At 39.3% G+C, this 144179-nt stretch overlaps 2 protein-coding genes across 5 annotated transcripts; both read left to right on the top strand.

Moving 5' to 3' along the window:
* Positions 1-32983: 32983 nt before the first annotated feature.
* Positions 32984-118907, top strand: CNOT2 (CCR4-NOT transcription complex subunit 2). Of its 4 annotated transcripts, none has more exons than XM_054631373.2 (15): positions 32984-33196; positions 83859-83981; positions 94844-94910; positions 98224-98371; positions 98977-99159; positions 101529-101608; positions 102754-102879; positions 105398-105522; positions 107000-107120; positions 107232-107388; positions 109178-109239; positions 109336-109385; positions 110181-110281; positions 110860-111004; positions 117769-118907. In XM_054631373.2, exons 2-15 carry the CDS (start codon positions 83871-83873, stop codon positions 117853-117855), a joined length of 1563 nt encoding a protein of 520 aa, XP_054487348.1. In that variant the 5' UTR covers positions 32984-33196; positions 83859-83870; the 3' UTR covers positions 117856-118907. The 4 variants fall into 4 exon arrangements, with proteins under 4 accessions (XP_054487348.1, XP_054487346.1, XP_077034945.1 ...); XM_054631371.2 differs by lacking the exon at positions 32984-33196 and adding an exon at positions 33678-33810; XM_077178830.1 differs by lacking the exon at positions 32984-33196 and adding an exon at positions 33957-34109.
* Positions 118908-125126: 6219 nt separating this feature from the next.
* KCNMB4 (potassium calcium-activated channel subfamily M regulatory beta subunit 4) lies at positions 125127-143099 on the top strand. The gene is made up of 3 exons (XM_054632345.2): positions 125127-125551; positions 134783-134910; positions 142485-143099. The coding sequence occupies exons 1-3, from the start codon at positions 125213-125215 to the stop codon at positions 142651-142653; spliced, it is 636 nt and encodes a 211-aa protein (XP_054488320.1). The 5' UTR covers positions 125127-125212; the 3' UTR covers positions 142654-143099.
* Positions 143100-144179: the final 1080 nt, after the last annotated feature.

Genomic DNA, 144179 nt, shown 5'->3' with positions numbered 1-144179 from the left:
CCAACTACAAAATGCCACCCAAACCCATGAAAAAGAAGGAAGAAGAAGCATGAAGAAGAAACCCAGGATGACACCCTGTGCCTTCCATTTTGCTTCCATCCACAACATACTAAAAATCCCAAACCCTAAATTTCTCACCAACTGATACACCTACACTGCTCTCTATAATCTATTTCACACTTTTGTGGATTCCAGTCTATCTTGAAGTTTAGGAAACTTTCTCCATGAATGAGGGTCAAAGTCAGTGCTCCTCTGTGGGTCAGGGCACCCCAGAGCAGACAGAGAAATATTCCTGGCGCTCTGGGTTTCCACACCTCAGCTTTGAGATGATGAGAACCCAAACACGACCTTCGTCCAAGAGTCCAGCTTAGCTGTCTGGAGCTAGTTTAATCATGCATTAAAGTGTTTTTCTCCCACATTCCAGAAGCAAACAATAGTAACTCACCAAAGACTTTTAGTGGCAGTGAAGCCAATGTGAGATCAAGGGTGGCTAGTTTGGTCATGTACAACATGATCTGCAGGCTTCAAACAAGGAACTACTCTGGGCTGTTCTCACCGTGCCTTCCTTTGTGCAGTCTCTTTGTGGTGCTCTACAAAGGCAGCTTAGTCTAAGCTATATTTTGCCCATACTTTGTGAATGTTTACAGTGAGCTTCTCCCAGACAGGAAACGAAGCATGATGGATGTTCCTACTAAATCCCATACCAGCTAAACCCAGCTATCTGAACATCTTCAGCATAATTCCAAATAATCCACTTGACTGAATACAGATAAATAGAAGAAGGGTTAGGCAAGATTAGGTAACTGGTTTTCTTTCAATGTTTTAGTTGTTTTGCTTTCCCTCCCTTAAGTCGCACTGCTAAAATTATTTCTTCTTTCATGACTTAAGGCAACTGTGTTATGAAAGGTTTTTCAGTTTACTGACAAAACTATTCAAAAAAATACAGGAAGTCCTCCAACCCTGTTCATTTTAAAGATGTTTTTAAGACAGTTTTTCCTTTCTTACAAAGCTGAAAGCATTTGGAAAAAAAAGTTTGAGGACAGATGAAACTGGATTTTAGTTTTATGCTTGCATAGTAATAACAGAACAGTTAGGCTGAAAAGCTTTACAACAGTTAATTTAGGATAATTATTTAGCCAAAATAGAAGGTAGTATTTCAAGATAAAAGAAGATAGAAGTTTTCAAAAAAAGTATGTTTTGGGAAAAAAAAGACTAGGAAATGCAAAACCTCAGCATGCACTTCCCTTAACAGTTAAATGACAAAAATACATCTCAGAACATTGCAGATCCCAAGGCAGCACGTGCATGCCCCTATTTTGGCTTAATAATTAATGAAGTAGTAGTGGTGGATATCAGCATAAAACTGTTATTTGGGTTGACTACATGTAAGCTGTTGTGTGTAAAACTGTATTGTGAGGCAGAAACAGGAGAGAGTGCAATTTCAGAGCAATCCCTCCCCAGGTGGCATTCCTTAATATTGCAACCACTTTGCTTAATTATGCAAATGCTACTGAGAGTATTAAAGGGAAAAGCTGGAATCTTTAATTGTGTGGACCTCCTTGTCTATATTCTGGATACATCCAACTGTTAAGCTCTAATACTTTTAGGACTGTTAGTAGTAATTACTTTGTGCTAACTGTATTCTGCACAAAGGAATTACTGAGTTTTTCTAATTTTGGAAGAGACTCCTCCATTTTTGGCAATCATACTTTGAATTATGATATAATTAGTTGATAGAAATGTTTTACTCTAATCAGACATTAGTTCTACAATGATTTCTGGTAAAATGTGTCAAAACAAGACTTCAAATTTTGACTTAAAAATAGTAGAAATTAAATGAACACATGGACCAAATACATTTTTTTTCATAGATTTCCACCTCAGTTTACAAAAATGCAGCCAAATAAATAATGTCAAGGTAACAATTTCCAGTCCTACATTATTGTTAGGATAGCTATAATTGTAAAGAACCCCAAACATTGTAAAAGTTGTCTTTGCATCTCACACCTGTGGGGCAGATGGCTTACCTAGAATATAACAATACATAAGCAGCATCAGTTTAAGTCTGGACTATTTTAAGCTGTTCAAGAGAAGAGTTTGATCCAAATCCACCTTCCGTCATCACACATGATTGAATGTAAGAAAGATTTACTCATCTGAATGAAAACAGAGAGAAAGTCACTCTGTAGGTTTTTTAAAGGCTTCTCTTGTGATGTGTCTGTGTTGTTCATATTTTTGTCTAATGTATCAACATACCATGAGATACAGAAACGAATTCTATCATCTCTAAACAGACTTTTTTCAACTGGATGATTATACATTTAACTTATTCAGTAAGGCATTATTCTCGGATAGTATTTGAACCTCCACTCTCACTTTTGCACCTTGCATCAGGAGGAGAAAAAGATGAGTGTGATCAGGAGAAAGCCCCAGCAAAGCTGCTGAGGGCAGCAAAAGTGGCTGGAGAAACTTGAGTTAAATTGCAGTGAATCAGTTCCTCAGCAAGAAAGGGGATTAATTACTGTGCACATGTATGCAGTCAGTAATGGCAGATAATTTGGAATGAAGATTAATTGTTTCCTTAATATGTGATGTTTGCTGGCCAGACTCTGCTTGCCCGCTGCCACAGCCTTGTGGGAGCCCTGCCAAACAGTCTCTTAGGAGCACATGAAAAGAAGGGGGGATTATCCCTTCATGTGCCCTTTATGGTGATTTCCAAATATTTCAGTTTAGACTGTGCTCATGTCACTGCATCAAGCAAAGATTGCCCCTGAGGCTGACTCATGCTGTGAATCTCTCCATTTCCCCAGGCAGAAAGCCTTCAGATTGGAGAGGTCTGGGAAAATGGAACAGCTGGCAAAAAAAAAAAAAAGAAAAAAAGAAAAAAAGAAATATAATGTCTAGAGAAGACCAGTGTTCATTCTGTAAGGATCACTTCTCTTTAAGGAGACATGTCTCCACCTCAGCAGGGTCCTGACCTGAGCCTACTGGATGATGTGTGGCATCAGGGAAGCAACTTTCAGCTCACATTTGTGACAATGAACACTAAAAATTACTCATCTGCAGTGCTTTGGCTTCTGTGCTTACTTGCAGCTGTCCTGCACTTGCAGCTTTCTTCTAACTCCAGAGAAGCTACCTGCCATCTATATGGGGAGCCTAGAGGAAAGGAGAATGGGGCCATGTGTCTATCCTATAAAAACATTGTAATCCTGCAGCCAGTGACACCTGCTATGGTGGAAATTGCCATTGCAGGCCTAGGAGCTGACTTTTAGAAAAATGAAGAGTCTTCTCAAAGATGTATCAGAGCCTGAAGCATCCGTGAGACAGATCACCAATGATAGTGTGTATTAAAAGTATAGCAGCAAGAAAGTTGAAGTTCCACAAGATTAAGCGCTTGGAAACTTTTCATTAATATATGAGGAGGGTTTCTTACAATCTGGATGTCTTGAGGATCTCAGATATTTACAGACTCATTCAGCTCTCTGCAGGCAGTAGTCTGAAATTCACCCAGGTCTTTATTAATTGATGCATGCAAGTGACTCTGGTCCTGGCAGCATAATTCCCCAGGAACATTTGGATGCATCACAAAAATGACCAAGAACTACAACCTTGTATGTAATCCCAGTTATAGGACTAAGTAGTAAATGGATGTGTAGCCTGAATTATCCCTCTCCTTTTGGACACAGTTCTTGCAGTTAAGGAACGTCTTGGAGGAAGAGGGCTTGAGCTCTCTGTTCAGGTGTCAAATTTACATGCAATAAGCACTGCATTATTTTTCACAGCACAAGAGTTGAAATCCTGCTCTTGCACTGAAAATGTAAATACCAAGGCAAAATAAAAAGTGGCAGTGAAGATGGCCTTAAAAGGATGGAGCTCCATAAACACTAGTGTTGCTTTATAGGCCCTTGGTAAGCCAGTATTTCTGTGTTTCACTGGACTACAGGAATGTATGAAGAATTACTAAATTAATGCATGATATCCATAAAAATAGGAATTTTTATGAATGTCATGTATTAATCCCTCTGATCTAATAGCACAGTTGCAGCATATAATTAGCAGCTCTATCAGCAGGAGTCAACATTTGTCAAATTATCATTACATTAAAATATGCTTTACATGCACCTCTTGTGTAATCACAGAAGCCAAGTTCTTGCATATTCTCAAATAAAAAATCCAGCTTTCCTGTAGAGTGGTCCCACTGACTCCATTAACATGCTCCAAGAGTTAAGGTGATATAGACCACCTGGTTAAGGTTACATAAGCATCTGGCCCTAAACACTCTGTAGTGCTCTCAGTTGCCTAGATAAGGTGGAAGAGAGTGAAAGCACATTGATGTAATGCTGCTGTAAAGCCCTTCTTAGCCCAAATTGGGCTAAGGGTCTCCTCAGAAGATCTGTGAGAGAAAAATGTAAAGGTAAGGGGGCTAGAAAGAGAAAGGAGACACATGGCAGTAGAGGTAAGTCATCTATAGTTCTTAGAGTTTATTCAGGTACATAAAATATTATTTTAATTTTAAGCAAGGAATAGACAGATTGTGGATAAGGATTGGTTTTAATTATGACTTCCTGTGAATTAGGACTTGTAAATTGGAGCTTCTAACTGTGCTACTTGCAGAGCTGTTTGATCTGTATCCAAATGTACTGCTGCTGCAGCAAGACATGGCCTTTCACTGCAGTGAGTGGTCTAATAGCTTCACTAAGTGTAATGTTGCAACAAAAACTCACTGCTTTTTAGTCTCATTTGTTACTCATGATTATTAATGAATCCTATATTAGTAAGGTTATCTATACTTAGCAGTCCTCATACAACAATATTATAAACCTTTCCCTTGCAGTGGTAAAGATATTTGACTTCAGCATGTAATTTAATTAGCATTTTAAGTAGTGTGAGGTTTCCTGCTGGATGAATTTGGATGCCTTTGTTACGGTTTGATACCATACCCATGCAGTGCCAAACCCTGCTCTCGTGGGTATGACTGCAGGCTCACTGGTGCAAACTGCAGCTTGTTGAAATGAGATACCTACTGAAGTGAAGCATGTATTCACCTGGATTTCCTTAACAGTTGATGCAGAAATTTTCAGTGGACTAATAAGCCAACAGGAAGATGCCTGTGTCCCTTACTGATGGTTGAACATGCCCAGACACTGAAATAGGTGAGATGAATCTGAGCCACTGAAGTAAGAGATCCTTAATATTTTGAACTGTTCACTGAAGGATATGCAGATAATCAACAAATTAGTTTACAGAATTGTCAAAAAAACAGTCTCTTTCTTGAGGAAAAAAGCCCCCAGTTATCAGTCAAAGTTAGCATTTATTTTTTCTCATGTTACTCTCCACACTGGTAGTGTATACAGATACATCTTTCTTCTTTTTACTTACTTCTTATGAATTTAAATTACAAATTAAAATAATTTGTGGAGTCTTAAGCTCATTTGGGGAGAATGGGAACTATTTTATCTCAGAAAGCAATGTCAGGAATTAGATCTTAATGTAGAAAACTTGAGTGTGGTCCTTCAAGGCCACACCACACCAAAGGTCACTTAATACTGCATCTAAAAGTAACATTTTGGACTCAAGTCTGATGGACAGGAAAATCAATAAACTCAGCTAGTGTTGAAATCTTCCTTCAAAAGCAAGCACTACATAAAGGATGATATTGCAGGCAAAAATATTAGTCTTTAACTGACTGGCAAACAGGACTTACACACTGCATGGATGTAGCACTGTGGTGCTCTGCTCCTTGCCCTCTCTTGTGATGGATAAGATGTCAATTAATCCATCATGAGGTTTGTGTGTTCTGTGGTGAAGAGCTAGACTGAAGTTGCCAGCAGAAACTTCCAGTTACCATTTTTCAAGTGCCTTTTCTACCATTTCATCTCTGAGTGGATGCTATGTTTGGTAGCCAGGAGTGAACAGAACTACAATAACCTAAAATCTCTAAATAAATTACTCTCAGGTTTTGAGTGAAGTTGGCTCATACGGCTGAGCCTCTGTTAAGAATTTCCTAACTTGCAGTGTTTCATTGCAAAGCCCTCAAAAGTTTCTGAGTATTGAATGCAGTCTTTCTCTCACTTACTCCTTAAAGCATAGGTGAAATTAAAAAAATTTAACAGTGTCATTTGCAGAGGTCAGCTCCCTCTTCTCCTCACAAAAGAAATACATGCAAAAATCTCCAAATATGAAAATCAGTGAAAAATAGCATCAATAAAACATGTATCCCAAAGCCTCTTGGTAAATTCAAACAAGAAAAGTGGAGTTTACTCTAAGCTAAATTTAAAAAGCCACTATTTGAGTTTCAAAGTTACACGAAAAATAAGAAGTCCATTTCTGTGGGTATACAGAAAATACATTCACTAAATATTTCTTATTTTCAAGAAGTCTCCTAACAGCATTGAGTAACATGTGAGAAAAATCTTTATCTTTGTTTTTAACTTCGTATTGTTACAAAGTTAACATATACATCCCTATCCCAAATATATCCCTATATCCCTATCCCAAATAATTTCAAAGGTGTTTTCCAAACAGGTAGAAAAAACAAAGTGTTGGGAAAATGGTTTAAAAGTTGGAGGAAATATATATGTACAGATGAAAAGCTAATATTTTTTCTTTCCATGGTACTTGTCTATCCAGCTACATTGCAAATATTGCCATGTGTATCTTCTGTTACTAGAGAATGACAAGAATAAAAAATTTAAGATACTGGAGATGGCAGAAGGAAATAGAAATTGCCTGGATAAAATACCAATTTAGACCTGGACCACTCTCATGTCTTTGTCTTTTAACCAAAAGTATTGTCTTTCCTTCTGACCATATTAATGGTATATGTGGATCTCTTACATTTACAAAAAAAAAAAAAAACAAACAAAAACCATCTATATTTTTGCTGGGATGCATACACATTTTCATGCATATTAATGGAACAGTCTGCTATATGGAAATGTGTTGATTGCTGTCAACATGAGCTACATTTATAGATCCTACAAAATGTAACGTCTTCACCTTCAGATACATAAAAGTAAGGCTCACTTCCTTTACCAAAATTGAGAGACCAGAGCATTCTCCTGGACAAATGAATCAGAACTCACAATGGACTGACTCATAAATGGATAAGCAAGCAGAAGTTTGTCCTAGAAGGAAGATGCATACCGATGCACACAGCTGATGCAGAAGGACAGGGCAGTACTTCTCCTAATATGGACTTCCAGCATCTGGCAGTATCTGCATTTTTCTTGGATCTGCTCCTCACCATGACGTATCGGGTTACTTGCAACAGCTGGAATCAACTAGTATACATGGCATGTTAACCAGCACTTAAAATGCCATATATGTTGCCCAGTGTTATGAAAGAAGTTTTACAGCAGGAACTGTTGCATTCCTTTCCTATAGTATTAAATTTCTATTTCAGGCACTAGTGTGAAGGCGATCAGATAATATCTTTGTACAGGCTGGACTTTGATCCTGGGAACTCCCTGCAACAACACAGCATTCCAAGAAGATAAATTGGTGTACAGGCATCACAACATAGAAACTATTATATTTATTAATGGTGCCAGGATAATTTCAATTATAATAAGAAACCTCTATACAAAAACTTGAAAAATAATTCTGTATGCGAACTTTCTCTCCGTTTTAAAAGGGAGACTTCTGAAGACAAACTCACAGGAGATGAGGTTGTTTCTTCCAATAGGAAAGATCAACGTAGAGCATGTCAGAGATTAAAACTCTGAAATGCAAAGCTTGTATTTGTTTTTGGCTTATGACAATGATGCAAAGAAGTAGGTGTAAAGAAACTGTTGGACATGTGTGATCTGTGCATTGCCTGGGCTAGTCTAGGCTAGGCTTTACCTTATCCATTTTAAAGTTTGCAACAAGATGCTGGAAACCATACCTTTCTTTAGCCTCCAGCTGTTCTTGTAGCTCCACTCCCTGACTTCCCCCTTGCACCCCTGGCACCCTGCTTCCAACCACTGCCTGCATCCACCCTGCTCCCTGGCAGGTCTCCCAGTCCTTGTGCCACGATGTCTCCACTGCAGGCTCACCATGAAGTGCCTGGAAACTTCCACACCTCCTCCTCGAGGCAAATGGCAGCAGAACGGGCTTTGGGCAGGCTGCCAGGGCAGCACCCTTGCACTCCTCACACAGGGTTTATTGATGGGCAAAGCTGGCTGTCAGCACATCAAACTGTCCATGAGAACAAAATGTCATTTGGAAAAGTGTATGTGTTGATCAAACTGCTTGTAGAGACAACCTCTCAGGGTTGAACACAAGTCTTTCCCTAGTGCTTAGTCCTTTAGGCTCGCCTGCAGAAGCCAGGGATCCTGGCATCCTTTACTCATTAATACTGAATTAATGCTGGAGCCTGGAGAAGCACAGCTTCAGCCTTGCCCAGGCATGTCTGCAGGCTGGAGGTAAGTTAACCCATGCACATGACAGAAAGTTCATGTTTCCAGCCTGGCTGTGGGAACACAAGCATTACCTGACCTGATAGAAACTAAAAGTAGCAAAGAGAGACAAGGCACGATCAAACATAAATACTGTTGATGCAAAGTCTAATCACTACTATTTTTGAGCAAAGTTGAACAATGAGTAATGGAGGATACACACTGTTGCTCAGTGTGGTTTTGATCTGGCTCCAGGAACCTGACCAACACCCTTATTGCACAGTCCAGCCTGAGGTTTGCTTGCAAAGGTTGCACATCCCAAAGATCTGTCAGGCAGCTCAGAAAGGGAGAACAGCCAAAGTATAGGAACACTGAATAGTCTCAGAAACAGCCACACTTCAAATCTGCTCAATGTTCCTGCTGCTGTCAGTTATACAAATGTAGCAGCATTATTGTTGTAGGACAGACTATTTTCAGATAGACCAACAGAGTCAGATTTCAACATTCACTTAGATTCTTAGTTTTGCCATTGCATGTGTTAGGGTTTTTTTTTGTTGGTTTGGTTTTTCTCCCCCACCCCAAATGGCTCAATTAGACCTAATGCCTATTCCCTGGGGTGGGCTGCCAAGCTGAACTGTGACTTATGCTTATTATTTAAGGTTCTTCTACTGTTACTTGGAGAGATTTTGGTTACACCAGTACTGCTCATGCTCTTCCAAAACAAATTAATCAGATGGGGTCTGTGATCCTCCACAATTTTTAAGAGTCATGCTGCAGAGATGTGGGTAAAGGAAACTATGATCACCTCCTCAAAATCTTTTCAGCTGTTCAATTTATGTAAGATCCCTCCTTGGTAAAATAGGGGAACCAAGGAAAAAACCTTTGATAAAGCAAGTTAAAGTCCATGGACAACAGTACCAGAGAAAAATGCTTAGGTGTTGTAAGACTTAGCTCTTAATGAAGAATTTTCTTCCTTCCCAGTGAGTTTGCTGTGCCATCCCACTTAGATTGCCATCATTATTTTTCTCTTCAGTACTTTCTTGCATTTGACATGTTTTTTACTATTTCTGAGAGTAGAAAAGACCTTACAGTGACCTCTTTACAAGGATATTAATAATTTAAACTCCCTGAGAATGAAACTCCTTTTGTCACTTATCCTCAGCCTCACATAAAGGACTTTCTTAGGATATGCAATTTGATCTCCCATTAGCCTCTTCTTGTGGCCTGAATTTCCTCTTTCATGTCCTCTCTTGCATTTTAAGACTGTGGAGATTGTTTGAAGCCAGCAGCAAGCTACAGAAGATTTTTGCTGCTAGAATTTCTTTTTCAAAGAAGCCTTGCTATGGCCACTCCAGTCTCCATTAGCAGAGAAGGCCTTTGAAATGCATGAGGCTCCACAGCATGGTTGTAGTAATGATGAGCACACACACACACACACACACAAACCCCAAACAAAAACCAAACACAGACATAAAAAAAGAGCTGTTTGTTTTAACTGTTGGTTGCCACCATATAATTAAAGTGATGAGAAGGTCAGGAGTCTGTTTGTCTTTTAAAGGAATGTTACTCACACAGTGGTTTCTGCTTTGCTACAGGTTGGGTAAACTATAGCCCTGCGACTCATGCTGTGACTGCCTTGTTATTTATGGTTTCCCAGATGGATTTGGCTCTTGCATCTTGTCACAGCCTCAGTGTTTCCCTCCTAAGCTGTGACTGTCTCCTGCACTGTAAATGTGAGGTTACCCATGCAGTGCAATACCTCCCAGAGCAACTGCAGGATGTCTGCACTGGAGGCTGCTCACTGACCTCAGGGTGTGACAGAGACAGGACACACCCAGAGATGGCCTGGCCCTGGCCCCAAGGGGGTTTCTGTCCTTCAGCAAAGCAGGTACAAGCTGCAAATACCCCCTGGGAGCTCAGAAGCCATGAGATGGGCTCAGAGTAAGGAGGGCAAGGGCCCCCATGTGCGGGCAAGGTCCTGGAGAAGTGCTTCCCTTCTTGGCCTGGTGTCCTGCCAGAGGCCACTGCACCCTGTGCAGGTGCTGGCAGCAAGGGGCTGGCTGGAGATGTAGTTAGAACGAGTCTGTTTGCTTTGATGAGCCTTCAGCTACTGGACCTGGCTGGCAAACCCCTCCAGGGGGTGAGAGACCTCACCAACAGAGCCTCAAGCCAACAGTGAAGACCGTAGGTGTAAGTCCTGGGAGAAGTAATTCCTAACAAAGTAATGCAAGGAGAGCAAAGAAGAGAGTCAATCTGTTTTATCCTATCTGTTAGCGCACAAAAGTACTCAGTTACTCAGGTAATCCTGGCCTGGATAGAATTAAGTTTGTTAGTCCCTTTGGTGAAGCAGCATTATCTAAAATGAGAGTGCATTATATTCAATCTATCAAGCTAATCTGCTGTGCTAATGCAATAATCTTGAAAAGACAATTTGTGGGAGATCTCTAGGAAGCTGGGGGTTACTTTTGTTTTATTTTTTGCCATTTTTGTGAGAGTTCGAGGCTAAATACATGAAACATCCAACTACTGAGAAGGTATTGGAGTTAAAAAGGACTAGTAGAAAACAATATAGCTCCATCCATGGAAGGACAAATTACTTCATCATTGCAAAATAAGCGTTTTGTTACCACCACCACTTCTTTATAGTCCATTTCAGATTGTAGCCATGAAAGATTAGACAAATACACTAATAAGAGAGCAAAACATGAGATTTTACATGACTGTAGAAGAAAAAAAGCAATGTGGATTGAACAAGCACCCTATTGCTTGCTGATGCAGGTTAGCCTCTCCACAGCATCTGCTCTGCCCTGCCATTCCTGTGAACCTTAACAATAAAGATGGCAAAGCTCACATTTGGTGGTGTCAAGCTTTTTAACTTCGTGGAGTTAGGATCAGGCCTGGAGGGGCACAAAATGACACTAACAGAACACTGAGGCATTCTAGAGTTTAATGATATCTGGAGGGAATCCCTTCCATGACAAAATGAGCCATGGTGACATGGGTACCTCACTGATCAGTCTTTGTCACACACAGGCAAACACTGTGATTTGCTGGGCAAACTCAATGTCTCATCAATTTGCTCTCATGACTGGGTGACCTGCAGCTAACACGCACAGCAGTGTCACCCCTGTTAGCCTGCCCCTTAATTCTTACCCACAAGCTCTTGACTCATTCTTCATCCACCTCAGGGCAGTGCTCCACACTTTCCAATTGCTCTCTCACATAAGGAGCAGCTCCACCATTCTGTCTTGCTGTCCTGTCTCACCTACAAATCCATAGCTATCCATGACAGCATTCCCATGCTGTGAACTGTGCCACCATGTCCCTGTAACTGCAGTGAGGTCGTGGCACAGTGACCACATGGAGGTCTCTGCTTACTCCTGTTTATTCCCTGGGCTGTGTGTGTTGGAGTACAGGCATTTCAGAGAGGGAATCAAGAGCCAGACTTCCCAGGAGGGGGGCAAGAGGGTCCACCACAGCTATATATACCCCTGAGGTGGTTTACCTTCTGGCTCTCCTCCTAGGAGGCAGCTAAGGAATATTTGTTCCTGCTCTGACTGGCCTGGCTTACTCCCCAAAAAGGCACTTTGGGTTATTGCCCAGAAATTCCTCAAAGCCATTTTGGTAATGTTGTGCTTCTGTCAGACCACTTAAGCCGGTGTGTCCCTATTCAAAGGGGCATCTCCAGTACAATATTCTGGGCATTGTATGTCAGGGGCTGGAAGACCTGTCTGAGCTGTAATCACCCTGAATTCAACAATAGTGTACCTGCAGGTGCTCTATACATGTAGCTTATGGCTTTCATGAATCCAACTAGATGGATATGTGAAAATACTTGTATTTTATTCACCAGTGGTATCTGGAACTTGTTGAAATTTTTATTTTCATTAAACATGCAAGACCACTATGTACTGTGGTGTGATTTGAATGCATAATTTAGAGGGAAAATTATTTCTTTATATTTTATGAGGGTTGTTTGCTGCTGTTTCTACCTAGAGTTTATTAAATCAGGTTTCTTTTGTAAAACCAGTTACATATGAGGTAATAGAGGACTCAGCACTGCATCTACAGAGTCTTTTGCCAGAAGCAACACTAATTATATACTTACAAAACTTTAAAAATTATTTTTGTCAGTCCTTATGAACCAGCTAAAATCTGTGTTTTTTAATGAAAAGAATCTACAGAGTATGAAATGTTGACAAGTAATTCCCTGTATGATGCATTCACCAGGTCAAAGTAATTATAATAAAAAATGGATTGTCTGCCCAGATTTCAGAAGACAAAATCTTTGAGTCACTTCTGTCTTTACAACTGCAAAGGTTGTTTGGTTGGATCCCACAATTTTAGTCTCCCCATTCATCTGAACTTGGAGCACTGTTCCATTGCTATTTTCTATGAAATCCAGCAGAAAATTTCCTAGGCTTTAATTGGTTTTGGTACAATCCCATCAGCTGCACTCAATCACATACTACTCCAGACACTCCAGAAAGCCTATACTCCTGTACACAAATTTTATCAGGTGACTCATAGTAAAGTTTACTTTAAGATGAGCATGTTCACCATGGAGAGACCAGATTATGAATATTAATTTTACTGTATATAATTGCAGTGTTTAGTGTGAAATTCAAATACAGATACAGATTTGCACCATAAAGCTCTTGCTTCACAAAGTCCACTGAAGGAGAAAATAATTTAGAAGCTAAGCAAGACATGATCAAATAAAATCCCTTGACTGATACTCTGGATGCTTGAGTTTTATGTGCCTTAGTCAAGTAATTTTCTACAGTTTACAAAATGCTAACAACAACACAGCTGAAAAATGTGATCTAGTATTTTAAAGATCTTTCAGATTTTCAGGAAACCACATCACCATGTCATATCTGTTACAATGTATTAACATTGGTGACTATTTTGTTTTGTTTGTGGGATGAACTACTTTATCTGAACTACATTACAATAGCAGAATTGCTACTCTCTTCATGGAGAACTTTAGAAACATTAAGAGGTTGGTTAAATATTGATTGCAAAATTTTTTACTAGGAAAAAACAGGACTTAAATTGGAGAGGAGGGGAAAAATACCCCTCTATTTTCTTTCAAATTCTGCTTTATAAAGATAGAAAAAGACAGAATAAAGTGAAAGTAGTGGGAAGGCAAAAAGCTTAGTTATATATATTTGCTGGAAATGCTGTGTGTATCAGCATGAAGTGCTTGTAGCATTTGCTTTTACAAACCTTAATGGGAAAAAAATTTCCTCTGTTTAGTGTGCAGAGCTGCAGAAGCAATGTACAGCTTTACTTGGTCTGTGCCATGCAAGTGATTAACTGTGGATGTTTTTTTTCTCTTTGAGGACCAGGGAGGGTATGCTGGGCCAGAAGTGGATGGACATTTTGTCCCAGGACTCAGCACGGTATGCTCAGCACAAGCACCTGGACCTAGTGGGGTCAGGCAGCAGCAGGCAGGGGAGGCAGCGTCCATGAATATCCCCTGGTGTCCTCCCAGGATGTCATACCACTGCTCAGTCAGCCATGCTCCATGTTCTCACTTGGCAATTAGACCCTTAAATCTGACATGACAGATGACATTTTCCATTTTCAAATTTTTAAGCTCCGCTCTGTCTTTGTTGAACCTGCACTGATGCCCTGAATGTGGGCTCATTAAAGGTTTTCTGTGATATCACCAAGGTGTTGCCAGCAAGCTCTCTTGTGCCTATCTATTGTGCCAGGGACAATAGATTGTCCCTGTCTATCTATTGTGCCAGGGACAGCCAAATTTAACCATGTTTATCAAATGAGGCATGATGAGGTGTGTGTATTTGTCATTCCCATGCTTTAACATGTGCTGTCATGGCATTAGCAGAACGAAGATTTATTTTGTAGTAACTTCCATGAGGAGGCACTGCAAGAGATCCATGTGATGGGATGCAAAGTGCTGGCAGGATGCCTGAAATTATCACACTAATACATCCCATTATAATGTGGTAATCACAGGGGACTGGGATTATTTATAAACTATAGGATAGGGAGTCTCAGAAATTGTTTTACACACATGGGGAAAAGTATTCAGGCAGTTTCTAGTTTCAAGATGCCCAAGGAACAGGAAAAAGAGCTAATCATTTGCCCAGAAATGATTAAGGACAGACAAATGAGTTGTTTTGAGGCAGTTGACATGATTCAGCTGCTAGAGGCTGTGGTCATGTTGGTTCAAATTTAGAACCAAGCTGGAAAGCCCAAAAGCCACCCTGGTTTTCTCTCATACTTCAGCCTCATCTCCTGCTATCACCAATGTATGTCCCTCCCACCTTCCTCCTGGGAGGGAAAGCAGTGTGGAAGGAGGCAGCGAGGCCACTTGGATGCCTGCTCAGCATGAATGCCCACCGTGATTTGAGGAAGAACACGCCCCTAGCTGCTGACAGACCGGGAAGCCCGTGGAGGACAGCGGTAGCTGTGATGGGGCACAGCAGCATCCGTCGGTGCGCCCTGCCAGGCTGTCGGGAGGGATGCTCGGGGAAGCACCGGCAGCACGTGCACCGTGTCACAAGGAGGACACAGCTTTGGTTCGCCCAGCTCACGGTGAGGAGCCATCTGCGCACACGGATGGCATCGCTGGTGGCCAGTACAATAGCGAGAGGGCCACTAGAGGGCTCAGAAGCTGCTGCTGCTGAGCAGAAATCCAAGTCCGTGTGGTTGCCGTGCTCTGCAGCTCAGTCAGCACCGCAGCACACCCCCGTGCCATTTACTGCGGCGTGCGCTTCGCTCACCACTACCAGGAATAATTGGCACCTGCAAAACACCTTCTTGTGCGTTTGACACATCGGTCTGTTTAGTCAGTGATGCGTGTCAACATCATCAAGTCCTTTTACGAGTGCAGGGCATTAATTGTTACTGAAACTGAGTCCTCAGAAGTTGAAAGCAATTACTTAAGGAGTGAATGAAGTCCAAATTGCCACCTACAGGGGATTTCCCATTTTGGAAAAATTTTTACTTTCATCTTACTGAAAAGAAAAAAAAAAGATATAATCATTTACTGAATACTTCAAAGGTAATACAACAGGGAATTATGTCACAGTTTCAGGTTATATTGTGTGCAGCTTATCTGTGTTTCTTGATTACTGAATAAAAAGGCAAGCTGTTCCTCATGCTGAAATTGCTGATTTCTCCAATATATAATTTTTTTTGCATAGCCTGTGAAAGCTGTTCAAAAGCATTTTGGCTGAACTGTATTCTCCCATTAAAATATAAATATTTTTCAGGAGTGTTTCAATTTAAACAAAATAGGAGATGAAATAAAAGTCTTAAATAAGATCTCATCATGTAATTTTTTTTAATATTGATTACTAGCTCACTGACTGTACCAGAATATCTCCACTGAATAGCTGAAACTACCTGCTTTTTCTGAGATTCTTCATGGGCCCTAATCTGCTGAGTTCAGACACATAGTAATGTGAAGTAATACACCTTTAAAATGCAAAAACATCTTTCACATAAGGAAACTGCATTACCTGATATACTTCTATTAATTCTCACTATTTAAGAGATAAGTTTAAAGTACAGAGCTCACAGTTCATGTTCTTATTGTCACCTATCCACCTACAAAACAAAGCATTGTCTAAGCAGCATCAAATTCCTGCTTAATTCTGCAGACAGGATGCTCATGTTTACTTTCATTTTAAATATAGTACAGTGAATTTTATCATGAAGACATCATGACATAGTTAAAGAACGTCAAGAAAGGCAAGTTTATCAGTGTAAGCCATGTGATCTTATTTTATTGCCCTTAAAATAAACAATGAGATGTGCAATGGCTTCCATTTCACTTCTTACTATGAAGTGTATAGGTAGGCATAACACATTTATCAAATTAGCTGAATTAAATGAACATACTGTCAGACAAACAGCTCTTATCTCACTCTAACAATATTGTATTAAAAAAAACAGATTTCTAGCCTGTGGTTTTTGACCCCTTTTTGCCAGAGCTGATGGGAGATACTGTGTGCTTAAAAGTTTATCCTAGTTTTTGCAGATATTTAACAAAAATATCACTTCTTTCTGCAAGCATTTCCTTGTACCAGATTTTGGAGCATCATGCTTAAAACACTACTAAGATAGGTATTTACTAAAACACTGATTTTTTTGTTGCCTGACAAAATTTGCTTTAACTATTAATTTAAATATATATTTTTGTGCATCATTGAGTATTTTTGGCTACCAGTAAATAGCTATTTCAGTGTTTTTATCATCAAAGAAGTGTACTGTGGAATTTTATTTTTTTAGACCTGGGAAGATTCTTCTTGTGTACAGAGGTCTGAGTTACAGCCCTTTTTTGTTCATACCAGTGAATTGCACTGCCCTTGCCATTATTAAATATTTAACAGATATATTTAGCTATATTAGATCTATGACACAATATAAATAAATGTCAGAGCTTCAATACTGAAAAAACTCAGAGCAAAATTCAGCAGATGCCAGGATTTAATCCTGATGGAAGATGCCTACTGCATATCCCCAGGTTATTGCACAATGGGTGTTGACTACAAGCCCCTGCTGTGAGCTGCCAACACCAGAGAGCCCCAGGGACCTAAGCACAGTGCAGAGAATAAAGACAGTCTGTTCTGAGAGGGGTGCTCCTGTTAGAGAGAAATTTTGCAACTCCCCTCTGTTTTCTCTCTTGGTCAGCCAGTGAGTGCTGAAGAACCTCGCTGTCAACAAGTGACTTTTTGTTGGTTGCAGGAGACGGAGACAGCTCCTGTTGATGCCTCTCAGCATCCTGGCAGGGCATTGATTCTGCAGTGACTCAGAAGGAAATGTGTCACATAATGAGTCACCTGCATTGCTGCTCACAACACCTCTGCTCCAGCAATTTAGGTCTCCCATGTAAGCTGAAGTGACCTCATCTTACTTCTGATTCCTTGGGATGGTGAAAGCAAGAGATGTCATCACCATGAGGGGAAATTATCATGGAGACTGCTCAGCTGTTACTCTGGAGTTTGACATCTCCAGTCCCTTTTACTCTTCTTCCTTTTTTTTTTTTTCTTTTTTTTCTTTTTGATGAGGATGAACAACTGCTCAGGTTCTCAAGCAATGAAAACCCAGGACAGCATTTTCAGTACACTGCAGCCACTATCAGTATAATTATAAATATTACTTATGATAAATCATCATACACTTTAGACTATGGATATCAAACTATGATCCACAGCTGGACAAAAATTGTAAAATGTTGCCTTTTCTTTTTCCTTTTTTTTTTTTTCCTGTAAATCTATTAAAGGATTACTACAAGAAAGAATTGGTTCACTTACAAAGTAAACTGGAAATTAAAAAGGCCGAGCCATTACAGGAAGCAAAACGTGAGAAGCTACTCCTAAATAATGCATACTCCTTGAGGGAGGACCTAACACAATAAACAATCTCTCACTTTTTTCCATTTAGCTCAAGGTTTTGAATTTTACTTTTTAATGTTTTTAATGTTACTTTTAAATGTAATGTTTCATTTATTTTTTTTAAACAATTTAAAATAATTTTTCATATAAGTGGGTGATTTGTTTCCTGTGCTAATGTTTTTAACAATTGCCCCACCCTCTCTAGTCTGGCTACTCAGAAAACACAAGATACAGTAGCACATTGTTAAGGGAAAGATGCTTCTCTAAAAGCTGGTATTTCTAGTAGTAAAATTGCCATAAAAGTTTTTCCTTCTGCATCTCCTACCAGACGTGGATCATGTTCCCCTGAAGATCTTAAATCTCCTTGTTTGAAAAGGCACCAAATCCTTTAGGGGCACCTGAGAAATGAGAGCCTGCCATAAGTTGCTGTATGACCTTTGCCAAACCCCGTCCTGGGTGCCACAGAGCCGGGAACACCGATGTCTAAAGAGTCAAAGAGCATGACCAGAGGTGCTGCTGTGCTGGCATCAGGCATCTTTGAGGAATTTAATCTCCTGATTAAAAACACCTTGCATAATCAACGAATTGCACTATATGAGACAGAATTCCTGAAACATCAGCAGTTTGGTGGTGTGCTTTTATGAGACCTGTCATCAACCAATATGCATATAAAGGCTTTTGATTTTCTAATCAAAAGGATGAATTTATCTTGATTCCCCATATGCTAAGTGAGATTGATTAGTGAAAGATATAATATATTAAAACTTCAGCTGATTAAAACTAAATTATTCATTGCAAATCAGTTATCAGACGAGCTGGCCATTATCCTGTTTCTGAACCAATTAAAAACCAATCTAACATTCTCAAGCTCTATTTTGCAAGTTATTTCCAAGTACTGACAACACAGGATAAAAACATTTCAGAAAACAAACATGTGCACTTATGTTGATTATCCATCAATGCAAGATGGGTAAGTCTGGGTCACTTGGACTGCTCTTAACAGTTTTACTGAATGTCTGAAAAAATATACAGATACATCTTATGCATCTTCCAGTACAACACTCTTACATATGAATTTTCTGTATCTTGCTAGAAGATACAGAAGATATTTAGAAGGTATTTAGTTGTTAAAGAACTTGTTTTCAGTTAGAGGAGGGACACAGTGAAGCATTTACTGGTGTGTTTTTATGTTTCTGAAGAGGTGGGTCTGAACAGCTGCAGGATGCAAAATGGTGGTCAAGACCTTATGGCCTTTTTCAGGTTTTTCATGGACTGCAAGGCTACAATAACCCCTTTCTCTTTTATAAAACCAGCTTTACACACAGCAATAATGTTTAAAGCTGGTTTTATAAAAGAGAAAGGGGTTATTGTAGCCTTTTTCTACCTATAACATCTCAAAGCTTCCTGCTGCTTTTAAAGGATCAATCTAGCAAACACTCCTGTATTTCACACTGACAGGTTCCCGAGGAAGCAGTGTAACATACCAGCTTGCCACGTTGCCCTGTGGTGGCAACAGGCCTTGGCATACCAGTGGGATGTGGCCCTGGCTCCACTGGCTGCCACCTGCAGAGCTGGGACCAGTGCCCTCCCAACAGCTGCCCCCAGCTTCCTTCAAGGCTCAGTAGCAGCTACAGTGCAGGAAAGAAACCCAGGAGAGTGAGCAAAGGCTTTTGTAATCCCAAAAGCTGCTATTTATGGTGGGGTACCAGGCCTCCTGCAATGCTGTGTGCCCACACAGCCCCATGGCCCAGCTGCCTGGATGCAGCGATGGGGACAGAGTTATCCGTGCCTACATTATGGCACTGGTCGGTGGCTAAGGCTGGCACAAGCCCTTGCCAGTGGGCTGGATGCCACATGAAGAGATGAAAAGCAGCACAGCCATGCCAGGGATCTGGCTGACTTCATCCCAGGAGCAGCAGCACTGGGGTCAGCAGCATCACACCTGCAACTTGTTGGTGCCAATGAGCTTGGCTAAAGATTTTAGACTGAGGTTAGTAACGGGTGGGCCACATTGACAGAGGAGCATGTTTGTGTCACTCCAGGCCAGAAGCAGATTATCCCAAAAATTTTAAATAGGAGTTTAGTGGCTGCATGTGAGAAACAACTAGATTGAGTTTTTAAATGAACAAAGAGGAAACAATTATTTGCCAGGAAGGTTTGGGCAGGGGTTTTGTTTGTGGGAGGGTTTTCAGGCTGTCAGATTATTTGCATTTTAGAGTCATCAGATTAGAAATCCTATTTGAATTCTTCACACTAGAAGATGACTAGCATCTGAATTTTGGTCAGGTTTTTGAACATTTTTCTTCTTTCAAACCAAAATATCTACATAAACACATCTTTCAAGGAAAAATGTTACCCAGTTTTTTCATAATTAGAAGGCTGTTTCAGGAAAGCAAAATCTTTTATCTACCTTTTAAACATGAATGTTATATTTCCATCTGGCTAGGAGGGTCACTGGAGCTTGAAACTGAGGTGCATAAAATGCATTTCCAGGAAAAAACTGTTATGTTATTGAGCAAGGCTGCAGTTACTTAGACCCAATACTCTTGTCACAGTCCTTTCAGACAGAAAGAAGTAAAGGAGCCACCTACTGTGGATTATGTTTTTATTATTCTATCTTTTTCAGTCTCCTTTTGCAAGAGGAGTGGCTAAAGGGGTGAATAATTTGCAGAGAATTGTGCTCCTCTAAGTATTGCATGTCCTGGGTTGCCAGACTCGTGTGTGTAGCTACTAACAGCAATGCCAGACTTTTTTCTAATCCAAGCACTTTTTTAGCTGCAATCCTTCTCACTTCTATGATGCAATTTCATGTGTGACACCAAAGCATGACTGTAAGCAAGGCCAAGGCTGGGGAGAGCTGGAGTACATGACAGGCAGCACCCGGTGGGCCTGAAGCTGCACGCTGGCCATCGTTGCCTTCCACAGGGAGACATTTCATGATCAATAGTCATGGTTGCCACATCCTTGGCCTTGGAGGTGATCCTCCATGATGTGTCATTGTTGGAAAAAAGCAGTTGACTCCAAGGTGGGGTTCCCAGATGCCAAAGCTTGTTTTGGCATGGTGGGGGAGGAGTACAATCCCTGACATATCAGTGTGCTCTGATGGCACTGAAGAAATCTGTGTACTACACCTTCCCTCTGACAGCAGCATCATAGCTAAAGGCTTATAAAAGTCCTGTCATGCAAAAGAGTAAATAGGAGCTAAAAAGGTCATTCAGACTTCACACTGAGAAGAGAAATGGGATGCTAAAGAAAGTGCTGGATGGAGGCAAGTGTAGAATGCAGAATATATCAAGCAGGGAACACAAAACAAAGGTCCAAGAAAGCATCCAGCTAGCAAAATGCTTGCCAAAATTTGAAACATTGAGAACAGTCTAAAAGACAGAGGTTTATGGGCAAGAATGCCCTTTTCCACTGATGAGCCAAATGGAGCTGAAGAAATCGTCAAAAGCCAGAGGGAGAGAGAAAGAAAGAGTCCCTGATGAGATAAAGAGAGTAACCTAGAAGGGAATCCCAGAAGTAGGGGGAGGCAGTATGACAAATGGTGTCATGAACAATACAAATTTACTGACCTAAATCCCAAATAACACTAAAATGCAGTGGGGAAATCAAGCAGAGATTTATATGCTAAATTTCTTATGCTGCTTAAAATGAAATTCAGTTGAACGTACTTAATTCAGAATTAGTGTATCCACAAGATTTGGATTCAGGGACCACACAAACCAAACTAATAGGGTGTATTCAGTGGTTATCACTGCTCCAGTGCTGCTCACCACAGCTACATCCCACTCACAGTTAGGAGATCATGATATAGAGATGTATATATATATATATATATATATACATATAATGTGTATATATATATGCTGTGGGTTCCCCAGCCCAGGAGAGGCTGGCAGCTACACAGGTCAGGGCTGGCACACAGCACCTAGACACAACCTGGACACACAGTGGATGTCCAGCATGGACTTTTGTGTCAGCTTATGACACTCTGCAGGCATTTCATGCAAGATCAGAATTTCATTTTGGAAGGTAGATTTAGAATAACTCAATGTTGAATATATGATTTAGAGAGTACCAACAGATGAAAAATGTTTCTTTTATAAGATGTGAAAAGAAAATCACTTCGGGTCACTCCTTTGAGGAGGTAAACAGGAAAATATTTTTATATGTAAGCTATAAACAAAATTTCAATATATCTACAGTAGAACTGATATAGGGAGGTGAATATCTCTGACATTTTTGTTGTGTTATGGCACTTTGGTTCCTTCTGTATGTGAAGTGGATTTCATTTTTCTGGCAATTTTAGTTTGGTGTAAAAGTAGTGTTTCAATACTTCCACCACTGACATACAATAATCAGGGTATATCCCCTCTGGAAAAGTTCACAGTCTAAAATAAACAAGAGAAGTATGTCTGCACTTGAGAAGTATGTCTGTTGGCCAATGAGTGCAAATGCCAGCTACATCTTGCGGACAAGAGAAATCAGAATGCATTTAAAAAATATTTTGATTTTACCAATTTTTTCCAGTTAATTGTTATACCAGAATTTCAGGGAGGGAATGTTTGTGTGGAAATTATAACTAAGCATCTCTTTGTCTCAAGAAACCCAAAAGAAAAAGAAAGTAATGTGATAGGCAGCATCAAGGACTACTAGTGAGCTTTTATTTCCATCCCAGGAGATGGGTTTAGAAAGTAGGATCCACAAATTCTTCGTTTCTCTCCAGAGAACTGTAACAGTGCAGTATTCACACACACAACACACATGCATGTGACATAGCCCTTAACACATGATTCTTAGTTATCTATCTTCCTTTCTGTGGGTGGGTAAAGCCTCAATGCTCTTGTAAAAGAAGTGAAAGACTGTTTGCCCAGTTTGGAGAATACAAATGAGCAATTATTCTAAAGTAATTCAATAGCTTTTCTTTTCCCCAAACTGTGATAAAATGCAAAATATTTGATAACATTGCAAACAAAAACATCACTGTTTGCACTTTTCCAGATTAGTTTGTACAAATTATTGATATATTATACCACAGGGATTTTAATTTTATGTTACAAATGATAAATTTTTAATGCATTAGACATGATTAAACTTATGAAAATGTTCAGTGGTGGTAAAAAAAAAGTAAAGATACATTTTTATGACTAGGGTTAACTCCTTCCTCCAACATAATTTTATCTATCATATCAGGAACATCTACGGAAACTACTGTGAGGCCAAGACACAGAAGTCACTTGACACTAGACTGAAGATATTTATTTGCTGATAACTACTGAAAATGTCATCAAATCATGCATTTATTTTATTTGCAATTGCAACAGAGAATGGATGGAAAAGTTGAGCATGGACACTTGCAACAGAGCAACCATGTGGAGAAACACAGAGAGAACAGGCTGCTTCTGGGGGCAGGGCTCAAGTGATCTGCCCCAGGCTTTGCTGAAAAATGATAACCCTGGCTCCACAGCAGCTGAGTGCTGTCCAGGGAACCTTTCAGGGCAGGTCCTGACCTAACACACTGCAACCTGGGCTCTGTTAAACACAAATCTTCCCCAGGTAATGAGCAACTGTAGCAATGATCATACCTATAATAGTATTGAATCTTGTCTTCCCAAATCCTGCTTATGAAGGCCAATGGGAATTGCAAGGGGTCTATAAAACTCCTTAGGTAAATGTGAATACACTCATGAAGAGATAAGCCAGCAGAGACTAATGCCTAGCAATCGGTGTTTAAGTTTCAGTTCAGATCCAGACAATTTTGGTATGAATGTCCCACAATTCACTCCCTTTTTTTGCTTTGTTGGTTCAACAACTGGAAGTGATGGCTCCAGATACTGCTTGAGTGGTTGATGGGACAGCAAAATCCACATCTGCACCAGAGGAGAGAGCAATGCCACCTCAAGTACCCCAGAGGTTGCTATGATGGCCTACTCATGAGTTTCACCCAAGAAAAGGGGGAAGAAGCACAAAGGCCAAAGTTCCTGGTGCCTCCCTGCACAGCAGAGCAATGCAAGGCAGTGCTCTCAGGGTAGGTCCAGTTGATGTTTTGCAGACAGATGTGAGGCCTCTCCCACTGCTCATCCTCCCTGAAAACAACACAACTTTGTTAGATGAGCACAGAGATCTGATTATTAGGGTTCCTGGGCTAAGCAGCCTTTTGTCAGTTTGCAATGTGACTAACTGTGGGATAAAACAAGCAGCCCGAGATATGGCTATCTACCCTCAGGCTGTGATGCCATGATGCTCATGCTGGATCTACACATGGCTGGATCACTGCACACTCTGGTCCCCCCAGAATGGGCTTGCTGACCCACACAGAGCCAGTTCTAAGCTTTTCCTGATTTTATGTCAATGGCTGAAGGATGAACAGTACATGGTCTGGCATGAAGCTGGGCTCTTGATTTGGCACAAAGCCTGCTGCCACAAAATTATTCCATTTACATTTTCTAAGCAAATATAAACCAACAGAAGAAAGACCACTTTCTTTGAGAAACAGTATTGGGAATGATGAAGTCAGATTTATTTTCTGACCAAACCTCAATTGTTTTCAGGGCTCAGAGTACCAACTATCCTTTTACTGGTTGAGCATGAGAAATGTCCATAAATGTCCTCAATAAAGAAACACTGGAGGCTGAGTGGGGAATATGGCATAGAGCCAGTGTATATCTGGTCCACTGAAGATATCTCAGATTATCTCATATTTGTACACTTAAAAAAAATCATACTCATCAGCCTTTGGCTAGTAGTTTACCTGGGTGCTAGTACAGATTGCTAACAAGGATGTGGCAACCATAACTATTCCTCACAAAATCTTCTTGTATCTTTTGCCATTCTAACAATACTAAAAAGAATAAAATTCTTGCCCATGGTATTCCATGTTTGAATATAACTGTGATTTGTCATACTGTCTTTACCCAAGGGAACACTTGAACTGGAAAGGCCAAGCTAACTGTAGGGTAATTCAGTCCATTTGAAGTCCCAGTGAGCAGCTTTACCTCCTCATTGGAGCTTGATAGAGGATATTGTTACGTGACTTTTAGCAAGGCACTTCAGTTCTTTTTCATCATCTCCTCCATTTCTGTCTTGTCTGTTTTGACAGTAAGCACTCAGGAAAGATTGTCCAGCTATGTATTTATAACACTAGAACCTTGATCTCTGGAGCTTGTAATTTAAAATAAATATGCCTTCATACTAAAAAAACAGACATAACTGAATCAAAATGAAAACAGTGGATGTTAGTGTTGATGCCTACATTTTAAGAAGTTAATAACAATTTCATGTTAAGAAATTGTTTTCCTGCAGTTGAATTTTCCAGCCCTGAAAAAGGCAGGATCCTTTTGAGCTTTTGAGGTTTTTGTTTTTTTTTTTTTTTTTTTTCAGGGATACACATCAGGATTACATTATTTTATATCTAGGATCTTTCTACTAAATTCAATCATTTCTGATTTTCTTATGCCAATATATTTCACCATATATTTTACCATGTGTACAAAAGACAGACCTTTGTGCATACCTTCCTAACCCAGGCCTGAGCAACAGATCTTTATATTTGTGCACAAATTTATTTTTTCAGGAAACACTTCCTGAGTATGCAGAAAAAGTAATTTAGGCTTTTAATTTGAGGAAACAGACTGTACAATTTCTCCCAGCTAGCACCAGCCATCCAAGTGCCCCATGTCCCACCTATGCCAGATCCCAGCAGGGAGACCCACCCTCAGAAGGCAGCAGAAGGTGTAAAAATTCCCCTCTCTCCCCACTGATTTGCAGTACACTGGATTAATGGCTTGGATCAGGCACTTCCTTCTCAGACAGCTAAAGGTGGTGAGATGAAATGTATCCCTAGCTTTCAAGTTCACCTGACTTAACATCAAAAGAAAATTTAAAAAGTAAAATATATTTGTGTATATGAGCTACACGGCTCCTGCCAGGATATGATACTGTATCCCTTCAGTTACCAGTGGGAACCAGCCTTGCTCCATTGCTTGGTCAGAAGGGAAAGCATGTGTACCTATCCCTGTGCCCAGGCAGGCACCACCTGAGAAACTGCTGCAGAAATGGGCTTTGATATTTCCATTTCTAGCTATCACAATCCACAGTGAAGCAGGAAACATCCTGGATGCAGATATCATAACCATAAGTTTTACACAATATGAGCCATGTGTTTCAGGCCTGTACCAAAATCTGTAGGGGTTCCCAACAGGCACAGAAGTTTATTTGCACAAGAATCACAGCTGGAGTGAGGTCAGTCTCTTGTACTAGCAGGATTTGCTGCTTACTGCAAGAATATTTATGTCACTGTGCATGTGATCTCTAAAAGACAGCAAGATGAGAGAAAGAGATAAATTGAGAGAGAGAGAAAGAGAAGGAGAGGAGGAGGGAGGAGGGGGAGAAAGAGAAGACCTCTTTGTATCTTCTTCTGTGAAGATGCTGCCACTTTCTTCAGTGCCAACCCAAGCAAGAAGCAGAGCTAGGCAAGGAGCATGGCTGCAATATGAACCCTGGGCTCTGCTGGTGGTGATGGGAGCATGGCAGGCCACTGAATTAAAAATTCTGCTTACTTCTGCTGAGACACATCTGACTGAGGAAGCAGCAAACTGCCTTGATTAGTTGATCTCCATGTGCAGAACAACTCTTGCTCTCAGGTGTGAGCAGTTCTTCCTCTAAGACTACTGAAAATGATGAGCAGGATTGGAGTGGGAAGAAGTGTGAGAGGTTCAAATATTTGTGCATGCAATATTTACAGCTGAATTTCTGTATCATGAGATTTCACAAATAGCTTGGCTTCATGGTAAATGAAAGTCCGAATTTATGGTCCTGAATAGGACCAGAATAGGGAATCATGGTGGTATCCAAGGTATCTGGGACAGATTTATAAAACACCAGCATCCAATCAACTGCAGCAAAACTCAGACCTAGGAAACTTTTGGAGGGTTCTGAGATGCAATGTGCACATATTTATATATCTGCACATTGAGCAGTGTAACAAAGGTGAATAAGAGGTCAAAAGTAGCTGCTATTGCTCCATTAGAGAACACTATAATCCCTGACACAGTATGTTGCCCAGCTGGAAAAGCTCAGTCACAGTCCTGTGGTGGTAATGACTAGTGGAGTTTCCCAGAAATGCCAGGGTTTGGGTTTATGTAAGCCAGAGCAGAACACAATACAATTCAATGTGCTGGTTGCAGACAGAGATCAGCTTTGATGCAGGAAATTCCTTCTCTCATTAGCCTAGCAAGATGTTGCTGGTTGAATTGGTTAAGGAGGTAAGCAACAGGCAGCAGTCCCTTGGGGTCTTCTGTAGCTTCATGCTCACAGCTCACCTGAACAGGGCAGGGGTCATGGGCTCATCGTGCTGCCCAGTGGGACAGTGATACTGGAGTCCTCTGGCTTCTGGTGGGATGGCAGACTATCATCAGCTGCTGTAGTGAGAGTTCATTTGTTGTGCTCATTAACACTTATTTAGAGGAGAGCACATTTTTGGAAATAGGCCTGACTGTCAATCTTGAAAAACTGTCAAAAAGCAAGAACTAGAATTCAGCACTTTCCAGCCCCCCAGGCTGTTCCCTTCCCCAGTCAAGACCTGTCATAAGGGAAACTAATCATTCTTTTGCCTTATATACTGTGATGGCTTTCCTCAGGCTGCTGGTTATATATTTGCCCATCATTTTTGAAAAAACTGTGGCATTAACTCTTTATTCCCAGCTTAATTTTAATTATAATCATCCTTAACACTTAAGTTTATGTTTCTTTCAATAGACAGTGCAGCTTGATGGAGAGAACGTCCTATGTGGCTCATGTTCATTGTAACTACAACAGTTAGTCACATGGAAAAGTCATGCCAAGGAGACCCCAACACCTGAAATAAAACATTGCCTGTCTTTTGACATGATCACAAATGATGTTCCTTAGGCCTCAGTACTGGAGCCAGTTCTGTTTAAAATCTTTATTAATGGTCTGAAAGAGGGAATTCAATGTACTTGCAGTAAGTTTACAGATGACAGAGTTGGGTGGGAGTACTGATCTGCTGGAGGGCATGAAGGCTCTGCAGAGGGACCTGGACAAGCTGGATCAATGGGCCAAGGCCAGTTGTAGGAGATTCAACAAAGCAAAGTGCCGGGTCCTGCACCTGGGTCACAACAACCCCATGCAGTGCTACGGGCTGGGAGCAGAGAGGCTGGAAAACTGGTCATCAGAAAAGGTCCTGGATCAAGAGCTGGCTGAACATGAGCCAGTGTGTGCCTGGATGGCCAAGAAGGCCAGTGGCATCCTGGCCTGTATCAGCAATAATGAGGCCAGTGGGACCAGGGCAGTGATTGTCCCCTGTATTTGGCACTGGTGAAGACACACCCTGAATCCTGTGCTCAGTTCTTGGCCCCTCACTGCAAGAAGGACCTTAAGGCTCTAGAGCATGTCTAGAGACGGGCAACAGAGCTGGTGGAGGGTTTGGAGCACAAGTCTGATAAGCAGCAGTTGATAGAGCTGGGGTTGTTTAACCTGGATAAAAGGCAGCTTAAGAAGACCTCACTCCTCTCTACAACTGCCTGGAAGGAGTTTGTAGCCAGATGGGGATTGGTCTCTTCTCTCAAGTAACATGCACCAGCACAAGAGGAAATGGCCTTGAGTTGCAACAAGGGAGGTTTAGATGGGGTATTATGAAAAATTTCTTTGCTGAAAATCCAGTCAGGCATTGCCCAGGGAAAATGATGGCATTATTGTCCATGGAAGTGTCCAAAGAATGTGAGAAGATGGCACTTGGGGACACAGGTTAGAGATGAACCTGGAAGTACTGGGTTAACAATCAGACTTTCTGATCTTAAAGGTCTTTTCCAACTTAAGCAATTCTATGATTCCATGATTCAATTGTTTCAAAAGAGAAACAGCACTTCTGACCAGGCAGCTCTCCAATGACCACCAGCTGACTGCAATCTTGAGAACTAACATAAGAAGGGTTTCTCTTTCCCCACTGCCATAACTCCCATCTCTTTGGGGATAATGTTGTTCAGGAATGTCAATCAGCACCTACTCTGGCACTGGCTTGTGTCTCTAATGCTTCTCTCCCCTGGAAAACATATTTCCATCTGCATCACTATTCTTCTCTGTCTGAACAGACACTTGAAACTGCTATCTCTAATTCTTGATTTATCCTCTCATTTACTAGCACTCTGGCAGACTTCTTAGTTGCTATACAGCAATGTGAAGCATCTTATTTTGGGAAAATGCTACATTTTATCTCCTCTTTGGGGTCATATTACTTTCCAGAATTGGCAGACTTCTTTTTAAATTTGGTATTTTTTTTCCCCCTGATACTCTGTTATAATTAGCACTAAATCAGACATTGAAGGCACTGGAGCAGAAGGCTGAGAAAGGGTTCCCTGGTAGTAAAAATATGAAAGACTGAGATAAAGATACTTCTGCTCCCAATATTCCCTCCTGGAAACTACAAATCCAGCAGATGAGAAGCCATCTGTGTGGATACCTTGTGATGCATTTTAACGCTAAAATAGTAATTGAGCTGCACTTCTAGGGCTTCCCTTGCCAGCAGCCATCCCTGGAAATCCCCTGTAGGAGTGAAAGGATAGATAAGGACAGTGCCATGGAAACAGCTGATCCTTCCCTTACCTTTCCTAAATACAACTGGAAACTAATTTGCAAAAGTCAAACTAACTAACCAAATATGCACAAATCTAAATATTTTGTGCTTGATTTCAGTGTAATAGTTAAGAACTATGAGCAAACACACTAAGAAAATGTGAGGTCTCAGCACTTTTATTCTTGAAAAAAAAAGTGCTGTCAACACCTCTCTGTGGTGAGATCTCTAGATTTGGTGTACATTTTGACATACCTTTATCCTTCTGTTATAGAAATATTTAAAAAAATCAAATAGGCTATAATAATGAAAAAAATCTGCCACGTTCTTCTAGGGCAATGATTAATGCAGTGCAGTGCTGTAACTCTACAACCTTCCAAAGAAAGCGACGGAGAGACTTTTGAACATCATTAAGTAAGAAAGACATTAGGGAGAAGCTGCAGCTTCAAAGTCATGAGTCTCACACTCACATTTGTAAGCCCAGCAGAAAACAGAAACCTCTGCCTTCTGCCAAAGCAGTATTTCACTGTTTTAGCTGATCAAACACACTTTGCAATTCAAGTTGTTTCTTCCAAGGGACTTAATCTGTAATCTGGGAAAGAAAAATACAACCTTGTTTCACCACTGCTGAAAAGCTGCCAACTCTTGCTCTAGGTGATTGCACTGTATTTGTTTTTCCTGAAAATATGGTGACAATACATAGGCAGAGAAAGAAAGACCCCTGCTGCATTCCAATTAACTTTTTTGTTCTATTTAAAAATTGCTTATAAGGTTGCTAATTTACCATGTTCTGCCTCCACTCATAACTGAGGATGGTGATCTTACTATGATTAATTTAATTTCATGTTTTGGAGAAGTGGAACAGCCTAACCCTGCCCTACACATACTCTGGGCAATTTCTCCCACTTCTGGGACTGCATTGCCCACATCTGTTGGTGATACTTTGAGTTGCTGAGCACTGACAAACTCTCTGGAGCTAAGCCTCATAAAAACTGCAGAGAATTCCCAATGAACCCTGAGATCCATAAAGCATTTGGGCATTCTAAGCACACCTGACTCTCTTGATGACCTCTTCCCAAACTTTCCAGCAAAGTGCTGTAGATTTTTAGCCTTCTGTAGGTATTAGCAGAAGCATTGGCCAAGAAGTCCACAGGGCTGGCAGACAAGTGTTGTGAGTGCTTCAGAACACACACATTCAGGGCCCAGCTCTCAGGAACTTCAGGTGGAAGGCTGTGTCAATGGCACCACGTGGATTGTGGTGCCAGGACAGTTGTAATCCTGCTTTCTAGTTCCTTCACCTGTGCTGCTACAGACAAAAGTTTTCAGATTGACTCCTACAGGCATTCTTACACTGATTGAAGATGGATGTGTATCAGTCTAGCCTGTGAAATAAGTCAATAGTAAGAGACCATTGATTAAATGAGAATAAAAATAACAGATGCATATCAGTTTGTAGACAAAGACTTAAAAAAGGAGGTAAAACGGTACCATACATGGTTCAAAATGGATTAGGACTGTCCACACAAATTAGCAGTCCTAGTGTTAAATGAGCTCAGGGCACTTCTTTAATTAAGCAGATGCAACTGTGGGAAACAGCCTCACCTTTGTAGCAAAATGTACTGAGTCAAGACTAAAAGCAGCAAATGTATGAATATATACTTGACAATACACCTTCTTTAATGGTGGCCTTGGATGTTATTTTAACACATTAAAACACTAAATGCTTTCACTTTCTTTAAGAAAACAAAAGAGGAAGTAGAATACACAGCTACTACAGCTTAAGTAATGAACTTCCTCAACAAAACACAGACTTAGGCAGAAGGACAGGTTAGATTTTTTCAATTAACAGAATTTAAATCACAATTTACACACATTGTGAGTGCTGGTTAGGTTGTTTATACTAAGCTAACCAGTCTAACACAAGATAACACACTTTTTTCCCCATTACTAGCTCTGTTGAGCTATTCAAGCTTCTTGTCCTATGAATGCTAATTAATTTGCATGTAAACTAACTTTGCAATGAACAAAGAGATCAGTCCATGTAGATGCAATGACAATATCAGGTTCTTAGTTTACTTGCATCATATTGCTGGGTATCGTCTTAAATCACTTCTCTTTGGGAAAATGGAATGAAAATTAGCTTTTAAAAAAAGAAACTCAGATCACTAAAGTGTGAAATGAAATATAATGAAGCAAAATGTTTATAAACAGATATAAAAGAATCGGACTATCTAAACACTTATTTAATAACACTGAAGGTTAATTACATTGATTGTATTTTTCAGTCTAAAAGTACTGCTTTTATATTTGATTTGTAGTAAAAGAGGAAATGTTTGATTTTTCAGACTGAACAACAAAAGTGGTCCAGAAGTTCATACTGTAAACAGCATGTCACTTTTGGTACTGTCTAATCGTTTGATTCTAGCAAATGCATGAATTTGTCACAAAGGAAAGATTTATGATTGGAATAATAAAATGCAATGCTTTCCTGGATGGTGTATATACACATTCATTTCAATGACACAGCAGCCATGCTCATCACACAGCTAAAGCTGGTGGCATTAAGAAACTGGTCTCTTGGCTTAAAAGGAAGACTGCTCTTTTATCTTCAAAACATATTTATGTTGACAGACATGTTACTGTAGTACCTTTATCTATAAAATATTAGTGTTATGTAACCTGCTGAATTCTTCAGTAATTCTAAATTCAATTTGGAGGTTCAAAATCAAACCCGAGAAGAAAGCACATGTGTGAAACTATTGAAAGAAACATGCTATTTCTGCTCATCTCTTTGCTTGAAGTTTTGAACTTTACGATGATTTTACAACCAAACTAAGGTGTCAGTGCCATTGGGTTTTTTTTGATGGAGCAGAGCAGCCAGTTCACAATGATGTTGGCCATCATCCTGTAAACACTTATGCACAGGCTTAGCTTTTATACCATTGACAGTTTCATTGAATTCAAGGGGATTATTTGCATGAGTGTTTTGTGCATCAGCTCTTGCTGTATTCAAGCCACTGCTATAACACATGTTTTGAGGGTCGATAAATTAAAAATCCACTTGGGTCATCTTGTAAATGCTTTTCCACTTTATTAACACACTAAGTGGATACTTGGACCTGTCTCTCCACTGCGATCACACGCAGAGGAAACAGGAACTTTGACACAATTTACCCCATCCTCGGGTCGTTCCTGACCTAAAACCTCCCCAGGATGACAGAGAGGCCAGGCCGCTCCTTCTGCCCTCTGCGATCCAAAGGGAATTGACAGAGCAGGGCCACGGGGGCCGGGACGCCCCCTCTGGAAGCTGGGGCGCTTCCCACGGGAGCGCGTCCACCCGGGGTAGGTCTGCACAGGCAGCCGTGGGGAGGATCGGGGAACCCCGCTGCGCCCTGACCCTGCTCAGCCCCACGGCCCGCTCTGGCCCGGCGCTCCAGGCCTGCGCGCCGCCCTCTCCCCTCAGAGAACGAGATCTGAGCCGGGCGCGCCCCCGGCCAGCAGCGTCTCAGCGGGGCCGGCGGAGAGCGGCAGCATCCGGCAGCCCCGCGGCCTGCGGGCCCTGCCCCCAGCACTGGGCCGCGAATCCCGCGGGAGGCGGAGGGAGCGCAGCCGAGGGAGCCTCGCTGCTCCTTCCTCCTCCCCTTCCTCCCCGTTCCCCTCAGCCCCTCCGCAGGGCCGGGCCGTTGCGGGCGGTGCGGCGGCGCTGCCCCCGCCCCTCGGCGCTGGCGGCCGGGACGAGCGGCGGCGGGGTCACGGCGGCGGCCGGGTCAGAGGGTAAAGGTTGCTCCCCCAGCATCCTCCGTGCTGGATACTCAGCCATCTTGGATTCGCGGGACAAGAAAATTCATGCGGTGAGTCCGGCCCCGGCCGCCCCTCCCCGGCCCCGCTGCCGACCCGGGCCTCGCCGCCGTCCCGGCCGCGGCCCGATGTGCGAGGCCCGGGCGGCGGCGCGGCCCTCGGCGGGGCTCGGTGGACCTGGGGCCGCCCCACCGGGTTTCCGTTTGCTTTTGTCTCCGAGGGGGAGCGGGGGGGACGCGCGGCGCCCGAGCCGGGGGCGCAGCCGCAGGCCCGGCCCGGCCTGCCGCCCCCTTCCCTCCTCCGCGGCCGCGGGCGGCGGCGGCCCCCGGGCGCCGCTCCGGAGCCGGGCGAGGCCGCGGCCCGGCGGTGTTTGGGCCCCGCATCCCTGCGGCCGCCGTTGGCAGCTCGCCCTGCGGCCCGCTCGGCCCGCCCGGCCCGCCCGAACGGCTTCTTCCCGCCGTCGCCCCGCCGGCTGCTCCCAGGCCTCCTCCGTCCCTCCGAGCCCGGCCCCGCGGGGCTGCACGGCCGCCCGGCCCCCGCCCGCCGCCTTCCCCGGGCCCGGCGCCGGGGCAGCGGAACCTGCCGCCCACGGCCGGGGCTGCGGCGGCCCCGCGCTCCGCCGAGCGGCCGTGCGGCCTGCACCGCGGGCCCCGGGCGGAGAAAGGGGGTGAGACGGGGGTGCTGCTGGCTGGGTTTCGGCTGAAAAATTATTTTCTTTTTTCTTTTCTTCTTTTTTTTTTTTTTTTTTCTGCCTGCGCCTGTTTCACTCTCCTCCTGGCGGTGGTTAAGGTGGTGTGTAAACAGGTTCTGGCTTTCCCTCGGACGTGTTTGTAAAACAAACTTGAAAGGGATAGAGCGCGGTCGCCGGAGGAAGGAATCAGCCTTCCCCTGCCCGCCTGGGAGGCGATGACAAGCTCTGGCGTGAATCTGACCCGTGCTGGGAGAGGAGGTGGCACTGGGTGACAGGTTAGGGATAAGAGGGGGACAGTAGGGCGGTGGGGAAAGATGCAAGTGTCAGAGTTAGCAGTTTGGTTATCGTATGTATGCTCCTGGTGAAAACAAGGTACCAACTAATGGGTATTCTCGGTTTTAGGGTGGGTTTTTGTTGGTGAAGTTACAAGTAACTTTGCTTTGGAGGCTCTGCAGTGTGGGAAAATTAAAATAGGCTTGTGTAAGGTGGTATTTGCTTCTGCTGCTTATTCAAACCTCACACAAGCATGTTTAATTTCTGCTGTCTCTTTTGTCAGGGAAAAAGTTGTTTCCAACTTTGCACTGTTTTATCCCCAGGGGAGGAGAAGAACTTTCGGTGTATCTTTTATAAATATATATGTTTGCGTGACTTGAGTTTGTGAAAGAGACACTCCTGTGTGCCCAAACACCAGCAGCATCTGGTGCTGGTGACTGGCTGCTAGTCTTAACTCTTCTGCTGGGGAAAAATAGATGATCAAACCTGTTGTCATATCTGCTATTGGAAAACCTTATGTTTTGGGAAACTTGGATTTGTTTCAAACTGTTAAAACTTGTGAAGACCTGCAAGAGCAAAGTAATTGTAGAAATTTATATTGCAAAGGTGTCTTCTTTTGGATCTGGAAGAATTGTTGTGTATGTGTTGATGTACTTTAAGCTCTCTTAAAATGACACATTAATAGAACATGGCTCACAGGATCAAGTTTTGTGAACTTGAACATGATGTATCTGTCCCATACCTTTTTTCCCCTCTTCTTTTTTTCCCCCACTTCCACTGTTCTTTATGTTGAGTATTTAGCTGGTATGCTAAACTTCAAGGTGTTGACTGCTTCTGATTTTAGAAAGGGATTTGAATACTCACTTATCAAGAGCTGACTGACTTGACTTGCAAGTGTATTTCCGTTTCATTTTCAGGAAGCTGTTGATAAAGCTAAGAGCATAGTAGTAGATAAACCTTGTCTACACATCTCTTCTAGAAACTTAATATTGCTGTCAAAGTAGTCATTGTTATTGCAACCTACTTGTGTGTCAGTTCTATCAAGAAATGAAAGAAAAGCCCTTGGCTAAAACTGAAAATAAAGAAACCCCAGAAATTTATATTAAAAAAAAGATTTGAATTCTCTTTAACAGAATCTACTTTTAGATAATTGTCATTTAGTGGAAAAAATAGGACAGTTAGTGTGTCCTGAAGTTTGATGCTAAAAAATTTCCCCATAAGTGTCTGTTTCCACCTGAAAATTTTGGTCTTTCCCTCAGTCACTTCATATGAAAATTGTGTGTGCTCGCAGTGGACCGACAGATCTCAGAAAGTATTTCTGGTTTATTTTTATATTTGTAAGTGCATTTCTGTCTGGATAGAGATTAGCTTTGAAATCAGGAACATTATTGCTTTTTAAGTATTTGTTGTAGCTTTCTTAAAAATTACCCTAATATTCACGTTAATGCAAGGTCTGTAGTGTTGTAATTGCTAAGTTGTAACCTCATTATGGTTTTAAAGGGGCCTTGTGTCATAACTTTGTTTATTCAAACATATCTTCCACCTTCATCTTTTTATGAACTCAGGAAGTGAACAGAACTTAAAAATGCACCATAATTGAATTAAAACAGAGGTTTCTGTCACCTGGCTTTCTGACTTTATCTGGAAGCTAAAGCAAATATTGAATGGCTTGTTTTCCTATGAGGTAGTATAGAAAGTGCACCAAGTACAGAATTTTGTTCAAAAGAAAGTAGACCCCTGTATCTAACTTTTAAAATGATGTCTTGTCTTAAAGCTATAATTTGCTTGAATAAAAGGCACCTTAAAAATGTGTTATTAAAAAGAAAAAAAAAGAAAAATTCCTAAATTCATGGCAGAGTATTTGCCACATTTCTTGTACATGTTTAAAAATGTTAGCTTAAATAGAAAGCCCTATACCAGTTTCTATAGAAGTACAGTACCTTAGGAAGTCAAATCAGTATTTTTACAACAGATTTAAATGATTGCTCTGTAAATGATCCAGTTTTTCTCATTTAAAATTACTCTTAATACAGTGTGTATGTAAATTTCAAGGATTGACAAAAGCATAGAAGTTGAAGTTAGGTTAAATTTGCTTTATCTGAGCTTTTGAGACACAAATAAGTAAAAAAAAGTATGTGAGCATTCTGCTATACAGCAGAAATCCGCTAATATATTTACTTTAAATTTATGTCTCAGTTGCACTGCACTGAACAATTCAATATAACTTGTTTCAGTTGTCTTTCCTGAGTAGAATTGGCCTTTTTTTCCCCCCCCCCCTTTTTTTTTTTTCTTTCTAGATATGCTTTAGCACATAGGTGCTATGTTTGTGTGTGTCCTGTTGGTCTCCTGACCCAAGTTCCTGGAAAAGAACACCTGAGCATATGAACACCTGAAATTTGTGTGTGGTCTCCTTGACTTAAAAGCACCTGCTTACATGCTGATGGTTAACTTTGTGCATGAGTTTTCAGGATGGATGGTGTATTTTGACAACTAACTATGCTTTTATTGAGCATTATAATAGCATAGGAAGAATTGTGTCAAATGAAAATACTGCACAGTAGGCTATTTTAAATTGTCCTTGTGGAATTATTTTGGTTTTGGAGCAGGTGTGTATATACCAAGCATGGTCTGTGCTAATCAACAAGAGATTCTTATGTAGGATTGAAAATATTTTTGTGTTTGTGTGCAAAAATGAAGAAAAAACCTAACAAAAAACCCAAAAACCCAGCCATAAAATGTTCATATTGCTTATAATATATATTTTATCTTTCATTTTTAATACTCTAATAAAATAGAATATTTTTGTTGTGGTGGTGTGCACTAGCTCATCTTCTGCTCTGGTTGTGTAATAGGCTCCAAGTCAAGGTGTAAGTGGTTCTTGTCCAAAGGGGTTACTGAGAACCCTTAATTTGTCTTGCTGTAGCACTGGTTATCAGTAGCATTACAGAAAAGTGTGCATTATTTTTTTCCCCCTGTCTTGGTTACTCTGCCATCTGATTGCTTTTTGCAGTGCTAATATGTATAATTTCACAACTCTACGTTTCCTAGGAGGATTCCTTTCAAATTATGCTGGTAGGTTAAAATTTTATTATAATGAAGACTTTTTTTCATACACTATCTCTCTCTTGTTAAATGGAAATGTAAGAGTTGTTAATCAAAAATTCAGTAATAAGTAAACCATTTTTTCTTCCTGTTTGTCTTTTGATTTGGGATAATTTATAGGGTGATATTTTTTAAGTATTAGTTTTCACCCCATGTCACTTGGGATTTTTTTCCTTTTTTTTTTTTTTTTTTTTTTAGTTTATTGAACTTCAGAAGCATTTTTAAAATCCTGCTTTCAGATTTTTTATGTGCTTGAGATCGATCAATTATGTTTGAAAATAGTTTGCTGTGGTCAAGTTATTCATCAAAAGGTGTAGTTTATTAAACTGAAAACTGGTATAAAAGGCTGCTGTATTTGTGGTACATAAAATGGAAACTCTTGCTTTGCACTGCTGTTGCTGAGCAGACAGTAATCCAGTGGGCTGAGTTGGACCATGCTTTCTGTGTGAGTTACCTACTGAAGTGGTGGGTTACTCTGGGTAAGTCATTTAACCAATTCATAGCCAAGTTCTAGTCTGCAGTAAGAGGATAAGGATTTCCTATGTTTCACTTGCCTGGTTCAGGACTTCTGTGGAGCCACATGCCAGTAGCAGTTAGTACATATGGTTAGCAAAAACAATGTTAACCCCCCCAAAATGGCCCTGTACCAAGTTCAGTAGGTGGCAGTTGTCTGGTTTGTCCTTACGTGTTTCAGAATGGCATTGCCATTTTCATTGCAATCTAAATATGTGTGCATTTGGAAACAATAGCAGGGAGTTTTTATGCACCAAAAAGAGGCAAGAGTTGGACTTATTATGGCCAACTATTTTTAATTTTAAAATGTTAACATTTACATTTGTAGGCAATGTCTTGGCAAGCAAGTTTTTCTAAAGCTGTCTTTGTAACACAGACAATGATAATGTGATATCATATATTATCTTTTCTGTAAAAGGGTTGTCGGAAAATGCCTGTCGTGGTGTAAAATGAGCAACTAATGCTTGTGTCAGTGAACTCTGTACTTGTCTTACTGTCTATATGACTGAGTTTTTGCTTTGAGCTTCACTGGAATAGTATTTTTCCCCTTCCAGCTTATGAAAACCTTGCATTGTTTGGGGTAGAATGACTATTCCTTGTAAGCATTTTTTATTTGAATCATGAAAACTATTCTTGCAAAGGAAATGTTGCCAGAGAATTATAATGGTGGAAAAAATGTCTGCCAGTCTTCCTTCTGTTGCTCTGCTGTGCAGGGGACTTGTTTGGGTATATGCTTGAAGTCTTTTACCATTCAATAGTGATGAGGTTTGTGAGAAAGTACTTGTTGCATATAAATATTTATTTTTTGAAAAAGTTATAAAACAGGAAAATAGCTGTGAAGCACGTATTTTATGTAATGACCAAGTAAGCTAAAAAACGTATAGAAGAATGTCATCTCTTGAATATTTGTACCATGTATTGTTATGTGGAGAAGTGGGAATCTGAAAGGTTTTCAAATAGAAATCAGCTGTAAGCAATGTCAACTTTTGAAAGACTGACAAGATGATGAGCAATTCTGAATGTTGAAGTACCTTGTAATACTGTGTCCACCTGTAAAACTGCTTGACTCAAAAAATCTTTTTAATGAGATGTTTGATTATTTATTGCAGTGCTGGTACTGGTCTTGATACTTTTCCTAACGTGTCAATAAGCACTATCATAAAGTAGAAAGGTACCTTATGTTGAAATCTTAATTTGTTGACTTATTTTCTGGATGTGGATGCACATTTCCAGTAAGATGAAATTGATCAAGATCAGCATTACACATGAGAGTAAGTCAGTATGACTTTTTATTTCACGGTGGAAGTCAAAGTAAATTCCGGAATTCAGGTTCCTTTGCTACTGTGGTATGGAGTTAATTTTTGGTTTTGTTTTTTTTTTTTTTTTTTGCTTGTTTGGGGTTTTTTGGATTTTCTCTTGTGTGCATTTTGTGTTTTGTTTTTGGAAATTTCAGGATGATATGTTTTGGACAATAAATACATGTTTTGTTTCCCCCAATTTCCTGGAAGTTTAATTAGGCAAGAACAAAAATGCTGTGAAAATTTCTTGCAAGAATAAATTTAGTTTTCAGAAGTTTGGTGCTCTTTTGAGCTAAGCTTAGGTCAGTGTACGTTGTGAATACCGGCAGTATATGGTTGATGGCAAGTAGTATTTTCATTGGGATTAGTATTTTAATTAGGAATTGCAAACTCTCAATATTAGCTGTGGTCCTAATCTTTTATTGTCTCTGAAAGACATATAACTAGTTTAAATGATTTTTTTTAAGCAACTGGCAGTTCTTTTACAGTCCACAGGGTAGATTCAATTTTACACTAGTCTGAATTAGATGTTATAGCAAGAGTTCAGCAAGTCTTGAAAACTGGGATGGCCAAGCGTAGGTTGGTAACCAGGAGTGACTCACTAAGAGTAGGCATCTTTAACTTCTCCTTAACAATGTACTCCAGTGTCCAGCTGCTGGCCTTTTCTATACTAATGAATACCTGCATCTGCTGAGTCCAGTTATTAAAGCAAAACCATTTTGAGCAGTGTATTTTAAAACTTAGTAGACTAAAGGTACTTCACAGGCCCTTGTGTTAATGTACTTAGGAGAGGGCCTGGAGAGGAGTAACAGAGGCTGCAAATCAGTAAACTGTTGGTGATAGTAAATGAATAAACTGTTGATAGTAGAATGTGCTTCATGGATTAATTTATGTTTGTAAGAAACATAAAAATATAAAATAAGTCATATATATATAGATTATCCAACTTTGGGTTAACTCAAAAGTTAAGCATTTAACTGAATTTATATAAATATGCTTCGATGTGGAAACAGAACTCAGAAGGAGAAATTAAGATTGGAAATATGGTCCTACAGACCTCATAAAATTGTGTCTAGGTGAAGGAAGGAATTTCAGATTTGTGCAACTTCTTGTAAAAGCAATAGTCAGACATGACCTACAGGTATGTATTTGCTAGGATGGCAGCTGGTTAAGCATCCTGTAAACACAGGCAGACTTTGAGTGTCCGCACCACAATTCTTTCCCTGAAGTGGGGGGAAAGTCACAAAGAGATGTGGAAAAGAGGGAAGTTGAGGGTTATCGTGGTTCAAGTATTAAGAAGCAGAACAAATCTTTAAGAAACTAAATTTTATTAATTCTCCTACTCATAGCAAAGGTCTTTATGATTAGTAGGACTTTTGTGTTTTGGTTTGTTTTTTGTTTATCTACTGAATGTAAGTTAAACTTTATAGTCTCAGATGGTTCAGTATTTTTGGGACTGTCAGGAGAGAGCTTCAGTCTGAATCGAACCTAACATTCAGCTCCAGCTGAGCAATTGTTCTTTGTGCCTATTGATGCAACTGTCCATGGCTCTGCAACAGATTCCAGTGCAGTACTTAATTTTGTAATGTGCTTCTAAAAATAAGTGCATAGTCTTATGTAACACATCTTGTATTGTTAGCACCTAGAGGCTTCATCCCCACTGGTATGAAGTGGAACACATCCTACATGATTTTTGATTGTGGGTATTTACATCTGAAATACTTTCTCTGTCAGTGTCTATGGGCAAAGAGTAGCTTTGTTTTAGGAATGACTACTAGTTTTAGGAATATCAGGTACCTTGTTTGCATGGTGAAGTATGTTTCTCCTCTGCATAATTGAGCAAAACAACAGTTGGAAAGGTACTACATAGTTCAGCAGACATTTGTTTCCCTAAAGAAACTCTCTGGATTCCTGCTTATGGGTATGTGCACCTTCTCAGTGTTCTCACTTTATTTGGCTCTGCACTACAACTGTAAGAGTTCTGAAAGTCTGTGGATGCTGCAGACATGAAAATGAGATGTTAATCATATTAATGCAGCTTTGAGGGCAAACTCAAAATCTTGAAAAGAAGGGTGACATTTATGATCAAATTACACTATTCTGTTAGGTTTTGTACAACTCTTGCTGTAGTCTTAGCAATGTTTTGATCTCTTTAATGTGGCTTTTCTCATGCTTTTTGAATTCAGGCTGCAAATAACATATTAACTTAGATGATAAAATGCATCATGTCTTGCTGATAGGATGACACCTGTACAGAACAAACTTGTCATATGTAAATAAGGGACAGAAATCAAATTTATCAAGAGTTACAGCTTTATCTGAGTAACTTGGTTCTCATTTTTCACCGCTGCTTGAAGCAGGTGCTATGCTTTTATGTTAGAGGCACAGCTGAAATTTCAGAGTAGAGGATTGAAAGTTCATCTCAAAGTCTGCGGCCAAAACAGAGGCAACCATTCTTTATTCTCTTAGTGTCCCTCTAAAAGTTAATTTTCTGTAGTGCTGTTTACTGACATCCCAAATGCTTCACTGTACAAAATCTTTCTCTTTCCCTGAGAGGTCTGGTACTTCAGTGAAGAATGAATTCGAAGGGATCTGAAGAAATAGATTTTGTAAAACTAAACAAACAGGTAATCTCTTGATTAGGTTGCATCTTTAACAATAAGTGAGATGTTTGTAGATGCTTTTAATAATTGTTTTATCTGAACAATTAAAATTATTTCATTTTCTAGCAATATCTAGGCCATAACTTGGTGCTGGGAAGCACTGTCAGCCCTCAGACTTCTTTTTATCAACCATGGAGGTAAAATCTGGAATGACTGAAAATGTAAAGCTTGGTATTTACGACACCAGAGGTTACCCTTGGCAAAGTATGGGTTGCCTTTGTCTATCCTAACAAAGGCCAAACAGCACATATACAGGTAGATGTGTGCCATTTCTACATGTGTGGGTTTTGTTCTTCGTATGGAAAGGCTGAGACTGTGCCTGGGCCCCCGTGGAGCAGGCATGCACCTCTGATAGGCAGGGAGAAGGTGGACAAGGGAGGGAAGCATTGCAGAGAGGAGGAGCCTCTGGTGTGCAGACCATGCTGTGTTCTTCTGTCCCTGGTCTGTCAGCCCAGACCTAGCCTGTCATTAATACTGTGCTTGTAGAGAAGAAATGCAGTATTGTTATAGCAAATATGTTCTGTTCTGTCTGGTATTATTTCCTCTTTTTCTTGAGTAGGTGTCCAGGGAGCCAAATGCGAGAATAATGTGTTGGTTTGTATTTCAGCATTTTTGTGCCCAGACCTTTTTTTTTTTAAGTGTGTATCCCAGAGTTTGCTCACCACAGCTGTCTGTCATCTGTTTGTTCACTGGTAAGAGAAGACTGCTAACATGAAGTAGGTCCTGCACTGAGCCTTCTTGGCCTGATTTGAGTAGGGCTGTGTCAGGAAAATATTGGTTTCACCAGGTTCATAGGAGGTTGTTGAGTGAGAGGAGTTTAATGAAAAGAATGTGCCATTTATTTTGGTGTGGAAAGTCAGTACACACTTTAAACAGTAAAGTTTTACTTAATTGTCCTGTTAATATAAATTCTATTTGTGAAATTAGTGTGTTTATCCCTCACTCATCATATAACTTACTATTTATTAAAAGCTTCAGAGTTTTGTGGAAGATGGCATAACCTCCCTTTCCTGTCTAATTAAGCAAAACTTTGAAGTTTTATGTGAGGTTTATTCAATATCTACCTTTTTGACTTGCAGCTTATAGAATGAATGGATGGTCTATTTTATTGATTAATACACGGTCAGAATGAGCTCACATCCCTGTAATGTTGCTCTTGCCATGGCATGCTATAAAATTGTGTGGGTATGTTTTGATCCTTCTGAGATAGGAATATTTTGGCAGTGAACATGTTTTCTGTGAAAACTCATAGTCACTAATAATTGTAGTGACACTCTAAAGTATCTGTGACTGTTTTTACTGGAAAAGAAAAAAGTGCATAAGACCACAGAGAATGACAGATTTTGCTTAGAAGGTAAGCTTCTGAAATTGTTATGCATGAAGACCATTCAAAATAATTCAGTTGTCAGTGTTAAACTAATACTGAAACAAGAAAAAAAGTGAAAATAGTCTTGCTTAATCCGTTGCCCTCATGCTTTGTAGCGTCAAACCCAGAAGACATGTCAAATTTTGCCTTGGTTTGCAATAGAAAGTTCCCTTTCCTGGTGTGTTTCTTGTGTATGAATACAACTGGCACAGTTCTGCCCACAGCATAATGCTTTCTTTTCTTTTTTTCTCTTATTTTCCTCTCAGAGGTGAGATTCCAGTGGTGGTAAGGATATGGGTGGTAAGGGTGCTATCTTAAAACAAGATAGTTGCTAATAGAATGGGTCCCACAGCAAGGCCTTGTCATTCCTGGGAAATGTTGCCAGGTCCTGCTCCTGACAGCAGTCTGACTTCTGTGGAAACTGCCAAACTGGTAAAGTAAAATGGGCAAAAAATCAGAATTATAAATGGCAAGATTACTAATGAAAATGTGTCCCTTGAGTAAGAGTGGGACTCCTAGTGATACCTTGTAATTACACATCTGTTACGAGAATCTAATCTAAATTTGAGGTTTGAAGTGATAGAAATCTATGCAACACTGCTGATATGGTCGTATTCTTCACTTATTGATTCTTTAATATAAAATATTCTTTAAAATCTTAACTATTACAAGTTTAAAATTTTTTTCGTTTAGTGTGAGAAGCTTTGAGTTGGGTTAGCACATAAACCTGGAGAGGAGCAGCTCTGTTCCATCAAGTCATGAAGGCTTTCCAATGTTAATATAGGCATGTTACGCTGAGAACTAAAGTTTTGTCTGGAGACAGGGGTTTAGGTAAGTGCAAGACAATCCAGGTAGCCTTTTTTATCTCCTGTACTCCCAGAATGCCTCTCTTTTTTTGCCTTAGGTACTCTTATGGTTTGTTGGTTTGTTTTTGTTTGGGTTTTTTTTGTGCTTTTCTTACTCTTTCATCAGTTCTTTTTGCTGCGTTTCATTTCTTCTCCTGCAATTTAAGATTGAAAAGTGATGTTTTGAACCTCATTGTTCTTCCTGATGCTTAGATTTTGTCTTGCAATGTCAGACTTGTGTAATTTTCAGTTCATAAACTGAGAGGGATATAGGTCACTGTTTAAATGAGCGTTTGAAGTTTTCTTGCAAACAAACCCCTCCCTCAGTACATAAACCCCTGCTTCAGTGGCCATTAAAATTGCAAACTCAAGGGAGTCTGAATTCAAGGAATGCTGGAATGAAGGCTTTCTTTCCCATCTTAACTCAGGTTCCATATACATGTCACTGTTACACAGTTTTTTTGATCAAATAATGTTTTCCCCAGAGCACTCTGGTCTCATTGGTTAGAGAGGTTTCATGGTGTTCTCACACTGAAGTTTTTCTTTTTTAATTCCGTTTTTCAGATCATGATATCCAAAATTATAGGCAAATACAGGATTAATGTTTTCTCTCCAATTTCTTCATTATAGTTTCATGGAAGTGCTTTATAATATGTTTTTGAAAAATTACATTTTTATATTGCCTCACTGAAATGACAACCATGCATTACAAATAGAGAAACTGAGACACTGGCTTAGGATTTCATAACATAAATACCTTCATTTAATTTGCAGCTGTGAATAGTTAATGCTTCTCCATAGACTCGTGAAATATTTCAAGCAGAAGGCACTTGTAAAAATCTGTGTGTGGCTCCCTCAGCATTGTTAAAAAAAAAAAGAAATACAAACCTTTATGGACAGACATAAAATTGGTTTACATATGTGGCATTTAAACATCTTAGCTAGACATGTTTTCTCTCTATAGTTTCTGTGTCATTAATTAGAAGAGGATAGAAGGAGATCTTGACAGTGGTTACTGGTCCATTGAACAAAATAATGGGAAAATCCAGAAGGGATGGGTCCAGGATCTGAGGCTCTGCATGCTATATTGTCTGAGTCTTTGGGGCTCTCTGCCTACCCATCAGCACCTTACACATCTGTCTTTTTCTTTCTGCAATTTCTTTTTCTGTTCCTGTTCTGAACTCCAATTCCTCTTCTGGTTTCCTCCTCCCTTGTGTTCTAGCTATTCTCCTGATAGCACCCAACTGGTATTTAAGACAATGCCAAGCATTTCTCAGTCCGAGGATGGCAGCTCCTTAGCTGTCTCATGGCTGAGCTTGCATCCACACCATGGCCCAGCAGTCCTGTGCACGAAGGGGAAATGTGTTGTAGATCAGCAGAGAGCCTGCCCAGTCTCAGTGTAGCACGTGAGCACGGCCATGCAGAGCCTTGCAGCTGAAGTGGATTTGAGCAGCTCTTCTTTGTGGTGGTACACAGTGGTTTCCTAAGACAAGAACGTACTAAACTAGTCACTGTTGCACAGCATTCAAGTACTAGACCATCCCAACAAAATAGATTTTTAAAATGTTTTCAGTTGGAGGGGGGTATTTTTCTGTTGAAAAACACTGAACTATCTTAGCTGCTCTAAAAAAGAATAAATTTGATCAGTTTTGCCCGAAAGATGGTTAAAGGTTGTGTTTTGTCCTAAAAGGCTTATGCATTCTGTAGTTGGGGTAAATGAAAGAATATGGGGTCTTAATGACTACTGCATACAATATTACTGCCTGTGCTTTCTGTAACAATATAAGTTGGTCTTAATTTAGTAAGACAGAATCAGTATGTTTTCATAGTTTTTTCTTCTTCCAAAGTAGTGCATTTGAAGGCACTTTTAAACAAGGTCCAGATTAAAGTGCATTTCATGTGCATGCAATTTATTGTGCTGTTCTGAACATGAAGCATAAGAAGAATTGTAGAAAATGTTATGAAAATTCCTTAGTTTAGAAATGCTGACTTAAACTTCAAATTACAGGATTTTGTTCAGAAATCCCAACTTTAAAATACAGAGTTTTCAAAGGGGACTATCTGCCCAAGATTTCTTTCGAAAATGGCTCAGGAGTTAAATGCTTAGAAAAAGTATTTTTGTGCTCTTGATTTTTTTTTTAAATTTTCTTTTCTGAAATAAGGTGTCACTTTAGGAGATAAGTTGTGTCTGTAGGAAGATTTTGATATTTTTAGAAATTGATTGGAAAGCAGTTAGCTGTAACTTCATGGTTAAGGAATGACTACCACTTTGTTGTAAATGAAGGTACTTTCTGTGTAAGGGTATAGGAGGATTATGTCATGAGAAATAGGGTGAAGCAATTAAAAGTTAAACTGTTACAAGAGGAGTGGATGTTTTCAGGTGAGGTGAAGATTTTAGTTTTATTTGGTGTGTTCACCTGCATTAAAACTATTGTGAAAATAGTAAAGATGTTTATTTAAGGAATATATGACTCATTTTCTCCACTTTGTGTTTTACAAGTGAGACTTAATACCCAGACTCAGCTGTAAGTCTTTGAGTGTCAGCTGTAAGATCCAGATTTATCCCACATATCTTTCTCCACTTTGTTTTATTGCTATTGAGTCTTCTGACTTCAGCTGGCTAATATGTAGGCATGTAGGCCTCTGCAAGTCCAGGTAAAGATGTAGTAGACAAGAGCTTGAGTATCCTTGAAAGTGCATGCATACAGCAGAAGTGGGCATTTGCTCTGTGATTGAATGTGCATAACTGGAAGAGTACCTGTGTTAGGGCAATGTGTACAACAGGTCACAGGGACATTGTAAATGATGCTGTACCATTGTCCTCTTCAGACTGTGCTTGTGGCAATACACTGATACCCAGGCTTTATGTTGTGCAGATATGCTGCAAATAATAATTGGGGATTTTCACTAGGATGGACTTAAATGTGTGAGTTGCTGAACTTCCTCTTTTTATGCTTCAATTTCCAGATAGGGATATTTTTTCCTTATTATGCAGGTCTTGTTTTCTGCGTGTAACCCAAGGTTTTGGTAAAAATCTTCCCGTATAGATAGGGAGTAGAGCTGCTAGGCGTGTGCTAAAGCATAAGAACCTGAATAAACCTGGTATAGGTGTAGCAATTACAGTATAATAATGATTGAGAAACCTTTGGATAATCTTTAAAAAACCCACAAAAACCCAAAACCAAACGCCATGCAACAGTGTACAGTCAGTAGGATCCCTGTGGGATTATGCATTTTTTGAAGACTGCCTCTATGTGCCTGTGTGAGTAGTGATTATGAAGATTTCAAATGGGAGTATGGTTAGCATATTGTCCTGTTAGGGATCAGTTCTGGACTCACATTTTCTTCTCTGCCACTCTGTCCTCCCTGTGTTGTGGTCCTTGTCCTTCTTGGTGAAGGGCCTGTATTGAATTATGGTTTGTTTACCGGCTCTTCACAGACTGCTTACTGCCTGCTTTTTAGGCACAGTGCCCCTGGAATCTTTCCTCTTCAAACTTCTTTGTCTGACAAAGTCAGAGTTTGTACTTCAGAAAATTTATTTAGATTCTTTTGGTCGAGAGATGTGATAATTTTTTTGATGTATAATTTTATAAGGATGTACAGTGTTGCTTTTGCTGTCTCAGTGTGTGCTTCTCCTTTCAGATGCATGTATAAATGATTACCAGTTCTGACTAAAAAATGTGTATAAGTTACGGTTTCATGTGGATTTTTTTTCTTTCTAATGAATCAGAACAGCATAAATGGGATTAGGAGTAGAACATTCATAATAAAAAGTTTGCAATATGTAATTTTTGCTCAACGACTCAGTGTCCTCTCTAATTGTGCACTTCTCTTGAGATCTGTTATGAAAAGGTCCCTACTGGGCCACCATGCTGACAGTATGAAGTTAACTCAAGGTACAGACTTTGCTTGTAAAAACCTCCTTAAAATGTGAGCTGTAGTACTTGCCACCAGTCTGTCCTAACAAAGTTCAAAATCAGGCTACATTTTTCTCCAGCTTTTTCAATGCTTTTTTATTGTATTTTTTTTCAAGTATGTAATGTACTCAAGAATCACTGAGTTTTACCAGTGTTAATTTATCTTTCTGGTGTTTTTGTTCTTTAAAATGTCTATTAGGCTTTCTAGCTGTAAAAATACGCTTGATACTGATGGGCTTACATAAACTGGTGGACTTGCTTATAAAAAATTACTTTAATTATTTTTTTTTTAAGAGTTCTGGATAATTAAGAAATGCAATGGAAAAATACTTTTTTCTGTAAAGAGACAGATGCATAAATGGTTAAGGGAGCATCCATGAGGGTAGCAGACATACATTGCTCCCATGTACGTCATGTAACTGACACATGTTAATTATGGTGTGCTTCAAAAGAGTAAAACATTGACACAATTTCTTTCATTTGGGCTTTTACCTAACTAAACCAATTAGAAAAGATCATGACACTCTTTCATACTTCATTTAAAACTTTTAACTTATGTTTCATGTGGTTTTGAAAATTCTCAAAGGATCAGTTCTTTTAAAAGGCAAATTTTCTGTTTTATTTCGTGTCAGCCTTGCTGGATTTCATGTCCAGCATTAAAACCAATAGTTTCTCGATATTGTAGTTAATAAATTTAGTTGTGAAGATTCCTTTTGTGTGTGTTTATATGTGTCTTCATCCTCTTACAGAGAAGTCTTGAGATTTCTGGATTTTTTTTTTCTATTTTTGCTAATTCTTTAATGAAGAATTTATATGTTTACTCTTAATTTGCAAATATGAGTTGCAAACTCTAAACTGATATACCATCAGGTATATATTCCAAAATTGGACAGTTTAGATTTTTACATATAGATTAGTTTTGAGAGATAATATAACTTGAAATTGTGGATATGGTCCATTTTTCTTTTTTGCAGAATTAAGTAAGCAATTCTCAGTGAATGTCTTCCTTATAGAACCTTCTTATGGGAAATGCACCGAAATTAAAAGCATGATATCCATTTAAAAATATCTTTAGCTTGTGTCCAGATAGGAGACAGAGAGTACTGTCTTCTATTTGTTTCAAAGTAGGCCTTTGTTAAGTGAACACTTTGGATTATTTGGATGTTTAAAATGACCTGATGGACGTTCTAAATAAGGTCTTGTCTCTGATGTCTCTGTTAACCCACTAAGTAAATAAGGTCTCTGTTAAGGGTTAACACAGACATTACTTAGGCATTAAGTCTGGCTTTCCTCAGTTAACTCCAAGGAGCTTGCCATAGGATTGTTGTGAAAAGTAAATGTCCAGATCCAGGGATTCCAGTGCTGCAGCTGAATGAGGAGCAGAAGAACAGATTCGGAATCTTTTGGCTTTCAGTGTCCTGGAAGGTACAAGTAGTTGATAAACAGATACCATTAAAGACTGTAAGGAGGGTGCTCCTTGAAAGCTGTTTAAGGGTTTATAAAGTAGAAGTTGTTATTATTATTAAGCTGTTCTTCATTTATGTGGTTGCTCTGATTCCTTGCAGTTGGTCTTGCAGCTCACCAAGGGCAGAGAGGAATAAGCTGTGTCTCTTAGAATTATTTTTACGTATCTGTCATATCTTGAGAATGCTGGTGTTGATCATTCATAGGCCTGCAAAAGGTGTTTTCTGCAGGCAGTTGTAGTGGATTTGGCTGAAATGAATTCATTTTCCCACAGCAGCCCTCACAGTGCTGTGCTTTGCATCAGTGGCTAGAAAGGGATTGATAACACACCACTGTTTTGGCTACAGCTGAGCAGCTCTGGCACAGCATCAGAGCTGTATCTCCAACAATTCCCCCACATCAGTAGGCTGGGGGTGGGCAAAATCCTGGGAGGGGACACAACTAGGCCAGCTGACCCAAAATAACCAAAGGACGTTCTATACTGTATGAAGTCAGCTCTCATGTAAAAGCTAAGACAAAGAGGAGGAAGGGGGGGGTGGTATTTGTTATTTTACAAAGTTTGGCTTTCACAGCAGTTGCTACAGGTGCTGAAGCCCTCCTTCCTGGGAAGTGGCTTGCTGAGGGGAAGTGGAAAGTTAACCTTTTTTGTTTCCTCTTTACTTCTGCATGTGCAAACTTCTGGTTTTGGTTTAGTAAGCAGACTTAACTCTAGAGTTGTTTTCCGTCTTACTTTCTTTCCCCTGTGCATGTGGGAGGGGAGAGCGATAGAGCAGCTTGGTGGGCACCTGGTATCCAGCCAAGGTCAACCCATCACAGAAGCAAAAAGCATTAGATGGAGGGATTTTAGAAAAATTGTGGAAATTGAGTTTTTGGACAATGTGGACTGTTCAGAACAGTGTCACATTTTCTCTTTTGGAAGCAAGACACAGAAACCATTTATGCAAGATGTTGGTTTCCCCTAGACAGAGATCATGGAAGAACAATATAAACATATTCTGTGGTGTCAGCCTTTTGAGTGAAATATCAGCTGCAGAGCAATGGCTCTGATACAGCCATGTCTGAGCAAGCTATTTATGATCATTACCAGCACAAAAAGCTTTGTGCTTCCTTTTTTCTCTGTGTTCATAAATGCTTCCTGGCAAACAATGGTCTGCCAGCACAGGTACCTGTATGAAAGGGAAATGAGCAACTAAACAAACCCAAGAGATCTGGCCAGTCAGTAAACTGGATAGAAAGTTGCTGTGAGAACCAATGCAGAAGTTGGTTGGCAGGGCCTCCTCTGATAAATGAGGAAAGTAATTTTTAAACTGTTCTTGCTAGACAGGCTTGCAAGCACTGCCCTAGGCTCTAACAATTATCTCTGATTTCCAGCAACTGCAGCTGAATTAAAGAGAGCTGCTACATCCGGAAAAGATGAACAAGTTTCTAAAGAGATATTTCAGGTAGTTTACTGTGTTTTTCTCCAGCTTAAGCATGATCTTGGAAGCTATTACTGTTCTTGGGGGTTCTCACAGAATGAGGTTTTGGAGGTCACAGATGGGAGTATTTCATAGATGGAGCAAGATCTTGGCTTGGCAATTAATTTAAACGTGTCATTGAACTAAGATGTTTTTGGTCTGCTCATGGTATGATATTTCATGGAGTATCCATTGGAAATTGGCTGAGTTGAGGTGAAATCCGAAATTCTTTCTATATAGGATGGCTTTTTCTGTTTGTAGCATGTATACTTCTTTTGCACACCATTTTCAGAATAAGTTCAGCTTTTTACAAATATCACTTAGTAAGCTACTAACCCAAAATAGAATAGTTCAGTTGGGATGAATTTGCAAAATGAGTTACAGCAAAATTAAGCTTTGTGGAGGAAAATTTTCAAATTTGCCATCTTACATGCCTCTCAGTGTTTTATTTTGGGGTTTTTTTTTAGTTTGGTTTTGTTCAGATTTTAGCTCTATGCCTGTCTTATCCAAAGGTAGTTTTCTGATACTTTCCTAACAATCAAATTACTTTTTGTCTTCAAGTGTGTCTGTTTCCAGGAGCCAGACTTCTGTAGTAGCAAGTCCTAAGTTGTGCTCTTGGCTGCTATAGGCTGAGTATGCCTTATAGTAAACTTACAGAATTTATTTTGCTAAGAATAGCAGTTTTTATAGTAAGTTCTGTTTGTCTCACTTCTCAAACTTTAAATGGAGACAGAAGCTGCATTCTTTGCATTCTATCCATAGTGAGGGAATGAAGGAGGGAACTCGTGCCTTTCAGTAAAGAGTATAAACCTGGGATTTGCTCTTCTGTGTAGCTGCAAAATATGCTAACAATTCCCTGTAACTTTTGTTTGTGTTACTACACTCAACTGGTTAAGATCTGTCCAGTACTAAAAAAAAATTCAGTGCAGAATTTTAGCTTTAGAGATTCTTCAATAATATGCAAAGGAAGAAAAAATAGCTCTTATCATGTTAATTCTCATTCCCAGTCTTAGGGACAATGGGGCTTACAGTATTAGCAATCTGTTGCTCTCAGTGTTTAAATGGTACTGTCTGAGACCTTTGGGGTTTTTTCCCTGGCCTCAGTTTCTCTTTATGTTCTTGTCAAAGTGAGCAAAAATTTAATATAGATGTACGTGTTCAAGTCAACTAAAAGCAAACTCAAGAAGAGACCTATTATTTGATCATATTCTTTATTAAACATTAACTGTTATGTTATGCTTTTTTGAAGTCTTTCAATTTGTTCTGTTGTTATTTTTTGTTTGAAGAATGTGCTGAACTTTCAAAAATGTTTTGCATATTGATATTGTAACTTAAAACATACTCAGACTTCAGATACATATATGAACAGAGATTATACCAGCATTATTTTTTAATTGATTTGCCATGAAATGGCTTTGAATACTTGTTTTGTTATTGTATTGTTACAGAGCTTTTTTTAAGGGATAGAAGCTGTCAAATAGGTAGCAAGAAGTATTGGAATGTGAGGTAGGTGGCGATGAAACTATTGGGAAAACTTCCTAAAAATACTATATTTTTTAATATTTAAATCTATGTAATTATCATGATCTCTAGTCTTGACTTTGGAGCATTTTTGGATACTTTTGGATGATACATATCTTTTAATCTTAATTGCACATAGTCAAGATAATCTCTGGGTGCTCATTTCTAGATGCTTAATACTGCAGAAGAAGGATTTAGCATACATAGTAACATTTGTAATAATGAAATTTGACTTAGTCTTAAATGTTCTAGTGTATCTTACTTTAAAAGAATGATTCTTAATATATTGTAAAATAAAGGAGTGCTCAGTATAGCTGCATTTATGAGTGCCTGTGTAATGACACAATTTTAATTACAAGCTCATTGTGCTTTCAGATGTATCTGTGCTTACATTAAAAAGTATTTTTTTTTCTTTAGCTGCCATCTGAATGATACTAGTGCCTTATGAACTAGTGAGTGCAATTACTATTCTGGTCCATCAAGAAATTGGGAGTGGGGTAGCATAGACAATACTGAAACAATCAATAATTAGACCCAAAGCGTTTGCCATTTAGCTATTCCAATTTAAATAGCAAAAGGCTGAATCATTCACTGACTTGAGAATTGAGCAGGTTTATGAGAGACAAAATGAATAAACTTCATGTTTTTTCTAGGTACTTTGGATTTACCAATCAGGAATAGAAAGGTGTTTTCTAATCAAAAGCAAAATAACCTGGACACTAATCAGCTGCAAGACATGTGCAGTTTGCTTAATTGTCAGTATACCTTGCTCCATCTTATTAAATGAGTGTAAAATCTGGATGGACCCTAGAAGGAATGATTATAGGCTTACTTTTGGTGTTAAATGCAGCTAGATTTTTGTAATTTTGATTGAGAAGTACACGTGCTCTGCAAAGAATAAATTGTTTTATCTGTTAACCATGTCTAAATAGAAGCAGTTGAGTCTAAATTGTTAGTGTACTTGGCCAAAGACAGTTAAACGTTCAGTTATAAGAGACTGTGCTGTGATATTTAATGTGAAAGCCAACTTTTTTTGAAATTCCCATATTAAGGATGTGTTATTATGGGGCAGATATATATACTGGTGTGCTTTTTTTGTATCTTTCTCCTTGAATTTTTCTCCCTTGCTGTCTGTTTAAAGCAAGAGGAGGGAAAAACAAAGGGAAGGGTGAAAGTCTCTTCTACAATCCTCTTTCCCTCCTTACAAAAAGGGATATGGATACAGCTTTATTTTCAGACCCTAATTTAAAATGGTCTGTGCCTTGTTGGTATCAGTAAAATTCCCTGTGTGTAAAAGCACTTGCTTTGGGGAAGGGATTGACTCCAATCCCTAACTAAACATAGCTTGATTTAACTCATGAGTTTCTGATTTGACTTCAGTGAGGCTCATTGTGTATATGGCATTTCCACTTAAGAGTATGTTGTGTAAAAATAAAGTAGAAGAGTGATTGAAAGGGCACTGCTAATTTGTTTTAAGTTGATATTTTCCAGTAACGTATTTTGAATACTTTATCATGAGGCCTTTTTTATTTATTCAAATACACTTATTTTTTCCCCCTGCATGTCACTTGCTGATCTACAATTTGCTGCAGAAACTTTTGCTAGTCAGCAAAGGTATCTTGCTACTCTGTTCTCCTGGAGCACCTTGTGCTGTCTGCTGTCTCTTCAGGGCCAGGGTTGTTGCCCTTGTACACTGGTTGGTCTGGGCAGATGGGAGTGCATGAGCAGAGCACAGTGTCCACGGATGCACCACGAAGGGGCTGTAAGAATGAAACCAGTGATCTGCAAAGTGCTCTCAAGCCAAACGAGCAAAAAGGCTAATGATACTTTGAATTAACTTTCCTCAATGGTTTGGCATTTGTTTGCCAGCAGGGCTGACAAGAGCATAAACCACTGTTTCATGGTTTAATAAAGTTCACGAGGGGTATTTAGTGAAGTCATGTGCTCTTGATTCTCTACAGAGTATGTGTATATTGACGGTGAAGGCATATCTCCTTACCTTTTGTATTCCTGAGTCCTACTTAGGAGATATGTAGCTGTTTATCATGAATTGCAATTTTATTTTGCTCTGATATTGTAACTGCATTATTGTAAAGTTACTCTACTCACAATCTTAAAATAAGGGCATTTGGAGTTATCTTAATATCCACTTAACCATCAGTGGATAAAATTCTTGAAACATGCATGGGGTAATGTACTGTGGTATTGAGTTAAATGGAGCAATTGGAGAAAAAAGATACACCCATGTCTGGGCTGTGTTAATTTGAATAAATTAAACAAAATGGATCTGCATTAGTACCTGACTGGATTAGACTAGCCCAGACGTGCGCTTATAGCTCCACATAAATAAATGATGTTTGAGGAATTAAGTGGGAGAAAACTTGGAGAATCTATTAGATGAAATAGAGTGAAATTCAGTTTCATTGTATGAATTGGTTTAGCTGCAATGGTGTATACTGACCAATTTCAAACAAAAAAGCAGGAATATTGCAGATGTGCTCAGATGAGTGCTGTTGATGTGTGCTGAGCTCCCAGTGTCCAGGGGCAGGGTTGTTGCTGTTGGAACTGTCTTGGCTCTGTTTCTGCACACGTTGTGCCAAAGGCTGCAAGTGCTCTAAAGCTGGAGCTTAGATCCTGCATAAAACAGTTGGACAAATACTTAGTTACCCTGTTAACTTATTTGCCCAAACATCTAATTGAATGTAATACTCCTTTAACTATACTAAACAAACAAAAAAATTTTTTGAGGGTTTTTAACAGATGTGAAGATTCCTTTACCTTTGAGGTATGAGTCATGTAGGTGTTCACACAGAGATGCTTGTAGCTATTTGAATTAGAGACCCTCACAGCTATTTGAATTAGAGACTACTTCTATTTGTAAGTGGTATTTAGCTGAAGTATTCTTGTTGCCCTCCCCTGGCAACAAGACAACACTTTAATGACAACACTTGGCTGTTTTTGTTTTTCCCTGAGCTGTGCAGTTTTTTCCTTGGAGTTTCTGGCCTTTAAATCTACTTGCCCTACTTGTCATTGGCATTTGTGTTAATGACTTTGTGGTCTTTTCAAGCTCTGTGTATTGTAGGACAGGGCCAAAAGATGGCAGCAAGGTGAAGAAACTTCTCAATAGCAGATGAGATGGATGCTTGCTTATTTAACCTGTCTGAGCATGTGCTTCAGGCTGTGAATTTGTGGGGCATGATGGTGGATCTCTCTTTCCCACATCATCTGGGAATGAAGTAACTTCATAATACAATACAGGTCTGCAGTCATCTTTGTCTATCAGAGAGAGCACAATCCCTAGGTGTTAGTAGGATAATGGCTTTGCTTCCAGGATTTAGCTGAAGGCGTGGCAATGGCCTGTGTATTAGAAACAGAAAAGGGAAGGGATGCATCCTGCAACCTCACAGATGCTGTGCGGTAGCTAGATTGTTCTTACCTGCAGGAATGGCTGAGGCCCAGCTCTGCTTCACTGCTGATTTCTGTTTTCTTGGCTGTAGGAAAGAAATGTCAGGAGTTCTAGCCTTCTAGGGGGATTTTTTGGTGTTGCCTTCATGTCTGGCTCTCTTGACACAGTCAGAGAAATTTTAATAGTTAGAGTTTAGGGATAGGCAGGAATATGTTCTGCCAAAGCACTTGTATCTGTTGAAGAGGATCTGCCTGCATTGTTTGACCTGAAAACAGATGGTCTTATGATGACAGGTTTTCTAGCTGACAGCATCCTTTCTTTTGCCTCTTTTATTTTTTAGGGGCTTTTTTTCCCAAATAAGGTGACTTTTACACTTCTTGGAGACCTTGGCTTCAGCTTTTCCTCACTTTCTTTTCAGACATGAAGAAAAATAGTCACAGTTGAAGGCTTTATAAGCTTCACCTCTAGCTCTAATGACCCATTTGTATTCACTCTGTTTGCTGTCACTGTAGGTGTCCCAGCAGGTTCATATTGCCCATTTTGTCGACCCTGCCAGCAGTTTTCTTTCTCTGAAGTGAAAAAAACCCCAGAGAACCAACGAGACAACCAAGCCAAACCCACAACAGACTCTCTCTCTCCTGTTCTTGATGCACTTAGCCACAAGTCCTACCGTTCGTACATGTCCTAGTTTGTCACTACCTTTGTCTTTCTGGAGTCACTGTGGAATCTTGTTGTATAAAATTTTATTGCACTACAGAGAGAGAGAATTTTTTTATTGCCTGTTTTTCTAATATCAAAAAGGAGGAGAAAGATGAAATAATTTTATTCTGAACCGTTCATCTTCTCCTCTCCCTTTGCCTTCAGGCTTTGTGACTGGCCATTCCCTTGGCCACTTGGGAAATGAATTGGTGTCTCTCTTGATTTCAAGACACTGCAATGGAAATATGGAAGTGAGCATCACAGAGGAAGTATCTGTATTTTTTTAGTGATGCAGATCTGCTAACAGTAAAATACCTGATTGATTGGCTTCTTTACAGCACTAAGGTATGGTGATGATGTCTCCTTCAATGGGAATAAAATAGGGTTCTCTTGACTGAGATTCAAGAAACTGTATTGTTGACTTGAAGCATCTTTTTTTTTCTTTTCCTTCTCAATGGAAGACTAAACTTTAGACTTGATGCCCAGAAATTTTGCCTATGTCCTATTAAGTTGGATACAGCTGACTGGAGCAATTTGTCCTGCTACCTGGATTAAGGTCCTTAGGGTTGTTTTCAAAACAACCCTACATTTCCAATGTAAAGTTTAATTAGTGTTAGTTTTACTTAATCTACGATGGGATTCACAGGTCTTGCACTTTAGAGTTGTCCATTCCAGAGAAACAGAAATGTTACATCATTTTTCTATAGCTGGTAAGTGAAGTGGAAGGACTAAGAAGTTGCTGTCTTTGGGTGACAGTGATGATATATATCACTACAGTATAGCAGTATTGAAGAAATTGCTGTAAAGTCATGTGATATTCATCAAGACAAAATAATTTAACATGTCAGGGACTGAGTTTGCTTTTCATTGTACTCTGGATGTTTTGAGTACCTTAGCAAAAGCCTCAGTCACTTCATGACTTGGATCCTGAGTGGGAGGTTTGGACCTGTGAGGTAGACATCCACAGATAGATCTGTCATCTCTCTTACGCATTCAGAGAATAGTTCTTGAAATACCAATTTCAGTTTATGATTGTGCTGAAATGGTGTGTGTTGTGATTTGAACACCTTAGCACAGCAGGGTCAAGGTTTGCCTTAGACCAGTGAGAAAGTTTGTTGTTCTTTTGAATAATAACCATGCTCCTGTTTGGACTTGCTTCCACCTATTGCTAGAAGCCTGAAGATATTTTTTCATTTTCATTTTTCCAGCAGTTAATGTCTTCCGGATTTAGGATAATTTTGGTCTAATATTTCTTTAATTAAAATTTGGATTTAAATAGTACAATGGATATTGTGAAATACCCTTCTTGAGAAGAAAAACACTATAAAACAGCATAATAGTTTGGGTGGCTGTAATTTCCAAGTCACAGAAGAGAGACGAGACCATAGAAGCAGGTAGTATCAACAGAAGATTATGTAGTTTCACTGACATTGTAAACACTTACTTATGCTGGCCCAAACCAGAATTACTACTTTTTCTGTTTTTATTTTTTTTACCATTCCCATGTGAAGTTGCTTTCATCTGCATGTTTATTCTCATTTTGGGTTATTTAAGTACTGGAAATGGCTCAGTATTACAGTGATGTCAATTAGCTACTTTCCACACTTTTCCCTATACAGTACATTAAGATTTTCTTGCCAGTGTATTGTCTAGGAAGACTACTGGTGTTCATTTTTACCACTCCTCCTTGTAAGGAACCTCTGTTGCATCTGTGCAGTGGGGACCAAGGCAGTGTCTTTGCGGTGCTGTATTTTTATGAGTTTTTGTGGTGACATTTACTTGCCCCTTTTTATCCATTTAGCAGACTGAAATCTAATTAAATGAATGTTTTGTAATTTTTTAGTCATCTTTATTAAAAATAAGTAGTCTTTCCATTGGAAATTCACTCCCCGGATGAAATCTTCAGTGTATATGCTCTCCCAAGTACAGAGAAAGACATGAGTGTGTGCACAGATAAGAGATGTTGATTTTAGTTATCTTGTCAGAGGTCCAATATGTGGAGGAATTAAAAGTGAAAGATGAAAAGGAGTTGTCAAGTCATACAGGCTAATGAAGAATTTTGAAGGAAGCAGTTGAGAAATGCAATTGAATGTGAATATGGTTAGCCAGAAACTGAATATTATCTTAGGTTTTATGAATTTGAATACTCTTCCATTGCTCTTTGTGATCTTTTCAGGACAGGAGGAATAAAATAAAGCTTACATTATAAGAGGTTTTTTTTTGTTTTTTTTTTTTAATCCTGCCAGTTGGTAAAGCTTTTGACATCTGTAGTTGGTTGGGAGACCTTTTTATTGAGATCTGTATGTACACACATGTGTGTATGTGTTGTTTATATCTTGATCTATGGATTGTTATTCCCCTGTCCCCTACGTCTGGTGAAGTGAGAATGTTTGTTCTGCTGGGATTGTTAGGTTGTCTCTGTGATGCAAGTGAACAAGAATGTGGTTGTAAGGTAAGGTACCAAGTAGAGAGGGTTCATTTTTGTTTACAAGGATACTTGACAGAAAAGTATATAAACATGGGCATGTTTTAGGATTATCTCTCCATTAATATGTCAAAGCTAGTAATTCATAATCCTGCATTATTTTTCTTCATAATTATCAGATGATGACTCTTTCTGAATGGAAACTGTTGTTGTAATTTGGATTTACATATGCAAAGAAAAGACAAGGGTGACTTTATTTCATGAAGTAGTTAAAGGGGAAACTGATGCTAGAACAAACGCCAAGTTCTTTCTCCCTAACTTGGATATTTCTGTGCATCTCTACTTACTAAGTCGAGTCTAGGAGGTGAACTTGTCTGCAAAGTCGTGGCAGACTTTGAGACAGCTTTGAGAGCTGTCTCCCACTTAAGTTAATAGTGGTCGTATCTGTAGTAAAAGATCATTCAGAGTTACTGGTCCTTTATGCTTAATATTTGTTTTCTGTTAACTGTCTTTGATGTAGTTGTTTTGTGCTCCTGCCAAAACTCTGCACATTTGAGCAGTTTATAAATAATTTTTCATTGTCCTAAGAGCAGTTCATTGATGCCTGTTCTACTTTAGGCTTCAGGTGCTGCATCCTGAGATACTAATGTCAATGTAGAGCTGTCTTAGGCGAGTGTAAGATGCAGTTGAAATAGAATATGGGAGAGAATATGTAAATGAGCTCCAAATAAATATAATAAGTGGTAAACTCTGTTTTAGTTTTATTGTGTGTGGCTGTTCAGTTACTCATTTTAGATGCTAGTTCCATATCTGTGTGACAGATAAAATGGTTGTATTCTCTTTAGCATGAACCATTAGAATTCTGGTGTGACCAATTTAGCATTATTGGCTTTGTTCCAATCAGTAAGATCAGAGGAAATGTGAAGTATGCTCCAGTAGATGCAGTGACTAGGTCTGCCTCACTTATGCTTTACTACTTCTAACAAGTTTGAAATCTGATTCACCTGCCTCTTCAGAAATCTGCTATAGGCAGTGGCTTGAGATCACTCTGGGAGTGATTCCGTCCCTGACACTTCTCTTGCCTGTTAAACCTAGGTGTTGCTTTTGAAAGCAGGATTCTTAATGCAGCTGTTTCTGAGTTCTTCAATTACTGGCAAAGAACCTGTACTGCAGACTTGGTTGGTTTGGTGGAGCATACAAAAGGGCCTTATTACCTAGAGAAACCTCTTTTTTTTTTTTTTTTTTTTAATTTATGCATTGGTGGACAGGGGAGGATGGTGCTATTTCTTTGTAAGTAAAAAAAAAAAATTCTCTGGATAGTTTGTTACTGAAAAAGACCTGAAGTGGTTTGGATTAGGATCACTGATCAGATGAAGGTTTTCAGGTGTGTAAAGTCAAAGCAGTGTAAGAATATTTGAATTTAAAGAACAATGCTGTAATAAAATTAATATTCAACTATGGCAAATGCAAATCAAAATTAAAAATAATGAAATTGTCCATCAAGACAATTGAGTCTGAGGCTACAGAGAAAACATCTTTCAAAGTAATTCTTCCACAGGGAAAAATGCCGGCAGTATTCAAAATGCAAATATTAAACTAATATATCTCAAATAGAAGCAGACTATAAGAAGCTGTATCTGAGTTTAATGTAGAGGAAACTTTGCAAAATGACATGCATATTTTAATGTGCTTCAGTATAAACACTGTTTTGACTGGATTTTTTACTGGAATTTCAAAATTAAATAATGAAATCTTTCCAGTAGTGAAATACTTCCTGTTGTCTTTGCTCTATGTAACCTAAGGTTTTCATGTCAGAAGCATCTTTGGTTTAGCTTTGCATTAATCTGTATTAAAGTTTGGAATGCTTGAAGAAATGCTTTGCAGTTTTTCTGGCCCATATTGTGTGTGTTCTGGTATATTTTTTTAACTGAGATTTCTTTGTATTGAGACAGTTGTCCAAACTCTATGGTCTGAGGTTCAAAGTGGGACTTGCCAGTGTGAATACTGCATAGTTTTTCTGAAAATCAAATGGAGGAGTGAGGAAGAGAAGCTGTTCTTTAAGAAAATATTTTATTTTCTTTTTTTCTCTCAAATCTAATAAAATAACCATTTTTTCTTTTTATTTTTCACAGATTTTTATTTATTTTCTGTGACCTCTACTCTCTCTTTCTTCTTAAATAAGATTGTTCTTTGTGTATGTTGTCTTTTCTTGGGTGTTTTTTTTGTTTGTTTCTTTGGGTTTTTTTTTGTAATGTTATTGTTAAGATTTTTAAACCCCTAGCAATCTTTTTTCCCAGCCTTGTTAAAATGGAGGGTGAGTAACTTAGGGTTTGTAAAGCTAAAGCCTAAAGTTAGGTTGCAGATGGAATCTGATTGGGTGTTATTCTTGGAGCTTATTTTGAAAGGTTTTGTACAAATCCAACCTGTGCTGAAACAACCATGTGTTCTCCAGTGGTGGAGCAGGATATTTGAGTAGAGAAGCAATAGATCCTGTATGTTTCAACAAGAGCTTTTGGCATACACTGGTACAGTCTACATAACTTAGTTAAGAAGGTGTGTCATAGACTGAAGCTTCTGTAAGTTGTTTGGAAAACTGTACTATGAATATTTCACTGTGAAATTGTAGGAAATTTCAGGTGTCATATGCATCTTCTTGAGACTAGTACTTGACACTACTTTTCCTGAATTATTGACAGATAGAATAGAAATAAATGTGCACATTTTGCATAAAAAGGCAAATACAGAAATGCCAAACAGTACAAATATATGATGAGGAGTACTGCTCAATTAGCAGGAAAGGAGGTAGTGCTTCCACTGAGCAGTAAGACATTCAAACCTGCAGTATGTTGTTGAGGGAAGGAGGGAAACTGACACTGTTCTGGGATGTATTCATAGGAGTGACTGTGTGCAAACACTAGTGAAATACTGTGGCTGCGTTCAATAATGTTAGGGCCTCACATGGAACACTGTACTTAAAGAAGTATATTAACTGTTACAAGGACTAAAAAGGAATGGTTCTAGCAATTTGGACCAGAAATGCAGAGAGGAAGAACTGGAGTTGTGCTACAGGAAAGTGAGAGGGAAATGGAATTGACAATATTGTTATAAAGCTTTGAATAAAAGGGTTTTTAGGAAGCTGGAGAGTATTCGGATAGGTGTGGTCAGATGCTGGGGATAGGTTCCTCAGGGAGATTGCATGAGGACGCTCATGAGTTTGAGAGCCATTTAATGGTGTTACCCACTAGATACTGGCTCCTACCTTCTGGAGAACTGAAGGCTCAGGAGCCAGAAACTACCATGCAGGATATGGAGGCAACTGCTCCTCTTCAGTGTGAGGTATCTCTTTGGTAGGGAGAATCTCACATTTCCTGCAAAATTTTCAATCAAATTAACATCTAATTTGGAAGGGAAGAATACAGTTTGTTGCACAGCCTTTGGGCTGAAGAATTCTCGTTTCCTATAAAACACAGAAAATTAGGTGAAATTAGGGTGATTTTAATGAGAATAGAGTTTGTGTTCATAGAGGTGAAATAGACTAATATTTGGATAAGCATGTTTTCTTCTTAATATAACATTATTTATATATGTAACAAAACAATGTAAATTGGCATTTTCTCATTGAAAAGGTTTTTATTTCCAATTTGGTTTGGCTATAGTGCTCTCAAGTCTTACCTATTTTGGTACTTGAGTATTTGAGGGTCCCACTCATGCTTTATCAATCCTTATCTTAGGGATGATGAGACTGGAGTGTTGTGGAATTTCAGCAATACTGTGTTAATAGTTCTGGTAAAGTTCACTTTGTAAGGGTGTGAGATGTCTTTCTTCCATTGGAACTAAACAAAAGGCTGCTTTCTATGTAGTTTGATGCTGTAAAGAGAGGAGAAGGAGGAGCTGAGTGAAACCCAGCTCCCACTGTGACGCTGCCTAGAGAGGCTTTGCAACCCAAGCTCTTTCTTTCCTTTTTTGCAAGGCAAAGGAGCAATCTAGCCCTGTGTTGGAATTATGACACTTTAGGATTATACCCTGATACCAATTGCTTATGCTGTGATTAAGTTTGTCATATCTGATCAGGAAAAGAATATAACCCTTTCTCTCCAATTTCTCTTACAACTTCATTATTACTTGCATGCCAGCTATGGTGCATGCTTCCATCAGTAGGTTTATGAGACTTGTTGACAGGAGCCATTCTATGTAGAGCAAGTCTGAACTTAATGTAATAAATAAATGTAGTAGCCTTCATGACTACAGTGTTAGAAGAAGTACTTAGGTACGCTAGAATCAAAATCGTAACATTTTAAGGCAAGTAAAGAAAGCAGCATTAGGGAGTGTGAGGTGAATATAGAATCTACCCAGAGGGAGTTGAGCAAGCTGTGAAGTTTTATGTCCTACACGTTGATGCTCCTGAAAGATCCAGTCCCTTTCCAGGCAGGATTGTTTCTGTAAGAGTTAGGTGGTGTAATTTGTACTTTTTATAGCCAATGTAGTTATTATAGAAACCTCTTCCTCAAAAAAAGATGCCTATGGGTTTTCCACAGTATTTGATACCACCTCCGTTTTGTCAGATGAAGAGCCAGCTGTCAGACACATCCTTGTATCCAGTGGTGCCAAGTCCTACTTGCTTTGGGCAGCAGTACTGCTCTTTGCTACTGCTGGTGCAGGGAGAGTGTCTGGATTATCTGGTTATGGAACTTGGGAGACCAAGTTCATTTGCAGAACCAGAGGCATCTGAAACTTTCTGCTGGCTTTTTGGTGGTGTATGTTGACTTTGCAACCTTTTTAAGTGGAAGGAGGAAGACAGCAGCTTGCCTGCTATCCTCTGTTTCTTTGCTGGATGTGATGAGGCTGAGTGTGCTGTACAGTGTGTGCCAACACTGGAGACAACAGCCTGCCCTGCTGTTCTTCCTCCCATTGCCCCACGGTTGCCAAACTGGGTTGTGTTGCATGGTGCACTGGACCTGGGGCTGTGCTTCAATTGCCCAGGGACCACAAGGCTGACTGCTGTGGCCCTGGGCAGCTTGGTTTCTTTTTTCAGGCTTTCTTCTAGGCTGTGTTTGATGGTAGCCTCCTTGAATAGGTCCCCTACAGTGTCAGTGCTTCGGGAATGATTTCACTGAAGGGTTTTGGTTAAATGGCTTAAAAAATTTTGCAGAATAAGTATGTCCAAATTAGTTAGCAAATGTAGTTTGAAATGTTGTCACTTTTCTGAGGTAAGGAGCTGTAGGAAAGTATTGTGAGAAGGGATGATGCAAAACATTTGCTGAAGTTCTACCATGCAGCTGAAGGACCCACACCTGGTTGTGTTATGGCTCTTCTGGGCATCACTCTTACAGTGTGGATGTGCCCTTTGCTTTCTGGTGAAAAACAAATTACAACTTTGTGATTGTGTGCAACAGCAGGCTCCTTCTCTAGACCCTGAAAGGTCACCATCTGCTTTCCCAATTGCTTTTTGGTGATCTTTTGTTTTCTGTTTGTTTGTTTGTTTTTAATTGTTGGGGTTTTTTTTATTTTTCTTTCCATTATTTTCTCAATAAACTGTGTTTTCTGTTGGGGGTGGTTTTGCTTTTCCTTTTTCTCCTTTGGATTTGGAAATAGGGAATTTGTGCTTTCAGCTTCTGGTTTTGTCTTTCCAGTCATCTCTGAAAACTATTGGTTCATGAATTTGAACTTGATCTTTTGCTGTCCCAAGCACTGGGTTTGGAAGCATTTCTGTCTTTTTGTAAGGAGGAAAAGTTCCCTGTAAGGTAGATAATAGAAAGAGTTGTCAGTATTCAAGCTCTGTTGAGGTTAACAGAGAATAATACGCACAGTTAAAAATAACTTCAGGGCCATTTGTGATTTCTTATGTGGTATTCTTATAAGGCAAATCTTATAAGGCAAAACTTGTCTGTACAGGGTAAAGGCATTTATGGCTTTGTGTTTAGAGAAAGGGTCTCTAGATACTATAGAGCTAGATCTCTGCAGCCTTTAATTTTTTTTCTTCTGGGAAAAAAGACTCCAGCGCTTACTGCTGATCCATCTTTTTCCTAAATCTTCAAGTGAGTAATAGTTTTGTTTTAAAAATGAAATTCCTCTAGTTAATGACTCCTGCTTTAGTTTGAGTGTGATTGTTGCTTTTTTATGGCATTTGCATTTTGCTTTAAAACTACTCAGAACCTTTTTAGTTTATTTTCATTTTTTTCAGTGTATAAAATGTTTTCAAATGGATTTTTTTCCTGTTTATGGAACAATAGGACTTGTAAGAAGGTTGGAAGATAGCAGTATCTTTTACTAATAATGTTTTGTCAATTTACTTCATTTACAGGAAGTGGTCACTGGTCAAAATTTGCTTACCTGAGCAGGCACAAAAAATTAATGGGCAAAAGTACAGTGTGTAGGTACATTGCAATTTTCAGTGTGCTTAAGGTTCTTTGAGGAGAACCTTATTCTAAGGGAATGGGATTGGGTCTCAAAATGTAAGATTTTGGGTTTTAAAGTATTTAGGTAGTAGATTCAACAATGATGTGTTGAAGGAACTGGCTTCGAAGTATATTAATGTGTTCCCTACCTTTTTCAGTTTTTATTAAAAAGTGACAAGGAATGTCGATGCATTTGAGTGGTCAAGAGAAATTTTTAAAAGTCTACATGTCCTTTAAAATTTTTTGCAAATACTTTTCTTTAAGATTTGTAAACACAGTGTTCCCAAAAGTGATAGTCATCCCAAATTTGAACATTACTAATTTATAAAGCGTTTTAGCATCTTTAGTTTTTGTTGGATGGGATTTCACTACATTGAATTGAAACAGTGAATTGAAACATAGTGCAATAGTTTTTACACTTCAGTATCATTTACTGCAGTCTGTAATCATAATGAAAGTTAGTCAAGGTTCTGTGATTGTAAATTTGCAGCAGCTTTACCACACAGAGAGTGGTTGAGTTCTGCATTTTGGAATATGAATAAGAAACATGTTTTATTTATCCCCTTAAAAAAAAAATCCTTCATATTAACAGTCTGCTTTACATATAAACATTCTTTGGAATCCCTAGTGTTCCTTCAGCTGAAATGGCAAAGGCTAAAAAGATCTACAAAAAACCCCCTTGGTCTTGCTTATACAGAAATGTATATTGTTAATAATGATATGAAATACTTTAAGACAGCATTGCATTCAATTCAATAAAATCATCTTTGAAGATGAAAGGTTCAGTTTCAGGACTGTTTTTTATTTTAACATCAATAAGTAGAATTTCAGTGGCTGTGTTTTTTATTGCAAGTCTCAAACTGTGGTGCTATGCAGTGTAGCCAGTTTTGATATTTATGGCCTAAACATAGAGTAGGAAGGAGGTGATGTTTCTAAATTGGGTATTATGCCATTTTAAATGTAAAATTTGTTATGTTCTTGTGAATTAGGGAGGAATTTGGTCGACTGGACTCTGGGAGTTAGTAAAAGCTGACAAATTACTGGGAAAAAAAGTGAGTGTGATAAAGCATGAAGTTAAAACCAGGTGAGTTAGCTTTGGGGTTTTGCCAAATTGCATTCGAAAGTAGCCTGGTCACGTTCCCAGGAACATGTCATGACATGCTTAGGATTCATTAAGCTAAGATGAGCAGAAGAGTCAAAACCTCAAGAATAGCTGGCTTTTGTGATTACTGTGTTTTACATTTTGGCAATATGTGTTTGATTTTAATGATACACTCTGGAAAGTCCCAGAAGTGATTTTGAAGAATTTTTCGTTTCTGTTGTCATGTATTGTTTGTTATGCTCAGTTGGCACAGGTTAGTTTCTTGTTCCTCAGGGTAATTTATCAGTGTGTTCCTTTTGCATCCAAGATAGTCTCCAGATTGTTTTGGCTTTCTAAGAGCAAGGCCGGGTAGGTAGTTTACCATTAGGGACTGTGGCTTTCACCAGTAGTTTCTAAAAATTATTTTTGTGGCAGTTGGTTTCTCCTCAGTCTCTCATGTGGTGCTTAAGCTGAGACCAGAGAATCCTGTGGTGTGGAATTGCAGTTGCCTATGCAGGTGAGAGCTATGCAGCAATGATATGTGCATACTGGTAACCAGGAGTTTGAAAAGTTGTAGTTCCAGATATCTTTGGTATCAGGATGACAAAAGTTGTCATGACTGCCTTAGTTGCTGTGATAAGGAGGGCAGATGAGTGTTCTTGTTCATGAATTTATACATTCTGGGCCAGGCAGTATACATTCTTAAAGCCAGTAGTGCTTGACAAACATGCAGGTACCAGGGTGGGAGGAATATGGACTAGTAGAGCTTGAGAGCCCCATGGGATGTGATTCAGCTTATTTAAATTTGGACTAGATCTGATACTTCATGAAGCAGTACCAGACAGACCTGTTCTGAAAAACTGGATCCACATATGAAAAGTCATTCATTTATTGAGAGTGATCTTCAGCTTTGTTCTTTCTGAAGCATTTTAATGAGTTTGCCTTGTAAAAGAAACCTTTGGTTGAGTACTTCTCTATCCATGTTGTCTCTCATTTCCAGTCTAGCACATTTTATACCAAGGAATTTTACAGAAGCCTGTTATCCAAGACTGTATGTTTTGCTTCCTTTAAAAGTAGGTACTTTAGAACACGACTTAGAACTGAGGGATGCTTTTGTAAGAATGTTTTCAGATGTAGATTTTTGTTTGCATTAAATCCTTTGTTGATTTGAACAGGAATGAGAAAGTTGTATTTCAGAGCCCCTGATTCAGAGATAGTTTGTTCCTATGAACATATATGGGAAGAGGGAGCAAACTGTAAAGTTCTACTTTATGTTAAAGTGCAATTATAAAATTTAGTAATGTTTATGTAAAGGGATTGGAAAATTGCTGTAGAGAACCACATGCATACTTTGCTCTTGATGAGAAGAAATTCAGAAACATCAGTACAGAGTAGAAGATCAGATAAGTATTAGAAGTCACAAAGTTCCCAGAGGGGCTCCTGTCTTTATCCTAATTAGGCTAAGTCACAGCTTTTCTTCCTTGTTTGTTGGATCACTATAAATAATTGATATTTGAAATAATTTTTCCTCTGAAATTTACCAGCATTTTAAGAAAGAAGGCTGTTAAACTGGAAAACAATAACAAAAGGAGAAAATTAGAACTAATTAGAACTAATAAATGCACTTTCTAGAAAACAAAAAGTTTATCATTTCAGTCTTTTGTCAATTAATCTGACTATAGACTTCACAGGAATCCCAGAGAAATGAATACAAAAAGGATTCAGAGTATACTTTCGAAGTGCACAAAGCCATAGTATAGAGGAAGTCTTCATAGAATTAATTTTTCAGGAATAACCTGAAATGTAGAAACTTTTTTATAAAGACAGTAAAAATGTAAGTCCTTTTTAAAAGAAAATTTATAGCTCCTTAATTTTATCTGCTTAACTAGGGCAATGCATGTCCAAACTAGCTATCTAAGCATTTAATCTAAAGTTTAGCAAATTTATCTTTATTAACAAAAAAAGGCTCTTCAGATAATGCATCTTTTCTCTCTATGCTCTTCATGGCTTGCTGACAGATTTTTTTTCCTTTAGTGTTTTTGAATCATTAATTAACAGGCGTTGGTCAATATTTTGTTCTTTTCAATTGAAAATTTAGACTGAGGGTTAATGTTTGACGTTATGTGAGAAGCATACAGGTGACAATAGTTAAGATCTTCTAGTACCCGTGGATTTATTAGGGTTTTGTTGTAATTTTTTCCCAGTGAAAAGGCAATTGAGCAAATAAAGAAAACCATGGCCAGGTGCTGGGTGCTGACTGACACCCTGTGCTGGAGAAGTGGAGTGGTGCATGTGGTTGCTCCCCTCATCTGTGCTCTTGCTCCTATCCCAGAGGTTTCTGTACTTGCTGTAGGGATGGTTGGACAAGGTATTGTAGCAAATCCTGTGTGAAATTCAGTGTAACCTACCAGAAGTAAATCGGTGGTACTTCAGTTGCTACTTGTGTTTCCAGCTTGTCAGCAGCAGCCCTTGTGGAGCAGGCATGATGGAAAAATGTAGGATAGCAACTTCATTGGTCACCCTAGTTCAATTTTACCATCACAGACGATCTTGCTTAATAGTATATTGCATCATACAAAAATTTATCCTTTTGATAAAGTGAATATGGACAACAGAGTGCTTGCCTTGATCTTCTGATACAGTTTCTTGGCTGTTAAGATACTGTAAATTGAGGCTGTGGCTATTACATTGTCCCACCTGCTATGGCATAGTGTAACCATGGCTGTAACCACACAGCTGGGCCAAGAACACAGCTGGCTGAAAACTTAAGGAGCCAGCCAGGAGCAGGACTGTGACAGTAGACTTCACTGCTGTGAAACTATGCCTTGTGAAAATTCTGCTCTGTGATGATTCCCACTGTAGGAAATCTTCCATTATGAAACACGGAATCTTTGTATTCAAAGCCTTAGTGTAAAAATTATATTCTTAATGTAAGAATTGTCCACTGAATGTATAGAAGGTTTCTCTCTGTCACTTCAAAATCCAAAAAGCTCGCTTATCATTAAAATTTTGTACTTGCAGCCTGTAATAGATGGTGGGTTATGTGTTTGTATTCCACCTTCCCTGTAATGATTTATTGTCACTTTTAAACTAATTTTAAAGTATCCTAAATAACCTTATTCTCAAAAAATGCTTTGGAGTTAAGTGAATGGCATTCTACCAGCTATCTGTAGTGTATCTGGTTTTCCTTGTTCTGCTTTTAAAGCTTTTGTTAGGTGTTTAATTTATTGAATCATCTAGACTTTTCTTTGCAGTTGCTTAAAATAATTCATGTTAGTACTTTAGAAGTAGTAGATCCTCCTTTCCAGCAATCTCCGGTATTGGAGGCAACTGGTTTGTGTGCATTAGAATTTGTTAGATAGCTGTTTCAGTTCAGATTCTTTTTAAAAAATCATGTGTTTGTGACTGATTCTTTTTCTGCATTTCAGTTAGGTGTGGGTGATATAGTCTTGTTAAGGTTTTTTTTTGTTAATCAGCAAAAAGCTTTTGATGTGTGGTATATATCCAGTCACTATATGAAATAGATGTTTTTGGCTCTTTTATGCTACCTGTATACGTTAATAATATTCAATTTCTGAACTAGTTTAAAGATAAATTCTGGTCAGAGCTAGGAAAACATACTTTTTTGTGTGTGGCTAGGTTTGGGGAGTTACAGATTGTGCACTGTGCTTGCTCTATAGGCTGTTCATTTGTGCTGCCTCTGGGAACATTATTCTTCATAGCAATAAGCATTTGGAGAAGTTCCCTTTTAAAAAGGGGGGAAGGGTTAACAAAAGCTGCAAGGAATATATTTAACAGAAAAAACTTATGACACCACAGAGATACATAAACAATTTTTTAAAAAATGACAGTATTGAAGGAGATCAAACACAAAGAATACTTCAGTATTTGTAAACGCTTTTGATATTTGCAGTTTTTGAGAGCTAGTTAGTGTACACTTCAGTCACTTAAAGAGAGCTGCAGTATCTGGGTGGTATTTTGTTTAAATTAAGAATAACTATAAACTTATGCAACATGTAGCTGCCTCCAGTTATCTGGTGTATTGGTCCATGATGAAATGTATCACCCTCCATATTCTTGCCAGCCTGATGCTAAGAGAAAGACATATTCATGACTTTACTGTATTCATTTAGATTTTGAAAATATTGTAAAGAAATTAGTTTTTATCTTTCCTGAACAAGATTTATATCTGGAACAATTTTTTTTTTTAATCTTCTAAGATTCTGCTTCAAAATTGTGGAGGCCAGGGAGGGCAGGAAAGGGATTGTATCACTCAAGAAGCAAGAACTTCTTTCAGGACTTGGCTGACTCTGAGTATACTTCAAAGAATTTGGCATCAGATCGTGGTGTAGTGATTTAAATCTTCTGCTTTCTCCATCTGCAATACTGGTAAAATATGTTGAGATGAAAATTGTCGTTGAGACGAAAATTCATTTGAGTGTTTTGCTATTGCAAGTTTAGATGAAAGTGAAGTAATACTGCTGGTCAGGATAACTTGGATAACTTCTGAATTTTGTGAAATCAGAACTAGGAACTCTTAGGTAAAGTGTATACATTAGCTGAAGATGAGAAGTCACAATTTCAGTAAAAGTACTCCCTTTTTTTTTTTTTTTTTTTTTTTTTTTAATGGGAGTGAGACCAGAGAATAATGGAAAGCAGTGCCCTCTTGGTTGTTTTACCAGGCTTTTGAGGCACTAAATGTTGCTGTTCTGTTTTGGAACTCTGTATACAACTGCTGTCTCAGAAACTGTGAGGAAGGTATGAGATGGAGGGGGCCATCCCATGTCTGGGACTTGGGCCAGGTCTCAGCAACATTTGCAGTCTGAGCTTAGACTGCCAATTTGAGATAGCTCTGTTTTAAAATGTTGTGGTGTAAAGTCTGTCCATTCCAAGAAGAGTTGCTTTTAATTTAAAACTGGTGTGTTATTTCAGTTTCTGATATTTGAACAAAGTTTACAGCATAAAGCCAGATTTTTACAATATGGAAATCTGATTAAAGTCCATGTGCATAGAGAGGGTGCATAGCTAGTCTGATTCAAGTTTTGACAGCTTTAATGGACAACAGAGTGATTGGAGAGGTTGAAATTAAACATGTGCAAGATTAACACAGTGGAAAGACATGATCGGTGCATTTACCACTTCCTTAATTCTACTTGTTGATTGCATTTGTGATAGTGTCGTAGGGAGCTCAGTCTATGTATGATTTATCTTTTCCACTGTGGAGTAGTATCAAATAATAAAAATTATGAGGAATTGCAGTTAAGAAATGTAAAGTCTTAAATAATTCTGGTACTTTTCCATTATCTTTTTTAAAAGATCAGCAAATTCTTTTTAAGACTGGTTTGGCCTTGTACTTCAGATATGATGTGAAAACATTCGAAGTTGTTTTGTCATGCTTTATTTTATGTCTGAACCTGGTATAGCTGTAATCACAACATAGCCTGGCTGTGTAATCAGAAGGTTACAAGAAACAGGCCCTGGAATATTTAGGAAGCATCTGAAGAGTTTCATTTAATAAAAAGCACAGTAAATAAGTAACCAGAGGGTAAAAGTTTGTAATTTTGACTTGGATTTTTTCATTTGCCCTGAAGAGTCACAGACTCGTACGTATGTTTTAGGAGGACACTCCAAAAACCCATAAATGAATTTTACTTCAACATGTCTGTGCTCCTGGGAAGTGTTTCTGCTTTTGCAGACCATAACATTAGTCTGGAGAAGGAGAGTCACTGAGAGGCAAGTATGCTGCCAGGAGGTTGTGGCAGCTCATAAATACTTCTTTTCCTTCAAGTATTCAATATATTAAACATACTTAATGTTTTGAATTTTCCCGTTGTATTTTAACGTAAGACAAGATGTTTGATGTGCTGTGTGTGCAGAATAAATTTTTTGGCCAGAAATATTCTCAGCTATTTCTATTCTTAAAATACCTCCAGGAGGGAAAAAAAGAAGCCCAAACCAAATGGAGGCCTGTATTTCTTAAAATTCAATTTAAATTAAAAGTACTGTTATTACCTCTTTCCTGAGGTGCTTCAAACAAATGGTTAGCAGCTTACATTAAATACTGTATGTATGAATGTACTGATAGAAGATAAAAAGTAGCGACTCTCTTATTCAGTTAAGATTTATCTACCTTGTGCTCCCTGTGCAAAAAGCCCTCCCACACCCAAAGCCACCAACAATACACCTTCCCCCACCCCTCACCTTGGCAGAAGCTGGAGTAGAAATGGGTCTGTAGTAGTACTGATTTATTTAATGTCAACAAACTCCATCAGAGTAATGAAAGAAAAAAATATTCTGATCTTACTCTGTTAATCATGCTGCACATATCACTGTACAGTGCTTAACTGCAGGAAATGCTCAGGAAACCAGGGCTTATTTAAAATACAGTATTTTAGATTAACCAAACATGAAAGTTTTGACTCTATCCAGGAAGAAATAGGAAGGCAGTGCAGCTGTCGTAAAAAGTTAGTGGAATTGGTGCTGTGCCAAAAAAAGAAAAAAATAAAAAAGATAACTGCAATATTCCTGGGAAGAAGAAAATTTTTGTGGAAATGTCCCAGCTGGAGCAATGGTTGCCCTTTTAGCTGAAGCACAGATGCAGAAATCTAGCCTCCTGGCTGAGACTATCAGCTGAAAGCAAATAAAAAGTCAAAGGAGCCCTGTTGTTTAATTTTTAATCTTGTATTCTTCTCATACAGTAAATGAGATTTTGCATGATGAAAACACCTAAATCATGCGATTATGAACCAAAATTGAATTAACACTTCAGAGTTTGTTTTTTCCATTTGGTTTACAAGCTTTCATCTGCATGTCTGATATATAGTACAAAAGTTTTTAAACAGTAAATTAATCAACAGAAAACGGTGTTCAGTGAACAGATGCAGAATACTTAATAGATAGTGTGACACACATCGTCTAATAAGACTTAATATTTTGTAGGAGTACAGATCTAGAAAGCTGATTTGGGTGTGTAGGAAGTGTTAAATACTGCTTGAGCAGTATGTAAGGTAGTGACTGCAGAGATAGCTGGAGGCACTTAGCAGATGAAACTCTGTCAGTTTGGCTTAGGTGTCCTGTAAGGGACCACAGCAAGGTTAAGAGAAATGGGAAAAAAACACTCTCGCAGCAATAGAGCAGGCATGTGGTAATGGTGATGTGGTAAAATACTTGCTCACTGACAGCATATCAACCCTGTCCTTGTAACCATCTTCCCTTGCCTGTGAGGCCCAGCTGACCTTCATGTTTCCAGCTCATCCACTCCCATCCCTGTGCTACCACCTCCTGCCCTGACAGTGTCCTTGATGCAGGCCCTTTTCACTTTTGATCCCCTGGAGGGATACAGCCTCCCTAAAATCTGAGAGTGTTGTTTCCTCTTTCCTCACCACTAGCTTTCCTTGTAAACATTTCTGATTTGGCAGATTCTGATTTCAGTGTAAGTGTCTGTGTGTTGCTCCACCAGGGATTTTCTTTTGTTTTGATAGCTTCTTAGAGGATTCATCAACATAAAAGGTTTTTGAGCTGCTCCTTATAATGGAACCTTTGTATCATTTCTTTGATACTGGGAGCAGTTACCTCTGCTTCAGAAGTCAGACTATAGTGCTGGCTTGGAGTAGATGAGGACCTGGTTTGTTTTCCAGTTTAAGCTGTGTTGGTCCATTTTTGCATTGTCTGAGTTGTCTGTTGTTTGTGGAAAATATTTTTGAGCAGCTGTGAATGATATCAAACATGAGAGGTGGCAAAGTGTGTCATGCTGATACAAAGCTGTAACAGTTGATAGAGAAAAAATACTTCAGCGCTGCAGCTCTCTTAATTGTGAAACTGGACTCCAAAGTATTTAATCCTACTTAGTTAACTTCTGTTATAATTGCTATTAAAAAGTCTTTTTTTTAATACATGGTGACTATTAAATACCATTGATGAAGGAAAAGTCTTAAAACTGTTTTTCTTCTCCCAGAACTGTTCTCATCTTTTTATCAGAAGTCATACTGTATTTCTCTTTGTATTTTTGAACATATTTGACCTGTCTGGGGATTCAGTGAGTTTTTCTTCTCCCAGAACTGTTCTCATCTTTTTATCAGAAGTCATACTGTATTTCTCTTTGTATTTTTGAACATATTTGACCTGTCTGGGGATTCAGTGAGTTAAGATGCTAGAATTCCAAACTTGGCTTATGGCCTGTCTGATTATCACTTAACCTGCTTAGCTCCCTTCACAGGAGTGCATTTATGTCCCTTAAGAATCTTTGCTCTGCTATGTGCCCATACACGTGTTGCAAAACATGTATTGAACAACTGCCCTGTTTTAGTGCATTCTAGCAGAGGGGCACTAATTACCTGAAGAGAGGACCACTACTCTGAGGTCAGAATGGTATGTCCCTTTTAAAATCCATTTTCTGTTGCCAGTACAAGATGGAACAAATTTTTTGAGACAGAAGCTTCTTAGTCCCTCTATATGCTTTGCCTCATCTGGCATCCTTCTTTTAATTTTCAGCTGAAGTTACTTATAACCAGTTCTATGACTTACTTCATACAGAAATGAGTTTTTAGAGTAAGAAGTGCAAACTTCTTTGAACTATTGGCTTTGGTCACAATTTCCTTTTTTGCTTCCAAGAGAAATTTATAGAATCTGTTACATTTCTAAGTAATTCAGAACAATGTGCATGTGCTTAGTGTAATTTTACTTTATGGGTTCATTTCTGCAGTTACCTTAATCCTTTCAGCTTTTGGACTGCACATGCATCATTTGAGTTTGGCCGTATGCACAGTTGGCTACAACAGAATTTTGCTGAACGCAGAAGTTGCATGTTTATCAGTTTGCTCTGAGGATCACAGTGTTTAAGAAAATGCCACATTCCAGTTTCTTTCTCTGGGGCCTGGAGGAAATGGTAGCACTTTGTTATATCTGAAGAACTTAACGTATTAGGGATTTTCTGATCTTCTAAAGCTGGGCTTTACGATTGTATATGCTCTATTAAAGAAGTCTCAGAGCGTATCTGAGTAGATGTAGAATTTCTAATTGGGTAAATTGTCTTTTTATTTCTTTTTTAAAAGAATGTGCCACAAAGCAAGAAAAAAGGCAAGCCCAGCTATGAAACTGGAAATAAAATTCAAATAGATGAACTTGCTGAATAAGAGGTTATCTTATTCTGATTTGTTACAAAAGGAAAATTGCTGAAAAATAACTAAACTTGTTGTGTCAACAGTGAAATGCTTAAAAGCCCTAATGCAGCTCATATGACAAACTGCAATGTTTTTCAATTACAAGATCAATTTTTAGTTTAAACTGCAAGTGGTTTTCAACCACTGTGTTTCTGAATTACATAATGGGATGAGTCAAAGGTTATCAAGCAAAAGAAGGTAGGAAGGTGCCATTCTGATACCTGCCAATGTCAGTTTTTTATTATGGCTGAGATGTAAAATAGTGGTTGAGAGGAACTCACAAAATAAATTTCTGAGGAGCCAAGAAAAGTGTCACTGCAGTAATAAGCTTATTATAAGGGTATTTGAAGACATTTAATTATCTTTCTGAAATGGAATTTTGAGGTTTTTCTTATTTATTTACAGACTTTACAGCTGAATTTCTCCTAAGATTCACCCATTCCTACATTAACCAAGTACCAGTTTTTTTAGGAAAGGTTTATTTTTATAATAATATCAGACAAGTAGTCATTGTTCCCGATGGACAATATTTGTTAAATCATGGCCTTGACAAGAAAATACAGCTGTGTATTTTACAGTGTATGTGTGGGTGTGCAGATGTGTGCAGTAGTCAGGACTTGTGATTTCATTGCCATGTCTGCAGAGGACACACATTCCTCCTTCTCAGGTCCTATCGTTCACTAAGGTGGAATGGTTGTGGCATCATCCTGATTTCTCCCCAGACTGCTCTAGATGGAGTGCGAGTTTGTTTGCCCTTGTCACTTCCACAAATCTGTTGCTGCCTTTCTTGTATTTTCAAATACAAGAAAGGCAGCAACAGATTTGCAGAAGTGTATGTGTTTTATGTGTTTGGATTTCGTTTGAATGGTCTATCAGAAGATTATTTTCCCTATGAGTATAACTCATTGATCAAACCCATAAAAGGCATCCAGCTTAAAGAGAAGTCATATCCCAAACTCTACTGTTGGTTGCTAATATATTTCAACTGTTGTGTCTGTACCAGGAGGAGAACCTGCAAGACTTTTTCCCAGGATGGACGTGGTGTCAACCATGTTACAAGACAAAATGGAGTTTCTTATACTCACAATTTTCCAGTTCAGCTTTAGTAATTTCTGTGTTGGTTTATTCTTATTTTAATGTAGGATAATTTTTCCTATTCCTCCTGTGCTATTTCAGGAGTGTTTTAAAATGTTTATTTTGTAAGAGTTAAAGATGATTAACAACAGTTAGCATGTTGATCTTGTTCAGGAGAATTTCTGTGGCTTGTTTGATGTTAGGGACTGCCATTTCTTGGATATAGTTTGTATGCAGCAAAGATTCACAGTTTTAGTGTAGCTTTTGAAAGCATTACTATACTTCATAGAATACTTGTAAAACTTCACCCTGTAGATGATTGATCCTGAGAATATGAGTGGAGGGTAGTCTAAAATCATAACTGTATGTCCTTTATTTCTTTGCTCAAAATTTTTGTTTGGAGCTCCTGCATTTAGGTTTTTGAGCATCTTGTCTGTCATAGTTACTTTTTGAGAGGAAAGATTATGCAGTGTTTTAAGGATATCATTTACATCTTCAACTTCTCAGACCTGACCTGTGTAAGTCTGTAATTGCTGTTATTTTCTACAGTGCTGTGTGAATTTGGAAAACAATCAATTTATTATGTGACAAGTACCTGGGGTTTATTCTAAAACCTGTCCAACTTAAAAGTTTTTTGACAGATTTCTCTCTCATGTTGTGATTGTCTTTTAGTCTTCTATGTTTGAGATTTTGAAACTTGAAGACTGACATAACTTAAAAATATATGAAGCCAGTTGTTAAAGATCACAGAATCATTAGGGTTGGAAGACACTTTAGGAAACCATCTAGACCAACCCCCTGCCAAGGCAGGGTCACACAGAAACAAAACATGCACAAAATACCTATTATACTGTTGTATTTTTACAATGGCTAAGAATACAATGTCTTAAAACTGTGCCAGTATTAAGCTAATCAAAGAAAAAAAAACTTTTTAACAAAAAGAGAAATATAGTGAAATACTCTGTTTGCCATGATGATGTTCTTTTGGTACTACCAAGTTGTTGTTTGTTATTATAGCATAATCATACAGTGTTCTGGTAGAGATTATCATTCACCTTGAAGAAGTGGACAAACTGCGATTATGAAATGAGAAAACAAAGGGTCTCAGCTTCTGGTTTTGTTTTGTCTTTCGTGTAGAAAATGAAATTTATTTCTATTAGTGTACTTTTCATATATATTTTTAATAGCTTTAACTTATCTAAAGCTAAAGGTTTGGGATTTGAAAGATTTTTTGCATTTAGCAACTTGGTAATATATGTTCTATTGTATATCAGCTCCACTTCAAGTTAAATAGGAATTATCTTTGGCGAGAAATAGGACCATAAACTGTAGTCGTTTTTACTATAAATTTAATTTATGCTAGCAAACCAACTGATGGAATTCCAGATTCTGTATTTTGACTTAAATTGCAGGCTCATTTTGTGTTTCATGTGATTTTTGATAGACATTTTTAGAGACTCTTTATTTCTCACTAAAAGGCTCATTAAGGGTCACTTTTGTAGATCCTTCCCATGTGTAAGTATGTAATCTTCTGTGAAAATAGTGATTTGTGACAGACAGGAAATACAGTAAATTACTGCCTTTGCTTATTAATACCTAGGCAGCAACATCAGCAGCAATAGTAGGTAATTGGGTAGAAGCTCTGTAACATCAAACTGAGATTACAACTTTTAATTGCTTCCATGTAATGATAGTGTGCCTGTTGACAAACACTGTAGTCACTGGAGAGGCAGGAAAGGGAAGATACTGCTAGAATTCCTAAAAGGGTTTCTCTTTTTTTTCCAACTTGTATTACTGTGTATAGTTTTAATCTCACAAAGGTGATGAGTTTCATCAGTTGTAATTCAATGTTGGTTTTTCTACTCTATGGAAAATTAAAAGTATTCATTCTCCTCTGAGATTTTATAGTACCATCTTAGTTTAGATTTGGCTATGTTAATGGCATGAGTGAGTGCTCTGTAGGCACTGCTTACAGTAATATGGCAAAACAAAAAATATAATTAGTTTTCATTTTTTAATAATTTGCTGCAGGATGTTAAACTAACATCGAAACACAATCATAGAACCGCTTTATAAGTAAATTTTTAAGATTTTCTTGCAGCTTAAGACAAAATTTTTAGTAGTTTTTCGTAAAAATTCAGTTTCAATGAGATATTTTTCAGTTATTGGTGAGACATTTTTGTGTCCTGAATTATGCTATACTGGAGTATTCTTCCCAATTTAAAATATTTCTCTTTATATCTTCTTTAAAATAAGTACTGATTGTTGTTTAGGGTTATTTTCTCAGGTGAAGTATAAAGGTCAATGACCACAGCAAACTGGTTATTAGATCCTTCAAGTTCGTAAGATTTGTACAGTGCTTCTAGTTTTCCTGTTGTTAGGAAATGTTCCACAGAAGAATTTAAAGGTCTTACCAGGTTTCTGACTGCATTTTGCTTGATGAACATTAGCTTGAAGTTGTGAGTTCTAAACATAGAATCACAGAATGGCCTAGACTGGAAAGGGCCTTAAAGATTATGTGTTTCCAGACCCCTGCCATGGCAGAGGTACTTTCCACTAGACCAGGTTGCTCACAGCCCCATCCAACCTGAAAACTGGGGATGGGGCATCTACAACTATTCTGGGCAGACTGTGCCAGTGCCTCATTACCCTCACAGTAGGAAATTTCTTCGTAACATTAACCTAAACCTACTTGCTGTCAGTTTAAAATAATTTCCTTCTTGTCCTGTCAGTACATGATCCATATTTTGTGTAGGCTCCCTTCAGGTACTGGAAGGCCACAATTAAAATACCCTCAAAACTTCTCTTTTCCAGGCTAAATAATCTCATTTCTCTCTGCCTTTCCTCATAGGAGAGGTGCTTCATCCCTGCAGTCATCTTGGTGGCCCTTCTGTGGATTCATTCCATTAGGGCGATGTCCTTCCCGTGCTGGGGACCCCAGAGCTGGATGCAGCTCTCCAGGTGGGGTCTCACCAGAGTAGAGCAGAGGGACAGAATCCCCTCCCTCGCCCTGCTGGCCACACTGCTTTGGATTGCCAAGATCCAGTTGGTGTTCTGCTCTTTGAGTGCACACTGCTGGCACATGTCCAGCCTCTCATTCACCAACACACCCAAGTCCTTTTGGCAGGGCTGCTCTCGATCTGTTCATATCCCAGCCTCTGTTGATACCAAGGGTTGCCCTGAGCCAGGTGCAGCTCATGCTTTGAAAGAAGTGCATGTGTTCACTTGATCAGAAGTGGACAGTGTGGTTTGTGGCCATGTATTAGGTTAGTTCTCTTACTCCATCCTAATATGTAGCTCCTTCCCTTTCTTTCCTCTGTCACCTTGAATATTTTCTAATAATATTTTGCATGGGACTACCAGTACTTTTGCAACATTACGCTAAAGAATGAATTGACCTAAGTGCACCGTTTTTACATTTTTAATGAATGGTTACACTGCCAGTGTGTCTTGTGCAACAGAGAAATGAGTTCCCACAGTAGAAAAGAAAGAGTACTTAGAGGATTAGGAGATGGGAAGCATGGCATTAGTCGAGAGACAAGAATTCTGTGTGTAATAAAATTGTCATGCAGTTGGCATACCACTTCTGTGAGATTGTGTTGGCATGTGTATATGGATATATATGAAAGAGGAACTGAAATATAAGGGCTGATTTCTACCTCTCTTCACCTCAACAATTTAGACCCTGTACCTGAAGATCGAAAACCTCAGGTCACTGTTAATTTCCAAAGGGTTTAAGATCTATTTGTAAGGGCTTAATGAACTCTGCTGTATTTACTTTCATAGCTGATTGGGCAGTGATCTTGTTAGTCTGCGTTTGAGGTTTCTCAATGGCTTCTTGTCCTAGGAAATAAGCAACTAAGTTCCATCTGCAGATCTGTCTGCATTTGGCACAGACCCATTTATTCTCACACCTTCTTACAAAGAGTACCACAACAGTGTTTTTCCAATATCTGTGCATATGCTTGTAGCATGAGTGACTAATGAGCGTGTTAGTGAATCCTGGAATAAGTTAACATGGATTGGAAGGTGCCTGCTGCTAACCTGGCAACAGTATGACACTGTCATTGCATAGACCTGCTGTAATATAAAAGTCTGCATGGGGATAAGTGCTCTGATTCAGAAGTCTGTCAGCCATTTACTGTCACCAGTGACTATTGGGAAGTAGGTAAATTGGCTGCTGGTTTTAGCTTCAGAATGAGCACAAAGTAAGCAACCTCGCTACAGCAGCTGCAGTTTAAGTCTCTAATCCCAGTTCCTGCTCTTTCTGTTACTGGTTTTTAGCATCTTGCCTCATGTTACTGTGCTGTTAGTTTTGTGACAGGGCTGGATAGTGGTGTAAATTGTACCACCACATTTCTCTGTTGTGATCTGAGCTGTGGTTCCCTAAGAACAGGAGACAGCTCTTTCTAGTGGAGTGGAATCATGTTAGGGGTGCCTAACATGAATCCTTTAGGTGGTTGCCAGAATGCCCTCCACTGCCTGTACCACTTCCCTCAGTGGGAGTTTGGACAGGTTGAACACTGCATGCGACTGCTTCGCTTGGCAGCTTTGAACAACACAAAATCACATACAAAAATGCTGTTGTGAGGAAGTGTCAGCAAAAAGTCTTCGAAGGTCTTGGGTGCAGTGATGCAGCTGGGTAGCAGACAGGAGCACTGCAGGCTCCTCAGCCTTCCCCTCTTCCCCTATAGCTGCAGCCTGCTGTGTTTTCTCTGGAGTTCATCAGCACAGTCCTGTTAGGTGTCATGTAGAAATATGGATTTCCAATAAAAAAGCAATATTTATCTAATTATTAGAAGTTTTCTTCATTTTCTTTCTTTATAACCATGCCCTTGTCAGACTCCATATTAATATCATTGTACTTCATCAGTCTTCAGGGAATAGTCATGATTAGTTTTTTGGGCCACTGTCATTTATGATTTTCAGTATAGAAAATAATATTTTAGAAAGTTTGAATTTAGTGGGGAATTTAAAATATCTTTCAGCTTTTCAGTAGAAAGACTACATTTGGACATACTTTCTTGGAGCAGCTATAGACATATATTTTGAGAGGTTTGACCCACTGACTTAGAGATCTTTGCAGTACATAGGTGGCCAGCCACGTGTAAACCTCTGAAGAAATAAGATCAAAATCTGCTGGGTCAAAGACAATAATTTTTTCCCCTTATATAGCTCGTGTATTGTAGCTCAGGGTTTCTTATTACATTAGTACAGTACCACATATGCATCAGGGACTTGCTTTCTATCACAATTCAGTTGTTATTCTGATGATGTATCACAAGAGAAGGTTATGTGGCAAAAAAATAATAATTTACTTATCCCGGGTATTGTTAAAGGAGTACCAAAGAATTCTTTGGGACTTGTGTAAAGCTGCTTTTCTGCTTCTCAGGAGCAGTAGTTGGGTGAGACTGCAGCTTCTCTTCATTGCTGAAGATAGCTTCGCCAAAGCATTTCACTATCCTTTTTACTGCAGTTAAAGGCAACTGCTCATCTCTCTGCACTTTACTCAGGCAGAGCAAAGGACAAGATAATCCCCTTAGCCTGTTAAATGCTCCATCCCATCTGGTAGGTGATAATTGCATTGTAAGGGGATTAACACAGTGGGATATGCTTACAGTGTAATGAAAGCTTCACTATAAGTGTGAAAGTCAGCTGATTGCATTCTAGCACTTGGGGACCTTATATTTGCACGTATTTTGTAAAAAACATAAAAGACAAGTTTCATCTGGGGAAGGTATGTAGTACCTTTACATGCCATCCTTCACATATTTGTAACAGATTTTACATTTGTTCTGGAATATCAGTAGTCTGAATATCTGAAATCCTCTTGGAGGAGTAGTACAGTAGACTCTTGTTCAGCCAAATGTTTTGAGATCATTCCGTGGAGTATATCTGTATTAAATGCATCCCAGGTGTTGACTACTGTTAATCAAAAGTACTATGACTTTGAAACCATGAGGCTTAGTTGTTACCAGTCTAGGAACAGCCATGTTATTTAAATACTGCTTGGAAATCTTCATCAGTAAAGGGGAAATTTGAATAAGCCATACTGTGAGGAATATCACAGTAATTTTGTGTCAGCAGGGATTTCTGTCAAGAGGATTTCTGGCTGAAAGTAACTTTTCTTGAAGCCAACCAAAATAAATATTTTGAAATTTCAGTTTCAAGCATGAGCCTAAGGTAATGCAGACTGACTGGTTTTTTTTTAAAAAAAAGAAGTTTGAAATCCTGTGCTTTTTAAGTTTATCTAATGCTATAGTGAAGATAGTAAATTTTAAGGTTCAGAGCATTTCATAAGCGAACTCTACCTTAGCTTCCTTACCTTTTGAGATTATAAAGATCCTTGTGAAGATAAGTTCTGTAGGGCAGTAGCTCAGGATTGATTATCACCCTGTTGGATTGCACTCTCTCCAGTCTCCCCATATGGTGCAAGGAACTGGGAAGTTGCTCTGTGCTGACCTGCATGTGCCACTTGGCTGGTTTGAACATTAACCTGGGTGGTTAAAACAGGGCTTGGTTAGCGCACACTGTGCTGGGCCAGAGCTTCATAGTCAGGTGATCAAATGCAAGGTAGAGAAGTACACACTGTGTGCAGGGATGCTTTAGTGACATTGTGTGACCTTGCTGCAGGATTGAATTTTCTAATGAATTAAGGTTCTGTGACCAGCTGTGTGGCTGCTGTTTCTCTGGTTTCCATTTCCTGACTTAGCAGCACTGTGTGCATTTGCGATTCTGGGAGTTAGGGTAAAATGAAATCTAGTGGGTTTTTGTGGGCTGATTGCAGTAACTTTGCCAGTTGTGATGAGGTTGTTGAGTGTGGTTAAGCTCAACCTTCTCTTATTTATCATGGATCTGAGTGGGGTCAAGTTGAAAGCTGGTTTTCCAAGTTCTGGTGATGAGATATGGAAGATTTCACAGATCTTTCTTTTTTTCTTTCTTTTATTTTTGCTATTTCTTTTAAGGTGACTGAGTTCTAAAGAATATTGTTAATTATTTCCTTTTAGGCTGAATGTTTACCTGAGGAGAGGAAAACTAGAGAAGTTTGCTCTTTTTTTATTTTCTGACATGTTGTAATTTTAAGTAAGCTTGAGTGTAAAATAAATGTAACAAGACCCTTCCAAAAAATGAAAATATGTCCCCTTTCCCCACCCCAGTTGTTTCTGGAATATGAGTTTGTCACATGAAAATCCCTTTTGGAAGCACCATTACACTGGCAATATATTGCAAAGTATTTTTAAGAGGAACTTTCAGATATTTAGAAATGGGTTTTAACCATCCTTCTATAGATATATATTTAAAATATATACCAACTATGTAACAAACCAAATAATATATGGTGTGTAATGCATTTTCTTCTTATTTAGGTGACAAACAGCATGTTTGGTGCTTCAAGGAAGAAGTTTGTAGAGGGGGTTGATGGTGACTACCATGATGAGAACATGTACTACAGCCAATCATCGATGTTCCCACATCGGTCAGAAAAAGATGTAAGTTGAATAAGCTTATTTTTTCTCCTTTCAGTACTGAGTTAGTTTCAATATGTGAAATGTATGTGAGGAAGGTCTTCATTTAGCTTTAAGCTGTACATTTCCAGTGGCAAGTGCTTTAATTTCAGTGAATTTATCCATGTAAACTTCAGCCATATGCTTGCCAGTGTTGTTTTATGTTTTGGTTTTTTTTTCATCTTGAAGCATTGTGTTTGTAATTTAAATTGAGTTATTGATTACATCTTGTGTTTCTGTGCAGGGTCTTCAGGGTTTTTTTTGTGGTTTTGCATTTTACATCTTTAGCCATTTTTAGTTTCTGATGAAAATGCTTTGTGCAATTTGTTTGCTGAAGTAATCTAAGTTAGGTATTTCTCCTATTTGGAATGCCACACAGTTACAAAACTAGCAATTCCTAAACATTTTCCCCCCTCATTAATGACAAATTGTATGTTAGAACTGCATTGACATCAGTGAAGCTCTGCTGCCTCTTACCAAAGATAAATATATTCGGCAGTAAAGTGTGTCACTTTTACATGGAGTGGCATGAAGAAATACATGGAGGACTTGAAAGTGTGACTTGAAGTTCATGTCACCTGCAGGTCAGTAATGTAATCTCATGGCAGGCTTGTATTTGATATGTATAGGCAACCCATTCTTCCTAATTAAAAAAAAACCCAATTCCATTCAAATTTTTAAAAAGGTGAAAATGCTTCAAGTCTGCCTCCAAGACTGTCTAGAAATATGGTTAATAGCAGTTGTGAACATAGTCTTGATAGACCTTGGCCTGTGTCAAAAGAAGCATTTCCTACAGACTCTTAGCTGAATTTTAATTTAGATTTTCGAAGAGAAGGAAATAGGTTTAGAGAGTAGAAGGCCTTTTCAGACAAAATGAAACAAAAAAAAAGTATAAATGCAGCTTTCCAATTCAGTTTCATAAATTGATAAGAGCCAGCAAAGGATTAAAATGTAGTACAGTGTAAACAAAACTAAATGGGCTATTCTTTTCTCTTTGTGTTGATTTCACATATACATGTACCACAGCTGCCCATAGGCACAATGGAATATTTATGATGTGGAATATACATCCTTTCTCTGGTCACTGAGAGGTGCAACTAGCACTCAAAAACAATAGAGAGAATTTCTCCAAAGTGATTTTGGTACATTAAATCCCTACTTTTAGATTAGATGCACTGAGGGTAAAATCATTATGGTGCAGTAAGAAAGATAAAGTGAGATAAATGCTATGCAGCAAGCATACACAGTGAAAGCTGATGGCTTGGCACATTGTTGACACAGTGAATGAATGTTTTAGTTGCCTACTTTTTCTGTAGGTAGAGTTGCAGAAGTGGATCTTAGAATGGCACTTCAAGAGGAGGAAGGTGGGTGTTCCCTACACCAGGAATGACAAATGAGAAATCTTGAAGGCCTATGGGAGAAGTGGCCAAAATGGGGCATAGAAGCCTGTAGTTGGCAGAAGAATGATGTCATTCCAACAGGAAATAGAAGAGTGGATTTGCAAAAGCTTTTTAAAATTTTATTTCTAAATTATTTTAAGGTTCCCCAAGTCCTGTGGCTTAACTGTTGACCATTACAACTTTCTGAGTTTATGCTTATGAAATTTTAAACTGTTATATGCTATTCTGACTTTTTTAATAATTTTATAAAAATAAATTTATTGCAATAATATTGACTGTACACCTTTGATCACTCAGGTATAGCTAAATGCATACTGTGTATTACATGTTCCATTTGCTCTTTCACTGGGCTCACAGTAGATAAGGAGGGTTGGAAAGGTTGTTACATTCTCTTAGTTTCCAACTTCTTGCGCAGCTTTGTAAACCTTTGCCTCTTGAAAATAACCATATTTTCAAATAGTCTTTCAACTAGAATTCAGCTAAAAATGTTGTATATGAAAGTAAAATAAATATATTGACTCTGTATTGACAGGCTAAAATAAAATTGCTCAGAAGTTTTTCCAAGTAAGCTAATAAAGACTAATGTTCAAAACCTAGATCCAGTTTTATGAACACCTGGGGGAAAAATTCCAGCGTTCTAGATCTTGAAGCACTTTGAATCTTTCTGTCTTCACATCTACTATGGGAATAAAGTAAAGGCAGAAGAAATATCAGAAAAGAAGCAAATTACTCTTATATTATCTAAACAAGGTGCAATTTTACTGCAGTTTAAGTTATTCCTCCTTTTTCATTTTCAGCTCCATTTATGTCTTTACTGAAAGCAGATACAATTAATGTTGCAGGCTTTTGCAACTGACCTATAAAAAAATTACTGAAATGTAATTTTTTTCTCTCCAGTGTATGATATGTACATATGAATGCAGAGTCCTTCATTTATGCTTCATTTATTTTCTAGAGTTCTTCCAACTGAAATAGAATGGTTTTGGTGGAAGCTTCTGTGAATGGACTCCCTAAATTCTGTTTTTCAGCAAGGGCTAAAGCTTGTTTAATATTTGCCCTTATACTGGGTATAGCTAGGTGTTTCTAGTTTTCATTTTGTTGAAGTTTTAGTGATTCTGATCATGAAAGTTACTGCTTTCCAAAGAACTGTTGCTGCTTGTGTCTATGTATACTCAAAGCTGGGGAGTATAGGAATGGGGGAACTTAGGGAATGGTGAAATCCTCCTAAAATTTAGAGTAAAGGTTATTACTGCAAGCGTATTTGTATAAACTTCAAAACTTACTTCTCACTTTATTTTTACAGTAAAGTCAAGCTAAATCCTGTCCTAAATTTCAAATATTATTGACATGGGGAAAAAACTAGCAGCAAATAATTTTGGACATGTTACTTTTATTTCAGCCTCAGTGTAGCTAAGATATAAAAGCTTTCTTTCAATTTACCTATTCTTTCACTAGAGAACGCAGTTGTAAATAAACAGGGCTAATACAGTAGTTGAAATGGAAAAGTTGCCTGTTACTCACATATGCAAGTGCTTCCAAGATCATACAGATACTGATTGGATAAGTTATTTTAGGCCCACAATTATGGTTCCTTAGATGAGATTACATCTTATTCAAGCCATCTTAGGCTTTTTTTTTTTACTGAATAAGTTGCTTTGACTTGAATCATCACATGCTTGCTGAGCTAAGTAGGGGAGAGAAACAGAGTATATGCATGAATGCTCTGTCTGTGAATATTTCTGCACTTGGTCAGTGCATTATAAGCAGGTCAATAATCCTTTGGGAAATAAATAAGTTGTTTTACAGTACTTAGAGAACAAAGAACGGGTTTAGAAAATAGTGTAACTTTTTGCTGGCAACAAGTAGGATCCTTTTAATATAAATTGATAAGATGATGCACTGGGCACCCGCAAAACAATTGCAGAGCTTACTTGTTGCTAATTTCACAAACTTAATTGAGCTGTCTGTGCACTCAGCAAAATAATTTTCAGGACATGGATACATGTCTATTTATTTGAATAGAGAGACAGTGGTAGAAATTGGTAACTCATGGTTCTCATGTACTTTTGAAACTACAGTTGTTAAATGAGCAAAAGAAAAATGCAGGTGAGCTTTGAGAAAAGATTGGACCAATTCAGTCTGAACTTCTTTGATTTCTCAAGTATGAGAATGTAAGAAGGGCTCCGCAAGGTTTGACCAATCTAGCCCAACCCACTGAAAATGTGTACTTGAGAGTGTAAGATAAGGTCACCTTCTGTTGTTTTGTAGCCATAAATCTGACAGTAGACACACATGCATTTTAATGAAGGTCTACCCAATCGGAAAACTTAGGAGATTTTTTCAATTAGTATTTTTTTCAAATCTTGGCCCAGACCTTCACTGTTCATTTTCTTTTCCAGTTGCTCAACAGATAGTAAAATGCTTGCAGTGAGGTAGTAGTAATACTTCTGATTTGTGTTTTTAATTGTAGCAGGTGAGATTTAGCTTGAAGATTAGATTTGTCTCATTGCAGTTGTTTGCGTAACTCCCTAGCACTAGGAAGTCCCCAGATTTGGATATTGTGTACAGAAAAATGGGTTGTTGATTCTGGGAGCCTGCTTTCCAGAGGTTTCTTCCATCCTGAGCTGAAGCATGTCTGTGGTGGATGAAATTCAGGGGTTCCTCCATCATGAGACAGTTGCACGAAGGCAGATGTCAGTGATGCTGATACAACAAAGGGTGGTCAAAGGCCTTTTACTGTGATTCTATTAAACTGATTTATAGAACCTTTACTTTTACTGTGTTTTGAAAGACTTGGCCTTACAAGGAGGTGGTACTTTTACAAGAGAGAAAACCCTGAAGGTTTAGCTTGCCATTATGATTGAGATCCAGAATCTTGCTAAGTTTTGGAAACTAAGTGTGTAAAAGTTTAGTCAGTTTTCTGGAGACAACTTTGACTTTAAGGCTGCTGAACCTCATTGATCCAGATAAATTGCTGACTTTTTAATGCTATTATTTCAGGATTCTGAGGAAAATGGTATGGTATCGTGTTTCCTAAGGTATCTTTCTTGCCTTAGTCATAATTTTACATCAGATGCTTCATATGCAGTTGTATGTATTTAAGAATTCCCAGGAAACCCCCTTGTGTAGTTGTAGCATTCACACTAATGATGCTTGGCTGAATAGAGATACTGTACATTAACCTAATTTGTAATTGTCTGAATAGTTTTGATCCATTTGTGGAGGGAGAAAAAACCCTTAAGTTTATTTTGAGAAATAAATAGAATAATGTCCTAATTATAAATGGCAAATGAATATTTTCACATGCATTACTTTGCATGTAAGCATTCTTGTAGATTTGACTGAATAGTGAGTTGGTTTGCCCTGCTGCTTGCTTTGTGAAACACATTACTTAGGCTTCACTCTTTGAAGTGTGAGCTACGAAGCAATAAGAGTTACTTTTCACCTTCCAGAAGAGTGATTAAGCATTCCTTGCATGTATTACTGAGTACACAATAATGTGGTTTTTTTTAAAAAAAAACCTAGCAACCAACAAAAGGAAAAAAAACAAGAACAAACAAACAAAAACCCTATTGGAAACAAACAAACTTTAAATGTATGGAAATTGCAATGCAATTGATACTGGCAAAAGTGGCAAAATTGTTGGAAGGATTGGCAGGGAATGAGATTAGTAACAATTTCAGGAGCTTTGTGTTTTAATGCAGTTCTCTTTCAGAGCCTATCATCATTCTGCCTAGAGTGTGCATTTTCATAAGAAAGTTATACAGTATGCTGAAAGAACAAAAAGTTTCAAATACAAAATGTACCCTTTACTGTCTCACCTATGAATTTGCACATGAACGGATTTATCAAATAGGACAATACATCATAAATTAATTTTGCTTAGAGACAAGTGTTTTATACTATTTCGCACAGTGTGCAAATATGTGTCTGAAAAATATATCCAAATGTAAGTTAGTTCACATCCCTTTACAATTTGGAATTATGTCACAAGGAAATTAATTTTACTGTTGATGACTGTAGTATAATTTTCATTATGATTCTGTTTGTATTTAGGCTTTTTATAGAATAATTGAATGACTGTGGTAGGTGTTCTATACTTTCCTGATTTTCATCTTAGCTTCATCTAGAAGCTTCATTTTACTGCATCTCCACTTCACAATGTATAATAATTTTTATGTGTCAGCTCTAGCTTTTGAAGTGAGGTCTTTAACTAGATTAATTCCATGCATAAAATCATGTGCATTTTCTAGAAGGGAAGGGTTATGGCTTCTTACCCAATAACTCATTTCATTGAACATGCTGTTTTGTAATATTGATGGTTTATGAGCTCAGTGGTGGGCATTTTGGTTTTGCTTTTTTGTATGCAGCTGGTTATTTAATTGGTGTAAAATATTTGCTTTGTTGTCCTAGTTCTCAATTGCTTTGGCATTTTTTATAGCATCTTTCAATGAGCTTTCAGTAGTCATTTGGCTCATTGATAAACTGTACTATCAGACAATGTCTCTACACAGGGAGAATTTGTTTTTACTTGGGTAGCTGTGTTAACCTCACAGTAATAGTGTCATTGTCATTCAAAAGCAACATCTTGTCTTTAAGATCTTGAGATATTGCTGCCATCAGAAGTGTGGTCCTACCTCCTTGTGCTTTCCAAGTGCTGCTGGAGGCAGAAGATCACAACCAACCAGAAATTATGAAATATGAAAGACTGAATAAAATTTCATTTATTTTACAGTATTGTATTTGAGCTTATATTTCACAAATTATTTACATCAGTAATAATTTTCACTGGCAGATAATAACCTGTATTTATATATGTATACAAGGTTTTCATTGTTTTATGATATTGAGATTTGGAAATACTTTCTTGTAATATGGGACTGTTGGGAGTGCTATATTAGAAGGTGGTGTAACGAGGAAGAGGGATAACACTACTAAAAAACTGGCAGAGTCTAGTATTTTTATCTGTTATTTCTTGACTTGTTTTACTACTGGTTTTACGTCAGTATAACACTTACTTCTTTTGAGGCTGTGGGTCAGATGTTGTTATTAAATAGTGCAGCACAGATGGCAGATACCAGAAATAAAGTAGTGTAAATAAAAAATTATGCTGATGTTTGCATCTGTGAGAATCCCATCATTTATCAGGCCAGATACTTCTCACAAACTTGCTTATTCTAACACATTTTCCTTCTAGGAGTTGACTTTGTAGTGCTTAATCTATATATTTTAGCTAGGCTTGCTTCATGTTTAAGAAAGTAGCTTTGGGCTATAACTAGGTAATGCAGCAGCCTTCACAGAATTGTTTTATGAGTTTTCTCGGTGCCACCCTGCTGACATGTGCTACCATGGCAGTGATGGTGGCAGGCAGCTGTCCCCAGGCCGAGCTGGGGCTGTGCTTGGGGGCGGCAGGATGCTGCAGGGCAGGGGAGGCAGCAGCCCCTTCAGCCAGCGCTGCTGCAGGGCCTCCTCCCACTACCCCTCTGCTCCTGTGTTCTGCACCCTCCCGAGAGGGTTGTAAAATGCAGTGTTTTCTTCACAGTTCTGGCAAATATAAGCATTTCTTGGTGCTGATTTTTTTAGATTTGTTGACAATCTCAAATGAATTTACTGCAGTAAACTGATCAAGAGTAATGAAAACTGTTACAGAAAAATCTCTCAGCACTAGGGATAGGGAATTGTCTGAGAGCCCCTTGCAGCTTATTGGTTCTTGGTGTGGATCAGTCCAGCAAAATTGGGCAAAATTGATAACTTGGATCATCAGTTTTTAGATGCATAATCTTCCACGATCAAAATTGCAGTCACTGTTTGAGACTCGTGAGTAAAATGATGTCCATGTCTTGAGTGTCATCGGCCTGCCAGTACTGAGTGTTGGTCTCTCCTGTATCCTGCAAAATAAAGTGCAGCCTTCATGTTCCACAAGGTCTTTTTTGCTCAGTAATCCCCCTGTCCCATGGGAGAGGCGAGTCATAGGCCTCCTCTGTCTTGTAATAGCAACATTGGGAAAGCTAATAGAAAAAAAAAATCTGCCTAGTTCATTGGTACAACTTAGGAATAGAAGGAGAAATCCCATGCTGGGTTTTGCGGCTGTTAACCACTTACAAATTGATTTAGGTTGTTACAAATATAATTCTGAGTGGTTTTTCCCTAAGATTGTAACATAATTTGGGTAAAGCTTAATAGGTCTTAGCAACTGGAAGAGGCTTTAGTCACCTTAAGGCTTAGTCTGCTTTGGTTTTTATTAAGGTTATGACTTTTGGCCATCGTAGACAAAAAGAAATTCAAGTAACCACCAGTCACAGTTGCAAGTATGCTTTTGGAGAGTTGTTTTATATTCTGTGTTGTGTAGCAAGTAGCCCAGTCAGATGAAATAATGATTGCAAAATGCCAGAGGAAATGTTTTTAGTACTACTAATACCATTCATCTTGGATCTTCAGTATCCTTGCTGGACCAAACTTGAGTAGACTATAATAGTGACTCAGAGGCTTTGAGTGCAAGTCAAGGTTCTGCTAATAGAGGTTAAGGTTTTGCTGAATTTAATTTTTGTTGTTGATCTGAATTGTATGGAAATAATAAAAAACCAAGACAATTCTAAACTGTTCCTTACTTAGATATGACAGAAAAAGATGTTTAATAAAGTAGAGATGAAATGAGATATCCATACAGCATATTCCTGGTCCATAAGATTTGAGAAATGCTGCATTTAATCTGCCTGGAACAGATCCACAGGATTTTTTATTGATTTATTTCTTGAGGCTTGTTATCTTTGATGTTCTAAGTATGTTATGACATTAAATTATCAGACTTACTGAATTCAACACTTGGCCTTTATTATGATTTTCTATAAAGGATTCTCTACAAGTCATTTTGCAATTAACTTTTCATGTAAAAAGTAAGTGGCACAATAGATGTGACCTACTTTGCAATGTTTCAAAAGAAAATCCTCTTTCTAATAAGCAGTGTTCAATATAAATATTATTTGCTACTGCTTTTAATTGAATTTTTAAAATCAAGTAGTACTCATTGTGCAAGAGGTGGGATTCTTTTTTTCTCTCTTTAAAGTAATCTATTGCCTCTTAGGGTTTTCTAATTATTGGGTTTTTTACCCCAAATTAATATTATAAATAAAAGACTTTATGCTGAGGTCTGTACCATCATCTGCTCATTACATCACATGCCACCACAGCAATTTTTTAATTCCCTGAGCAGCTGTGCTTATGGATATTCCTTTTTGGCTTAACTGTTTTGCTTATCTGTCCCAAAGCTGGTAGTACTTTTTGACTGATGTTTCTAGCTCAGTGTCTGTTGTGTTGACTTTTATTTTTGAACTTGTGTGCCTTTATCGTTGTCTCAGAAGGTGTCTTATAACTTTCTGACTCTCATTTTTTCCCATAGAATGATAATTTTTCACACCTTGCAACATGTGCTAGGATTTTCCAATTTGTTAAACTTGAATGTTGTTTTTTTTAACCTCACCATTTTACTCTGTCTTTCCTTTCTTAAAAAACTACTGTGTCAGCTTGTTTTATCAGTGTTTAATGAACATCAATTTGTTAGCTTGGGGTGGGGGGGAATTGTGCTTTTGAAATCTTGTCTCCCAAGTGTCCCTACTTCAGCATTCTCTGGTTCGTGTTGCAAAGCAATATTAAGTTTGAGTGAATTTTATTCTTTCTGAATGAAAACAGGTTGGAAGAGATGCTGCAGCACTGCACCAGACATGTGCCACTCACTAATGGACATCTAGTCCATGGCCTCAAGTGTTTTAGTTTAGGAAAGCATACAGCAGCTGGTAGGCCCCCAGAACCAACTTTTTTTTTTTTAACAAATGTATTTCCCTATGTCTGCATCACTTGCTGATGCAGATATGGCCTGTGAACCTGGTTATATGAATGCTGAGCTGAAGCCACTGGGTGTTACTTAAAGTGGGTTTTAGATCACAGTGAGTTCTTCACTGAGAAAGATCTTGTCTTGCTGTTTCAAACCTTTTTGTATGCTAGTGTGGATGTTGGTTCCTATAGTTGCTTACTATCAAATACCTGCACTTTGTTCTCAATATGTGTAAAATGTATGCTGAGTTAGGTTCTGATATATTTTCTGATGGTCTGTGGTAATTGCCTGCTGTAATTTCTTTTATCATGTCTTCTGTATATGTGCAAAAAATCCCATAAATACTTTGTGACTTACAGATATGAATGCTACTTTTGATACTTAATGACTTATCCTGCCTGTCTTCTTTCTCATTTCTACCATCTGGATTTGGCCCCAGTATAGACAACTAGCAGATTTGGTTTATAAGGTTTGTTTGAATTTTACATCTGCCTAGATGATATCAACAAAGCAGTTTGCAGTTATCACGGTAAAGTTATTTTGATTTGAATTCTTTACTCTTAAGCTGAAAACCCTTGAAATTGCCTTATGTCTAAGAATCCAGACATTTTTTTTCCTTGAAACCATCCTGAAATTTAGTCCAAGTCCAGACTAATTCACTAAACAAGCAGCTATTTGCCCTTGTATTACTAAGTAGAAATAGCATGTTCTGTTGTGGATGGAGGGATTAGGTCAGCTAATAACTTCTTGCCACAGGGGGACAGTCAGCTGTACCTAGTGTTGGTGAACAGCTGATCAGCAAAAGCAGGGATGGATGTTCAAATATTTAACTTCCCTTAAGATTACAAAGGGGTTTTTTTCTCAAGTTTTTAAGGATATGTCCTGTTTCTCAAAGTTATTAATACCTTACATTTCTTTGGAGGCATGGAGAACAGTTTATTCTTTTCCTCTTAGAACAATGGCTGGAAATCTAGTGTCAAGTGCCTACGTTAGTTGCCTTCTTTCTTGGTGATACGTGATTTCTCTAAAGTGGGCATGGTAGAGCAGAAAATATTGCTTCTGACATTTGTAGGTCCTGTTGATATCTGTGTAGAAGCATGAAGCCAGCTCTTAGGGCAATATATTATAATTTTAACATTAGAATCTTACCTGAAGTTCATATCTGTTTGTATATACCTGCTGCTACCTAGCCAATCATATTGTGAATGACAATATGAAGCACCCCTTTGTTGAGCAGGAAAGGATCTGGTTGTATGAGGCGTGTTTTGCAGTGGAAAAAGACCTCTGATTTAAGTAAATGAATATTTCTTTTTTCTGCAACGATGGGTCTTCTGGATGCATGGGTAGAAAACCTGAAAGCTTTTAGATTTTCTGTGGTCCTTGTTGCAAGTAAAATCTGTGTTTATACAGGCAAGTCAGACATTTTTATTGATGTGTAATATACTGCTACAGGTGTTACAGTGCAGATATTTTGGGGAGTTTCTAAAATTTTTCATGACTCTGAACAAGTTTTCAGTTGTTTCGGTTTTCTTGGCGTAACATGGTGTTGTCAACTTCCAGAGCAAGATAGCACACTATCTTTATGTCTTTAATAACCTCTTATTCTTCTTACATTTTAGATGCTGGCATCACCATCAACATCAGGTCAGCTGTCTCAGTTTGGGGCAAGTTTATACGGGCAACAAAGTAAGAATTCTTTTTATTAATAATACGTTTATTTTATGCTAAATATATTGCAGTTTGACACTCTGGAACGTGCAGATGGCTTTGTTTTCTGGTGATTGTGTAAAAATGACAGTATGTCTCCTTACATACCATTATTTTAAGATACATTTTTGCTTTGCTTCATATGCATTTTTGCAGTGTTTAGTGTGCAAAATATTATATTGTCACTTCATAACTGCTAAATATCCAAATACAATCATACTATAAAAAAATTCTGTGACTTAACAGACTCTCTGAAGGAAAACATAAAGAAAGCTGAGCTAAAATGAGCCTAGTTCAGAAAACTGTGTAAGGAATAGAAGGAAATTATACCTTAAATATAACTGATATTTCATGCTCTACAGGAGCATAGTAAATCTTGTGCTTGGCAACTTGCATTTGGCAAAGAGCTATGCCATTAAGATTATTGCTCTCTGCATCACTGTTTTTTTCTTTCCTTGACAATGTCATGTGTCTACCACTCCTATGGACACCGTTGCAATGGAAGAGCTATAGAGTGACAGTCACAGTGTAATGCTGCCTCAAGGACTGCCTAACTTAGGGCCAGCACTGAGAACTGAACCTCCTGGTAACTGAGGGTGCACTCAGGCAGTGTCTCAGAATACCCGAGTTAGATACTCTTCCACAAGTAAAACTGGTTGTGAATGTCATCTCTCCTGTGTCACTACAGTGCTTTTAAATGTTTTCTGCTTCTTGATAAGTTCATCTGACTCAGACTCCAAGAAAAAGTGTCTTCAGAGTACTTTAGAGAGTCTGAACTGTTTTATCTAGTCAAAGTAAAAGCTTTTTTTGCTAGATGCATGGCCTTCCAACTTCTTTTGGCTTTCTTCAAATGATTTAAAAAACACAGTGGCGTTTTGGGGTGGGTTTTTTGTTTGTTTTTGGTGGCATTTGTTCTTTGGAAGGTTTTTTTCCCTATCTCAATGGTAGTTGAAGAGTGACCCTGTAATATAAACTGCCACTTTATTATGCTACTGAGATTTATATGAGCAGCTTCTAGCCTTTCTTAGAGTCATGTTTGGCTCTTGTCTTATAGGTGCTGATTTTGGCACTGTTGAACCTTTCAGACTTTACTGTATACAGATACTGAAAAAGTATATCCATTCTGCTTGTCACAGTCATTTGTTGTTTATTTTTAAGGTCATCTTTTTAATCAACTTGGTTTTTCATTCAGTTGGTTGCTGTGCCTAGGATGTAATCTCTGTAACATGGAGACATACATGCCTACAACCTTGAAAGTAAATATTATCAGGTGTCAGTTTCTACCAGATCTTGAGAAAAAGGGGCAAGAAACTTTTTTGTTGAAGTCATAGTTAACAATTAAAATACTCTTTAGGAAAAACAAAGCTGATAGTGCCTATGCACTTTTAAAGATCGGTAGCTGTCAGTCATTAAACAAGATGCCATATTACAGCATCAATGTAACCTTGACCAGTAAACTTGATCAGTAGGAAGGAAATCTGCCATTTCATTGGTCTGCCTTCAACATTACTCATATAGATCTTGTCTCAGTTAGAAAACTGGAAAAAGAAAGTGTAAGAAAAAAGGGTTTGGGTTTTTTTTTTCTTGAGTATTTCAACTGCCTGTCCTTGCCGGCAGTATGGTTCTACTTCACTGTAACAACCCTCATCAGTAAAAAAATCTAGTTTAAAGAGAGCCAATAAGAAGAAATAACCATCAGTCTAAAAGTGGCTTTGCTAAAACAAATGCTTGCACAAAATTAGGTTGAATATCCTTATTGTGGTTTTTTTTGGTGTGCTGTATCTAGTTTGGAAGCGTATGTATTTTTTCTTTGCCATTTTATTTTTAAAATCCCATGTAATTTTTAATCAACATGAAATATTATTTATAATACATATTTATGCTCATTGAAATTATTCTGATGCAGGAAATTGCCAAAATATTTACAGTGAACACTTTGATGTAATCAACATTTAATGAAATGTTAGGATGCTTCTTATAGCAAGTCACACTACCTCTTAATCTGAATGTACAGAGATAAATCTGAGTGTTATACTCTTGAGTTTTATTGCAAACTCCCTGGATTTGCAAATTGTAGGGTAGGACACAGACTGCAGTTCTTAGAGTGTAAAAGTTGAATGACTGGTACATTTCTTCATACTTTGTCCACAATAATATTTTGAGCATATGCTGTGTCTGTTCTTTGCATTCTTAGTATTTAACCATGTTTTGGTTGTCATATTCAGCTCTTCTGCTGGGGTGTTCTATCATGGGAGAGTGCTGATCCATCAAAATTTTCTTTTGTTTGGTCTGCAAGATAAGATTTTGAATTCTGTCAGTCTGCCTCAGCAGCCTTATGCCAAAGCAGTAGGAACTGTCACAGCCATCATTTTTTATATGCTTTGTTATTATTGCCATCTTGCAGTAAATGACTTTTCTTGTCTTTGAACATAATTCTGAAACTACTTAAACACAGAAAAGTGACGTGAGAATGATGAAAAACTTCTGGACATTTTGAAACCAGGCAGTAACTGGTTATTTTCTGCTGTTCTCAGTTGTACCTCACTGAAGTGCTTGCTTTATTTGGTCACACATGATTGTTTGGTTTTAACAATCGGATCAAAAGTATTTTCTATACATTCTGTATGTTTTTAAATGCTGAAAGAGGGCTCTTAAAATTCTGCTTGCTTTCTTTTCTGATAAGGTCAAACTTGATCACTGACTCTGAAGTACTGATGCTTTAAAGAAGCAACTTTATGTAAAGAGAGAATTGGCCTCAAATGTCGCTTTTATTGTCCTAAAAACAGTGTTATTGTTAATTAAAGATCCATCACTTTCATTTTTTTATGAGAGATTTGCTTAATTTTTAGCAAGACAAATCAGTGTTCGAAATACTGTTCAAATACATGCTTATTTATTCAAGAGTAATTAGCATATTTCTTGAGTGCAGTTACTGATTTTCCTAAAATGCTGCCTTCCTCTGAGATAAATTGTAGAATTTCATATCCGTATTGAAAAACTTAAAATTCAATCCTTCATCTACAGTATATGTCTCAAAGTAAACAAAATTTTGTAAGTGACTTCAGAGAAATTCCTCAAAGAGCCATTCCAAAGTTAAACAGATATGGGCCTAAATGTGATAGTGGAGTTTCTTCTATCCAAACAAGGACTTAGTTTTTACACTGCACTTTCCTTCAGTCTTTACACTCTTTTTGTACGTTGTCAGCATAAATTGTTTCCATCTATACTTGATGGAGAAGACCTTGTTCCTGATTGCTCTGTATCTCCACCCCTCTGAATTTTTTTTCAATAGGTGCACTAGGCCTTCCAATGAGGGGAATGAGCAACAATACCCCTCAGTTAAATCGCAGCTTATCACAAGGCACTCAGTTACCGAGCCACGTAACGCCAACAACAGGGGTACCAACAATGTCACTTCACACGCCTCCATCTCCGAGCAGGTATTTATCAATAGCTGATATTTCTGCCATTGTGTCTTTCTGCAGAGCCCTTGTTAAATGTTCTGCATATTTTGCCTCATACTTTACAGTCTGATAAATTAAAAAAGAGGAAAAGTAGTGTCTATGGACCACTTACTTTTTTAGGGAAATAATACCATAAAAAAAGTAAGGGTTTACTGTACGACAATATTTTATTTTTGTTTGTAAAGGACAAATTGCTGGCAAATTCTGCTTCAGAATGTAAGAGGTAGTTATTTGATTGTGCAGTTAAAACTTTGCTATGGTGTCATACACTGCATGAGAATATAAAGATAGTAGGTCTGAAGTACTCATTAGAAAAGAGCTGTAACACCTTCTCATATGTATAATACCTAAGTATTTATCTAAACCTGATGAAGGACTTGATTAGCATGTAATAGGTCATTTGGTATTTCTGAAGAAATCCAGAACTGCATTAATTATAGAGAGTAATCCAAACACAGTGTTTGGTCGCTAAGCACAAATAAAGTTGCAACAGCTTGGAGTCCATCCTGCATTAGTAATCTAAATGAGTAGTCAAATACTGTTGTACAGATTCATCTCTGTGGATGGTTTTTCTTTTTCAGGGGGATATTGCCTATGAATCCTAGGAATATGATGAACCACTCCCAGGTTGGTCAGGGCATTGGAATTCCCAGCAGGACAAACAGCATGAGCAGTTCAGGGTTAGGCAGCCCTAACAGAAGCTCTCCAAGCATAATATGTATGCCAAAGCAGCAACCCTCTCGACAACCTTTTACTGTGAACAGGTAAGGCTCTTTAATTGGACCACCCCTGTACAGCCAGAGACATGCTGCTCTGGAAATGTAATTTTTATCCATTAGAATAAATCTTGAAACCTGGGTCATGTACTCATGTCTGGGCAATAAACTTTGATGCTCCTTGTAATATTCTTGTAAGGTCTTTGAGGCCTTTAAGCTAAGTTCTCTTTCTGACTACTGAACTTATACTGCATCCACTTTAAAGTATGTGATGTTTCTCATGTATTCCCAAGGTTATTTTTGAAACATACCTTAAATTTTCAGCATACGCATCTGTTTTAAAATTGTTCATCTAGGGCTTTGGGAAGAAGTAAGGCAAAATTTAAAAACATGATAGTTATTCTAGAAGGGAAGTAAACTGATTAGGACTCAGTAAGGATCTGGTATTTCTTTAAATTCTTAAATAATGCAGAAAATAGTGGCTTGCCATTCATTTAAGGATTTAGTGCTCATTTGGATGCCAAAAGTTTCTCAATAGCTTTTTCTCTTTTTCTAACTTGGGGCAGGATACTAACATCACAAATCATTAGGCTTTAATGGTGTTGCTTCATTCATTTTGATAAACTTGTAGTAAGCACTGTCTTAGTTCTAATTATTTAATGTGTGTAGTCATAGCTTAGCATGGCTGGCTGCTTTTAAAGCTCAGTTCCATTACCTCATGATCTCTGTGCTCCCAGTGAAGTCCTTTTTCTTCCTTCAGGCCCTTCCTTAGAGGAGTGACTATTAGATGGAGCATAAACAAGCTCATGGTGGTCAGGTGCCACCTCTAACCCAATCTCATATTTTACAAAATAGATAAAGGAAAGTGAAGACAAACATCACAGTTATCTGATATTTAATCAGATTGTTTCGTTTTGTAGTTTCACATTGATATAGGCATGTAACAGATACTGTTCTCAAGCACAGCAACTAGTGATCCCCTAATAGCAGTTTGTGGTCCTGGAGCATGAAAAGACTTCGTATCTTGCCTCTCATTACAGAAAATTTGCCTTTTCTGTCCTGTCTAGTGGCAAGTAGAGCTGATAATTTTAAAAGATAATATATTTTAAAGTATTTTTGAAATTTGAGATCACAAACAGATGAAATAGTAATATACTTAAAAACTCTCTGTGCAGAGAACAATGATATTGGAAATTGATACATGTATACAAAGTACTGTTCAAATAGTATTCAGCTGTAGAGTAGATAATGAAATCCCTATGTGTAGGAAGTTCTGAATTAAAATGCTCATCTTTTACTCTTTGCATTGCTCACTTTCAATAAGCTACAAGTTTTACAAATTGAGAAGGAAATACCTCTGAAACAATGACTGGCTCTTTCTCCACAGATTATTAACCTGTGGAAGTAGAGTAGTATACATGTCTAATGGCTAATTAAGGTGTTTAACAAAATTTTGAACTTACTCTTGGGGAAAAGAATTTATGGCATCTGCTTGTCAGGTGCATGAATTATGTGACTTTCAAGAAGCATTTTCTAAATAGTTGTTTAGTTGGAGCAATGAAACTTTTTAGGCTAGATTTTTGAACGTGAAGCATTTGAAGGTGTTTCAAATTAGAGTTAAATGCTTCAGATTTGTAACTGTAAAAAGTTTGCATAGGTAAAATTTCCACTAGGGAACCTTTTCATATTTTTATTTATGGAAACTTCCAAAATATTAGCTTCTATCCTGTTTCAGGGAGAAGTGGATGTTGTGATTTTCCACAGGGCAGACATTCAGAATTTCATTCAGTCGGGGGCCTACCTTTGGGCTTCTCAACAGGATGAAATGGATTATTTGTGGAGCTGTCTGCACAACCACAGTAGTCCTACATGATGCTTAGATGTTTTCAAACGTTTTTGCTTGACTTTATGAACCTCTAGCTCATGTCCTTGTATGACAGAGACCATCCCTCTGCTCACAGTAATGCCATGTGTACATGGTCGTGATTGCACACCATAACTGTTCAGCTTATAAATGAGTCGTGACAAACTTGGTCTTTTTCATGATCCAGCTTCCCACCTGCCTGTGTAAGGATTGCAGCCTGACTTTTAACTACTGCATTTAATGCGGCTTCATTTTTGTATATGAAATTATTGAGTAATGATCATGTTAGTCATAACTTGTTTGTTGAGAGATGTCTTAATACACAATGGCTATTAAAAAACTAAGCTATTTTGAAGTCATTCCAGTTGACCTGATTGAGCAGTGCTTGATGCTGCTGCTCATTGTTTTCAGAAAATAATTAAAAACCAAGTTTAGGCTAATATGGGTTGCTTAGGCTTGAAATAATTTCAATTTTTTTCTCGCCTTTATATCTTCCACTAAAAATACAAAGTATATATATCCTTTTGTCTGACTTTCTGGATTTTTTTCACAGTATGTCTGGATTTGGGATGAACAGAAATCAGGCATTTGGAATGAATAACTCCTTATCAAGTAACATTTTTAATGGAACAGGTGAGTTTACCCTCTTATGTTGACCTTAAACTACAGTAGAGTTTTTTTTAAAAATAAGTTTAATAATTAATATTTTGTTCTGTTGCAGTGCAACTTTCTAACAATTTTCAGATGTTCCATAGAAACCCTGCTGGAAAGCAGTGCTAGGTAACTGGTACTGCTTTATAGCAGTGGATTTTAATACTTTTGAAGACAAAGTGAAAGTAGTTCTGTAGTATGTTTGCTGTATGTCACCTGCCTATAGATTATACTTACTCAGTTAGAAATACAGAACAGCTCTTGAACTTGAAAAGGGTATTGGAGAAGATTTATCCATATTCTATGAAAACATTAGGTGTGTAAAAGCAGTGGGAAAGCATTTTTTTTTTTAATCTCAAACTCCTTTTGAGCAGCTGAATTGTCATGTAATTCTTTCAGTTAGTTGTTTAAGTTGTGATTTTTCTCTGGGAATTACTTCTTCATCTGAATTTAATGAACTAGAGAGGAGAAAATATCTTTGTCTGTAAATGATTTAGGTTCATGTGTGCTGTTGTTTCTGTATGTGGCTGCATATATGAAGCAACCTGAGGTGCTGGTGATGTCACAAGATTGGAATGGTTTGGGCATTCCCTAGGACATTGTGACATTTTTATAGAGCTGCAGCTCTGGCCTCACCTCTATAGCATTTCCTGCTGCAAATCAAAAAGTGTCCCCATGTAACTTGCACTGCATTGGCTTTTCAGCTGCTTCAGCTTTATCTTACCTTATCTAAGGACAATAGAGCTCTTTGATGCTGCTGCTAATATGGGTTATTCTCTCAAATTTCTTCTTTATAATTCTTCAAACTTAAAACAGATTCAAAACAAATTTCAATACCTATTCTAGAACTGGAATTTTGATAGTTTGCCTGTATTTTACGTGTACAGACTTTAATTCAAGCGGAGTAGGCTTTACTAAATGCTACTGTCTGTCGTTTGAAAGCAAACTTCAAACATACTGATGCTCTTTAGGGTCATCTTGTAACACAAAGGCTGTAGTTATATGTAATAATTACTGAATGAGAAAAATGATCAACTTGAAAGAAAATACATCCTACATTTATCTTGCTCATAATGAAGTCTGACAGAAATACATAAGGGAGTTAAGAATACCTGTTTTTATTGTAGATGGAAGTGAAAATGTGACAGGACTGGACCTCTCAGATTTTCCAGCACTAGCAGACAGAAACAGAAGGGAAGGAAGTGGCAATCCAACTCCATTAATAAACCCTTTAGCTGGAAGGGCACCCTATGGTAAGACCAAACTTTTGAAAGCTGTCTGAATGAAATGAAATTTGCTTGATTCACCTGTTGCTGTTCATAAGACAATAGCCAGTCTTTTCAAAAATGCCAGACAGGTGAGCTGCTAAGACTCATTTTTAAAAATGAGTAATTGGTACCTGTGGTTGGAGACTCCCTTTCATAAGTACTAGAACACATGTGTTCTAGTTTTACTGTCAATAGGGATTGTTGGGGTTTTTGGTTTGTATAGTATGATTGCTCTGAGGCTGCTCACTCTAGAAATTTCTTAGGCAATAGGTTTTGTTCAAATTACATGTAGACAAGAGCCGTTGATGTCTGAGTAGCAAATTGCAAGAATAGTGTTTTATTAGTAGAGGTGTTACTGTGTAAAAAGTCATAAGGTGTAAACGTACTGTAAACTTTCACTGTTTATTTGATAGTATTTGCTGTTGTACTGTTCAGTGTCACCCTTATGATTGAGTATCAGATTTCAAAAAATAACCTGTAAGCATCAATTATTATCACTCAGATTCCAAGTATGTGTCATATAATTCTTGCTGTACAGGTTAAAAAAATAATAAAAGGAAAAACCTTTAGGTGGATACAAATCTTACTATTTGGGTCTTGAAAAAATTCAGGTAAGCTTAGTGTGAGGTACAAAACTTTCTTTTTGTTACTGCTTTAGTAGATTTTGTTACGCATGTTGCATCAGCTCTTGTGAAAAGTTGCTTTTATAACCATAAGTTATTTTTGTGACACTTGTCAAATTTTGAACCAAAAATAACTTAGTGTTTTCCAGCTATAAAACACTAGTGTTCTTCAGAGATAGCTCCAACTTCAATTGGACAAAAGAGATACCACATTATCAAGAGAAAGTAGCCACATGGATTTGGCATAACCAGGCCCTCTGCATAAGATAGCTGTGAGAAAGAGTTAAACAAGTTAAACTGAATTGTTAAACATGGGGGAAAAGTGACTTCCCCACATAATGACACTCAAAACCAAGCATGAATGGAGACTTAGTACAGCTTGAGGCTTATGTAAGATTTTGTCCAACATAGAATAGCTTGGATGGGAAGGAACCCTAAGGACAATCTAGTTCCAGCTCCAGAAAAAGAAGACAGTATGTGAAAAACTGAGAGAAGATAGGAGGGAGATCCACACAGATGCACTTCCAGCACGGAGCTTGATTTCAGTATTAAACAGCACTGCAGCATAACAATGTCTGTAATTGTTCTTTTGCTTACACCATTTCCCCATTTTGGTGCTAGCATAGCTATTTGCATGACTGCATGATAAACCACGAAATAAAGTTCTCCAAAGAGCTACCCTGAGCATCTGCTTAGTGCAGCAGATGAGTATGGAGGTAGAAACAGTCAAAAAATGAAAATGTGAAATACTTTGGATGTTGTCTGCCAGCACAAAATGTGGAGAGCACTTCTGGTTGTGGACAAGAAAGAGCAAGCTCAAAACAGAGCAGAGACCTACTTTCCTCATGCTTAATTATTCAGGAAAATTGTATTTCGAATAGCTTTTAGATGGAATAAGAATATCCATTAAAGTTAATTCATTATCAATTTTATTCATCCAGTGGAAGAAAATTGTAATAACTCTGGACGAAAGGGCTGAACAGCAGAAACAAGATTTACTCAATGTTGGTTTATTTCCTTAAATAAAGAAGCATTGATCTCTAATTCCAGAACACTGAAGAAAGTCATGTGTTGTCATCTACTGAACCATTTTAGTCCTATCCATCTACTAAGAATCTTCAAAAACCAGGACCTAGACTTCCTTCTGCCTTCTTTTTTTCTAGTGCAGTGTCCTCTGCAACCAAATCACTGTATTATGTCTCAGCAAAGTCTAGTCACCCTTGGGTGTGTGGTGTGGTGGCTTGTTTGGTTTGGTTTGAACAGGCATTAAAAACAAGTTCCTGTTCAGTTGTCAGAATCCATGTCTCTGTGTGACTGGGCTGCTTTTTTAAAGTTAGGATCAGAGCACTGAGAGTTGCAGGCTAAATGTTTTCAGTTTTTGTACTGAAAGTAGGAGTCACCTTCATGTCACAGGCAAGTATTTATTGTTAACATATTCTGCTGCAAGTTAGCTGGTTGTCCTTTGAGAATACGTGCTTCTGAAGATACTATGCAAAAAAATTCTTCATGCACTTAGGGGATGGAGAAAAAAATGTATTATACTTCTAAAAGCAGTACATCCTTACCAGTGGATTTACCCAAACACAGCTTTAACAATGCCCGTAAAGATTATTTGATTATTTAGATGTGCGAAACAGGTGCAGTGGATGTGCCTATGAATTTAACCCGGAGTGTGTCTCAGCTCACACTTAAATAAGAGGCTTTAATCTAATATGTGTGGATGTTTTGAATGAATATGCTTTGTTTTGCTTTACCTGTTTCTTAAGTCATCGCTGTACAGCTTGCGTGTAATGAAAATGGACAGTAAGCAAGATCAGCAGAAGAAAACGTTTTTACTTAGCAGTCATTTAATATTATTCTTGCTTTCATTTTGATGATAGTTGGGATGGTAACAAAACCAGCAAGTGAGCAGTCCCAGGACTTTTCAATACACAATGAAGATTTTCCAGCATTACCAGGCTCCAGCTACAAAGATCCAACATCGAGTAATGATGACAATAAATCTGTAAGCAAACCTTAAATCTTCTCTTATTTTCAGTGTTCATACTTCTTTTGGTGATTACTTTAAAATGGTCAGTGATTATATTTGTAATAAGAGATTTTCAAATTTACCCTTCTAAATTAATGAGAGATTTTGTATAAGCAGCATTTAAAATGTAATTATGTAAATGGAATTTCTCAGTAAGGTTTTTGGTCCAAACAGTCACCCTGCTTGGACACGTCAAAACTTATTTTTGCAAATTGGTAATATTTTTTATGTTTACAATTTGTAATTATTTCTATCAATTGTAGCTCATCTTTTTGCTACTGATGCCTCTCATCAGTAGTAGTTATCTACACATTATAAGATTTTTCTTCAAAGTTGTCCAGTCCTTTAAAAGTTAGGTGGTACAATATCTCTTTAAGGTGAAATGCTTAATGGAGATGTGGAAGCAGAGGGAACAAACTCTCTTAATAGAGAGCATTGATGACTATATTGTAGACTAGTGAGGTACACTATATCTTAAGTATTGGCATAATTATTGTCCATTAGATATATAGCTTAGAGCATAAGATTATGGGCTTTTATTCATTGTTTACTCTGAAAACTTTGTAATAAAAAAAAATATTATTATATGCAAACAGTGAACTAGTTTCTAGTTACTGATTGGTTTATTACTTCTAATTGCAAAACCTATGCTAGTGACAGTGCCATAAATACTGAATAAGTAGTAGACATGACTACAAACTCATGTAAGAACTAAAAAATGAACTGCTCAAAAAGAGAGACATGAGGAAGTCTGGCCCTGCCCCCAAGTGTTGTGGGCAGTTTTATCATGAGGAAAATGTTCTGATAGGATTAGTACTGTGTACAGTAAGGAGAGGGAGAGTAAATGTGATTAATTGTATAACTGTAGACTTGTTATAAAGACTGTGAAAGAGTTAGAAATTATACATATGGCAAATATATTTTGTCAGTAGATAGATTCCTGGAGCATAGTCTGTTTTCTTGCCAGACACAGTCCGGCATAGTGTTTATATCAGACATAATGTTTATATGCCTTTCCTGATAGCTGCAAATGTGCCAGTTGTATGTTGCTTGCACCTGAAATTGGCTCGAGTATTATCTGTTACTGTGTCATGGAGTGTTATTCAGGAGCAGGACTATAGGGACTATCCATGATGTGGTGAGCCAAAGGAACCTCTAGTCACAGGCACTGGGGATATCCACTGTGTATTCCAACTCGAGTGTAAAATAATTTATTCTTTTAGACTTCAAACTTTTAGCCTATTAATAGTAGTTCTGTATGACAGGTATACTTTGGAAAATGGTTAAATAGTACATAAGGTTTGTCAGCAGAACTCAGGGGCTTCAGCTTGATCCCATTTATTGAAGTGACTTGATGTACTGGCTTAGAGTGCCTGACTGAAAAAATATGGGCAATAAGTATTTCCATTTTGGTTTTTTTTATCATACCAACTCTGCAAATTATCTTTAATAGAATTTGAGTACATCAGGCAAAACATCATCCAGCACAGATGGGCCCAAGTTTCCTGGAGATAAAAGTTCAACTACGCAAAACAACAACCAGCAGAAAAAAGGGATCCAGGTGTTACCTGATGGTATGTGTCATTCCACTTTTTCTGCTTTAAAAGTTTTGACAGTCATTTAGATTACCTTGTTGATTCCTCTATTTCTTAAAAAGAGAAAATTAATTTGTTCTTCTTTCCCAGGTCGGGTTACCAACATTCCCCAAGGGATGGTGACGGACCAGTTTGGAATGATTGGCTTGTTAACATTCATCAGGGCAGCAGAGACAGATCCAGGAATGGTACATCTTGCATTAGGAAGTGATTTAACAACACTAGGTCTCAATCTCAACTCTCCTGAGTAAGTTTCTGGGATTTAATCCTCTCTTCACTTTTGGTTTTATTATGCTGTCATTCATAGTCTGTTCACTTAGTCCACACGATGATTAAACCCGCAAGCTGGTTCGCCAAATAAAATTTGAAAATGTAATGACAATAAAATAAAATTTTCATAACAAAGAGAATTGTGCTTCAGGGCAAGCTTTCAATAAACCTAGTGGCTTTGTTTATTCTCTTAACTTCTTTAGGACTTTTTTTCAAGGAATTGACAGTATATTGTTTATAAATGTAATGTATACATTCCTTTTCTAATAATAATATTCCTTGGGGATATTTACACTTAACTCTTAGCAGTTTGGGCATAAATTAGATTTATATAGTGTAATGATGAACAGAACACCTGCAGTGTTAGGCTGCACTGAAGATTAATTTAAATGAAAGTAGTTGACTTCCAGTGACTCAGTTCACCTAAATAAACTAGTTTAGTCATCTAGGTTTGCTATAGAGGCAGTGGGGAGAAAAGTAGTTAGTGACTGCACAAATGCTAGAAGGAGTGCTTTAGACTTAGGGGAGATGAATAACCAGCCAACCCAGGGTGCCTTTCTTTTTACACTAATTACTGAAGGAACTCAGATCAGTTTAGACAAAACTAGTGTCTTTCAGATGACTGCAGTTGTGAAAAAAAAATTAATTTCTGGTGCTCTTTCAGATGAAAATCTCACACCTTTTTGTTTTATCACAGATTTATACAGTGTTAGGCTTATAGACAGTACTATATATATTTTAAGGTTCGCACATAATATATTAAAAAAAAACAAAGACCAGACAGTGTACGTACAGAGTTTCCATCTTTCATAAACTTATATGGAGCTGCATGTAATCAGGGAAGCTTGATGAATGTGGATATCAAGCACAGGAAAAATGGCTCCCGATTATTCTGCTTTTCTTAGCAGCTATGCTGTAAATAACTGTATTTTTAATATTTAATTACCATACTTAGTGTGTTTAGATTCTTGGATGGAGAGGATAGGAGCTAACATTTGATGCAGACAGTTACTATACTATAATGCTGGTTTTACTTCATGCTGCAAAAAAGCTTTGCAAACAGCCCATGCAGACCTCAGTGTCTGGCCTGCCATCTCTCCTTATGTTAAATGTTCTTCCCTTGCTCTGTGGATTGTTGTTGGAAAAACTAAAACTGTTACAAATGAAAAGGCAAATGTTTCTGCCCTGTGTGGTAGTTTGGTTGGTAAAAATATCTGTGTGACATAAAAACTTAGAAATGAATGTTCTTTTAGAAACAAAATTTTAGAATTTTGTATTTATTGCTAGTGGCTTAAATTATCCCTTCTAACTCCTGTTTTGAAGAAGAGTAAAATCTTTACTGGTTAGTTTTAAAAAGCAACCTGCCAGTACAAATTTTTCCTCCCCTTTTAAATCATAGGCTAATAAATCAGAACCCACCAGGCTTGTGGCAACTGTTCCTAGTTAAGTTGAAACCCTGCATAATAACACTGAATACCTGAAAAAGGTTGGGACCTCTGGCACCTAACTTGAAGGAAAGATAGATTTAAAAGAAAATTTTGACCCTGTAGTTTCCAGTGGCAGTTTAAATGCAACATTGCTCTGCACATTAAAAAGAAAAATAATAAATGTAACTGCTTTAGGAAAGTTTCCTTTTATCTTCTCACCCCAGCTAGGGATTTGGTTGTGTGATATAGCTCTTAGGTTTGCAAAATTGATTATGGAGGGGTTTGTTGGTTGGTTTGGAGGTTAATTTTTATAAATTTATGCTTTTCTTTTTTCTTCAGAAATCTTTATCCCAAATTTGCATCCCCATGGGCATCATCACCTTGTCGACCTCAAGACATAGGTAAGAGAGAAATAACTATTGAATTCAGTATTAATATTTGCAAATTATATTCATTTACATGTCTTAATAGTTGCATCAATTCCGATTCTTTTTTAGACTTCCATGTTCCATCTGAATACTTAACTAACATTCACATTAGGGATAAGGTGAGTACGTGTGTATGTGTGTGCATTTTTTGTTAATTTATTACCAGTAATTTTCTAAATTTTCTTTAAGATAGATGTTCAAAGTCAGTCCATTTTGTGCATGTCCTCAGTCTTTCTAGAAGCAGTGTTGAGTTAACAGGCTGATGTGACACATCGAGCCCCATTATATCTTACAAAAAGAGAATGGGCATGCAAAAGAATAGCTAAAAAGCACAACGTGTTTTTAAGAGTTTGCCCTTCATGTGAAGTTGAATTTTTTTGTGATAGAGTTCAAATGGCAAATTAAATTGAGGTATTTCTTCTTGAGATAAGATCAGAATTGTGTTCTCATTTAGCTGTTGCATTCCATATCTACATGTAAAGAGATTTTTGGAGATATATTTTCTTTCAACTGTTTGAAGGGATCATTGAAAAATAGCATAAGAAATTTTAGTAGTGTTACTTAATAGGGTGTGAAGGGAACAAATACATGCAGAAGTTGCGGTTTTGGGTTTTTTGAAATAAAATATTAGATGGGAATATACACTTAACAGGTAGAAAATTCTGTCTTGCTTGTTTGTTACATCTGTATTTTTCTATTGTATCCTTTAGCTTGGAAAGGCTAATTCAAAGCGAAGAAAAATTAATTGTTTTAATAATTATTACTCCTGTTGTATTAGAATATCATTTTCAACACACTTAGAATAGAAGGATGGAAGTTCCGGATGTGTTCTTATGTTATTTAAGTGGGGTAGTGTGTTTTAAAACATTTATCTATTGTGATTTTTCATCCTCATTTTCTTCAATCTTTTGCAGCTGGCTGCAATAAAACTTGGCCGATATGGAGAAGATCTCCTGTTTTATCTCTATTACATGAATGGAGGAGATGTATTACAGCTATTAGCAGCAGTAGAGCTGTACGTTCAAACTATTTTGTCAGTCTTATATGAGTTAAGCTATTGCAATAATGAAATGGCAGATGTTAAAAAAAAAAAAACCAAAATAAAAACCAGAACACCCAAACAAGTTAGACATTGAAAGCAGGAAGCTTAGTCAATCTTGAACGGTAAAGCTTTTTTTAAAATACCTCCTCCAACCTTGGTGTCATTTTGTACGGAGTTTTTTTACATTTATATAGTGGAAATCAAAAGCCCATTTCATGTATTTTGCATTATGAAGCACTGTGGAAAAAATGGCAGGTGCCAGTCATTGAGTGTGTAACTTGCCTGTCATCAACCAAATCAGAACCAAGTAAATACTCATAAAAAAAGTTTACTGTTAGAACCTACCAGACTTGAAGTTTCTTGTGTATTTTAGTTTGAGGTATAAGAACTGTATGGAAGAGGTATGAAATCACAGGTTTAACCATGTCGGAGAAATTTGGTTTGGGATTTGAATGCATTGTACAGTAAATATTGAAACCTTTAAAGTTTATTAAGTCAGTTTCAGATAACTAACACTAAGAATTATTTTTCCTTTCTATCACAAATGAAAGATTTAACCGGGATTGGAGATACCACAAAGAAGAACGAGTATGGATCACCAGGGCACCTGGCATGGAGCCAACAATGAAAACCAATACGTACGAGAGGGGAACATATTACTTCTTTGACTGTCTTAACTGGAGGAAAGTAGCTAAGGTATCTCTTTTCCTTTGTGTAGATACTTTAAATACACTGTCAGCCGTGTATTTTTACAACAACAAGAGTAAAACACAAAAATCTTCACAAAAATCTGACTTTTTCTTCTCCTGTTATATAGGTTCATTACCTTAATTTCTGATTAAGGTAATGAGAGAAAAAAGATTGTCTAAAACACTGCCTTGCTTGTGGAAAATAAGGAGCTGTGTCTCTTATTTCCAGTTTTCTTTGGGAGGTAGAGGGACATAGGACTTCTTTTAGGAGTTTTGTTAAAATTGAAAGCTCTTCTCACAGCATAGAGTTGAATGAAAAGCATTATTTGGCATTTTAGAAATTGCACTTGCAAACATTTTATTTCTTTGTTTTAGAAAATTAAATAGGATGCTCCCACACCTCACTTAGGAATTTAAAATGGATGTTGGATGGGTGCAGGGAACACTTTTTTGGTTTTTGGGTACAATCTCTCCTTAACCATACTTAGGAATTCCATGCTCTGTTGTTTGAAAATCAGAGTCCTTTGAAATAAATAACTTCTTCTAAGGAGGAGGCATATTTCCATGATGCTTGTTTTCTATCCTGTAGACCAAGAGGCATTGAAAAATCAGAAAGCTATGGCTTTTTCCCTCCCCAACTGCCATAATCTGTTGGTCCCATTCTGTCCATTAATACTGTCAATAATGTTCTATGTCAGACCATCTGTAGATACTGTATCGCATTCTTCTTTTCTCTAAAAAACAACAGATCAAATCAGATTAACTTTGAAGCCTTGAACTCAATAGATGTGCTTCCAGCATGTTGTAACTATATTTTGTGGTTCCACAGGCTTAGGTATTTCATAGAGTAAGAAATCTTTTCACCTGCAGCCCAACTTATGAATTGTTTGCTGAAAAGGCATTTCATGTGGAGATTAGGGAATATTGCATGAAATAGTTACATGTCTGTTGATGTGTTTATAAACACCTGTTTTAAAGAGAATAAAGTTCAGTGTCCTCCTCTGTCTATACAGCCATTTGGCATCTAGACATGAACTAGATACATGATATTTTTATTTCCTCCCCCACTCCACCCAGTAATTTTGCATAGTTTGTGCAAAGTCCCCTCAGGAATTAACATTGCAGTTACCCTGAAGGTTACGGGAGGTTCTTTATCCAGTTGTACGTGTGACTCCTTACTTCTGCTGACTTTCTACTGCTGCAGGAAAACCCAGGAATCTGTAACTGACAGGTTTAATGGTGAGCCCTGCTATTATAGTTTTTCCTAAGTGCAAGGTAATTCCAAAACTTCTAAACAAAAGTGCCACACCTCAAAAAGAAAACACCAACAAAAGGAAACTATTTGTTTCTACTTGAATTACTCATTTGGTATACTTTCTTAGGTTCCCCAAGATGCTGTTTAAAGCTATTTTATTATTGCCTAAGATCATCAGAGGGGAAGTAATTACCTTTAGAAAGGATAGGTTTCTTTCTGGAATCAAATGAGCATGTTCTGTTTATTTACAAGCAACAAGCCTCATGTAGATTCACATATCAATGGAATTGTGGTTTTAGTTTGTGTGGACACACAGCATTTCTTTTACTAGGAGGAAAAAGATAATGCCCATTGTAAAGGATAATAATAACCTCTTCAGTGTCTCCTTTTTCTGCCTGTGGTAAATGTATGCAGCTGCTATTTGATGCTTAGCGTTACTTTAAGACAGTATTGTCTCTGTTTGAAATCTTGAGTACTATTCTGAAACTCAGGATCCAGTGCTTGAGTGATGTACACTCCATCCTCCTGCTGGGCATTCCTGAGATATGGAGAGACAGGAGCGCTACTGTTCTCTGAATGGTTTTTCACAAGGTCTACATAGATTCTCTTCTTTTAAGTAATTCCCCAGCATTAGGAACCAATGGATAGCTAGTAAGGAGAGAGATTGGATTTTCTGAAGTTTTGTGCTTGTAGTGCTATTGCAACAATGAATGTGATTATTTTATTTATTCTCCCCTAATGTCCATAAGAAGCAATAATATCATTTCTTCTAGGCTTGTGTATTCCATAATGTAAAAAATTGAACTGGAATATTATTTTGAAATTTTTATTTAACTTTGAGCAGGCAAATTGACCATTGGTCAGAGGAAGCTAGAGAATGATTTTGGGGAAAACTGAGATTTTTGTTGCATAGAAAATGAGTTGCATACTAGAATTAATTCTGTGACATTTTCACCTTTGATAAACAAATAAGAACTTAGGTACATGTTGTATGATCTTAGCATTCCATGGTAATATTACCTGTGGTATTAATTTCTGTAGTGGACATTTCCTCTGAGGAAGACTAATACAGACTCACCCTAAGAAGAACAGCAATATTTGGTAACACCGTGTTGCTTTGCATGCAAAGAAAAGTTCAGCAAAGTAGTTTTTTTCCTAACAAATGCAGAAGTAATTAAAAATATTTCAGGAAATTAGACCTATAAGGAGCTGGAAAAGAAAGAATTCTGATGAATTGCAATCTCTTATTATAACTGTTACCTTATTAGTGGATTCTGGGAATATCAGTTACTTAGAAGGCCACAATAATAATTGCTGCTGAACAGTTTCACTAGTCCTTTATTGAAGCTGGTGTACAGGAATACTTGCTCATAAATTACTGTCTCATATGTGCATATTCAATTTTTTCAAGGTGCTTTATAAATTTGGTTCTTGTTCTAGTGTAGTTGCTCAAATATAGGGCAGCACATACCCTAATATGCTGTGCTTTGCAGACATAGTGTATTTTGCATTATGGGCTTATGTATTTATTGTCCCTATTTTAAATTACACTGCAGTGTGAAGTATTGCTGTACTGAAATACAGCAGTTTACTTTAGATAGCACAACTAAATCTTAAAACTTACATTTTTAAAAACATAAACCAGTTGTGATGTAGTAGATTTAGTGTTCTGGATTGGTTATAACAAAAGCAAAGAAGGCTGAATAACTTCTTTCAAGAAAAATCAAATAATATTTTTATCTTTTTTATTTAACTGTAGGCTCTACTTTTATATTCTTAATGGGTAATAGAAGCAAAGTAGCAGATACATGGTAGTAAAAAGAGAGAAAAATATAAATTATAGACTTCAAATTCACCTTAAATGCAAAATAAAAAGCAGAAAAATTCAGATTACACATGTTTATTATATGGTTTTTCATCCTAGGGCATGTGGAAAGTATGCTGAGGTTAAAGACACTGATTTTTTTTTTTCACTGAGGTTTTGGCTATAGTTTGCTGCTGTTGAGGAGACATGAGAGAGGAGGGGAAGTAGCTCTGACACCAAAAGTGCTTTCTACAATGGCACACTTACTGAAATCCTGACTTAAGTTGTCTGAAGTAAGCTGCTTGAATTTTCTTCTTACTTTTCAGTAAGGAGAATTAATTTAGAGTACAGATTATAAAACCTTTTTACATTGATGATGTAGTTCTAAAACATGGAATTCTTCATGGGAGAGAAAATTAAATTTTTAAGTGTTTATTTGCTTGTCAGGGTTGCTGTCTAGACTAAATTATTCCCTATCCTGTCAAGATCAGTATTAATTGAAATAATAATTTCTATTATAATTACTAGAAAGTTAAATTTATTAGTCCAGTAAAGATGTGGCATAGTATTTTGGTTCAGCCCCTAAAGTGGGTCTTTGCATCTATCTTTAAGTCAGCATAAATGCTACTGACTTCCCAATTTAAGTTCCATTGGGAATTTTTAAGCTAGCCATGGGATTTCTACTCTGTTCTCATGGACTTCCACAATCCAGAATCTTTTGTCCTCAGGCCTATTCTGCAAACTTTTTTTGTTTAGTTTTACTCTATAACTGCTGTGGATCATCCTAAGCAATCCTCTCCTGCCTTAAGTATCCTTGCCTGTTAGTGTTTGTACATGTACAGACTGATGTAACTTTGCCATCAAAGCAAGTTTTCAGGATGACATGAGAGGTGATTATTTTCTTCGCATAGAACAATTTATTTAGTGTCACACATGCTGTAAGTTTTCACACACATTCAGTATTCATTATTCCTGGTTAATAAAGGGTATTTAAGTTTTAATTCTTACCTCCATGTGGAAAAGAAAGCAATTTAGCACATTTATCAATGGATGAGTGGGATTTTTTACTTTTTTTATATCTGTTTATGTTAAATAGTACCACTGCTGCTGTTGACATCCTAAACTATAGTGGCAAAAGCAAAAACATACAGTATACCTGTAAGTATTTTCCCCTAAGTAATAAATAATTGGCTTTTAGTTTCCAGAAATCCTGGTCAGTGAATTCTTCTTTGGGTATTGTCAGGCAGAACTTCAGGTGTTCCTACATGCTACTGAATATTGAATTTGAGCTTTACTGACACTGGGATGCAAATCAAGGCTGTTTTAAGCCTGTTTATTTTAACAGTCAATGGCAGTTTGAAGTATGAACTCGCATTCTTCTAGAGAAAATTTGATAGGGAAAAATACTCCTTCTGAAGGAGAGACTTCCAGTTTGTAGGACACAAAGGATTGCTCAGAGCCCTGAGCATTTATTAAGACACCTTGTTAGCAGCTCCCACTGCCAGTAGAGGCTCACAAAAACTTTAAGTTTGGAAAACCCTTTTTTAAGATACAGTAAGTATCAGAAACCAGAGAGTATCAGTATCTTACTGGTTTAATTAGCAATTTGCCAAGGGTAATTTTGAAGGCATTTCAGAGCTTGTGGAAGCTCAGTTAACTGATTGAAGCTGACCATAGATGGATAGTATCTGCTGGCCCTTCCATGGTTATGTGAAAGAAAGAAACTTTGACAGCCATGAAAGGCAGAGAAAGCTTGAGTGGTATCTATTATAAAATGGCTGCAGAATTAGTGGAGATTATTGAATCATAGAATGATTTGGGTTGGAAGAAACATTAAAGACCATCTAGTTAAACCCCTGTACCATGGACAAGAACACCTTCCACTAGACCACATTGCTCAAAGCCCCATCCAGCCTGGTCTTGAACACTTCCAGGGATGGGGTAGCCACAGCTTCTCTGGGTAGCCTGTTCCACCCTCATAGTGAAAAATTTATTTCTAATACCCAATCTAAATGCTGCCCTTCTTCAGCTTAAAGCCACTTCCCTGTGTCCTGTGCCCTTGCAAAAAAATCCCTCTCCACCCTTCCTGTAGGCCGCCTGAGATCCACCCAGCCTAATCCAGCCTTTGACACCAAAGTACACGTATGGACTTGTACCTCTTCATCTTGCTTCTTACCCAAGGGGGAAGGTGCAGCATCTCTTCAGTCTCAGCATTGTGTATCTGCCCAAAAAGAGAGCATACACCAACTGGCATGCAGTTTTTATTAGGAATGCCAGAAGCAATTCACTTGAGTATATATGACCTAAAAAAGCCCAAACAAACAAACACACCACCTAAATAAATAAATAAAGAACCCCCAAAAACCTACCAACCAAAAAAAAAAACCCAACCACAACAACAAAAAAAATCTTTGGTTGCAGTAGAGAGCTGGGAACTAGAAATGAAGCAGATGTGCAGCATTTCAGTACAGATGGCTGTAACTTCACATAGGTTTTGCTAGGGTTTTCCAGTTTTGGGGACAGTATTCTCAGGGGAGTGCACAATGGTTTGCATTTTCCACTACTTTGTTTCCTTACCATGCTGAATGTGCTTTCTATGCTAAATGGACCTTGTTTTGCCTTGAAAGAAGAGAGGTGTAAGAGTTGGATTTCCTAGATATTATTTCTGTTCTTGCATTAATTTAGTACAGATTTACATGTACTGAAGTATTATACTATTTAATCACTTTAAAGAGTGTTCTAAAATAATCTATTCATTGCTCATGTGTTTTCATCTCTGTGTGAAAATAGTGGGCTAAGTTTTCTTTGCAGATACAGATGTTGTTCTGCTGAGGTTCTCCACCAAGTTAGATAAAATAATTTACTGTGCATGTCCAAAGTTGTTGCTGTTGAATTATCAAGAAGTACCCCTAAAAAACAGTTCTGAAACTTCTGCTTACCCTGTTTCTTGAATGACAATTAAATGGGATGAGACACAATTAAACTCCTGAAAGGGTCTGAAGAATATAATATTTCAGGTTTGGTGGGTATGGGGTGTAAATATAAGTATTAAATGTGGAGGAATATTTCAATAAATTTTGGCTTAAGTGGGTCTCAGTACTTTGTACCTGGACATTTTCACAGAATCATTTAGGTTAGAAGAGACCTCTAAGATCAAATCCAGCCTTTGACTGATCACCACCATGACAAACAGACCTTAGCACTAAGTCCAGTTGTTTCTGGAACGCCTCCCTCGTGCCCATCCTGAACCTCCCCTGCTGCTTCATGAAGCTATTTGGTCTGGAAGTATGACACAAAAATATTCCCAAACTTCAGTTCATCCAGAATAAGCCTCTGTACTCTGTCTCCTTGAAAGACAGCTTTTGTTTATAATTCAGCTCATGCTGTGACTGTGTATTTGTGTTTTGTGTATGTGCATACATAAAATTGTTTGAGATTATAACAGGGGTTCTGAGAGTCATGTAGCATTCAAAAGAGTAGGAAAGTCTGCATGTTGTGGGTGCAAAGGCTTAGGGTTGTTGTAATTTATACTTTTTTCTTCTTAAAATATGGAATTCAAGGTAGTAAAGTCATGTTTGCCTTAGGATAAGTTAGTACTTGATCTCCTCTGTATTTGTGCTTTTCAAGTATGGCTGGTAGACCAGGTGTTGACAGGTAAATTATACATTGTTTTATTCGTGTTTGTCTTTTTTTTTCTTTTTTTTAATTGTAGGAGTTCCACCTGGAATATGACAAATTAGAAGAAAGGCCTCATCTGCCATCAACCTTCAACTACAACCCTGCTCAGCAAGCCTTCTAAAGACTTCCCTTTTCTTGGGGTATGGCTGTCTCAGCACAATACTCAACATAACTGCAGAACTGATGTGGCTCAGGCATCCTGGTTTTAATTCCTTGAGGATCTGGCAATTGGCTCATGCGAAGGGTCACCATTTGAGGTCCTGCCTTACTAATTATGTGCTGCCCAACAACTAAATTTGTAATTGTTTTTCTTTAGTTTGAGCAGGGTCTGAATTTTTGTTTTTGTTTCCTTTTTTGCCAGCAGACAAGCTTGGGTCTGTAAAGACAAGCGAGTACACTGACAAAAGTTTACCACTTAGTTTTCCAAAATGTAAAAACAAAAAAAAAGAAAAAAGACAAAAAATTAGACAACAAAATTTGCATTGTTCATTGTAGCACTATTGGTAATAAAAAATGTTTGTGCATTTTTATGTGAAGATCCTTCTCGTATTTCATTTGGAAAGATGAGCAAGGTTTGCTTCCTTCATTTTACTTCCCCTTCTGTCTTTGAAAGGCAGTTTTCGCCAAGCTTAATGCAAGAATATCTGACTGTTTAGAAGAAAGATATTGCCACAGTCTCTGGTTAGTTTCCAGGGTTGTGTATTACTGAGCTTCATCTTTCCAGAATGAGCAAAACACTGTCCAGTCTTTGTTACGATTTTGTAATAAATGTGTACATTTTTTTTAAATTTTTGGACATCACATGAATAAAGGTATGTATGTACGAATGTGTATATATTATATATATGACATCTATTTTGGAAAATGTTTGCCCTGCTGTACCTCATTTTTAGGAGGTGTGCATGGATGCAATATATGAAAACGGGACATTCTGGAACTGCTGGTCAGGGGACTACTTTGTCGCCCTGTGCACTAAAGGGCCAGATTTTCAGCAGCCAAGGACATCCATACCCAAGTGAATGTGATGGGACTTAAAGAAGTGAACTGAGACAATTCACTCTGGCTGTTTGAACAGCAGCGTTTCATAGGAAGAGAAAAAAAAAGATCAATCTTGTATTTTCTGACCACATAAAGGCTTCTTCTCTTTGTAATAAAGTAGAAAAGCTCTCCTCACTGCAGTGTTGACTTTGATTTGAGATTGTGAAATTATTTCTTCAACAATGAAAAATGGAAAAAAATTGAAGTATTAAAACTATCGAGCTGTACAGTGGTTAAGACACTTGAAGAGTCTTTTTGCTGCTGACAAGTAAATTTATGAGAATTTTTAATATTCTTTTCCACAGTAAAGTTTTCACGGCTAAAAACTTTGGTTAACCTTGGTTTCAGATCCCCTCTTTATGATAGCAAATAATTTTTAGAAAGGTGGGTGGGTACCAAGTCAAATACTAGGAAGATGCTTCAAGAATTCATCACCTGGGAGAAGCTTGGGTTAGAGCTGATCACAGCTTAGTTCCATGTTGGTGTTTTCCCACTTAAAACAGAAATACATTTCATTTGGTGATTGCTATTACTTGAACTTTCAGATGCAAATAAACATGAATATAGACTGGTTCTGAAAACTGTAACTGTTCTGAGCAGAGTAAGAAAAACCTGAACTGTTGGGATGGTTTCCTTTTTCTAGATATGATTGCCACTTCTCATCGAGTTGCATCTGGTGATGCAGATCATTGAAAAATACCTGAAATTACCAAAGCAAGACATGTTAGTGAATCCTGGGATTTTTATTTTTTTTTCCATTTTGACCCATTTTTCTATGTAGTGCAAAAGCAGCTTGTTTGCATGTATTGAATTATGCTTGGAAATTGGACCATTAGTGACCTTGCTGTGGTTCTGTATCAGGTGTATGGCGGATCTTAAATTCTGAACTTTTTTAATATCTATTTTAAGATGGTAAACATAAAGATATTATTCTGTTCATTATATTTTTTTTCTATTATTAAAGCAAAGTTTTCCCAGCTTGAAAGAAGAGAATGGTTATAATCCATATAATTAACACAGCTGAAAAAGATCGTGGCTTGTTCTGTTTCTCAAACCAGAGCAGATTGAAACATATATTTGATTATCCAAATATAAATTTATAAATTTTCAGAATAATTTTTGAAAAGCATATTGTTCCTGCTACAATTAATGTTACATTTTTTTACTGTGAGAGGTTCACTAAAACCTGGGATTTTCGGGTGTTTTTATGTTTGGGTTTTTTGGGGGTTTTTTTTTTGGTTTTTTTGTTGGTTGGTTGGTTGGTTGGTTTTGGTTTTGGGGTTTTTTTTTCTTTTTTGTAAGGTTTCCTGAAGTGACATTTCCTTCTTCAAATCGAATGTCATTATTTCTTATGTTTATGGAAATCAGCATATGGTACAGGGCGCAAGATCAACTACATTAAAATACTAAATACCTATGACACTTCTAAATCAATTTAGCTGAAATTTGGAACCTAAGCTCTCCCAAAAAATACTTGATGATACAGTTGTTTTCAACTGCCCAGTGTTTCAGAAATCTGGAATGCTGATTTTGGGAAACTTCTCACCGGTGAGCACAGAACTGGTGCTTTGTTCCTTCCAGTGGAAGAACAGTCTGGCTCTCATTTATCAGTTAAATGAGCACGTATGGAGACTTTAAAATCGGTGACTTAATTTCATATTACACTGTGGGTTGAAGCAAGAGAAACAGATATAAACAGAAAACAAGGTGTAAGATTGAAGCAATTTCTTAATTGATACCATATTAATTTTAAAAATTGAAAAAAGAACATACTGCTTTTTTTACTGAAAGGAAGAAAACCTCAAACCTCATTTACATACTCACATGGCAAATGGGTGACTGAATCGCCCTGCAGACTGACAGTTAAGGTCTGAGGCTTATTTAATATGTTTTTACATTCCACTAACACTATAAATAGGAATATACTAGAAGCCTGTTTTTAAATTTGAGGAGGGTGTTTTTCCCCATAGCTAGTTTTGTACAACAATGTGCAAGGTAAGTTCTGGGTAGAAAACCCAGTGTTCTTGGAAGAAGTAGAAGTATTCCTATTTCTGACCTGTCCAACATGCTTTCATAATCCTTGTTGCATATTCCTTAGAAATCTTCATTGAATAGTTACCTCCACTTTCTCTGCAAATCCACTACCTTCAACTTCCAGGGTTTAACATAAGTTTCACTGATTTGATTACAACTGGGATTGCAGAAGATAGTTTGTATTTCAACGTTGAGTTGTTACTCAAACCACCCTGCTTGTGGAAAAATCATGAAGGAAAGGGATAAAGATGCTCCACTGGGGTGTTTAGAAATGAACAAACAAAAATCACCCTGCACTCAGTCTCCTCCACCTTAGTGGTCTGGTCCCACAAATACGTAAGCACATGAGAACCGTCATGGGCTTAATCTAATTGAAGACCCACGTAATTCAGGGAAGCCTGCAAATACTCACATGGGTAAAAATATTTTTGACGTGACTGTGACCTTCAGTGAAGTGTCAGCTGCACCTGTGTCAGGATTCACAGCTGACCACACCACTTCCTCGTGGCTCTGTAGCATTTCTGCAGTGCAGAGATGTATGATTGTATCACTTGGCTGCATGGCAGGACTGAAATCCTCTCTGACCCCCAGCCAGTACTACTTGTACTGGTCTGGTTCCATTTTACAGTTTCCATGACAAAAGGGAGAATGTACCCAAATAAGAATTTGTGTGTTGTAGTCAGATGCAAGATTTTTGCAGTCTTGACAGACTCTTTCTGTTGACCATGAAGAGACCAGAAAGAGTCTTTGGGATGACCTAGGCAGTGCTGTGAAAGAGAGGTCTGTAGGGCTATCATCTTGGTCCTGAGTGGCTCCTAGGTGGCCATGGCTATGGAAGAAGGCTGTCTATCTTCTAAATTATACTGTTTAAAGTTTCTAGTCACTTAAAAGTGACCACCCCCCCCCCCCCCCCCCCCACAAGTTCCTGGTAACTTTCAATTGAAAATACTTCCATGGCTGGGCATTGAATGAAACAAAAAGGAAAAACTGGTTGCTATCTGTCACACTCAAGAAAAGCCTCTAAATGCACAGCTGCCATCCTAAGCATGGGATAGCTAAGTGCTTTTGGTTTAAGATCCTAAATATAACAATTGCTATTCAAGCCAATTTCAGAGTGTGCTTAGTTTTCAAGTACCTTTTCATTGTGTCCCTCAAAATTTGCCACTGACCAAAATTAATGCTAGTAGAAGTTGAATTCTGATAATGCAGAGTGAACTAAGAAGTTAATCTGGATTGATGGCGGATGTGGCTGATGCTTTTATTTTCATATATAGCATGTGAATTAAGTTTTTGTTTCTCTGTGATAAGCATGCATGCTCTCGTTTCCATAAATCTGAAAGCTTCCAGTACATTAAAAAGATCTGAGGAAATGCAGCTGGATAACCTATTTTTGAAATTTTGGCTTTAATAGTTTCAGTAGCTTTCCTACTTAAAACCACTTCAGTGCTAGAGGTAAACTTTATATTTTTGAAAATAATGTTAAAGCATTACATTCATAACATTGAACAATAGTCATGACTGTTACTGATTCAGCTCACTTCTGGATTAGCAGTCGTGAACCAAGTTTGTGTATTTTTTTTTCTAGGCTTCAGTTTCTCTTTTGCATTTCATATTGTCTTATTGGTACTAATGAGCTAATATATGTAGGTATAGGTCAAGTTTTTTTCCCGATGAAACTACCAAAATAATTTTCTGTAAAATCACCTTTTGAACTCCCTGTGGTTTAGCAAACAATCCAGTGAAGCAGCCATTTGTCATGATTGGGCCATGCTGCATCAGCTGTAAACAGTCCTGATGAGGAGCCAAAGGAAGGCAGGTGTCCCAGAGCTGCTCTGGTGCAGGCATTGATGAACCTCTGTGGAAACCCTTCAGTGCTCTCGAAACTCATTCTTGACTAAAGGGTGGCTTTGGTTGTTCCAGAGATCTCTCTTCCCTTGGAAGGCCAGTTTACTTCTGGTGGGCATCACAGTATTGGTTTTATAAGGGCACTCTGTTGTTTTATATAAACATTTGCTTTTGGAAAAGGCAGTTCCTTTCCTGGAAGAGTCAGCATCCATGGACAGCACTGGGCTTGTGCAAGGAAACAGGAACAGGGTGCTGTGAGCCCGGTCCCCATGAGCGGCCTGGGTGGGTGTGGTGGCAGAGCTGCCCTGTGCCTGCCCAGCCTCCAGCTGCCTCACCAAGGCAAAGGTGTTCTCAGCACTGCCCGTACCCACTGCAGGCAGCTGGCCACAGGTAAGGCTGTCCCTTGGCTGTGGGGCAAGGAGGGGCCCAAAAGAGCAGGATCTGTTCTCCTGCTGTTGAGATTTTCAAACAGACATTGAACTTCGTATGCCGGCTTTCTCAGCCCTGGTGGCTCCTGGTGCAGCCAGGGTCCTGGAGCCAGCATCCCCACTCCTGCCCTCAGCAGGTGACAGCAGAGCTAAAATCTTCACAGCAGGCCCCCTTCACTCTGCTACAATGATCAGGCATTCATGATCATTTTTCACTTCCAAGTGATCCAAATAGACTTTGAGTCTTGACTGAGTCATTTTGCAGAAAAGTTCAAAATCGATGAGATCACCTGGTGAATGCTAAGGCCATTCCCAGTTAAAATACAACTTCAGCCTCTCCCCAGCTGTGGAGGATGTAGAGACTGGATGCACACAGGAGGACTAACTCGAGGGTGCTCTGTCACCCAGTGAGCTGTTGCCTTAATTTCCGCCTGACAGCACTTGATGTATAAGGGACTGCAGGGAGTTGGACCGAGTGTGGAAGGCCAGCTGTTCAGGAGGTAAGACAGAAAGAAGCTGCAGCACATTTACACTGAGAAAGCAGAGCTGGAGCTTCTCTTTCAGGTGGTAAGTGACCAATAAACCTGATTATAATTTTATTTTTTATATTCTGAAAACTGTATGCAACAAGCCTCTACCATTAGAGACTGCTGTCACCACAAGTGCTGGCAGCAAAACCTGATGGTGGAATGAATGAATGGAGCTAAGGACTAAGCAAGAGGAGTTGTGTTTCTAGTATAAACACCTATAGGAGGTTTAAGTGAAAAACCCATAATTCTGGCTCAGAGCTGGTATACTTTTTCAGAAACCCTTTGATAATCAGGGCAGGCTACTGCAAAGCAGCTGGCTTGAGAGGAGTGTGGTAGTGCACTTGTGCAAGCAAGGACAATATTTACATCCGTCTATATTCATGGCACAGTGTGGACTCTTAATAGCCTTCCTGCCAAACCTTGCTTAATAGTCCATTTGGAGAACCTATGGATCAGCTTCATTTGTAAAAGTTTGACGTTGCACTCTGCAGTGGGAAAGAGATTGAAAAAGGAAAGTGCTATTTCCCGAACTTTTTCTGTGTTCCTATGCCTTCTTGTCTGCTGTGTCATCAAGTTCAGCTATCAGCTCTGAGGCTCACATTTTGTTCTACCTAATTACCTGTGACAAAGATGACAGAATAGAACTATAAGTATTGCTTATGGTACTTTGGCACCAAAGAACTTGTGTTGCCACAGTGGGAAATGCTGGGTAATAACCAAACTTTATTTGCCAAATAAATGTACTTTCTTGAATCAGCTGCTTTTCTTGCAAACCTGCTTGGAAGAGATCACTTAGTGTGAACCTTCAAAGGTCAATACCTTCCTGTTCAAAGCAATTCCTGTGTGTGATAGCCATCATCTTGCTTGTCTGTTTTCTCTGTCACTGCTGTGCAGATGGCGTTATGGGGCTGGCCAGAATACTTTACCCTGCACCCCAGAAATGTTAACATTTGGCCAATTCCCATTATGTCCCTTCTTAATTAATAAGGTAAAAATAGAAGCTACCTTCTCACTTTAATAGTTTCAGTAGCTTTACTGAATATTTCAGTATTTTTACTGAAATATTCAGTAAAGCTACTGAATATTTACTGGCTATTTCAGTAGCTTTACAGATATTTAATTTCTTTAATTTTGGATTAGTTTCCTCCTCTACTCATAGAGACCCTGCAGACTTTGATGCCTTGGGGGTACTAAATGGGACTTTACACAAGATCTCCAGGATTTAACCAAGCCAGTGGTGAGATGTTGCCTTAGACGGGGGCCACAATGCACCCAAAGGACCCCACCCACCCACCCCCTTCTAGATATTGTACATTGCATGATGGTACCCAGTATTAATCCGGACTAGCCCTCCGCACAGCAAATCTCCAGGGTCAGATAATCCCGTTGCAATCTGTCCCTTTCCACCCCCGGAGGGCCCTGAATTAGGTCAAACGGGATTACATTTGCATTTTATTTATTTATCTTTTTTTTTTTTTTTTTCCGTGCTGGTTACACGCACAGTCAGCCTCGGAGGAGGCGGGGAGGGAGGCGGGGAGCGGCGGTGGCTTTAGCCGATGGCAGTGGTTGATGCCCGGCGGCGGATGCCAGCGGCAGCCGGGCGATGGCGAGGAGCCGGGCGGCTTACGAGTACACGGAGGCGGAGGACAAGAGCATGCGGCTGGGTTTCCTGCTCATCGCCGCCGGCTTGCTCTCCCTCTTGGGTCTGGGTTGTTGCTGGCTTCGCCCGGCGCTGCAGGAGCGGGGCGGCGGCGGCTCCGCCAACTGCACGGTGCTGGCGGTGCGGCAGCTGGGGGAGCGCTTCGCCTGCACCTTCTCCTGCGGGGCCGCCTGCCGCGGCACTGCCCGCTACCCCTGCCTGCAGGTGCTGGTCCGCACCTCCCGCTCCTCCGCGCCCGCCCTGCTCCATGAGGACGAGCGGCAGCTGCGCACCAACCCCAAGGTGAGACCCGCGCTCCCTCCTCTCCCACCGTGCGGGCGGGGGTCCCGCCGCGGTCGGTGCCCTTTCACCGCTCCTGCTCCCGCCCTCTGTTCAGTGCGCGGATTTCTCTTCTAGAAGTGAGGGGTGGTAAGTGAAGTGCGGGGGCATCCGTCCGAAATGCCGCTCTGCTTGTTGCTCAGCAAAAAGTAGTGCGTCTCTACAGTGTGTATCTGTAAACATGCTATACACTGTACATCTATATTTATGTGTTGTGTTTATATCTATATAATCTCAGGGAAGGTTTAGCCTCGATACTGGGAAAAGGTTTGTCACCCAGAGAGTGGTTGGGCGCTGGAACAGGATCCCCAGGGAAGTGGTCACAGCACCAAAGCTGACAGAGTTCAAGAAGCATTCGCTGGCAAACACATGTTGTGACTCTTGGGGCTGTCCTGTACAGGGCCAGGAGATGGTCTTGATTATCCTGGTGGGTGCCTTTCAATTCGGAATATTTTGTGATTCTATACAGCATAGTATAACATACTGTGTATAATGTATAATATACTATATAGCGTATTGCACTGTACTATGTACTATACTAATTATGATACATGCACACACAGACACACAGACACACAGACACAGACTCACACACTCTCACACTTCACTGCCATCCCCGTTCCGTCCGTCCCGCCCGCGTCCGGAGCGCAGCCCCCGGGCGGTGGCGCAGGGACAGCAGCGGAGGCTCCTGTGCCGCTCCCGGCCCGGCCCGCCGGAGCCCGGGACGCCGGCGGGAGAGGAGCAGAAGCTCCTGCTGCCGGCGGGGCTGTCTGTCTGTCCGGACAGCGCCCGGTGCCGCTGCGTGGCGCGTCCCGGAGCGTGGGGACCTCGCAGCGCCGCTCCCGAAAGCGCACGGAGAGGCGGTAATGGAACTGCTGCTGGCGGGGCGCTGGGGAAGCGGCTGCGCCAAAACAAAAGTTTCCCCCGTGCTGTTTTGATTCTTAAACTCCTCCATCACCCACACGAAAAGGGACCAAATGAAGAATTCGTGAAAGTTGCATCTTCCAGCAAACTGGGGAATTCTGAAGGTAAATGTGTGACTTGTGCTTTCTCTTTCTTTAAAGGCAGTTACTCTGCCTTCTCCTTTTTCTTTTTATGCTGGGTAACGATGACAGCACACACCTGAGTGGAGATCTTATTAAGGAGTTTGAAGAAGAAAAAAACATGTCAGAATCCTCCTGCTCCTGAAAGAACTTGAGATTAGGAGTGTATTGGAGAAGGAAATTTCAGCTCTTTGACTGAGATGTGGATGCAACATAGTGCCAAGGGCCATGCTCAGCACGATGTAGGGGCTGGGAAGCACGCTTGGGTGTCCAGCTGGGATGTGCAGCCTCACATCTCCTCAGTCATACTTGTGCTGGTGTCCTCCATCCCTTGGAAGGCAGGTTAAGTTTCACACTCAGGGTTTGAGGGTTGCTTTTTCCCCCTTGGCAGCTTGGAATTGTGGTGGGGGTAAAAATCAGCAGAGTAAGTAGCAGGATGGTAAATCTGGCAGGATTTGGATTAAATTGTTGGCACCGCTAAGAAGTGATGAGTGATTGAAGCTGCAGTGCTGGATGGAGCCTGATCACAAAGCAGATGAAATGCTGGCCTGTGAGGGAGCTTTGCAAACCTTTTCCTGGGAGCGCTGCTGCCAGGCTCCCTGTGCAGAGGACTGTGGTGGCAGAGGTGTGCCAGGAGTGCCCTAGCTGGCCGAGCCGCAGGACTCCTCTAAACACCTCTCCATTTTCAGGTGGGCAGGGGGGAGTTGGCAAAATGCAGGAGAAAAGTCACCCTTTGAGAGGGGGCAAGGATGACGCGGCTCTGCAGAGGGCGCGGCGTGGCTGTTCCTGAGCACAGCCCTATGGCCCTGCTGTGGCCATTCCAGCAAGGATGGGAGCTGGGAGATGGAAAGTGGGAGCTGGGAGATGGAAAGTGGGAGCTGGGAGATGGAAAGTGGGAGCTGGGAGATGGAAAGTGGGAGATGAGAGATGGAAAGTGGGAGCTGGGAGGTGAGTGCTGATTGCCACCAGAGTGCCTGGGCTCAGCAGCTCTGGCAGCACCCGCAGGTTCAGCAGCAGCTTTCAAACTGGAGCATGACCACACTGCCTTTCTGAGTAGTCCAAGGGCTTTGTTCTGTTTTTACTTCTTGATCTTATTTTCTTCTGCCTTTCTGGAAGTGTGGCGGGAAGAGAAGGATTGCACCTGGCTGAATTGCAATTGCAGGGAGGCACTCCGAGCTTCAGAAGTAATGCCTGTAAATGTCACTCAGAAAACTATTTCTATTTAACAATTAATTTCATGTTAACTCTACATAAGAAAACAGGGCTGTTGGCAGTGTGTGGTACTTGCCTGCTTTTACAAATATAATCTGTTTTCTTTACCTTCCACCTTGCATCTCTAGATGTGGGCTGTTTACCCTGGGATATTGATTGCTGAGGACTAAATCTGATTTACCAGATTTGACCAAGCAGAAAGGATGCATTTTTTTTTGATGTAACTGTAATCTTTGGTAGTAGTTGAATTTATCTCAGAGGAAAAACTGTGTAGAAAAAAAATGTACTCTAATTATTTTTCCTACTTTGAGAAGCTTATGTAAAATAAAAATAAAATAAGAAGAAAAGTTGGTTAGGTCTCTTCAGGAAAAAATACCTTTGTAAGGGATTGAAGTCTGCATCTGTTTCTTTGGTTTTCCCTTTTTTCCCTACTTCAATGCCTGTGGAGCCAAACACTTACACCCTCCTTTAATTTTTGATTTAAAATCTTGCTGTCTTTGAAGCTTTCAGGATTTTATGCTGGAACACATCAGCTAGAGCCACAGAGTAGGAATCTGCAGGATTTAATGCTCAGGATCCTGTATGTATTGATGAACAAACACTTAGAGAGCTGTTTAACCCTTCCTGTTCCCATCATATTTTTACATTATGCCTCCTTGTGTTCATCCATTTAGTCATACATACAACATGTTAATCAATTCTCACTAGCTAGAAGGGAAGAAGAAGACCAATTTTTTTTTTTAACATTTTTTTAATTTTACTTTCTGCTTAGGTGCTTCTCTTTGTGGGGTAGCAATTTTCCCCTGTAAATCAATAGTGTTGAAAGGGCATAGTTCAAGCTCCTTACAACACACAACAATAAAAAATCAGTTGGTAGCTTCACTCCACCAAAAATCCCCAGTGTATTTGATTAAAAATCTTCTACTTTCTGTAGTAGAGCAGGCTGACATATAAACATATCACAGATATGAATGTCTGTTCCAGTGAGGAAAAATATTTTTCTAGATGCAGGAAAAAGAAATTTTTTTTTCTTCTCTTGCTTTCTAAGATAATCACATCATTGTGCAGCCCAGGATTCATTTTAGCTCTTAAAAGATTATATAGCTGGGTCAGAGATAATCCAGGAATGTATATATAAAGCACCGAACACGATTACATTTGTGTTCAGTCTGAGTGATCTGTGGATTTCCTTTTTTTTTCTTTTCTGATTGCTGTCTCAGAGGAAGAAATTCATTGGAGTGACTGTAGCCTTTCTTCAGCTGCCTTGATAGCAATAATAATCTGGGAGATAAGGCTTAAGCAGGATTAATTCCAAAGTCAATTTGTCGCCGTTCCTCTCTGGCCATGGGGTATGTTGGTGGCGCACACAGCCAGTGCAGGGACCAGGCCCAGGGGAATATGGCAGCTGCTGAAATGTTTGCTTTCTGGCTTTTTAGACATTTCCCTTTCCACATCTGCAATTAAGTGTAGGGTTGGAAGAAGTTGCCCCCTGTTTTGCCAAGGAAACTTTTAGGGGAGTGACTGGTAAGACAGATGTTAGCAGCTGTGCAGAGGACCTGGTTCTCCCCCTCCTTGTCCCCAGGCAAGGAGCAAAGCAGCTGCTGCCCCTTGTCTGCTCTCCACACCTGCCTGTGCTCCTGCCATGCTTCTCTGTGTAATGGCTCCCATGACAAGATGATGTGCAGTCACTCTTCTGTACACCTGTAAATAGACTTGGGCTTAATTTTTGGACTCTCTTAAATAGGGCCCATGGCAGAGGAGGTATCATAACAAAATACAACTTGACAATAATTTTGTGAGAGTCTGGAGCCTCTGGCTGGTGAAGCATTCAGATCTGTGTTTGGGCTGGTACCTGTGACAGGCAAACTCTGCAGAGGCTGCCAAGCAATTCCTCTGGAAGTGGGCCCAGGGGCCATGGATAAACCCTATAACCCACTTGTCTCACCTGGGCACCACTCCCTGCCTCGAGCCTCTGTGAGGGGTCATGGGTTTGATCACTCCTGGTGGGCTGTGCTGCTGATGATCATTTGCACTGACAGATGCAGGTGAGAGCCAGGCCTGGTGCTCAGCTCCAGTTCCCTCAGGACACTCAGCTGGGAGGGGACAATTTCTGTACTAAAGGAGCGAGTGCCCCTGCTCATGCCCTGCCCAGGGGGATGGTTGTGGCAGCCCTGCCTCCCTTCCACACCATGAAGGTAACCCAGGAGTGCATGGAGACACACACAGAGTTAGGAGAAGCTCATCTATTCCTTGCTGTGGTGGGTTGACCCTGGCTGGACTTCAGGTCCCCCCTCAAGCTGCTGTATCACTCCTCAGGTGGATAAGGGAGAGAAAACATAATGAAAGGTTTGTGGGTTGAGATAAGGACAGGGAGAGATCACTCATCCTTTATCATCATGGGGAAAATGGACTTGACTCAGGGAAATTAATCAGCTTTATTGCCAATTAAATCAGAGAAGGGTACTGCATAAATAAAATCAAATCTAAAAATGCTTTTCCCCTACCCATCTTTTCTTCCAGAAAGAAGAAAACTTCTTTACTTCTTTACTTTACTTCTTAACTTCACTCCTGATTTTCTTTACTTCCTCCTTCCCACCAGCACAGAGGGACAGGGAATGTGGGCTGTGGTCAGTTCATCACACACTTGCACTCCTTCCTGTTCGCCCTCTTTCCCTGCTCCAGGGTGGGGTTTCTCCCACAGGAGACAGTCCTGCATCACATTCTCCAGCGTGGGTCCTTCCCACAGGCTGTAGTTCTGTATGAAGTGCTCCAGCATGGGCTCCTCTCTCCTGCCAGGACCCTGCTCCCATGTGGGCTTCCCTCAAAGCCCCAACCTCCTTTGGGCACCCCTTTGCTGTGCTGGGGGGTTCACCATGGGCTGCAGGTGGATCTCCACTCCAGCAGGTGTGGTAGGGCTGTGCCACACCAAACAATGGCACATGCTCTGTCCCACAGCTCACCAGGAGCCAGCAGGATGATCCTCCACAGGTCACTTGGAAACTGAGTTTGAAATCTTGCTCCTGAATTACTTTGTCTTCTGTTGGGTTGAATTGCTTCTACTTTGGGCTGGGATGTCTCTTCACATTTGAAACTTTCTTTGACTTGTAGTCTGTCAAGTCTGTTTTTTTAATTAAAAACGTGACTGAATTAGGCAAGAATTGATCTTTGAAAAGCATGAAATTCAACCTGGAACTTAAACCATAGTCAAGAGTTCATACATCTGTTCTTTCTCTGTGATTTGGAAGAATATCTGTCCTCATTAAGTGTTCAGAAGTACCAGAAATCTTTCCAGGCACCTGCAGAGACTGAAGTGGGAGCATCCAGCAGCAAACACAGATACAAATCCTACAAAACCTTGGTGTAAAGATGTATTGGCTATTAACTGACATTTTTACTGGTGTCCTAGCTTGCTTTCAGTTGGCATTTGTTTATGTTTTGATATCAGTATTTCATGCCATGTCCTGCATGGGAGGACTACAGATTTAATGTTTCAGAAACTGCCTATTGCCAAAGTAGAAATTATTTCACATCCATCCATCGAGTCACAGCAGCAAAATTTGTGAGGACACGATTCCCTTTTATCTGCCTGCTGAATCTGCTTTGGAGGGTGATAGAGCTGGCTGAGCAAAGTGCCCTAGAAGTGTGCTTGGGAGGCTGAGTGAAGAGAGATCCAGCCCCTGTGTGGGTCAGAAAGGGACAAAAATCACCTTGGATTGGTAGGGACAGTGCTGGCATCCTGGGGAGGCGAACAAGCTCCATTGTTTGTGCAGCAGCTGATAATGTTCACTCTGGGATTGCATCTTGGGTGTTTTCTGGGGCTCAAGGCCTTTGTCACATTGAGTTGATGTTTCAGGGTGGCCCCTGGGATTCATATTTGGACAGGGACCATTCCTCTCCTCAGGACTGTTAATCCTCAACAGGCAGAAGCCTTGAGGCCACGTCAATTTACGGCAAGACCCCAGGCATCTCCTTTGTGTTTTCCACATGGAAGCAAAGAGGAAGAGGTAGAAATGTATCCAGCATGCTTTCTGTCAGCTGGGATTATGTGTGCAGAGAATGATGTAAAGTTTGGGCTATGGAAAGCATTCACTGTTGTGCCCAACTTCCAGGGGTCCCTCCTGTAGGTACTGGCAGCACTCCTATACACTGCCTTGCTTTGGCACAGGAAAACACAGAAGTGCTGCCCAGAGAAACTCTGTGGGCCCCTTTACATCTTCCAAACCAGAAGAAAAATCCCTGCCCTGAAAAACTCAATTTCTAATATCTTCATATTGAGCATGGGGACTGATGGGAGAAAAATGTGAAACTCTCTGTGATGAAATGTCCTGGGAGATTGCTAAAGCTTGATACTTGTCTGTTCAGATGGACATCTCTTGGGGAAAGAGACTTCTCTGGTTGTTTCTAAGCCTGAAACTCAGCTTGGGGCTTACCAACAGCTCACCAGGTTATGAACTTTGTGAAGGATTCAAGTAATATTTTGTGGGGTGGAAGGTCTCTGAAGGATCCAGAGAAAGTTTAACCAGGACTGGTGGGGCACTGATTGCACTTTCATAGAGGACAGCAGCAGGCTCAGCCAGGAAGAGGAAACATTTCAGAGGATAGAGGAAATATGTGTACTGGAGCCAGGAACACAGGAATAGGAGTTTTGAGATAGCTGGGTGTGTTTAGGCAAAATAATCTCTATTGGTACTTAGCTGGTTTGTCTAGTTGTGCATTTTGTGTGCTGGCTAAATAGTGTCTGGTTTGGGAGCTCTTTCTAGAGCCCCTAAAATCTGGGGGCTGCCTACAAGCTGGGGCTGGGAAGAGCAGTGTGGTGATTACTGTCAGAGGGAGGCAGTGAGTGCACAGCTCGTGGGATTTGGTGCCATTTCCAAAGCAGGAAAATTCCCTACAGGAAAACATCGGAGTGGAGGATGTTGGAAGCGCTGGAGCCCAGGCCAAGCAGGGAGGAGGGCACCAGCTGGAAAGGTGCAGCACATTGGTGCTGGCAGGGCTCAGAGCAGAGCCAGCAGTGCTCTCAGGTGTCTTTGGGCCAAATTTGCTGACTCTGCCCAGCTGCTGCACAAATGTGTTTGTGCACTGGGAGTGTGGAGGAAAAAGGGGAGTGTTTGATGCTTCCAAAGTGGACAACCAAACCAAAAATTCTGCTGACCAAGGAGTATTATCTAAGATGGCAATAACAGTATGTGATAAGCCCTGCATTCTGGTTTCTGAAGTAGAATGGTGTTGCCCTCGTTTCTGTCCTCCATCATCAGCAGTGGGACAACCCTTGTTCAGGGTCCTGTGAACAGGGAGCTAAATGGAGCTCTGTGCCATGGCAACACCAGCCAGGAGTCCATGTGAAAATGAAGATCCTTGCATGTGGAAAGGTAGGTTTCAGTCTGGAAGCAGCAAGGAAGACCTTGCAGATTCTTTCATTCTGAAGCATGCAAAACACTGGCAGCAATTGCAGGTGCTGGCAGAAGTGGTCAGATTTTACATGATCAGGGGAATAAAATCCTGAGATTTTCCCTTGCCATTGGAATGGCAAATCTTCAAGCTGTTGTATGGTGAACACGGTCTTGTAGGTCTGTACATCTTAGGTATAGTGTGCAGCTGGGGGCAAGGTAAGCCCTGTGAAGCCTCAGCAGGAGGAGAGGAAGCAGTGTTAGGCCAGGGTGATGTTTATGCTCATGTCAGAGAGGGTATCACTCCCCCTGCTGTTCCTGCCTTCAGGACAGAGGAGAAATTAATGTTGTGATCAGCTGTGGGCCCCCTTAAGGGGCTTCCCACACCCTTCACCTCCTGCTTCCTCATCCTTCCTAAGCAGGAGGCCTTTTAGCTCCCTTCCCAGTCACACTTTTTTCTGTTTGCAGCTCCCAGTTTTAAAGGGATTGAAAGTCAGTGTGTTCAGTTCACTTGGCGTCCGTATGTCCTGCAGGGTGAAAAGCCTCTGTGTTATGGGAGGATCAGCCAAGCTCTGTCACTCAGTGGGGTTCAACAGCTCCTGTCATGATCTCCTGTGTGGATGCCTGGTAAAAATAAGAGAGATTGTGCTTGGACACTGAACTCTGATAGGCTGACACTTAATTCAGTGCACTGTTTGTTTTCTGTTGTTGAACTGCCTGTGGCAAGGACTTAAGGGTGGTGTGGCAGAGACTTGGAAACAAGGAGTGTGTGTGTGTGTGTGTGTGTGTGTGTGTGTGTGTGTGGGGGGGGGGGGGGGGGGGGGTTTGTGTCTGACCCATGGGGAGCCTCTGAAAGCCCAGTCCCAAGGGCACCAAGCTATGGGAGGAATCTCCCTTGCTCTCTGGGCTTTGAAGCAGATGTCTGAGGGTGAGATCTGCAGGTAGCTCAGCTGCATGCTCAACTCTCCTTGACTTCTGTACAGCAGAAGCAGATGCTGAACCTTTCTGCTGAAGCAGGGCTCTGAGCCTTTTTTCTTCTTTCCATGTGTTGTACACAGTGGAAGAATACCTTCTTATATCAGTGGCCATCAGCCAGATATCCCATCATCTGGGAAAGCTTGCTGGACTCTTTGGGATATTTATTAGCATGATACTTAGCTAAACTTCTGATTACGTGCCTCACTGAAAATAGGAAGTTATGCAAATCCAATCCATGCAGCTGGCTCGGAATACATCAAAATGAAATTATCATTTTTACATTCATCATGCCAAACCCCAAAATATTATGAAGTGGTTTGGTTTAAGAGTGGAACAAACATGGCAAAGCCTTTATTTTCTTTCTGAATGCTACTACATTCTTTTCCAGTACCCGCACAGAATAATTAGCAATTGAAGTGAAGTTCAGCAGATATTTCTTTTCTGTTTCTTTGGAGCTTTTGTTTATTATTCTCAGTCCATTTCAGTCACGCTGGTATCATGAGGAAAAGGCAGAGAAGTGATGCCCTGAGTTCTTGAGCACAGCAGTAACCCTGTTTTGCAATGTGTCTTGGCAGTGCTCGTACATCCCTCCCTGTGCAAGAGACGATCAGGAGAACTCTGAGAATGTCACGTACAAGCAGAAATACTGGAAAGAGAAAGTGGGATCTCAACCATTTACGTGCTACTTTAACCAGCACTTGAGGTGAGTAATCTCCATTTGGCTGGGCAGGAGTGCATCTGCTTAACAGCTGTCCATTGGTTCTGTTTGAACATACATATAAATGCATGCATATGTGCATACACACACAGACCCCCTCCAGGGCAATGTGGTTTATCACACAGAGCTCAGTGAAGAACTTTGCAAGACAGCTCTACTGATGAAAAGCTATACAGAAAGGAAAGGAGTATTTTTACAACTTGAAGTAAAAATATAAAACTCTGAGAAAAGTCTTTGCTTAAAGCATGCAATTCTTATAGCAAAAAACATCTTGCCTTTTAACACATAGATGGCAGATTTCTGGTGTGGGTATTAACATTCCTTTCCTCCACAGGAAAGAAACCCTACTGTGTTCATGGAAGAAAAGGGGAGATCAGTAAATACAACAAACTAACTCAGCAATTGTGTTCATAGAGGGTTAATGGATCAGATAAAAATAAACAGCAACAGAACTGCCAGGTTTCATACATGCTTGCAGAGTAGAAAAAAAAGAATCTCCCCTTCTGTTTGAGTTCTTAATTTTGCTGCCAGTGTTGATGTGACTTCCGTGTGTATGACGTGTGGTTTCCTTCCTCCAGTAAACAGAAAGGGGAGGGAGTCCTTTTTCCTGTCTCTTTCTGATGTGATATGCCAGGAAATAAAAGGTCATGTGGCTGCAGGAGGAGGTTAGTCCTGTCCCACAAACACTTGAAAGTTAAATAGATGAGGGAATAGCCCATGACTTGCAGGTGCAATTCAGGGCTCAGTCTGGGAGTGTTGGCACCAGATATTTAAGTTCAGAAAGACAATCAGGAGGAAAATGGATGGCAGGTGGAGAAATTCCTGACTCACTGTGAGTGTCCTGCCGAGTGCCTTGGGGGCTTCAGCTTTGTCCTGGGCTGGCTGTAATAGCTGTCTTCCTGAAGAGACTGTAGACCCAGTCAGCATGCCCAGGATGAGTTTGTTGTCCCTGGTTAACCCTTTGCAGAGGGATACCACCAAAACTTTGTAGCAAAACTTTTTCCTTTAGAAGGGAGAGAAACATTGATTACAGCATGCAGAGGTTAAAACTTGGGGCACTCTGAGTGATGGCATCAGACCTATTGGGGACCTTCTTGGGAGTCCTCTGGTCCACAAGGTGCCAAAGCTTGGATCTGGTACCCAGGAGCCAAGTTATGATTCTGGTTTGTCTGGGCAGGCAGGTGTTGCCTGTTCCTTGTACTCCTGAGAGCTGGGACTTGCAGCACCCACTGCCCAAGTGAGCAGGAGAGTCAGAAACATGGGATTGTCTGCAGGAGAAGTCATGGCTAGGATGCATCTAAACTGGTGTGGAAAGGATGATGTAAAAGGTAACTGTGTGACTGTTTTAGCCAGTGGAGAGAAGCAGGAGCCTTTTAGCTTACCCCAAAGTAAAGCCTGATACAGGTCAGATGCCCAGAGATGTTTATTTCTCTCCTGTAGAGGAGTGGAGGGTGATAGGTGTCCAGAGCTATGGGAGCTGATTCTCACATTACATTTTGGTGTAGCAAAGACAAACCTTTTCTTTCTGCCTAGCATCTGACATTTATGTAAGCTGGCACTGAGAAATTATGCAGCATTCAGGAAGAGTTTTTTTCCCTAAAGATGCTGAATCCTATACTGCTAAAAGTTCTTGCCAGCACAATGGCTGCCTTGAAACACTGCCTTTTGCTGATCATGCAACAATTCATACACAGGATGAGAGAGGCTTGCTGCCAGAGATACTAGAAGATAGTCTAAGCTGAAATGTATACACCATCTATTTTCTTCTGGAGATAGCAATGAGCTTTGGGAGATAAGTTCTGCTGACTGGGAATGTGCTTGCTTGGGTATACTTTTAGAGCAATGATGACTAAGCAGCCTGAAAAGCAGTGAAAAGAAACCACAACAAAGAGGGAGAAATCTGTTCCTCTCAAAATGTTTTCTGACAGTATTTTTTCACTGTGTGGATAAACTAACTGTTCTCTGTCAGTCTGTATAAAATGTATGGTAAATAGTTCCTTAGAGAATGTAGTGTTTGTAATATTAATACTCCCTCTTTTGAAACAGCAGAATAAAATTCTAGGTAAATATGCAGGCAATGAATGAACATCTTCTCTTCATCAAGCTTACTCAATTTTCATTGTCAGAACTGTTGCTGCATGCAGAGTGTACTGTTGGGTATCTTCTCCCTTTCAGTTTGGTGGGTTCAACAGGTTATTTTGAAAAGATGAAAAAAAGGGGTGCCATTCTCACAGTTCAAGCTTATGCAAAAGGGATGAGAAGCAGACTTGGCAATTTCAACCATTCTTAGTCACTGTAAATCAAACTACCCAGCAAAATTAGCTGCCTGACATTTGTCTTAGGGAACCAAAGTACAGCTTATCTTGGAGCTCAGTGCTTTACTGAAGAGTGAGGTTTTGCTTTGCCACTGAAGGCACTTAATTTCAATGTTGCACTCTTCTCTGACAAGCTTTGGGACAAGGGGTTCAAGTTGCTTTTCTGGATCTCTGGTGAAGGTGCCCGTCTGTTGGCATGATGATACCCCAGTCTGAAGGAAGCCCAGCACAGCAGAAACCAACCTTCAGTTGGTTTCAGACTCTAAAATAAAGGACAAATCCAGATGAAGTTCTCAGGCTGTTGCCAAAGGTTTGAGAAGGAGCTGAGCTCTAGGGCTTTGGTGTTCTGGGTCTCACACCCAGTGTCCCAGCAGTCTGCAGTCATGACCTCATGCAAACAGGGGCCACGGCTGCATGCCCTAAAGTGGGAGGCCTGTGGGAACAGGCAGGATGGGGAAGATCCTGTCACTTTATTCCTTCATGTTCCAGGTGCCATTGACATCCATGACAAGAACAAAAAAGAGAGAAGCTAAGATTGCCATGAGCTGAGATGTCACTGTCTCACGCCATGCAGAGACAGGCAGAGCAACCTGTGGCAAGTCATTTCTTATTAGTGGCTGATTTCTATGGCACTATTGCTTGTTAGCTCTGGGTTTGTCCCATACACAAGAACACTCTGTGTTTCCTTTGCTGTGGCACAGCAGATGAGCCAGCCATGCTTTAACCTCCTCTGTGTTTGCTGCAGGATGCTGTACACAAATTCATCAGAGATTTGAAGAGGAAACCCTGTCAAGTGATTAGTGACAACCTGTGTGTTGTTGGGGTGCCCTGCAGGATTCCCACTTATCTCAGAATAATTATGTGTGCAAGCCAAGGGTGCTCAGGTAGTAAGGCTGCTCATCCATAAAATGTTGGAATATAAATCTTGGTTTGCTCTGTTACTTCACAGTTTTCTAAATTAATTCCCTCCACCTGTGGAGCAGTGCTTGGGCCTGAGGGGGAAAGGGCTTGACTGTCAGTAAGACACTGTGCTGCCTCTGCATGCAGCCATCCAGCTGAGGATCACTGCATCTTGCAAAAATAAGGGAAAAAATGACTGCTTGTCAGAGTGAAGGGATGTGAATATCTGGGGGGAAAAAGTCAGTGTATTTCAACCATCTTTAAATCCAGATTGTTTGAATACCAAGATATTAGTAAGGTTTCCCTATCCAGCACCTCCACCTCTGTCAGCTATTGTTGTGTGACATTATGTTTATAAGTGATGACTGAAATGTTTATGTGCCTGTAACCTTTTGGTCCTACATGACATTTTGGTAATCCCTGCCCTGCAATTCTCCCCATGATGTTCAGTAATTGCTCTGCAGGCTCTGATGGAGGCCTGTTTTATTTGGTGTCTGAGCTACCTGGCAGAACCTAACAGGGATGTGTTGTATAATGCAACTAATCCAGTTATCCCTGCTCAAAGCTTCACAAGGGTCTAGCCCTGAGCACAAAGTCCTGCTAAAAATAAGTCCTGGTCTCACCTTTTAGCAATGAAAACAAAATTCCTTCCCCCTTGTCTGTTCAGGGAAAGGGAAAGCTGTGTTTTCAGGGGTAAGGCAAAGGCTTCTTTGGGGATGTTTTTTTTCAGTTTGTTTGTTTTTTCACCCTGGGGCTGTTGCTGGGCAGAGGTGGTGCTGCACAGTGGCCATCACTGCTGGCAGCAAGAGCCAGCTCTGGATGCCTGAGCATGGCTTGCAATCACTGCAGGGTTTCCCCCCTTTGTCCCACTAGGCCTCTTTCTTGCCTCTGCCACTGTTTTATGCATGGATAACTGGTGGTAGGATTTTGGGTGCATCTCCTCAAGAGGCTTTAGATTTGCTGGAAACCTGATTGGCAGCATTGCTAGAAAGAAGAGACTGCCAATAATCGTGCTTAGGGTGAATATGCACAACCTCTCTGCCAACATCATTGAACTGAAGTACTGTAGAAAGTCACAGAGCAAAGATGGGTTTATTGAAGACACTGTACTAACAGGGGCAAGGCAACAAATTTAATTATATCAGCTGATTTTCATAGGGAAAAGAAACATGTTTCCAGGCATGATGTACCTCCTTTTGGTTCAACATCACTGCCTCAGCACCAGGGGAGTGATGCTCTTAGGCTTTCCAGCAAGGACTGGTCTTTACCATGAAAAGTCTTCCCTTGGGGACAGAGCCTTTCCATTTCTGTTTCTAAGTAAAACAACAAGCCTTCAGACTGTGGGAGCAGGCAGGTCACCTTTAAAAAGGTAGCATGAAAAGTCAAAACTGCTAGGTTTGCCAAGCAAACCCAAAGCAGCTACATTACTGTGTTTCAAGTGCTGCAGAATCACAGAATCCTCTGAATTGGAAGGCACTCACAAGGATCATCCAATCCAGCCAATGGCCCTGCACAGCACCATTCCCAGAGTCACTCCATGTGCCCAAGAGCATTGTCCAAATGCTTCTTGAACTCAGACAGTCTTGGTGCTGTGACCACTGCTCTGCAGAGCCTGTTCCAGTGCCCAACCACCCTCTGGGTGAAGAACATTTTTCTAATGCCCAACCTGAACCTCCCCTGACCAAGCTTCCTGCCATTCCCTTGGGTTCTGTCACTGGCACCACAGAGAAGGGATCAGTGTCTGCCCCTGCTCTTCCCCTTGTGAGGAAGTAACTGCAATGAGGGCTCCCCTCAATCTTCTCTTCTCCACACTGAACAGTGACCCCAGCCACTACTCATACGGCTTCCCCTCAAGGCCCTTCACCATCCTCATGTCCCTCCTTTGGATGCTCTCCAACATCTTAACATCTTTCTTATATTGTGGCACCCAAAACTGCACACAGGAATCAAGGTGAGGCCACTCCAGTGCGCAGGGACTCTTGCTGTACTTAAAAATAGCAGTGATACCCATCTAAACCCAAACCTCAGCTCCAAACTTACTTAAAGGCTTTGTCTTTGACTCTTTTCTAAAAGGGAAACTCTTTTAAATTACTAAGTCATTGTCATATCTATACTGAGTGTTTGACATCCATCACTGGTACCTTTGGTATCTATGTTTTTCAAAACATTTAAGATTCAGTCTAAAAGATATCTTACTTTCCCCAATCACACTTTCTTTCCTTTAATTGAATCCAATTTTCTAGGTTTTTGCTTGTCCCTTATTTTTGAACTATCTGCTTAAAAAAATACTTGAAATAATAAGTTCAGAGCTGTGAAGAATGAGTGTTGCCTATTTATGGCCTCCTTGCCAATTAGCACTCTGTTGTTACAGGTGATGATACAGTAACTGTGGGGTAGAAGGCTTATGCCTCTTGTGAGAGGATTTCTCTGTTCATGTGCACAGTTTGGTGAACTTGCACCCATGAAGTTAATACTGCTTTATTCAATTTATAGTCTCCACCTGTGCCTGCTTATATATCTTGAGGATTTTGGTTGTGCAGAATTCATACATTCCACTACTGAATACACCTGGGATTCTTTTGCTATCTTTTTATGCTGCTGAATTTCAGATTTTATATAGCTGAGCTGCTCACAATCAGAGTTTTATTCTGCTCCTTACTACAGAAACAAAAAGAGATGAATGGTGCTGGCCTTGGAGACTTTCAGGCTGGCACAGTGCAGAGGATTCTCCACACAGCAATTTTGGGTGAGAGACCCCCAGATGCAAATGCAGGTGTAATTAAATCTGGCATCAGGTGTAGCTTGGTAGTCTGGCTCCAGTAGCTCCTTAAGGATGGATAAAACTCTGTAGACTTGCAAGCATCTCCATTCAATTTCTCAGTGAAGGAAGAAGAGTTCCTTCTTTTTCCTCGACAGAGAATTCTTTCTTAGGGCTCCTGTCTGATCAGGACAAAGCTATCATGGGAGAGACAGCACAGTCATTGAGCAGGTATCTGCTCCCATGTGCCACAATGTTAGGAGACCTTGATTCCCAGGATGTTGCTGGAGGGGCCTGGTTTGCCAGGATTTTAGGCTGTGAGGTTTGTTGCTCCAAGAAGTGTCAGGTGGCATTGGTGAAGCAACAAGCGATGGGAGTGCTCAATGTGAGTGAGGACCAACGTGAGTCGAGACTATAGATATTTTTCTAGTTGGAGAAAGTTCTCTTTCCCTCCTTTGCAGATAGTTTTCCAGCAGACTGTGTGTCTCTGGCTGTAGATGGGAAAGCAAGAGCAAAGTGCAAATGCCACAAGATCGATTTAATAACTATTAAACTGCAAGGGAGAGCAGAAAGGGCCAGAGCTGAGAAAAATCTGCTATCACATTTTGCCAACAACCTTCCAGACTTGGAAGAGGCAGATAGACAACAGGTCTTTCAGACATGTGGCACAGCTATATTTCCAAATGTCTCAAGATACTTCCACCTCAATTCTCCTCCTTCCTTCATTTCCCTTTGGAAGTGCATAGACCTGTCACAGACCCCAACATGAGTGTGTATTAGATGCTGCTGCTGGAGGCAAGGAGGTTCAGACCTTCGTGGGAGTCTTGACAAATTGTCCCTGTAGGAGCCTACTCAAGTCTACTGAGGCCCTGCTGTGTGCAGCCCCAAATCCCAGCCTATTGCTGAAACAGCCACTGCTGGGAAGGAGCTGACTTGGGAGCCTTGGCCACCCAGGGCAGGCTGTAGTCCTGGTGGGGATGGATTTCTTGCAGCCTGCTGCCTGCCAGTGCAGCTGGGCCAACCTGGGCCACCAGCAGGCCAGTGCTGAGGACAGGGACCAGCTCCCTGCCCAGAGCCAAACCACAGCCAGGGCTTGCTTCATCAGGAGCCTCCATGGAGCCCCATGGACACATCAGTGCTCAAAGCTAAAAGTGAAGCTTTAATTACTGTTTAAATCCTTTCACAGGGCCTGATGGCATTTGAGGTAGATATGTATAAATGCTGCCTGGTATTATGTTTTTGCCAGAGTGGTTTTGCAACCCACAGTCAGTGTGATCCTGTATCTCTCATGGCTGTTTGTGATGACCACATTTGCTGGAAGATCTAGAGCACCAACACTTTTTTTTTCTTTTTTAATCCAAGTGAACTTGTTAGCCTGTAAACACTGCAAGTGGAAAGGTCTCCTAATCTGCCGTGAGTGCTGGTGATAAAAAGGCAAATGCAAGCAGTGAACGAAATAATCCACCTAATCATTTTCTAACACTTTGGCAAATAAATCACCTCTACTCTTACCATGCTAGATGGCTCTCACTTATGAATTGATGGTATTATGTTGATTTATCTTTTCTCCATCTTCTGTTTCCCAGGCCGGATGATGTGATGCTGAAGCGCACCCATGATGAGACTGTTCTCTTGCACTGCTTCCTCTGGCCCGTGGTGACTTTCCTGGTCGGAGTCCTCATCGTGGTCCTGACCATCTGTGCCAAGAGCTTGGCTATCAGGGCAGAGGCAATAAAAAAGAAGAAGCATTTGTGAGTGGCAAGGCTGCTTGTGGAAAGAGAAACCTGCAAGAAGGTCTGAGGTGGGGCAGCCTGACACACCTGCAGGTCTGCGGGGCACCCAGCTGCAACTCCTTCCAGGGTCTGATCTGTGGTGGAGTAGCTCTTGTCTCAGGACTGTTCTTGGGAGATTGCCCCGTGAAATGCCTGCTAATTGCTTCTTCTGCTATGGCACTAAATAAGTATATTCTACCAAAAAAAAAAAAAAGAGAAATCTACACTGCACCAAATATGCTGTGTGCTGTTAGTGCTGAAGAGCAGCTACCCAGAAACTGAGACAGTTTATGAAACTCCCTGATGATATTGCTTTCATCTCTACAAAGCGATCTTTGCTAATGTTTATTTAAGAAATATTTAAAATATTTACTTTAGATAGAACATATTTCCAAAATAATAAAAATTTATTGTTTTGGGGGTTTTAACTTTTGGGGGTTTTCTTTTTTTTTTCTTTTTTTTTTTCTTTTTTTTTCTTTTTCTTTTTTTTTTAATGCTTTAAGGCAAATGTAACATTGTGCTGGTTAGGTTTTTTTCCCACTGTGTAGAACTTAATTTTGAAGTTCAAACCTTACCTTTTGTCTAGACAAAATCTTTCATCATCACCCATTCACTGTGATGAAATGTAGAAATCTCTCAGAAATACTTCTTAAAAAAATGAAACAGTTATTGGAAAAGATGATTAAATACTGGATCTACCTTTATTGCCTCAGTGGTATTTAGTCCTACAGTTTTTCTTGCCCCCTCTCAGACACCCTCTTCACGAGTGCTCCATGCTGTAAGGAGCAGGGGTTTTACAGTAGTGGTTTTACAGGAGTATGTTTTACCTGCATCCTGCCCAACCAGTGGAGTGCCTGAGTGCTTGCTGAGGAGAGCCTGTGTGTCACTGGTGTGGCTCACACCACCAGAGAGGGACAGCAGCTCCTTGTAGGGCTGTGGGTGTTTGCTGCTGAGCTGCCCATCCCAGTCTCACCAGCTCCACGGAGGCTGCCTCCCAGGGGCTGCTCCACAAAGCACACGGCACTGTGGGCATGGAGTCTTGCTGGGTCTGCTTCCTCTGCTTGCCCCACCCTTTGCTGTGTGTGATGGGAGCACCAGCTCTAGTCCACTTGCTCAGCACAGAGAGTTCCATGTTTCTGGCAGTCTCCCAGAGCAGATTTTACCCTGCTGTAGTCAGGGGATGGGGCCAGAGCAGTCTCATGGCACTTGTCATTGCCCCACAGGGCCCCCCCGGGACCAGCTGTGCAGCTTGGCAGTGCTGGAGGGCAGCAAATGGAAAAGCCATGTGGCTGGGTCAGGCAAGTGAGTGATTACTGGCAAAGCACTTTAATCTACATTAACAATTCTGCAATTCTAAACATACTGTGCATTATACTAATCTCTGATATTCTTAGTATTATGTGTAAAAACCTTGGGGTTCGTTGCGATTTTAACACATAGCAAAAATATTTCCTGAGGATGAGAAAAGTGCTAGATTTGAAAGGCTGAAAGCTTAGTTGGCACAAGGCA

Source organism: Agelaius phoeniceus, chromosome 5 (assembly GCF_051311805.1).
Source record: "Agelaius phoeniceus isolate bAgePho1 chromosome 5, bAgePho1.hap1, whole genome shotgun sequence".
Lineage (NCBI taxonomy): Eukaryota > Metazoa > Chordata > Aves > Passeriformes > Icteridae > Agelaius > Agelaius phoeniceus.
This window is presented reverse-complemented; position numbering and strand designations above follow the sequence as displayed.

Excerpts from the sequence above, each read along its gene's own strand:
- CNOT2 (XM_054631373.2), top strand. The coding sequence starts at position 83,871 with ATGTTTGGTGCTTCAAGGAAGAAGTTTGTAGAGGGGGTTGATGGTGAC. Across the intron at positions 109,240-109,335 it reads TTGTCGACCTCAAGACATAG|ACTTCCATGTTCCATCTGAA; the intron begins GTAAGAGAGAAA and ends ATTCTTTTTTAG. Across the intron at positions 109,386-110,180 it reads ACATTCACATTAGGGATAAG|CTGGCTGCAATAAAACTTGG; the intron begins GTGAGTACGTGT and ends AATCTTTTGCAG.
- KCNMB4 (XM_054632345.2), top strand. The coding sequence starts at position 125,213 with ATGGCGAGGAGCCGGGCGGCTTACGAGTACACGGAGGCGGAGGACAAG. Across the intron at positions 125,552-134,782 it reads AGCTGCGCACCAACCCCAAG|TGCTCGTACATCCCTCCCTG; the intron begins GTGAGACCCGCG and ends GTGTCTTGGCAG. Across the intron at positions 134,911-142,484 it reads TACTTTAACCAGCACTTGAG|GCCGGATGATGTGATGCTGA; the intron begins GTGAGTAATCTC and ends TCTGTTTCCCAG.